At 48.5% G+C, this 111,011-nt stretch overlaps 19 protein-coding genes and 1 non-coding gene across 28 annotated transcripts; 12 read left to right on the forward strand and 8 right to left on the reverse strand.

The window, feature by feature from the left end:
* Positions 1-2,754: 2,754 nt before the first annotated feature.
* LOC101775719 lies at positions 2,755-6,258 on the reverse strand. Its single transcript, XM_004971697.1, has 3 exons — positions 6,144-6,258; positions 3,344-3,598; positions 2,755-3,108 (listed from the first exon to the last, which is right to left on the reverse strand). The coding sequence occupies exons 1-3, from the start codon at positions 6,256-6,258 to the stop codon at positions 2,933-2,935; spliced, it is 546 nt and encodes a 181-aa protein (XP_004971754.1). The 3' UTR covers positions 2,755-2,932.
* A 1,471-nt stretch (positions 6,259-7,729) lies between these two features.
* On the forward strand, positions 7,730-13,603 carry LOC101754219 (WD repeat-containing protein 53). 2 transcript variants are annotated; one of them, XM_012846634.2, is made up of 13 exons: positions 7,730-7,923; positions 8,786-8,882; positions 8,967-9,028; positions 9,146-9,202; positions 9,362-9,418; positions 10,037-10,093; positions 10,231-10,273; positions 10,439-10,516; positions 10,811-11,141; positions 11,235-11,357; positions 11,459-12,477; positions 12,760-13,014; positions 13,250-13,603. In XM_012846634.2, exons 1-10 carry the CDS (start codon positions 7,771-7,773, stop codon positions 11,272-11,274), a joined length of 975 nt encoding a protein of 324 aa, XP_012702088.1. In that variant the 5' UTR covers positions 7,730-7,770; the 3' UTR covers positions 11,275-11,357; positions 11,459-12,477; positions 12,760-13,014; positions 13,250-13,603. The 2 variants fall into 2 exon arrangements, with proteins under 2 accessions (XP_012702088.1, XP_004968571.1); XM_004968514.3 differs by having other exon boundaries at positions 7,733-7,923; positions 11,210-11,357.
* A 652-nt stretch (positions 13,604-14,255) lies between these two features.
* On the forward strand, positions 14,256-14,328 carry TRNAE-CUC. The gene has a single exon. It is a non-coding gene; the product is annotated as a tRNA-Glu (tRNA).
* Positions 14,329-14,432: 104 nt separating this feature from the next.
* LOC101754614 (60S ribosomal protein L11) lies at positions 14,433-16,841 on the forward strand. The gene is made up of 5 exons (XM_004968515.3): positions 14,433-14,564; positions 14,688-14,795; positions 15,198-15,240; positions 15,323-15,518; positions 16,435-16,841. Exons 1-5 carry the CDS (start codon positions 14,562-14,564, stop codon positions 16,628-16,630), a joined length of 546 nt encoding a protein of 181 aa, XP_004968572.1. The 5' UTR covers positions 14,433-14,561; the 3' UTR covers positions 16,631-16,841.
* Positions 16,842-16,977: 136 nt separating this feature from the next.
* LOC101755025 (enoyl-CoA delta isomerase 2, peroxisomal) lies at positions 16,978-18,090 on the forward strand. The gene has a single exon (XM_004968516.3). It carries the CDS (start codon positions 17,143-17,145, stop codon positions 17,851-17,853), a length of 711 nt encoding a protein of 236 aa, XP_004968573.1. The 5' UTR covers positions 16,978-17,142; the 3' UTR covers positions 17,854-18,090.
* A 461-nt stretch (positions 18,091-18,551) lies between these two features.
* Positions 18,552-22,183, reverse strand: LOC101755433. Of its 4 annotated transcripts, none has more exons than XM_022826598.1 (3): positions 21,810-22,180; positions 21,134-21,358; positions 18,552-18,917 (listed from the first exon to the last, which is right to left on the reverse strand). In XM_022826598.1, the coding sequence occupies exons 1-3, from the start codon at positions 22,061-22,063 to the stop codon at positions 18,908-18,910; spliced, it is 489 nt and encodes a 162-aa protein (XP_022682333.1). In that variant the 5' UTR covers positions 22,064-22,180; the 3' UTR covers positions 18,552-18,907. The 4 variants fall into 4 exon arrangements, with proteins under 4 accessions (XP_022682333.1, XP_022682331.1, XP_022682332.1 ...); XM_022826596.1 differs by lacking the exon at positions 18,552-18,917 and adding an exon at positions 19,849-19,984 and having other exon boundaries at positions 21,810-22,183; XM_022826597.1 differs by lacking the exon at positions 18,552-18,917 and adding an exon at positions 19,901-19,940.
* A 2,751-nt stretch (positions 22,184-24,934) lies between these two features.
* LOC101755846 (enoyl-CoA delta isomerase 2, peroxisomal) lies at positions 24,935-26,113 on the forward strand. Its single transcript, XM_004968518.2, has one exon. It carries the CDS (start codon positions 25,262-25,264, stop codon positions 25,994-25,996), a length of 735 nt encoding a protein of 244 aa, XP_004968575.1. The 5' UTR covers positions 24,935-25,261; the 3' UTR covers positions 25,997-26,113.
* Positions 26,114-26,314: 201 nt separating this feature from the next.
* LOC101756248 (shaggy-related protein kinase GSK1) lies at positions 26,315-30,642 on the reverse strand. The gene is made up of 12 exons (XM_004968519.4): positions 30,330-30,642; positions 30,107-30,190; positions 29,458-29,517; positions 29,096-29,368; positions 28,933-29,007; positions 28,792-28,848; positions 28,092-28,232; positions 27,937-27,987; positions 27,765-27,860; positions 27,492-27,575; positions 26,903-27,004; positions 26,315-26,797 (listed from the first exon to the last, which is right to left on the reverse strand). Exons 1-12 carry the CDS (start codon positions 30,432-30,434, stop codon positions 26,705-26,707), a joined length of 1,221 nt encoding a protein of 406 aa, XP_004968576.1. The 5' UTR covers positions 30,435-30,642; the 3' UTR covers positions 26,315-26,704.
* Positions 30,643-43,649: 13,007 nt separating this feature from the next.
* Positions 43,650-46,574, forward strand: LOC101756645 (RAN GTPase-activating protein 2). Of its 2 annotated transcripts, XM_004968521.4 has the most exons (3): positions 43,650-43,900; positions 44,059-44,250; positions 44,644-46,574. In XM_004968521.4, the coding sequence occupies exon 3, from the start codon at positions 44,673-44,675 to the stop codon at positions 46,314-46,316; it is 1,644 nt and encodes a 547-aa protein (XP_004968578.1). In that variant the 5' UTR covers positions 43,650-43,900; positions 44,059-44,250; positions 44,644-44,672; the 3' UTR covers positions 46,317-46,574. The 2 variants fall into 2 exon arrangements, with proteins under 2 accessions (XP_004968578.1, XP_004968577.1); XM_004968520.4 differs by lacking the exon at positions 44,059-44,250.
* A 2,267-nt stretch (positions 46,575-48,841) lies between these two features.
* On the forward strand, positions 48,842-50,168 carry LOC101757315 (peroxidase P7). The gene is made up of 3 exons (XM_004968522.4): positions 48,842-49,103; positions 49,221-49,415; positions 49,516-50,168. Exons 1-3 carry the CDS (start codon positions 48,891-48,893, stop codon positions 50,071-50,073), a joined length of 966 nt encoding a protein of 321 aa, XP_004968579.1. The 5' UTR covers positions 48,842-48,890; the 3' UTR covers positions 50,074-50,168.
* A 3,210-nt stretch (positions 50,169-53,378) lies between these two features.
* Positions 53,379-57,114, forward strand: LOC101758949 (mitochondrial dicarboxylate/tricarboxylate transporter DTC). Its single transcript, XM_004968525.3, has 6 exons — positions 53,379-53,609; positions 54,416-54,499; positions 54,946-55,007; positions 55,567-55,928; positions 56,432-56,646; positions 56,740-57,114. Exons 1-6 carry the CDS (start codon positions 53,478-53,480, stop codon positions 56,794-56,796), a joined length of 912 nt encoding a protein of 303 aa, XP_004968582.1. The 5' UTR covers positions 53,379-53,477; the 3' UTR covers positions 56,797-57,114.
* A 2,076-nt stretch (positions 57,115-59,190) lies between these two features.
* Positions 59,191-61,292, forward strand: LOC101758543 (putative CBL-interacting protein kinase 13). The gene has a single exon (XM_004968524.3). The coding sequence runs from the start codon at positions 59,251-59,253 to the stop codon at positions 60,814-60,816; it is 1,566 nt and encodes a 521-aa protein (XP_004968581.1). The 5' UTR covers positions 59,191-59,250; the 3' UTR covers positions 60,817-61,292.
* A 1,449-nt stretch (positions 61,293-62,741) lies between these two features.
* On the forward strand, positions 62,742-63,309 carry LOC101758130 (eukaryotic translation initiation factor 3 subunit D). Its single transcript, XM_004968523.3, has 2 exons — positions 62,742-62,891; positions 62,974-63,309. The coding sequence occupies exons 1-2, from the start codon at positions 62,828-62,830 to the stop codon at positions 63,135-63,137; spliced, it is 228 nt and encodes a 75-aa protein (XP_004968580.1). The 5' UTR covers positions 62,742-62,827; the 3' UTR covers positions 63,138-63,309.
* Positions 63,310-64,860: 1,551 nt separating this feature from the next.
* LOC101757718 (CBL-interacting protein kinase 5) lies at positions 64,861-67,046 on the reverse strand. The gene has a single exon (XM_012846292.3). The coding sequence runs from the start codon at positions 66,455-66,457 to the stop codon at positions 65,105-65,107; it is 1,353 nt and encodes a 450-aa protein (XP_012701746.1). The 5' UTR covers positions 66,458-67,046; the 3' UTR covers positions 64,861-65,104.
* A 1,870-nt stretch (positions 67,047-68,916) lies between these two features.
* LOC101760161 (protein ROOT INITIATION DEFECTIVE 3) lies at positions 68,917-73,799 on the forward strand. 2 transcript variants are annotated; one of them, XM_004968527.3, is made up of 9 exons: positions 68,917-69,240; positions 69,332-69,445; positions 70,304-70,431; positions 70,511-70,649; positions 70,803-71,002; positions 71,417-71,544; positions 72,753-72,946; positions 73,032-73,221; positions 73,460-73,799. In XM_004968527.3, the coding sequence occupies exons 1-8, from the start codon at positions 69,019-69,021 to the stop codon at positions 73,182-73,184; spliced, it is 1,278 nt and encodes a 425-aa protein (XP_004968584.1). In that variant the 5' UTR covers positions 68,917-69,018; the 3' UTR covers positions 73,185-73,221; positions 73,460-73,799. The 2 variants fall into 2 exon arrangements, with proteins under 2 accessions (XP_004968584.1, XP_004968583.1); XM_004968526.3 differs by having other exon boundaries at positions 68,920-69,240; positions 73,029-73,221.
* Positions 73,800-73,852: 53 nt separating this feature from the next.
* On the reverse strand, positions 73,853-78,161 carry LOC101759348 (glutathione gamma-glutamylcysteinyltransferase 1). 2 transcript variants are annotated; one of them, XM_014805243.2, is made up of 7 exons: positions 77,406-78,161; positions 77,157-77,320; positions 76,415-76,466; positions 76,100-76,327; positions 75,807-76,020; positions 75,507-75,700; positions 73,853-74,676 (listed from the first exon to the last, which is right to left on the reverse strand). In XM_014805243.2, the coding sequence occupies exons 1-7, from the start codon at positions 77,877-77,879 to the stop codon at positions 74,566-74,568; spliced, it is 1,437 nt and encodes a 478-aa protein (XP_014660729.1). In that variant the 5' UTR covers positions 77,880-78,161; the 3' UTR covers positions 73,853-74,565. The 2 variants fall into 2 exon arrangements, with proteins under 2 accessions (XP_014660729.1, XP_014660728.1); XM_014805242.2 differs by having other exon boundaries at positions 75,792-76,020; positions 77,406-78,158.
* A 2,431-nt stretch (positions 78,162-80,592) lies between these two features.
* LOC101760841 (glutathione gamma-glutamylcysteinyltransferase 1) lies at positions 80,593-84,097 on the reverse strand. The gene is made up of 6 exons (XM_004968528.4): positions 83,387-84,097; positions 83,017-83,180; positions 82,664-82,715; positions 82,352-82,579; positions 81,758-82,264; positions 80,593-80,963 (listed from the first exon to the last, which is right to left on the reverse strand). The coding sequence occupies exons 1-6, from the start codon at positions 83,861-83,863 to the stop codon at positions 80,865-80,867; spliced, it is 1,527 nt and encodes a 508-aa protein (XP_004968585.1). The 5' UTR covers positions 83,864-84,097; the 3' UTR covers positions 80,593-80,864.
* A 332-nt stretch (positions 84,098-84,429) lies between these two features.
* On the reverse strand, positions 84,430-89,146 carry LOC101761902 (protein MALE DISCOVERER 2). 2 transcript variants are annotated; one of them, XM_022827065.1, is made up of 12 exons: positions 88,349-89,146; positions 88,101-88,233; positions 87,672-87,743; positions 87,428-87,571; positions 87,254-87,355; positions 87,077-87,141; positions 86,514-86,984; positions 85,932-86,122; positions 85,698-85,830; positions 85,461-85,618; positions 85,090-85,275; positions 84,430-85,009 (listed from the first exon to the last, which is right to left on the reverse strand). In XM_022827065.1, exons 1-12 carry the CDS (start codon positions 88,458-88,460, stop codon positions 84,752-84,754), a joined length of 2,025 nt encoding a protein of 674 aa, XP_022682800.1. In that variant the 5' UTR covers positions 88,461-89,146; the 3' UTR covers positions 84,430-84,751. The 2 variants fall into 2 exon arrangements, with proteins under 2 accessions (XP_022682800.1, XP_004968589.1); XM_004968532.3 differs by having other exon boundaries at positions 84,752-85,009; positions 88,117-88,233.
* A 156-nt stretch (positions 89,147-89,302) lies between these two features.
* LOC101761503 (peptide-N4-(N-acetyl-beta-glucosaminyl)asparagine amidase A) lies at positions 89,303-91,512 on the reverse strand. Its single transcript, XM_004968530.3, has one exon. The coding sequence runs from the start codon at positions 91,438-91,440 to the stop codon at positions 89,620-89,622; it is 1,821 nt and encodes a 606-aa protein (XP_004968587.1). The 5' UTR covers positions 91,441-91,512; the 3' UTR covers positions 89,303-89,619.
* A 5,943-nt stretch (positions 91,513-97,455) lies between these two features.
* LOC101776519 lies at positions 97,456-98,113 on the forward strand. Its single transcript, XM_004971699.1, has 2 exons — positions 97,456-97,896; positions 98,102-98,113. Exons 1-2 carry the CDS (start codon positions 97,456-97,458, stop codon positions 98,111-98,113), a joined length of 453 nt encoding a protein of 150 aa, XP_004971756.1.
* The last annotated feature ends 12,898 nt before the right edge of the window (positions 98,114-111,011 follow it).

A 111,011-nucleotide genomic window follows, 5' to 3' on the forward strand; every position in this document is an offset into this window, starting at 1 on the left:
ACCTAATTTCCAATGAATTAATACTAATTTGTAATTATGAAAATGTTATTCCATATTTTATGCATTTAATAAAGATTAAGTATTTATTTAAATACCTTTAAAAGAAAGGCATTAAATAAATACCCAAATTTTTATTATTTTTCTAGGGTATAAAAATTTTAATGCATAAAGGAAAATAAAACAAGCCTAACAAAATTGGTCTCACTAATTTTGGACACTCCTAGAAATTTTTGTGATTTAAATGGTGAGATTCGGATTTAAACTAATTATTCTATAAAGGAAATCTAATTTTTCCTGAAAAACACCCCCGGCAACTTTTCTCACGCGACCCTACTCTACCCCCTCTCTCTTACGCTGGGCCCGTGGCGCGGACCCACCCCTTCTCCTATTCATCCTACCCGCCGGCCTACCCTCTCCTCAGATGGGCTCCCTGGGCCGCTTCTTCTTTTTCTTCCTCCTTTCCCGGACCGGCACCGGCCCACGGCCTGCCTCTCCTTTTTCTGTTTCTTGCGAGCCCGGCCTGCTTTTCCCCTGGGCCTCCGGCCTTTTCTCCCACCGACCAACCGCGCCCACACCTAGGCCTCCAAGACCGCGGCCCATCCGACGTCCGCGCTCGACCTGCCTCCCCTTCTCTTCTTCTCCCTGACGCGCAGGCCCGTTGCTCCAGCGCCTTCTTCCTCCTCCCGCCAAAAACCGGCGCGATAGGGGGTGGCGCGGCTCGCCGGCCGGCGCCCCACCGGCGACGGGGCTAGGCCGGGGAAGCATCCCCATGCCCTAGAGCAGCCGTGCACGGCGACAGCTTCCCGGGAGACGGCCGGAGCTGCTTCCTCCACGGCGGCGGGCGGCGGCGCCTACGGCCGGTCGTGGCTAAGCACAACAACGGCTTAGCTTACCCCGACGACTCCCTCTACGGCTTCCTAGCATCCCAAGGACCCGCCTACGACTACCCAAGAAGAAAGAGAACAAGAGCAAGGAGGTGCTCACTGTGAGCAGGAGGTGCGTCGACGGCGGACGGAAGCGATGGCGGTGCAGGGTATTCCGGCAAGGATGTTGGACAACGACTCGACTGGGGTGTAGCTGGGGTATCTGTGGAGGAGTGGGCGAGAGGAATCGACGGGAGCTGCGGTGTGGTGGGAGAATTTTACCCGGCGGCGGCGGCTTGGATAGAAAGAGTGGCGGCGGTGAAAAGGAGCGGCGGTAAAAAAGGGCGGCGCGGGAGCGGTAGTTATTCAAGACTTTCACCGCGCGCATGGTTGCCACTGTGGTCTACCCGTAGGCTTGCGTGGTGAGGAGGTGGCCTAGCTATCTTGAGCTGGACAGCGGCAGACGCACCGGCGACGACACGTCAGGCGCGGCTTCTGTCATCCCCCCCTTTTCTTGTTTTCTGATATCAGAAACTTCAGAGCTCCACCACGGTCAAAATCGCATCCAACGGTCCACAAGTTGCTTAACCAAAGTTGTAGATAATCTTGAGCTTTACAATTCATATTTAAACCTTTGCCCGAGATAAGCATCCAAATGTTTCCAAATTTAAATTTTTCTCTGGCAAGCAACTGAACTCTTCTGTTCTTCTATTCAGTTCGTCAGTCAATCGGCAGTTTCATTTACTCAACTTTGTAAATGATTTCAGTGATCCAAATCCTTTCCTTGCAGTCCAACTTCTTCCCAATTATGTTCTACAGCATCCAAGGATTCCATTTTGCCCAAAAACACCTATATCCTTTACACTAGATTTTTCTGAAATTGGCTCCAAACTTGACTACATACTGTTGTTTCAGACTTAGTCAATTTCAGCAATGCTGCCTACCGTGACAAAGTGCTAACTTTGAGCTTTGATTTGAATTTGTTCCCCTTACTTTTCCTGATCAACAACACCCAAATCTATTTGTCCAAAGTCCATACTTTAATATGGTATAGTTGTCTTGATCCACTTATTTGAAAAATTCAACAGAAATCAATTTTGAAAATGGACCCTGTGCTGTTCTTCTGAAGTTGCTATTGTCGGACGGGGAACAGTAACCTTGGTTTTCACTTTCTTTCTTTGATTTTGTTGAGGTATTTAGGACCAGTTCTTGTTCCAAATTCTTGATCCTCAAGTTCTAATCACTTTGATACTTCCATTCCATATTTTTGCCAAATTTTCCTGAATTTCAAATTCAAAATTCAAATGTTGGTCAAATTTGGCCCGAATTTGATTTTTAGCCGATTTCTTCCCCTTTTCTTCATAAATTGCTTCTATTTCTTCAGAGTTACTTTGATGACTAAAAATGGCTGGTATTACACAAAAGGGCCGCGGTACTACGTACGTGATGCATGAAAATTTCAGGCGCCACGCAAGGTGCCATGCAGGGCGCCATTTAGTCCCAGTTGGGAAATCCAACCGGGATTAAAGGGTAACCCTTTACTCCCGGTTGGGAGCACCCTTTACTCCCGGTTGCTTTTACCAACTGGGAATAAAGAGCCTGTCCCGCGCCTTGCGTGGCGGGCCCTTTAGTCCCGGTTGGTGACACCAACCGAGACTAAAGGGTGACCTTTACTCCCGGTTGAAAGACCCGGGACTAAAGACTCCCCTTTTGTCCCGGTTGGTTTATCCCGGATGGATTTTTGGGAGATATGCACCCTACCAACCGGGACTAAAGGCCAATTCTCTACTGGTGTAACCATGCATCTCTATGTCGGATGTTCGCATAAATGTTGTTGTTACCAATAAACTAACTCTATTAGATGATTTTCAGAGAACAAGTACGGCTTCAGTAGTCAGTACCACTAGCCTGCGGGGTCGTATCATAAATTTCTTTTTGGAAAAATCTCATCATACATTTTCTTAGAACATGTGTACTCTCACCATACATATGAAGAGAGAACGTCAATCTAATCATTACAGTTCCAGTAGCCCCCCATAACATCTGCTTACTCTTGATCATGGACAAGTTTACATGACAACCCCTTTCAAACGATCAATCAGCTCACCCTTCTTTAACTTGGAGTAGCCCCTCATCCTTCTCGCCCTCGCCAGTTCCCTCAGATCAGCCACCTTCATGTCCTCCAGATTTACCATCCTTCTCTGTTCCTCTGAAAAATCATCGGCGCCACCATCTCCATCCATGCCTTTTGTAAAATTTTACATCACGACATGGTAAGCAGATGTGATATCTAGAGCGCGAAAACAAACAGTTTGTGCTTCGATTCATGATTCATATGCTTGCAGCTGGATTAATGAGCTCTAGGGAGTCACAGTTCAAAGTGAATTACACATCACAGATGCCCATTTCAGAGTGCAAATCCAGCATCGTTTCTGCATAGCATGGAAAAGATTGAGACCTGAATGCTATCTACAACATACCATATGACTGCTTCCTCTTGTCAACCTCTTCGAACGGGTCAGGCGGCGGCTTCCTCGTCCTCCTGGAAGCTTTAGGCGAGCTCTCGGCAATGGAGGTCTGCATGTCTCTGAAGAAAGCAATGAGTTCCTCCTTGCTATGCTTTCTGACAGCGTCTGGCAACACAGCCCCATTGAGCTCTGATCTGATGACGCTGACGAGAGCGCAAGGTGGGCGCAGAAAACCTTGCCGCGGAGCCGTACAGAAGATCAACCCATCTGCAAGTTCCACAAAGTTCAGTGGCTGTGTTAGTATAATTTGTATAACTTTTTTAGTACCTGTGTATGTATAATTTGTGTAGCTCCCCCCGTCAGGTCTAGTGACCGTGCAAAAAATGCCAGTCTAGAAGAGAAGGACACGGGTATATTTGTGTATGCAGTGTTCGTTTTGGGGACACCAGCTGTCATTATGTTGAAGTCAACAAGGGATCTTCTACGCTTACGAGACGGGATCATCAAGCAGCTAGCCTGCATGGGCCTGACCGCTTCAGCCGTACTGGGCTTTGGCGGTTGGACTCGGGTCGGCGCCTGTCCTGCATAGAAGTTCAACGGCATGCCATACTTAGAGTTTTCAGGAGTAGCCCGAGTAGTTAGCCTGTTGCGTTTAGGCTCTAGGTCTCTGTTTAACCGTAGCCACTGCGTGACGAGATCTTTGTCTCTTGTACGCGTATGGGCATTGCTATTTGCACAGCTGAGATTTTTGTCTCGTGTATGTGTGCTAGCATTTAGGCATGGCAAATGATCCGAGGCTTTCATAAATTAAAGCATGTTCTGCTCGAGAAGATTAGTGACATCAAGAGAAGACAAAAATTAGTAGTCGTCGTTGCGACAAAAAGAGAGCGTGATTGCATGCAAGAGTTTGCTGCCCTCTGGCGAGTAGAGCGCATGTTGTGCGCAAGAGTTTGCTGCCCTCCGTCGAATAGAGCGCGTGTTGTACGCATTTGTCAATCATGCTGGAACAAGCTAAAGAAAAATATTTTAAAAAAGGGACTTAGCTTGATTCGTGGACAATTGTCGACAAAGTCGTGACAGTCGTTGATGAAGCCGCGACGGTTGTTGATGAAGCTGACTAGTCGGAGTCGATTCCGACTAGTTGTAGGTCACGTGGAATCCGCCTTCGACTAGTTTTCTAGTCGAGATGAGTAGTCGTCCTCGTCTAGTTTTCTAGTCAAGACGATTGGTTGAAGTAGTCGATGGTGTGAAGTCTACCCCGACTAGTTTTCTAGTCAAGACGAGTAGTCGAAATAGTCGTCGGTGGGTCGCCGAGCACCCTCGCGAAGTTGACGTAGTCGGCCGCGAGTCGATGCGACTAGATGTTGGTGTAGTAATGCTCGTGTACACCTTCTGTATATGTCAAGCGAAGGTCTTGAACCTTCCTGGTAGCCTTCGTGTGCGTGTAGTAGTCTTCTACTGAATTTGATCTCCAGCCGCATAAGCATGGGCAGAAGCTCGATCCTTTGCTCCATCTCAATGTCTGCATGACTTCTTTTTTCTTCTCGATTTTCGTTGGACTTGATCTTCGTGGAACAAGATAGTTTTTTTTTTCTTGCGACTTGCCGCTGGACTCCTTCCGCCTGACGGCAATAATTAGAGGGTGTTTGATCTTCAGTCGTGACTAAAATTTATATCACATCGAATATTCGGAGACTAACTAGGAGGACTAAATATGAGCTAATTATAAAACTAATTATATAGATGGAGACTAATTCATGAGATGAATCTATTAAGCATAATTAATCCATCATTAGCACATGTTTACTGTAGCATCACATTGTGATTTGAACTAATTAGGCTTAATAGATTCATCTCGCAAATTAGTCTTCATCTGTGCAATTGGTTTTGTAATTAACTTATATTTAATACTTCTAATTAGTATCTAAATATTCGATGTGACAGAAATTTTAGGAGGTGCTAAAGAACTAAACACCCCCTTATTTTTATCCAGTGTTGCAGTCCTCCCAGATGAGCAGGGTACGATGGCGAGTACTTCCAAGATGCGGGACGTGGCGCAATAATGACTTGCACTTTTGATCAATTCTGAACCAATTGGGACTCGACGCGTGATGATGCATCTTCGACTCTGCTTCGGATTTGACGCACGGCGAATTGCCGAATCAAATGGTAAAATTCAGCAACCACACGGCACCAGCGGATTGATTTTGATGACATGGTCTTTCAAGCTCGCCCGATGATCTCGACGATCACCCCTACCTGGTGCGCTAGATGTCAGTGTTTTATACCCGGCAAACTATCGACGGGGTACCCGAGGTAGTAGATTTGTTGGTGGGGAATCGCCGGACCTGGAACTCGAAGGTAAAAGTAAGGATACAAGATATAGATTTATACATGTTCGGACCGTTAGAGTAGCTTAATACCCTACGTCCTATTTGGGGTGTTGTATATTGCACCCCGCGCTTGGTGTTGAGTAGCCTAGTTGTTGGTTACTGGTGGTGGTTCTGAGCTGCTATTACTAGTCGGTTACCAGTAGAAGTCCTAGTAGGACTAATGGTATGAGTCATAGTAGGATTACAGTGGAATCCTAGTATGAGTCCGTCTTCTTCCTTCCTTACGGGTACTGGAGATCTATCCTATCGACACCCCCACGCGAATCAACTTGAGAAGAATCATTTTTATTAAATTCAACATATCTACCTTCTACAAGTTGATCTAAACGAGCCGTCAAAGAAGTAGAAATCTGATTTTGAACTTTAAGAGCTCTTAGGAACTCCTCATTGATAGCAGATTGATCGGGGGAATTACTTACATTGCGACACTTCCTCGATCATGTTATTTTTCATCTTGATCGCAGGCATCTCAAAATTTTGGGCTCTTGTCGCCTTACCCTTGCGATCTTTCTTGACGCCTACTAGATATTGCATCTTGACGTATTCCTAGAGCACCGCGATATTTCACTCCTCCTCCTCGCTAAGATCCTCTACAAAAGCCGTAATGATGTTGTCCTTGTCAATCTCCGTAGTAGATCCCATCTTGCTAGGGTTTTCCAAAACGGTTGTAAAATCATATCTTTCTTCCCCAGCGGAGTTGCTAAAAATGTGTTGGCGCCTTTTCTGGCTAACACATGAGTGCGCTAGCTCGCGCGCAGATCAGATGATCGCCTCGTCGAAGCTCCTGCTCCTGGCCGGTCAAATCGGTCAGGCAGGCCGGTCAGGCTGGTCCAGCATAGGGGCGCCACAAAAACCTACGTCCGCCACCTCAAGAGGGACCCGTCGGAGATGGTGAACTTAGGGTTTCTCTGAGATCGGCAGGCCACTCAGAACGTCCTCAACCGCCGTTGAGACGAAGGAGGAAAGTAGGGGGTTGGAAAAGCTAGGGTTTGAAGATAAAAAGTAGATAAAAGTGTTTGTCAATTGGGTTGGTTGCCCTCAATCGGCCAGGCCCTTTATATTTATAGGGTGGGAGATGAAGTCCCGTTTTAACTCCAATTCGACCAGGACTCCAAAATTCATCTTAGACTTGGGGCGACCGGTCGAGACCACCGTGCTAGACTGGCTACAGCGATCAGACCGGTCAAACCGCCCATAGAGATCGGTCTGACCGGCTGGTCCAGCCTGGTCGGCATTGCTGCCACTTTTGGGCTTCAACAAAGTCAACAACGGATCTTCTACGCTTACGATGAAGACGGAGACTGGATCATCAAGCAGGCAGGCTGCACTTTTGTGGTTTCCTGGTTGGTCCTATTTATCTCCTTTGTGGAGTAATATGTGTCTAGGTGACTTCTTAAACATAAGCCATCAGAGTCATCTTCTGTGGTCGTTTGCAATATTTATGGTCGTTTGTAGTGCCACTGTCGTTGTCCAGTGAAACTTCTGTGGTATTATTATGCCTGTTATCACTTGAGCCAACCAAGGTCTAATAATAAAGTGTGTATCTGAATGTTTTCTTCGAGGGTCACATTTTCTCAGTGCTACAGAAGTAAGCGAGACAGCGGCCTTTTGCGACTATGAGCTTGCTTCGTTGCCGTTTCATGTATCAGCACTCAGCAAGTCAGCATCATGCCTTATGTTCATAATGTTATGCTGTTCTCCTCGAAGTTGTTTACGACATCCAGGCAATCAGAGGTCATCTCAACCCTCGTGTAATTGGTGACCATCGTGGGGGATTCCAAGGCTTTGCTGGAGAGAGTCCGACGAGCGTGTAACCGGCCCCGGTGTCGCCCTTGGTCAAGCCAGGACCGCGAAACCTCGAGAGCTCGCCGGCGGGAAGCCCCATTGGGCCGGCCCGGCTAGACCCGCTTGGAAACTGGACCGAAAACGAAGGGATCTGGACCGTCCAATTTCCGAAAGCACGGCCCACGCTCCTTCCGGGGGGTTTGGGCTACTGGCTGGGGACAGCGGAAAAAGGCTCCGTGACTTCACCAGCCACGCGCCGCCATGTCGGAGACTGAATCGGCGGCGGCGGCGGTCCCTGCGCCGGCGTCAGCGGAGGAGCGGAAGCCCCGGCGGCTGCGGGGGCACAAGAAGGGCGCCGTCACCTGCTGCGTCGCGTCGTCCGCCCGCCCGGGCGTAGTCGCGTCCGCCGGCGAGGTACGCGTTTCTACTCACGCTGGCCTTCTACTCCTCCGAGAAGATTGTGCCGTAGAATCGGCGTCCCGTTCGGGAATTTCGAGTTTGTCCGAGCGCCCTGGTCCACGGGCTTCCTCGAACTGCCAATAGTCGCAGGGCAATAGGGCATGCTGTCTTCCGCTGAGGACACGAGTCGAACACCTCATGAGCACTGGCTGCTGGGTGCTCCTTTGAGCTTCAGTGTGGCGCTTCATGATCTTTAGAAGGGAGCGGTTGAGCTAATTTTTCGGTCACCGTCAAACTGCGTGGGGGGAAACCGTGCGCCAGTATGTGACGCTTTTGCTTTACTAACGGGCAAGTCGAGCTTGGCGTTGCTGGAGCAACTTAACTGCGTGTTGTGACCTGTGGGTTCCTCGGTTCCTCCTTGCATTCTAGTATTCTACCAATTCACCGAATGGCAATACCCTTTGTAGTTGGCAGCACGGATAAATTTTTAGCGCTCAATGACCATTGCGATCGTCTCCATGACCATGTGTTTTTGGCTATTCAACTGTCGCATCGTCAAAAGTTTCATGCTATTTAGAAAGTACTAATAGGAAGGGACAAGAATTTCCTCATGTGGTAGAAAGTCCTTGTAGGCATTGAAGAGAAAACCAAGCATAGATAATGACTTGATCACTATTTTGGGAAATTGTGGTATTGTGTTCATAGGCTGTTAGATGCTTTCCTTGTGTAGGCCTTTTTTGCTTCAAGAATTCCTCACTGGTGGTGAGTCTATTGCAAATTTGCAATATTTTAAGCATATGATTTTGTACTAATTGGTACCTCTTATTTCTCGGACCTTGGTTTTTTTTTCATGTTGTCATGACTTCTATCACCTTAGGATGGATGTCTTTGCTGGTTTGATCTGCGCACCAAAGATGTGATTTTGACCATTGAGGCAGCAAATAAGCCAGTTTCTTCCATCTGCTTTAAACCAAGTCAGTAAGCCCTCCAAATCGCTCATCCCTGAATCGAATACTTGGGTATGCAAACATCTATACTTAAAAAATTTGTTCTTGTAGGAAATGAAGACTTTGTGTATGCCTCTGCTGGAAATGAAATATTGTCCTTTGATGTTCGTATGGTAAGTTCAGCATCCAAATATTTATTCTTAGTTTGAAAGTGTACGATCTAACTTACTATTATGTCGCGAGTACCTTGGTTTCTTGTCAGTAACATGATTACAGTGGTTTTCTTGTAGGGACCTCAACCAAAGCCATTAGAGACGTATAACTACAATAGAGATGAAATCAATCAGGTAGAATGCTATTCTACAACGCTACTATAAAATATCCTTTATTTAACATGAATTGCTGTTGTCACTGTCTGAACTTTCTTGTACAGTTCAGTTCATGGTGTTGTGATAACGTTGAGTTGGGTAAAGATTCAGAATATGATTCTTCCACTTTTGATGCAGATTGCTGTCAGCTCTAAAGGTTTTCTCGCTGCTGCAGATGACAGTGGGGATGTTAAGGTATTGAGTATGTTGCAAGTGTATGCACATAAATGTAGAAGAGTACTGCAGATGTTTCTATCACTTTTTAATAAATACTATGAAATACCATGTGCACCACATTTTGGTGTTGGCTATTTTGACATTGTCACGTGAAATTGGTGAAAGAATTTCTTTTACAGGATCAGTAAAACAAATTCTATGGTGCACTGTTTTTCCAGTTAAGTGATAAAAAATATTATATGGCAGTTCTTTTGGAATGTTCTACTTCGGAAATGACACAAACAATTGACCCATAGTTAGGCACAAGCTATCCAAGTTAGAATATCAAATAAGATTTATGTAAGACCCTTTGTCATTATGGGCAACTTTGCTGGCTTATCTATTTGATTTAAGAACTTTTGTCATTATGGACAAATTTCCTGGCTTATCTTTTTGAGCTTTTGTTTTGAAAACAAGGAGGATCATTATATTTCATTTTTTAAATCAGAAGTGAATTGATAGTTTGAGAACTTAAGTACAGTAGAACGAATGGACCTCAAGTTAGAAGAAAGATATGCGCAGCGCATTGATCAGCAGGATTAGTCCTGTACTCCTGTTTAATGATGTTATTCTTGATATTCTGGTTTCATTTTGCAGATTGTCAATACCATTCAGAAATGCTTGTATAAAAGATTGAGGGAAGCCCACACAAGTGTATCCTTATTTAGTGCAACTGGAAGCTTTTAATAATTTTGATTTGAATAGGCAGTGCCATTTTATATTTAAACTGTCCTGTGTTTTCATCTTCATGCAAACTGTATATCAGTTGTTCCTTAGTGATTTCTGTACAGATTTGCAGCAGTGTACAATTCATTCCTTGGAGACCTTGGACAGGTTAGTGCTACAATTTCTGTTTCTTTTTGGCTTAATCTTGTAGTCTTGTTGCTCCTTTTTTTTGTTAACTTATTAGGGAGCAAATACTAGAAAAATTCTTGGATTGGTTAATGCTGAATTTCTTCAGTGTTTCATACTCACTAATAGATAGATTTCATTCGGCAGCAATCACTGGTGGCCTTGACTCGAAGCTCGCTGCATGGGATTTCTCCAAAGGGCGAACACTATTTTCTATTGATTACGGTACATCCTTTAGTTTCTATTAAATGCATGTGAATGGCTTGCATTACTTAAGCTGCTCCAAGTTCTATCTGTGTCTTTTGTAATAAAAAATTCTAACAGTTTCCAAAGGATCTCATATATTTGCTTTAAGCATGGTAAATTGAGCCCTTATATTTTTTGTTAGAAAGTGGATTCAAATTGCTTTACACAGCAACAAAATGTTGATCTATTAGAAAGCTGCATACGTTTTTTTTTCACTTCAAAATACTTTCCAATTCGGATCAATCAACACAATAATCTATTGTTGACTTTCAGGATCACCTGAATTGCAAAATGGCAGTTCTTCTGGTAGTGCAGGGCAATGTTTCAACCCTGCTTTTGTTCATTCGCTAGCAGTTTCTGAAGAGGGCATTTTGGGAGGGCTGTACAAAGTTTGTGCTGTTGCAAGGGGGGATGGTGCTGTTGATGTAGTTAATCTCGAGTATGAACTGGCCCCTGCAAAATCAAAAGGACCTCCTTGGGCAGCAACTTCAACAATGAGTTCAAAAAGAACTGAAGTTGGAGATGGAAGCAGTAATCAAAGTCAAGTGAAAAGGATCCATCTTGATTACACGATGGGTGGCCATACTGCAGCTGTTTCTTGTGTGTAAGTCCCTCCATTCTGTTGATGTATCACTTACATATCTCTTTTTTAACTAATCAGCTGCTTAACAGTACATTTTCTGCATTCGGTGAGAAGGGGAAGTTCCTTGTTTCCGGCGGCAATGATGCATCGGTAAAGATATGGGATTGGTCCAAAGGATTTTCTTCTGAAACAAACAGCAATGCTGAATTGGTGTTGGATATTGATGTGAAGAAAAAGGTCAGAACTGGATCTTCAATTTTATATGCACGGTTCAAAAACAAAATATATTTGTTGCAATTTAAAAAAATGAGTTCTTAGGCCCAATAAATTTGTTGCAGGTAAATTGGTTGTGTACTACTCCAACTGATTCAGATAATCTGATTGTGTGCGACACATCCAAGGTGGTCAAAGTATACAATTTTCGGTAGATAGATTAATGTGGGCCGTCAGCTATTTGGACAATTTTCTGAGGTAGTGAATGTTGCCCGTCTGTCTCGAGTTGGTCCTGACTCCAGTGTCCAGAGACATATCATGATGCCAAGCCTGCAGCAGATAGTTCTCTGAGTGGATAGCTTTAGCAATTTGCAATATCAGTTGTAGGATGGAATGGAGCCGCTAAACTATTTATTATTTTCTTACTTCGATGTGATATTTTTTCGGGCTTCTAGCTAGAGTTTGAATGTATATCAATGTTATATTGTGAAACGAATATATGGTTTTTGAGGAAAACCGTTGTACTGTGTTGGCGGGCATGATTTTTATTAAATATGTTGAGATGTGTTTATCTTTTTGCTCCTATAGATTGCAACTGATGGTTCCGGAACACCATATATGCCACGAACATCTGACAGTTAAATGGCTGATTTTTTCAGCAGTATAATCATCGAACCAATTCGACTGTCTCAGAATGATTCTGTTGCGCGCCTTGCCTTCGACTGCTTTGAGTGCCTTCGTGCCTGCAAACTATTGATATAGTTTTTTTTTTTTTGCAGCGAAATGTTGTGAGTGACTGCAGTTTGGCTTGGTCGCTTGTAATGGATAGCTTTCTGGGTTATGTCGTCCATTTCCCCCTTTGCCCCCTCACATTACTAGTTGCAACAAAGGGGCATCCATATTGACGTTTCAGTCTTTGCCTCAGGAATTATATCTCTTGTGGAGGGCGTTTCTGCGAATTTCCCTCTCTCATCAGCATGTGGTGAGGAAGTGGATAGAAAGCAGGTCTCTATTGGAAGACAGTTCTGCTCTTCTTTGGTGGAGAAAGAAGAAGAAATGGGAGGCATGCTCTTGCCGCATCATCAAGTCTCTCCAAACCCTTTGCGAAAGACCACCTCTGCAGCACCGTTTGCGCTTCACAAAGGTGAATGAAAGAAGCATTTTACTTGGCAATTTGTATGTCTCCGAATTCTTCCAATCGTTGGTCTTCTTGGAGCTTTCTTGACGATGGAATTTTGACTCTGCAGCATCTCTTATCGAGCTCGTTGCCAAACTAAACAAAAAAAATCTGCAAAAACAACTTGCTTGCATCAACACCTAACACAAAAACTGCAATTATTAACAGCACATCACAATGTAACGATTAGTGACACTGAGACTGCAATACTGTATCTCGTGCAGCCACTGAACTTTGTGGAACTTGCAGATGGGTTGATCTTCTGTACAGCTCCGCGGCAAGGTTTTCTGCGCCCACCTTGCGCTCTCGTCAGCGTCATCAGATCAGAGCTCAATGGGGCTGTGTTGCCAGACGCTGTCAGAAAGCATAGCAAGGAGGAACTCATTGCTTTCTTCAGAGACATGCAGACCTCCATTGCCGAGAGCTCGCCTAAAGCTTCCAGGAGGACGAGGAAGCCGCCGCCTGACCCGTTCGAAGAGGTTGACAAGAGGAAGCAGTCATATGGTATGTTGTAGATAGCATTCAGGTCTCAATCTTTTCCATGCTATGCAGAAACGATGCTGGATTTGCACTCTGAAATGGGCATCTGTGATGTGTAATTCACTTTGAACTGTGACTCCCTAGAGCTCATTAATCCAGCTGCAAGCATATGAATCATGAATCGAAGCACAAACTGTTTGTTTTCGCGCTCTAGATATCACATCTGCTTACCATGTCGTGATGTAAAATTTTACAAAAGGCATGGATGGAGATGGTGGCGCCGATGATTTTTCAGAGGAACAGAGAAGGATGGTAAATCTGGAGGACATGAAGGTGGCTGATCTGAGGGAACTGGCGAGGGCGAGAAGGATGAGGGGCTACTCCAAGTTAAAGAAGGGTGAGCTGATTGATCGTTTGAAAGGGGTTGTCATGTAAACTTGTCCATGATCAAGAGTAAGCAGATGTTATGGGGGGCTACTGGAACTGTAATGATTAGATTGACGTTCTCTCTTCATATGTATGGTGAGAGTACACATGTTCTAAGAAAATGTATGATGAGATTTTTCCAAAAAGAAATTTATGATACGACCCCGCAGGCTAGTGGTACTGACTACTGAAGCCGTACTTGTTCTCTGAAAATCATCTAATAGAGTTAGTTTATTGGTAACAACAACATTTATGCGAACATCCGACAGAGAGATGCATGGTTAGTTCCAGATTTGCATTTGTATTGTTGCAGTCAGCGAATTGGGATAATTTTTATGCTGAAACCTTTTTGGCTTCCCTTTTAAGAGAGGAGTCCATTAAACCCCAGCTTGAGCAGAAGCCAAGAAGGAAATTGCTACAGGGATCAAACATAGGAAATAAAGAAACCGATACATGAAAAAAACCTTCGCCATACCGGCGGGCCGCGGAGCTGGCGAACAGAGCCACTGGTATCATCTCCATTAAGCACCGGTGTTAGCTCCATAGTTAAACAATGCATAACACTGATTTTCTACTGACTTTGCAAAAGATCATTGGTGCAGCTGACACCAATAAACAAGCCTGGCTTTTCCAACCTGAAACTTTCACCGCTCTGATGTATATCAGTGATCCAGGACCATGCAGTTAGCATCAGTTTGCATATATCCTCCTCACAAATATTAAATCGTAGAGATGAGAAACAATCTAAATTTTCAAAATAAATATCAATAACCTATTAACTTGTCAAATTCAACCAAATAATAACTACAACAAATATGCTTGTACAAGAATGTCACAATTCCGTTGTAGTCTAGCTGGTTAGGATACTCGGCTCTCACCCGAGAGACCCGGGTTCGAGTCCCGGCAACGGAAATTTTTTGCTGGTTCGTTGCACAAAATTACGAAAACACCCCTCCACTCACTACTTACTCGGGGCCAATTACGTAATTGTACAAGCATAAGAGGATTTAGGGTTTCTTTTGTCTACTTATATAAAGCTTCCTCGTCCGCCCTAGCCGCAGAACCATCTTACCTCCGCCGCCGTCGCCCCGCACAGCACTGCAGAACCATCTCACCCCCGCCGCCGTCGCCTCCCGGATCTTCCCATGGTGAGCCCTCTCTCGGAGATGCGCTGCTCCTAGCGCCGTCCCCTTCTGTTTTTTCCCACATTGAATCGTTCGGCTCTCTCGCGCGATGTGGGTTGGTTTTGGTTTTGATTTCTGCGATTGCAGGCGTCGGAGAAGAAGCAGGCGAACCCGATGCGGGAGATCAAGGTCCAGAAGCTCGTGCTCAACATCTCCGTCGGCGAGAGCGGTGATCGCCTCACCCGCGCGGCCAAGGTATTTGCCCATTCCCCTACAATGGTTCACCCTAGTTTCTGCGCTCTGATTCATTTGCTTGTTTTGGCCTTTTGGGCTTGTGTCACATAGTGTGGTATGTCTGAATCGCATCTAGTCGTGCTCCATTTTATTTTCTCGCATCATTAATTTGTTCTGTAGGTTATCCTCCATCAAGCTGTCAAATTTAATCTCGTATTATATCACTGTAATTGTGTTGTCCAATTGATTAGGGATAAGATTGCTTGTCACATCAGTTGTAGTTAGATGTTCTCATAGTTTCAGTTAGAGATTGGTCAATGGCGTCAATTGCTTTGATGTCTCTATGCACAGGCACTACCTATTGTTGCCTTTGGACAATCTTCACCATTTGCTCTTCTCTAACCTCCAGTTATTGTTTATCAGGTGCTCGAGCAGCTGAGTGGGCAGTCACCGGTGTTCTCCAAGGGTATTTTTCTTTAACCTGGCAGACAAGTATGTGTTTAGTTTGGGTTGACGGAGCTCATACTGATGGTGTTGTGATATTGCAGCGAGGTACACTGTGAGGTCATTCGGCATCAGGCGTAATGAGAAGATTGCGTGCTATGTGACAGTTAGGGGAGAGAAGGCGATGCAGCTGCTGGAGAGTGGCTTGAAGGTCAAGGAGTATGAGCTGCTGAGGAGGAACTTCAGTGAGACTGGCTGCTTTGGGTTTGGTATCCAGGAGCACATTGATCTTGGCATCAAGTAAGATTATATAATATTTCTGCTCTCTAGTAATTTTAATGTGGTGTGCTGTGTCAGTGAATGGATGCTTTTTCATGGTTTTGTTGCTTGTAGTAAGTAGAGGAATGAAATGTAATTTTAGATTCATGTGTGCAGCATGTGGGTCGCTACTCACTATGACAACTTAACACAGTTTGAGAATCCGCTGTAGCCTGATCTATTTGCTGATGTACTAATGTGACTGGATCGCACACCATGGAATTTCCTTTTATGCTAAGAACATGATGTTTTGTTATCTAATACAGTATCCAAGATATTTTTGCAAGTCATGTTGAATTGATGACATCCAAATTTTTTCTATGTAGGAGTAGCCATTAATGCAAAACACTATTTCCTATATTCTGTTCACTTGAGTTCAATTGTATGCTTTTTCAGAAACTGCCACACCCGTGTATAATATTGCATTAAGTTTTAGTCTATTGTGATCTTGTACCAGGATTGTCCTGAGCAAGTCAAAATGCCATTCTTTGGGTGCATCTGTGATTTTTATCTCTGATTTATTGCATGGTTAGCATGCTTGTCCAGGCCTATGGTCAAATTTGTAGTACTGTGGTGCAACAGACATATTTGCTGTGTTGTTATTATTGACAAGTTATTTGTATCCTGGACCTGGAGTACCACCTTGATTTAAACTGTGCATATAATTCCATCCCCACTTGATTTCAGTTTGCATAACGCTATACTGTTGTTGCCTTTACTGTCTGCATATGTGGGCATTGTGTGTTTGTGGCTAGTTTCTCCTCCCTTAGAGATTTGGAATTTCAGAGTACTTATTGTGCATTTGCTGGGGATAGTTCCTGCCTGCCTAGTTCCTGCTTAGTGAAGTGCTGCATTTTGTTGATGATTAATAGCCGTTCTCTTTATTGCATTATCTCAGGTATGACCCATCTACTGGTATCTACGGCATGGACTTCTACGTCGTCCTTGAGCGGGCTGGGTACCGCGTTGCCCGCCGCCGCAGGTGCAAGTCCCGTGTTGGTATCCAGCACAGGGTCACCAAGGAGGACGCCATGAAGTGGTTCCAGGTCAAGTACGAGGGTGTGATCCTCAACAAGGCCCAGGCCAACTCCTAAGCATCACAAGAAGAGCTTAGCTCCTCGTCAAATCTCGAGTTCATTAAGTCTATCTGGTGGTTGGGTTTGTACTAGAATTAACCAAAAATCCATGTCAGTTTTGCATGTACTGAGCTGGATCCTTTTTTGGGTGCCATGTACTTTCATCTGGATTCTCGCTTGTGTTTTACCCACATTGGCAGCAATAGTAGATGTCTGGCTTATTCTGTGAAATAGCGTTTTGTTTTGTTTTGTTCTCGAATAATCCTGACTATAACCGTTTGCTACAGCAATTGTGCGAAATTAAACCTGAAATTAAACGCATCCTCTAATTTATATCGCCCGTCCTCTGACCGTCTATTGTGGAAAGTTAGCCGCCAGATGCGTCATTAGGCTACTCGTCTCAAACTCTGCCCATTATTTAACCAAAGAGAGTTGAATCATCAAAGATAACTCCTGAAAGCTATACAAGGAGTAGATAGCACCATCCCCATCCTCTCGCGCTCACGGCGGCCGGCCTGCCGGGTCCCCAAATGGAGAGCAAGGACCTGTGCACCGTCGAGAGGCGCGGCCGCGTGCACCTCGTCACCATCACCGGCGCCGGCGACCACCGCCTCAACCCGGCCCTCCTCGCCGCCCTCCGCTCCGCCGTCGCCTCCTCCGCGGGCGCCGGCGCGCTCGTCCTAGCCGCCGAGGGCAAGTACTTCTCCAACGGCTTCGACCAGGCGTGGGCGCGCGCGGCGCCGCGCCACCTCCACGCCACCATGGACGGCGGCTTCCGCGCGCTGGTCGCCGACCTCCTCGCGCTGCCCGTGCCCACGGTCGCCGCCGTCACCGGCCACGCCGCGGCGGCCGGGTGCGCGCTGGCCCTCGCGCACGACGCCGTCGTCATGCGCGGGGCCCGCGGGTTCCTCTACATGAGCGAGGTCGACGCCGGGATCAAGATCGTCGATTTCTTCGCGGAGCTGCTCCGGGAGAAGGTCCCCGACGCCGCGGCGAGGAGGGACCTGCTGCTGCGCGGGGACAAGATGACGGCGGCCGAGGCCGCGCGCCGGGGCATCGTGGACGCGGCAGTGGACGGTGGGGTGGAGGACGTGGTGGCCGCCGCCGTCGCGGAGGCCGAGCGGCTCGCTGCGAGGGGTTGGGACGGGGAGGTCCTTGCCGAGATCAGGAAGGCCGCGTGGCCCAAGGTGTGGAGCAAGGTCAAGGACCACGGCGCCGGGCCGGCGCGGCCGCGGCTCTAGGCGCGCGCTGGTACGGTCGGCGGCTGCGCTGGTTGTACTAGTGTACAACTAGAACATGTAGCTAGGTGAATAAATCTAGATGGATGTATCCTGCTTGCTGCCTATGCTTAGGAAGGAGATGATCAAATTGAACTGCTCTAGTGATGCTTCCGATTAAGAGTGTTCATGCCAACAAGAGCTCTTGCTGTGTGTAGCATCGATAACTGAATCGCCAAGCATCATTTGGATTCTTGAACAGCCGGCACGGACCATGGAGTTTGTTCTTGAGCGCCTAGTGCGGATGGCCGATTGATTGAGAGGAGCTTGTGTTGCGTGATGGATGAGAAGAGGTTGGAAGATTTTGCGATGAATTTGGGTGGGGAAATGGTAAGCTTGTGACCTGCCGTAAGCAAGCTTAGAGCAACTCTAGCAATGGCCTTGAATCAGGACATCCTACTTCGGAGTGTACATTTCATATCTTGTTGGGGTGACTAATCTGACAGTAACACAGACTCCTTGCTTAGCGTGAACACTGGCAGCCGATAGTGAGAGTATATCATACACTATATTAGATGCGATGAATGCAAATTTGCAATGGATGAAATTGATCGGATCCTGGATATTCATAGACCAAAAGAAGCATGGTTTTATAATAATTTTCTAGATCACAATCATCCATTGTCGCGGTTCAGCAAAAATGCTTGAGACAATCACAAATCACAAGGTAAAGAAGCTATTCCATTTGAAGACAATATTACAGCTCCAACGGTATTAGGGCACAGTCAGATAGATGTTCAGTGCCTTCTTGCTATAACAATTGGAATCAAGTGAAGCTGTGATTTCCAGGAGCCCAGGAGAATACACTCTACAACCAGTCCGAACTAATGCGTCTTGTCAATGTGGACCAAAATTGTTGTTTCTGAATACTTAGAACTTCCAAATTCCTAGGTGAACTTTCCAAGATTGCATCTTGGGTTCTATTTCGAAACATTATCAGAGTTGATGCAGATAGCCAAATCTCCTCAGTCACATACTTCCATTGTCAACACTGCGGTACTTCCTTGGGATGGATTTCTTATTTGTCACTGCAAGTTGAAAGTTCAAGTCAGATAAACAGCCATCAGTGTTTTGCAGGCACAAAGTTATCGCCACTCCCCAAGTTAGCGATATGTTTGTTCGGAGCTCTTTTACGGTACACAATACTACTACTTAGTGGTATATAGTATATTATTAAGTACGGTTAACCGTCATGGTTATTTTGTAAAAAAATCCCTCAACTTTTCTGTAATCAATCCACCATCCTATAAGTTAAACTGTCGTAGTTTGTTGATGATTTGCAAAAAAGTCCCTTAGCTTTTTCGTAATGGCCACTGAGCGCGAGGGTGGGGACGGAGCAACAGTCGAGCGCCTGGTGGAGCAGCACAGCCGGCGCGGGCATGGCCGGTGCTGGGCTCGAGGGATGGTCCCGACGCAGCTACGCCACCGCACGTGGGGGATGGGGGTGCTGTGGCTTCCGACGAGGGCGGACTGGTGGCTTTCCCGGCGGTGGCGCTGGGACTCCCCGCAGTGGCAGCGCGTTGCATCGTCATCACCCTTTGCTGGAACCTGAAGCTAATCCCAGCGGGAAGGAGTCACATGCATAGCATAGTGGTGGAGGAGCTCCCCCATGACGTGCAACGAATCTCGTATGGTCATAGTGATGTATGTCACCATCCACCAGTGTGGATTCGCTCTCATGCCCACCAATAGTCCTCAACCAGAGGCAGCGCTGGCTGATGTCGTCTTCATCAACAACACTCACCGCCACCTGCTAGAAGGGTTGCCACTTCAGCCTCAGCAAGAAGCTCCACTGCCCACTACTGCATCACCAGGAGGGCAATCCACAATTGGGAACCATATGCGTAGGATATTGGAGCACATCGCTGCTGATATGCACGGGTACTTTTTAAGTCACAAGAATTAATGATAAGAGAGGTAAATTAATGATAAGAGGGATCTTGCTCCACTTATTTTGTAATATTATTGAGGAGCTTATAGTGGGCCACTCGGATACTGTGGTACTTCTTGGGGGCACACTTCATGGTCACTCAGGTGCAGCGCCTTCTCTTCTGCAATTTGTGTTCTTCTTAGTACAATACCCTCTCTCAGATACCTAACAATAATCATGTTTTTTTTTTGTTATGAAGGATAAAAGCCCAACTGATGGACAATCAAATCTTAAATATGATTTGTCCTTATATTTTGAAATTTTCAGCCGCAAGATAGTAGGTCAACTGCTATGCCTTTACTATCTGAATCTGAAAATTAATTTGTACGTATAATATTTGGTCATCATTGACTATATTATGAGGTTGATTGCTCATGTTTCTTGAAGCAACTAGGCCATGATGTCAGGCTGTCAGGGTGTATACACTCAGGCATGAACTGTTGAGCATATTATAATCAAGGACTGAGCATTTATTTTAGCCTTGTAGTTTTTTTTCTTTTTATAGGCTGAAAGTTTTGTGGACAATCTTTTATATTCATAATAACTTGCATATTCATAAAAGCTAAGACAGGAGTTGCATTAGTATTGAATCTTACCAGAAATTTTAATGCATGTTTGAACTAGATGTAGTACACATCACATATGTATAAAAATTGAGATTCCACCGTTCAAATAAACCATGCAGAATTCAAAGGAGTTGTCCGCTTATTATTATCAGAGATATATACAAATATTATGAAACATCCTAAACTAGATTAGGAAGTGAAGCAAGCGAACTAGGAGCTAGCAGATGACAACTTGGGAGCAAATAAGAAACCGTAGCAACGCACGGGTATTTATGCTAGTATATGATCATATATGATCGAACTGTTCGTTACTATGGATAATTTAGTAATTATTATGTTGTAAAAAGTGATATTTCAAATGGTACGGTCTTTTAAACTTTATGGTAGTATCAAAAATAAAATTATAGTGATGCTATTTGTGTTCTTTTACCATGATACCCTTATACTATATATACTACTCATGTGTAGTATTTATACCACACGTGAAGGTTCCAGTAGTATACAGTTAATATTGAACGTCAGATATTTTTATACTAATTTTTTCAAACACTAGTATAACCTAGTATTACCGTAAAAGAGTATATGTTCACGAGCTACATATGACAATGAGCGAAGAATTGTGAAATGACAATTTATAATTGTCACACATACACACAAATAAAAAAGGAAACTTATCCAAATGGCACATTGGCCATCTAGAAATGTATCCAGGAAAAAGTAAGAAGCATGTTCTTGTGCAGTAGGTTACTTCTTCTTGGCTGGAGAGACTTTCTTTCCCCTGCCGGATGCAACGTCATCCATGCTTTGGCCCTGGCGCCGGTAGCGGCCGCCTGACGCGACGAAGCCGGGGCACGGGCGGTAGGCCTTGATCGGCCACCAGCCGAAGCCCGGGACGGCGGCTATGCCCCCTTGGATCCGCCCCTCACCATTGCAGCCCCTCTCAAGCTCTTCCCTGCCGCAGCCCCTACAGCCCCTGTGTATGCATATAACATCACAAGATCATCCCTGATTCCTCATCGAAATCAAGCATCTTTTGAGACAAAATACGGTTGTATGAGGATCTTTCTCTTCTTGGCTCGGAACTGGAATAGAAAGCTTTAAATTGGCATGAAAACATCAAACAAAACTTGTTACTACTTTGTAAACAGAGAATGCTAAAATGAATTTCAGATGCCAACCTATATAAACAGTATGGACAGAAAACATCAGAGACAGTACTGAACAAAATAAATAGGACATGAGCAAAAATAGGTTCCACAGAGATTTGAACTCGGGCTACTGCATTCAGAGTCCAAATGTCCTAAACGATAGACACTAGAATGGAAACTAAAAGATTTATAACTGTATTCTTTGCATCATGCTGCAGTGCGCAGGAAACGGAAGACGCTGGAGAGCTCGAGAAATGAAAGAACTGAAGAATATACCTGAAGTTGGGGTCGTCCTTGTAGCTAAGGAGTGCAGGCTCATATCCTTCTTCTGAAGGAGCAGCGACTGCTTCCTCTTGCTCCTTGGCCACCACAGAAGACGAGGCGCCCGATGAAGCGCAGCAGAGAAGATCTCCTCTTGGCTTCTTGTGCAGTGGAGGACATGCAGAGGAAGGTTGGTTGCTTGGGTGGGAGAGGGAGTTGTGGAGAGCAGGGGGAGGGAGCTGCAGCAGCCACACGGAGGCTGCTGCCATTGCCTAGTCTGCGGCAAGCTCCTTCCCAGGAGTGGCAGTAGCGAGCTCCGAGCTGTGTGTCAGAGAAACGAGTTGGGAGAGGCCGAGAGAGAGGAAATGGAGGAGAGGAGGGGAGAAAAAGATTGGATGGGATAGTAGCCACGTGGCCTTGAGCACTCTGTGGCGGGGGATAATACGCATGGTAATCTTGCTTCTTTGGATGGCCTTTTGTTTTTTTAGCTTCCTCTTCATTTCTAAAACAATTTATAGGTTGATTTTGGGGAGGGGTTTTGTCCCTTTTGGCCTTTTCTTCTTACCTCTACGGACTTTGTTTTTCCTTTCGTTCCTCTTCACAGAGATAAATTCATGAGCCGAGTGGCCTAATTATTATTTTTAGTTTACTCTTCATAACCATTTGTGTTAAGTGAGATCCCACCATTGTAAATTTGTAAGCATAAAAACAATTCTTATGTGCGCACTGCTCTCGTGCAATCTCCTTGCATCCTGGAAGTATTTCTTTCTCATCCTCCATTCTACTTTTCTTGTTCTCTTGACGATTACAGAACTACTTCTATATATGTGCTATCATTTCCGAGTGCAATACAAGGGCATATGCAAAATATATGAACATGGGTTGTATGCATATACACCAATAATTTTGGTAAATATTATTAATTTATATATGCAATGTACAAGCTCCAGTCCTCAATAGATGGCGCTTAAGACCAGCCAATTAGCTTGCTTCTAGTTCAAAACTCATGTCGGAAACGTCATATATTACCGTCTGGAGGGAGTATGTCTTATTTTGTAGACCTGATCTTAAAGAGTGGTGCAAATGAAATTGAAAGGATATTGAACAAGAGTGTAATGACCAACCAAAGAAAATTGGATTAATACTAAACATAACCTAAGCAACCTCCTCCCACAGCTAATTAGTCTACCTCCTTTTTTATTAGCAACCTACCCATAGACGCACTCATGATATCTCAGCTTTACAATAACAAAACAATCTCTCCCGGTTTTCGTCACACTGTTCCTAAATATACTGTAACATTTAATTCTTATATAGTTATATGATCAAATATACCTTTTGATGAAACTGTAGCATCCTAACTGCATGTTCCGTTGTGTTTCGCAGGACTTGGTATGTAGCTAAGCTCAATGAATTTTCTGGAATGAAACCATCCCCTTCTCTCTCATAATAATTTTGCCAAATCAACAAAATTGTTGATGTACTCCATCGAGATTGGCCTTACTAACCTACTGTTCAACAGGTCATGCATGTTGCGACTCGTCTACTAGGTGCGATTGGTGATCACATTAAACGTATTTTTTTTTACTAAAAACCATCCAGTTTCATGTTCGTCCCTCAATTATTGGCCTACGCATCATGAAATAAGGATCATAATGCGGCACATCATTTTGATGAGCCATTTAAAAAGTTTGCACCAAACTGGATCCAAAATTTAGGAATTTAGAAACAAATCAGATGAAATAAATGAAAAACATATCTCATTTCTTAATGAATCAGCAAATAGGAATGACACCGAACAAATCAATGGGCTCAAAGGCATTGAAAAAACTTCAACTGTACATACATGAAACAATCATGAAATATTACTGCTACATATTTTATTTTGCAGCAAAAAATTCCGAAAGAATATTCCAACATCCAAAAGCAACATGAGCAACATTAAAAAAATATGGTTGTAGTGTCTAAGAACAAAAGTTTGGAACCAAATGCACTTTCCAGTGATTAGATTACGAAATATCAATAATGAACACATATCAAACGATAGTACTACCCCTGCATGTGTCTTTCAGTCTTTTGTTGATTCTTTTATTCCCATCCTGTCACACTCATTCTTCCATGTGACCGCTCACCTTGACCAGTTGTCTACCAGCAAAAAATGTTAGTTCTATTGGATATGATGTCATACAAGAACTCTCTACCTTCTTAAATTCAGTGCTCCTGTCTTCTTTCAAAAAAAATGTCATACAAGATACAACCATCAAAATCACCATGACTCATGCTAGGATCAGTTTTCCTTAAGGGGGGAGCTGAAAAAAGAATGTGGCTTAACAAGTTGCGTGCAAAAATTCTCTACAGAAGAGGCAATTCGGGAGGCCAGAAAAATGGTGATTATCAAGTGCATCGTCACTACATCGCGGACAAAAAAAAAAGCATATGTTGAAATGGTTTCTGCTACATCATTACAAACGATGGGCTCCACAGAATGAAGGATGAGTGAAGGTGAATAATTTTTGATGCTGCTTTGTTTGCGCAACCAAATCAAATGGGGATCGGATTAGCGATCAAGGACCACAATGGTATCTTCCTAGCTGCTTACAAGACGAGCATTAGCAGGGTGACTGAAACAGAACTGGTGGAGGCAATTGCTCTCAGCCCTGCAGTCCATTTTGCTTCAAATCTCCAATATAGGGCCAGTTTGGCACGGCTCCGGCTCCGTGCGCTTACCGAAGCACGGAGGAGTCGGAGCCGCACCAAACGGCATTGACCGCGGAGCCATTTTTTAGCACATTTGGGAGGAGCCGGAGCCGTTTTAGGCCTGCATGGAGGAGCCCAAAAAAGTGGCTCCGCGGCTCCGGCTCCGGCTCCGCACGAGGAGCCCCTCGCGAGGAGCCCTGCCAAACTCGCCCATAATAAGGTGATGATAGCCTGTCTCTCTGGTGGCTTCGATCATCCAACACATAAAGTTGGAGGCAAGAGTTTCGTCTGCAGATTTGTCCTTTGAAAGACAAGGCTACCTATAGATCCCTACCGATCAGGATACTAGCCGGTCTGATATTTGAGCCCGTCCGACCATGTCGTGCAGGTCAAGGCATAAAGATACATGAGCATAAATTTGGAGGCCGAGCGAACAGAATCTGCCTAGATATCTATCTTGAGATACTTGTGGTAAACCGACTCAAATTGATTTCCTTGTAATAACCAACTAGGATTAACATCAATACAATCCAACAGAACTCAGGACGTAATTTCCAAAGACCCGAACCTGTCTAAACATTACGTCTCTGTGTTACAATTCAAGTTCTTAGTCTTACTCCCCCACCTACAAATCTATCACTGAGCACCCTAGCTAAATCCGACGCATGTCATTAGAAGCTGTAATGTGGTAGCTCAACGGATCAGCTGGTCAGTCTCTCTTATGCAGTTTGGTTTCACGTTACTCTCACGAAAAAAAAATAAGACAAGGCATGGCCACCGGAAACCTGTGCGCCGTGGAGAGGCGCGGCCGGGTGCACGTCATCACCCTCACCGGAGCGGGGGAGCACCGCCTGGGCCCGGCCCTCTTCTCCGCCATCCGCTCCGCAGTCGCCGCCGTCCGCGCCTCCCCGGGCGGCGGCGCCGGCGCGCTCGTCCTGGCCGCCGAGGGCAAGTTCTTCTGCAACGGCTACGACCTGGCCTGGGCGCGCGCCGGGCCGGCCCCGGCCGACCGCCTCTCCGCCATGCGCGCGGCGTTCCGCGCCCTCGTCGCCGACGTCCTCGCGCTCCCCATGCCCACCGTCGCCGCCGTCACGGGCCACGCCGCGGGCTCCGGCTGCGCGCTCGCGCTGGCGCACGACACCGTTGTCATGCGGGCGTCCCGCGGGTTCCTCTACATGAGCGAGGTCGACGCGGGGATCAAGATCGCGGACTTCGTCGGCGAGCTGATCCGGCAGAAGGTCCCCGACGCTGCCGCCAGGAGGGATCTGGTCATGAAGGGGGAGAAGATGACGGCTGCGGAGGCTTCGCGGCGCGGCATCGTTGACGCGGCCGTGGACGGCGGCGTGGAGGACGTAGTTGCCGCGGCCGTCGCCGTGGCTGAGGACCTTGCGGCGAGGGGCTGGGACGGGGAGGCCGTGGCCGAGATGCGGAAGGCCACCTGGCCGGCGCTGTGGAGCATGGTGAAGGACTACGGCGGCGCGGCGCCGGAGCGGGCGCGTCTGTAAGCTGCAGGTGTTTGTTTGCTTTCCAATTTCGATCGATGACTCCATGTAAAATCAAAAACAAACTATGATTTGGGGGAATAATTAGTGGAATCCCATTCCAATTCCACTGCATTTGTATCCTTGCAATGGATCAAAATGAGCATCTGCGAAGCCACTCATCAGACTACTTAGAGTTCTCGCCAATAGAACGATCGACAGATGCATTTGTATTTGGATGTTTGGAACGCAAAAATTCAAAGAAGATTCACCAGAAGCAATTCCATTTCAGTAGGAGTCGTTCCCACTTTCCGGCCTCAAGAGCTGCATCACACACGCATCTGAACTAGAAAACGATCAGGAGCCTAAGCATTCACGAGAGAACAGTCATGGCAATTGGGGCGATGATCATTTACATCATGGCGGATGAACAAAACAGGAGCAGCTACTCTGCTGAGAAGTACTGACGAACATAATAACCAAAAACAGCCCTAGGCATTAACCAGTCACCACCACCTACATTCTTACCTTAACCACTGGACCAACATGCGCCAGTTACTGCCTTTAACACTGGCGTTAGTCTTCACGGTCAGATAATTTACATAGTTTTACTTCTCTCATCAGGCACTGCTGGGTCGATCTCTCCAGATGGTGCAATGTCGCCTGCGCTTGCATCAGCCCAGCACATGGGGAACCAAGACCAAAAAGTTGAACATCGCAGCGCCTGCCCTCCTAGCTTCCAGCATGCCCAAAGTTGACGCCATGTTGCCGTCTGATATGCTCTGGTATGAGCCTATTGACGAGTTCTGGAGAGGCGTTTGCTAGCTGCATAGCGGAAACGGGGAACCGATGAGCACAACAGTACAGCAAGAGCTAAGGTGCATTCGTTGGGGCCTTAACAGGACCGTACAACATGTTTCGTATACTTACTTCATGCTTGAAGTTGAAGAGTGGAGGGAATGGACGGCCATTTGGCAGGCGTGCATTCGGTGCCCGTAGCTCATCAAAGAAGGGGTGCGCACATGCATCAAGCTGCATAGAATCCATGAAGTGCATAAGTACATTTATAATCAACAGAATGCAAATCTAAAGATGATGTTGTGTTCCAGCTACAGCATGAGCGCTAGTGCTGCCTTTTTTAGGTGGGGCACTAACTAGTACACTTAACAAGCACATGTGACCATAAAGTTGCACCCACTCTTCATCAGCTAACACTCATCAACTCTTGGTTCTAGCATCCTGGACCACCAGGTGTCATAATTATCATATCTATCCAGGACCAGAAGCTATGGTTTAAGAGGACATACTTCCACATGGATTTAACCTCTTTTAATGGGTCATGCTCTACAAGACTATCAATAATTAACAACAATTCAACCTTTCCAATAAGCACAACCATGTAAAATAGACCATAAGCAACCAACAACCTTAGCCACATGCCTCATTCTAATTTTCTATTACCCTCAAACCAACAGCTTCAAAAATAACAATAAATAAACGAAGTAAAAAAAATACTCACAGCGGAGCAGCGAAGACTTGGTGAGTACTGGAGGAGACGAGAAGCAAGGTCTATAGCTTCCGGAGGCATTCTCTTGTGGAAAATCTGGAGGATAAAAATGGAAGTAAGAAAATTAATTAGTCACTGACACACTGGTGCAGTTTGAATTCAAAGTGCAGATATGATATAGAACCAATTTAAGTGCCCTTCAAAGAAATGTGGAACTCTGGACTGCAATTACAATACACTATATGTAAAATGACATGATGTACAATAGATTGAACATATGAATACCTTGTGCCAAGGATGAGCCTTTATCTGAGGAAACCTGAACTCAGTATAGTTGGGGTTCATACATCTTATTTCCTCACGGGTTGGAGTACCAAGAACCTACAAAAAATTCACATGGGCATAAGAAACACATAACAGAATAAAAGAATGTGTCCGGTGGAGCATTATGAAATACCTTGATTATCTCCACTAGTTGGTCAACCGCACTCTCTCCTGGAAACAGTGGCTGTTAAAACCACAACACGAATCGGTCAGAATCACATCGTAGATATTTTTTCTTAGTCGAAGTACATAAACATAGAGATTAATCATCAGATGAAGGCAACCAACCTGACCAAGAAGTAACTCCGCGAGAACACACCCAGCTGACCATATGTCTATCGAAGTTGAATACTCAGTTGCTCCAAATATGAGCTCAGGAGCACGATAATAACGAGAGCATATGTAAGATATATTTGGTTCACCAGGAATCTGACAAAGGAACAAGAGGAACTAGTTAATTGGCGAGTCCAAATTATAGTATGTGAAAATAACAGACGTGCCAAGAGAGTCCACAGTTAAAGTCCATATTTAGGAATCAATCAGACAAGTTCAAGATATAGACTTTTTTACAGAAATATGTAAGAGAACTAACATGATTATGGACTACCACCGGCAATTGTGATAACTAAAAACCTCATAGCAGGTAACAGTACATGATCAAACCAATTCAGTAAGCTTGAAAGGCGGCAGCATTTATACATTAGGTCATTAATGAAAATGGAGTCTGCGTAATAACAACAGTTAACTAGGAAATGTATCCATGTGTATACTTTCAATATTCAAGCCACCCTCAACATGCGATTTGATACTAACTACTACTGCTATCACAGAGCGACCATAAAAGGTAAAAGCAACACATTGAAGATAAATGTGCATTTTCACATAAACTGCTGCCCAATAGTAAGCGTTGCCTGACATAAGCATATTTCAACAATGCATACAAGTACTGGGTCCAACTACAGGTACTCAAGGGAGGAAATTAACATACCAGGACTTTAGCGCTTCCAAAGTCACACAGTTTGACTTGGTGAGTGAGAGGGTCAACCTGGATAGGCAAGCAAGAAGAGACCAATTCATAACCAATTACCAAATCTCAGAAAGAACATAATCTTGTTCAAGTAACACATACCAGCACATTTTGTGGCTTTACGTCCCTGTGGCAGACTCCTGGCACGGTATGAATATAGGCTAGCCCTCTAAAAAGCTGTAAACATAATAAGAGAAAACTCCTTAGCAAAGCGGGAAATCACATAAAAGCAGCTGAACAAGTTTAAGCATGGTGGTTCACCAACCTGATACATGTAGAGCTTGACGTAGATAAGAGGCATTCTCTGGTTCGCATTGCTGTAGTGCTTCAGGACACGATACAGCGTCTCCGGAACATATTCCATGACGAGGTTCAGAAATAGCTCATCCCTGGGCGTCGTCGAGAAGAAGCAGTGCTTCAGACAGACGACATTGGGGTGTTCCATGGCGCGCATCAGTTGCAGCTCCCGATTCTTGTAACGTCTATCTTGCAACACCTTCTTGATGGCAAAGGTCTCCCCAGTCTCAAGACACTTAGCCTACATGTCAAAACCAATTCAATATATATTGCATCAACTAACATACAGCACCTATAAGAACAGAAGTCCCCGATATCAAGACAGCATACCTGGAACACAATCCCAAATGAACCTGTACCCACGACGCGCTCTGCCATGTAACTTATGGTCTGCAGTTAAGGCCGAAACAACACATGAGTAACCGAGGACAAGATGAGGCCAACAAAAGTAGACAGAGCCATCAGGTTAGCTGAGCAGGCAGGCATTCAGATTCTCGTGTGTATCTAACTAAGCTAAAAGTAGAGCATTTCTATTCTGCAGACAACAAAACTAAGCACAAAACTAGCAGACCTAAAGGAGAACAAGCTTTGGAAATGCAGATAAGCCACCGATAATCAAGCGACTAAGCACGAAACAAAGCAATCTGCCACATAATTCAGCCGCAAACACTAAATCGTAGACTAATCAAGGAAAGACAGAAATATCTGCACAGCTCAGAGCCTCCAAATTAGCAGAAACAGTACAATTTCTCAACGAACCAGCACTAGTGTACCAAATTTCGGCAGAGAAAAGGCAGTACTAGCAGCTAAACATAACAAGAAACCCAGCGCAAACCAAGAGACCACGACGGATTCCGACCGCGATGCGGGTACCAAACAAGCAACGAAACCACCCCTCCGCGCACTAGCAGCAGCAACATTCATCCACACATCCGCGCAACGGACAGACAGAGAGACAAGACAGAGAATCGCAGCTCACCCTCTTCGGTTCGCCGTTCTTCCCCCCGATGGTGGTGGAGATGATGTGGCCCGGCATCTTGTCCCCCCCTTCGCCTTCCTTCTTCTGCATCACGAAAGCCAAAAAAAAAAAAGAGCAAGCACCATTAGCCAAACCGCCCACAAAGCCAGCAGATCGAGCAGCACCCTGCCCCGACCCCCATCGCAGATCCGACCCCAGCCCCAGATCTGGGCCACCCGCTCACCTTCTCGTCGCCGGCGGGGGCAACCGCCGCCGCGGCCGCCGTGGCGTCACCAGCGGCAGGGGGCGCGTCCAGCGCCATGGGCTCCGGCCCCGGCGGCGCCTCCATGGGTCCGGGGAGTGGGAGGCGAGGTCGCCGCGCTCACACGCCGCGTCCGAGGCCTATGGGGGGCAGAACTGCAGCTTGCTTGCGGCTGCGGCTGCGGCTGCGGCTGCGGGGTAGTTCGCTTGGGTTGGGGGTTGGGGAATGGGAGGGGAGGGTGGTGTGGAGCAGCAACCAGCAGTGCTTTTGACCGGTCGGGCTGCGAGGACTGCCGCCGCTTGCCTTTGCTTTGCTTTGCTTTGGACAGCTCGGGACAGCCGCTTGCCTGCTGCTTAGCGATAAGCGTGCTGACTCGTTTAGTAGCTGGGAGTGGGCAGTATTTTTAGCAGGCAGTTAGTGAGCCGTTTCTGCAGCTATTTTTTTTCTCTCTTTTGTTTTTTTACAGTTTCTTCTGCTAAATTTTGAGACCATGGAATAGGAGTGCATTGCTTGCTTGCCTAAAATGCGGGTTGGGGGTAGTGGCAGTAATCAATTGCAATTACTGAGTACCTTAGCAGCATCAGCAGATTTTGGCTGGATCTTAGATTCTCTCTCTTTTTCCACAGATATTTTACAGTAAATTAGGACCTAGCCAAGTGCATTGTTTGTCTGCCGAAAAATGAGGGTGGGAACTGGGAAGAGCGGCAACTAATCATTGCTATTTGCTTCCTGCTAAAATTAGCTGCCTTTAAATTCTCTCCTCCCTTTTGACAGTAAATATTCTTCTTCTTCTTTTTTGCTGCCAACAAAAATTGGGAAGACTGGTTACTGCTCATTACTATTTCCTTCCTGCTATAAAATATGACAATGTTTTGGGTGGCTTTTAAATTTTTCTCACTTTATATAGTCTTTTTACCGTAAATAAGACTCTAGCTAAGGAGAGCATTGCTTGTGTGCCAAAAATGAGAGTGGGAAGACTGGCTAATAACCATTCCTATTTACCGACTACTATAGGAGCGTGAAAAATTTTTGGCAACCTTTAAATTCTCCCCTCCCTTTTACAGTACGTATTCCTCTATTTTTTGCTGTCAGCAATGAGGATGTGGTGCCTGGCTGGCTGGTTACTTCTCATTGCTATTTATTGGCTGCTAAAAAAACATGACCTTATTTTAGCTGGCTTTTAGTTCTCCCTCCTCCTACGTAATATCTTTTACAGTAAGTGAGACCCTGGCTAAGGAGTGTTGCTCAGTGATAAAAATTACTGTTTCGCCCGAAACTTCTTTGCGATGGCGACCAAAATTACTGTTGGCCCGAAACTTCTTTCCTTTCCTTTGTATGCATATCACCACTGAAAAGCAGACGGAGAAAATCGATCTCAACACGCTCCAAAATTCCACAGCCAAATCTTTGAGAACGATTTTTCCAATGAACAAACAGATCCCACGACGAAACAGTGGCTGCCCCTCGATATATGCATGAAAGGTAAACGGCAGTCTCGTTCGTTCCAAAAGCTTGCGCCAGTGTGTCACCCGGGAACCTCACACGCCACCTGCTCTCGTAGCGTACGGCCGGCACCATCACTGCCACCACTTCCACCACAAGCAAACACAAACGCCTCTTCCGTTGAACGAGCCGAGCCCGGACCAGGAACCGGCGGAGCAACCACCACCCTGACCTGGCCCAGGCGTCCGGCAGCGATCCGAGGGGGAAAGCGGGAAACCGCAGCTATCCAACCTGACAGCGCGCGAGGCGTGACACGGTGGCGGTCAAAGTGAACGAAAGCCCGAGGGGGAGGGAGGGAGTGCCGAGACTGCCCCTGGGCCTCCGGCGACCATGATGGTGCCGTGCCCCCCGGCAGGCAGCGCGGCCCCACCGGGACATTGTTTAGCCGGGGCGGGGGCCCGATCCGATTATTATTAGCGCGCCTAATAATTGGGCCTCGGAGACGCCTCTCACGTCACATGCGTCCTCGCTGTAGCGCCACCGACCGTTACTCCCCCTGCTACCCTTCCTCCTCCTGTGACCGATGCTGCTGCAGTTGGTGCGGTGTGGCGCAGCGCATCGCATGGAGGACAACGCACGCCTTGACCCGGCCCGATCCAACGCCCTGGATGGATGAAGCGAGGAAGAGGACCACGAGCTCGAGCCGAGGAGGCCAGGAGGGGTAGTTTTCTACGCGGCGGCAATGGGATGGACCAGCGTCCAGCTAAGATCACAGGGCGGTGGTGCGGTTTGGTTACGAGCCGAGAGCGAGCGAAGGGAACTGGTCCAGAGCTCTCCAGATCACTGATCACACACGCACATGGCGATCGCGAGCTCGTTGTAGCGTTGCGTCTCTCCCCGGTTACTGCCTGCCACTGTACTTGATCGATCTGGATTGTGTTGTGTGTGGTCAAAGCTGGTGGTGATGGGAGAGCCTGGGCGCCTGGTCTGGGGTTGGAGATCGGGGTTGGGGTTGGACGCTACTGCCCGTCCCTGCTGGCAGTCAAATCCTACCCCCAATTATGCGGTCAAAGCTGGTTTTTCTTTCGAGCGATCTTTGCTGGCCTAGTTAATTGCCATTTGTTCCTCGTCGGGACGCTGCGAGGTACTACTTGGTTGTTGGAGCCTAGAAAGATCTGCAACTGCAAGGTTTCAGGCTCCAGGCTTTCAGCTACCGGCCAGTAATCTCTCTTCCTCACAGGCGAGTAAGCGACCCTGTAATCCATAATGCAGGTAGTAGCACTCGCGTCACATGTTCATCGGATTTTCTCGTCTCCATTCCAACCTAGAGCCCTGCAGCTATAAGTTTACACCAGAGCTCCAGCCTCCATGTGGCTAAAACGAGCTACTAGGTCGTTGCACCTTTCGATGAAAAGCGCCGGCCTCGTGCCGAAAACTTGGACCTTTCGGAAGACCCGGAGCCGATCGAGCCGCATCTTTCCTGCTCCTCCGGCGATGCACACCGGTCATGGTCACTCATCTCGCGTCCTCACGTCGGTCACCCTCCAGTCCAATCCCTCCTCCGTCGTACGGTCGTAGCCGCAGTGCCAGTGGCAGCTCGCCGCAGCTACGGGCTACCGCCATGACCGGGCGCCGAGTAGGCTTGACTGCGCTGCAACCGCGTTCAAACATGCATGGGCAGGGCAGTTGGGCATGGTCTCCCTCTGCTCTGCGTCCGGTACAGTGCCGTGCAGAGCGACGCGCGTAGCGGCCGTATTCTTTTACCTTGTGCCACACTGCTGCTGGTTCTCTGCTGAAGGCACGTTTCCTCCATTCCAAACGCGTTCGTAGCTTTCCTTTTCTCTAGAACGAAAACCTCCAAAATTCCTGCGTTTTTCCTCGGTTCCAAACAGGCCTGAAACTGAAACCGCTGCTGTGACAGTGTGGCTGGGAGGGGAGTACTTGCAAGTCGCGAGATGCAAGCAAAGGCTACTCGGTGATGTGAATGCTCACAGCGACGCCTGACTGGGAGCAGCCTCCTCGCTTGCCGACCTTGACTCATCCTGCCATAGACCTATAATGCCACGCCATTCAGCCATTGGCCCATTGCCATCCACCCCCCCTGTAGCTCCGCGCCGGCCGAGCTGCTGCCGGCATCAGAAGTCCAGTATAGAGGAGGAGAGAAGACAGGACTAGACGTAGAATTTTGGGTGCCCTGCATTGACTAGCCCCAATTGTTCTCTTGCCGTGCCATTAGCAGTATCAAGATATTAGTATTTTAGGCTTTTGCTTCGGAAAAGAAAAGGAATTTTAGAGGCCATTATCAAGATTCCAATGGCTGACTACCAACAAAGGGCAATTCTGACTGGAGCAACTGCTTCCCCATTCCAACCAAGTTTTCCGGCTAACTAAAAATATTTGCCGACCTGGGGACAAATTTCGCGTCACATAAACAACCACGTTCTCCTCCCGATTTATTCCTGCTGCCGTGCCGTGGCGCCGCCTGCGTTGCGGTTTTCCGTGCGCTCGAATGATTGCCCGGCCCTTATTCCTCCTGCCGCTGGTGGTATTCTTTCTCCAAATAGGAAATGATCGGGAACAGAACATAAGTAAGGGTTCGTTCATCTCTCTCTCTCTCGCAACTCGCAAGCAAGCTGGTCACTGGTCAGCTGGACGCCATTATCAGCGGAACAGGGATGGTGGGATCATGTGGTGGGCCATGATTGCCGTGGAGACGCAGATGCAGGACAGATGGTGTCACATCCCGCATTGACCGGAACAGGGGCCTGCCCTTGCCCTGGCGTCGGCGTCGATGTGTCGACCGGATCGGGCTTGCCGTCCAATCCGTGACCAGGATGCCGGCTGCTAGCACGCAATTGGGTAGAGCCCAGCCGTAGAGGGGAAGAAATGTTTCAGTATAGGATGCAGAGGATAGGGGAGCTGGAGCGCCGTCCGTCCCTGTTGGGAAATGGAGGAATCTCATCCCATAAGTGAAATGTTGCAAATTCAGGCAGGTATCTCAGGATCTCATTCGCGACAACTTTCTATTTCATTACCGGAACAAAAGATGTGTACAACGTCGATCATGTAAAGGCAGATGATACTACGAGCTTTCTTTAAGCCCAAACAAAATTATATAGTGCTGTGACCTTCGTTTCCGTTTAGTAGTTGTCACTGACAATGTGCGGTAACTATTCTGACCATGTGTACGAGTGGTCAAAGTTGCTATAGTAATTTGGAAAGTGCTAGTGCCGGAGGTCCGATTTTTTTATCGGCCGCTCCGTCGCAATATTAAAAAATAACTATCGAAACATCAAAACTCAACACTTGCAACAATAATAAATTGCAACACCTTTACGTGCATGAAACATCACAAACCGCTTCGTGCAACATTCAAAACAGACACATTGCAATAAAAAAAGCATCTGTTGCAGCATTGCAACAACGTAAAGAAGAAGAGACCGAAACAAAGAAAACAACTATATGCAACATCATGAACAAGTTGTCGCAGCACCCGATTGCTGGTAAGTCAGATTGTTGCAAAACAGATGAAACATTAAAAGCCACCGTTGCAACATCTAAAAATAACTATTGCAACACTCAGATCCACGACAACCAGCCTGCCCGTTGTCGGCCGAAGTAGAGGAGATGCCGTCGGATCTGAGGAGGCTACCGCTGGCCAGGGTAGGGGAGGGTCAGGGGCTTGCTCGAATCTCACCGGGGTCGGGGAGAGGGCCACTGGATCCGAGGGTGTTGGGCGCTCCCGGTGGGTTAAGGATGTCGAAGTGGGGGGAGGGGCGCCGCCGGGGCGGGGGACGAGGGCGCCGGGGTGGAAGAGCGCGACGCCGTCGAGGTGGGGAGGAGGACTCCGGCGTGGGGCGCGGGTGGGGGACGAGGCCGCCGAGTGGGGGAGCGTAACGCCGTCGAGGTGGGCAAGGAGGACGCCGGCGTGGGGCGCGGGTGGGAGACAAGGCCGCCGGAGTGGAGGAGGAGGACACCGGGGTGGAAGTTTGAAGAAGAATGGGGATGGGGAAGGAAAAGAACTGTGGGAATGGATAGGAAGCGGAGGGGAGCGGAACGACGTCCGACGCGTCCAGACGCTCGGATAGTAGCGTTTCCGTAGTAATTTAGCAATGACATTGATCAGCGGGTACTCTCAATCAGCGGTGCAATATCAAAGCGACGAGACTCTTGGCGCGGTACACGTAACTGCGAGTTACTAACGCGTGTGCTCGGGCCACACGTAAGTGATTCAACTTGAGGGGATAGTAGTACTGTAGAGGATATGCTTTCATATCAAAGAGTGCCGCATGAGAAAGAGGGTAATAAATTCCTATTAAGATACTACCAGCTTTGAGTACATTGTATCATGTTGCCCTATCCAGGACTCATAAAGCAATTATGCATATACAAATGTGCACATGTGTATTGGTTGGTCAAATATATAGAATATTGCATATCCATCATAAGCCACAATGCGGTATCATGCGAATTCTAATGACTAGGATATCAGACCAATTCCTCTCTCGTTTCTTTAATTACACGTTAGCAAAAATCTAACATAGTATGTTTATGTGTATGATACTTTTTTTTTAGTGTTACACGAACAAAATATTCCCTATCCCTATACATTGCAATAGGACCATAAGGATTCAAATATGAGTCTAAAGCACAAATATGGTACCAACACCTTAAACTTCAACGTGGGCAACTTACACATCTTGATTATGAAGTACTCCGAAAAACTAATTGCTCGTCATCACCAGAGTTTTTCACCCACATTACTTAACACGACCTCAAAGCCCTCACACTACATATCTATTTGGATTAAAACTCACCAGCTACATCAAAACATACATAGAGGGTCATGACATGCGTGACCTCCATGCGCTATTCCGTCCGCTTCAATGGGGTACCTCTGGTGCCTTTTGTTCCATCTCGTTGTCTACGCCAAGGTGATCCGCTTTCGCCCTATCTTTTCCTTTTAGTCACTAATAGCTTGTCATCTTTGTTGAAGCACTATGAAAATTTGAGCCGAGTGCAAGGCATCAAAGTGTGCAGAAGGGCACCGAGTATCTCCCACTTACTATTTGCTGATGATAGCTTGTTATTTTTCAATGCTAAGAAGATCAGGCTTGCCATGTACGATCAGCCTTATCAACTTTTGAGAAGAGCACGGGCTATCTCCTAAGCCCAAGTAAATGCTCCTAGTTGGTTCGTGAGGGAGGACATGATGAAATAGCTCAATCTGTTCGACATATTCTTGAAGTTGAGCGTTTGGATTTTGAAGAAAAATACTTGGGCCTGCCCACGCCCAACAGTCGCATGAAGAGAGGTATTTTCCAGCCACTAGAAGCACGGTTTTTGAAGCGTATGGGTGCTGGTAAGGAAAAGGATATGTCTGCAGCAGATAAAGAGATCTTAATTCAATTAGTGGCCCAAGCATTACCTAATTACATCACGAGTGTCTTCAAGTTAACAGGTGGGTTGTGTGAGGACCTCATGAGGAGTATTCGTGCGTATTGGTGGGGCTCTGAGAAAGGAAGGCAGAAGGTTCAGTGGGTCTCATGTGACACCATGATCTTGCCCAAGGGGTACGGAGGCATGGGCTTCAAGGATCTGAAATTATTCAACCAAGCGTTATTGGCTATGCAGGCTTGGAGATTATTGATCTACCCGGATAGCTTATGTGCTCGGGTGTTGAGGGCCAAGTACTTCCCTACGGGCCATTTACTGGATAAGGTGCCTGCAGGAGAAGCATCGCAAACATGGCGAGCGATTGAACATGGACTAGAACTTCTGAAACAAGGAGTGGTTTGGCGTGTTGGCAATGGAGATTCCATCCGAATATGGCGTGACAACTGGATTCCACGGCCTCATGGTATGTGTCCTCTTGGGAGCACGAGGACATGCAGGTTGCGTAGAGTTTCCCACCTTATCAACCAGCCGGCAAACTATTGGGATGAAGCACTAATCAGGCGTTATTTCTATCCATGTGATGTCGTTGAGATCCTAAAGATTAAAATACCATCAAATAATTGCAATAATTGGATAGCGTGGAATTTTGAGAAGATAGGTATATTCACCGTCAGAAGTGCTTATAGAGTAGCCATGCAAAGGAATTATGGAATGAGTGATGAAGGTAGTAGCTTTAGCTCTGATGGGAAACGTGAGTTATGGAAGAAAATATGGGGTGCTCAAGTCCCTTCTAAGGTAAGAGTGTTTGCATGAAAAATTATCAAGAATGGACTGCCCACAGGAACAAAAAAATACCACCGGCATCTGAAGCAGGAGAGCAGCTGTGAGCTATGTGGAAATCACAGGGAAGACTGCTTTCATGCAGTCATTACTTGCCCACATGTGCGAGCACTGCACCAAGAGCTCAGGAAGCATTTGTCATTGCCAACAGAAGAAGACCTAGTATACACAGGCCAAAGTGGTTGCTTGTACTCTTGGACAGGTATGATCCTGTTACTACTTTGAATTTTCTTATGCTAATAGGGACATGTTGGAATGTTAGGAATGGAGTTCTGCAAGCTGGGGAGCAAATTTCAATCCCTGGGTCAGTGGTTGTCGGATTTAGTAGCCTAGCAATCCTCCAGGGGATTACCCAAGTGGTTGATTTGTAGGCAGGGAGGATTGCGAGATAAAAACTCGAAGGTAATCATGAGAACACGAAGGTTTAGACAGGTTCGGACCTCCGGAGAGTAATACCCTACGTTCTGTGTTTTGCTGGATTGTATTGCTCGTATGATATGCAGAGAGTTGAGATCTCATGCCGTCGGGAGGCATCCTTAGCCGCCTTATATAGTCTGATGACCTAGGGTTACAAGTCGGCTTGAATCTAATCTTAGTCGGTTGTTACATGGAAAGCAATCTGAGTCGGATTACAACAAGTATCCCGCAATATCCGGGCTGATTTGAATCGTCCAAGCTCCTTGACTTGCGCTCCAAGTATCTTCACGTCCTTGGCCCGCACGATCTGGTCGGGTGGGCCCACTTGTCAGGACCGGCCAGTATTCTAGTCGATGGGGATCCATGGGGTACCCATATCCCTCAAGCCCCTGAGTGATGTGTAGGAAAATAGGAACCTGAGGACATTGCAACAAAGTTTGAAATGTGGTTGGCTACAGCTGCGATGGTGTCATAGTGATGGAGAAGCTGCGCAGTGCTCAAAAAAGAAGAAAATTCGAGCGAACGCGGAGCCAAACGCGTAGAACAAAGTCGAGTGCTGAATTGATGGATGGCGGGCATCCAGTAAGTCAAAGCGAAGGATATGGAGGGCGTCGCAAGACGCACTCCATATGGAGCATCCCCCGAGCATTGAAGCGATTAGTATAATTGGTCCAATGGTCAAAAAAGGAGAAAAAAATGATCCTAGAAGCAGGTCCTAGTGCTCGAGCACAAGGATAGGCGAAGCCATGGAGGCACGCCGACCTGAAATAGGCGCTCAACCCCCGAGTATGAGGACTAGAGGAGCCACGGAGACACGCCAACCTGAAAGAGGTGCCTAGCCCTCGAGTACGAGGATTGGCGGAGCCACGGAGGCACACTGAGTCGCCTCCCACACCCAGCCTCCGAGCCTGGGAGGTTAGCCTAGTGGAAGGAGGCACGCCGAGTCATCTATGGCATCCATCTCCCAAGCCTGGGAGCCGGCCGAGTCGTGAAAGTACACCGAGTCGCCTCCTGCCCCAAGCCAGAGAGGTCAGCCAAGCAGCAGGAGGCTTGCCGAGTCGTCTGTGGCACCCAACCCCCGAGCCTGGGAGCCGACCGAGTCGCGGAAGCACGCCAAGTTGCCTCCCGCACCCGATCCCCAAGCCTAGGAGGTTGGCTGAACTGCGGAAGCACGCCAAGTCACCTCCTACACCCAGCCCCCGGAGCCTAAGAGTCGGCTGAGTGGCAGAAGGCGCACCGAGTCGTATTGTGGCACCCAGCCCTCGAGCCGGGGGCCGGTCACCACGGAAGCACGCCAAGTCGCCTCCCGCCCCGAACCCCGGAGCCTAGGAGGTCGGCTGAGCGGCAGGAGGCATGCCGAGTCATTTGTGACGCCCAGCCCCCCAGTCTAGGAGCCAGCCGAGCCTCCCGCACCCGGCCCCCGAGCCTGGGAGGTGGGCCTGGTGGCAGGAGGCTAGCCGAGTCATCCGTGGCGCCTAGCTCCCAAGCCTGGGAGTCAGCCTGGTGGCAGGAGGCACGCCGAGTTGTCTGTGATGCCCAGCCCCCGAGCCTGGAAGCCGGACGAGCCGCGGAAGCACACCAAGTCGCCTCCCGCACCCAGACCTCGAGCCTGGGAGGTCGGCTGAGCCGTAGGAGGCACGCTGAGTCGCCTCCTGCACCCAGCCCCCGAGCCTGGGAGGTTAGCCGAGTGGCAGGAGGCTCGCCGAGTAGTTTCTTAGCTGTAAAAGGACAATGCAAACATTATGTAGCACAATGTAGAATATTTTAATAATGGAATAACTCGGAATTTTAATCGGTGTAAAAGTAAATCCTTGAGCGTCCTGCTCTTGTGGGCTATGTAATTTCCTCGGGTAGTTAGCCTGTTACATTTAAACACCTAGCCTTGCTTAGCCAGCAATCTGCTGAGAGCGGATCTCGAGCTTGTAGATGGGGCATTAGAAGATGAGTCGAGGTTTCATGGATTAAAGCGTGTGCTACCCGAGTACTTTAGCAACCATTAAGAGGGACGGACAAACCGCAAAGCTGTTGGAACTGTTCGGGAAAGTGATAGTGTGTGCTGGGCACTCATAGGGTGCAACCCCGACTGCCTGTGTAGTGGACGGACTAAGTTGTATAAGCAGTCGGGGTGTGATCAAGGTGGTCGGCGAAAGTCACAGAGACATGGAGCCGTAAAATATTTAATTAAAAATAAGACTTAGATTGATTCGTGGTCGAGTTGGAGAGTCGGCGTCGTGCCCGAACGAGCAGCCGTCGATGAATAGTTGTTGACGAAACTAGTGTCGAGTCGAAGTAGTCGGCGGTGTTGGCTGCATGGGCAGCGGCACTTGGTATGCTGCCGTCGAGCTGATGCGACCATCGAGTAATCGCCACGCTTGCAATAGGGCACCCGCAGCTTTGCTGTTGACCTGTCGACGACGTTGACGTAGGTGATGATGAATCTGCCGGCGATGAAGCAGTCGTAGGTGATGGTACATCTGCCATCAAGCTCGTTGGGGAGGATCTCACGATCACCCCTACCTGGTGTGCCAACTGTCAGATTTAGTAGCCCGGCAGTCCACTAGAGGGTTACCCAAGTGGTTGTTTTTTAGGCAGGGAGGATTGTGAGACCAAGAACTCGATGGTAATCACGAGAACTCGAAGGTTTAGACATGTTCGTACCTCTAGAGAGTAATACCCTATGTCTTGCGTTTTGCTGGATTGTATCGCTGGTATGATATGTGGAGAGTTGAGATGTGATTCTTTTAGAAGGCGCCCTTGGCCGCCTTATATATAGGTGATGACCTAGGGTTACAAGTCGATTTGAATCTAATCATAGTCGATTGTTACATGAAAAGCAATCTGAGTCAGATTACAACAAGTATCCCTCAATATCTGGGCTGATTTGAATCGCCCGACCTTCTTGGCTTGCGCTCCAAGTATCTTCAAGCTCGCACGATCTGGTCGAGCGAGCCCACTTGTCAGAACCGGCCAGTATCCTGGTCGGTGGGGACCCATGGGGTACCCATATCCCTCAGTGGTGTTCCTGACGAGATACATAGATGTTCTGTTCCAAGCCTGACAGAACCACCCTGTTGAGGATGAGCGAGGAAAGCAGAAGGTTGCCAATATAAGGGAGACTCGACCCACGTCAGGGAAGGTGAATGCTCCCAAGAAAGGGTCTCCTCCATCAGAAGGCAGGCTCAAGATTAATGTCGATGGCGCTTTCATTAAGGAGACAGAGGCAGCGGAAGTTGGAATTATTATTAGAGACCACATAGGTAAGGCATCACTTACGGCTTGGCGATGGGTGCGACATGGTAGGGATGCATACGAGGCAGAAGCACTTGCTTGCTTGGAAGGAATCAGACTAGCTGCAAAGTGGTCAAGGCATGATATGGTACTGGAAGTGGACTGCTCAAGGGTGATCGAAACGTTCAAGTTGGGTGGAGTGAACAGGTCCTTGTGGCGCCTGTCATCATGGATGCCCTGCATGAAAGTCAGCAGTTGCAGAGCTTGAACTTTGCCAAAGTTAGGAGAGAGCAAAATAAGGTTGCGCACGAGTTAGCCCATCTAGCCCTGCGTTCGAACTAGTGTTGTGTTTCCTTTTCCCATATTACTAAGTGTGTTAATATGCTCGTCTGTAATGATACTCCTTAAGTAATAAGCTCTCTCCATTCGGAAAGAAAAAACACATAGAGGGAGTGCGAGAAGCAGCATCAGCTGGTAGCAGCTTGGAGTTACCTAACAGTAGGTGGCAATCAAACTTTCCATACTAACCATCATGACTCATGAGCAAGGACGGATCTAGTGCGGTACTCGTTCTTCCTTCTCTTTTCTAAAAAATAGAGGAAGGCGCAAAGGATGCTTTATTATTTGTGGGGAGGTAGGGGGCTGGGGCTTGAGCCCCCCTCCACCTCCTAGATTTACCACTGACAAGAAAGCATCAACATGCATTGTGTTTCTTTTTTAGACTGAGCAATTAGAATACGATTGTAGTATCTAAACGCACGCATAAATACACGACTCACACAAACTATACACATATACCGCGCGTCTTTCTAGAGATCGATGAAGTCGAATATAACTCCGTAGATGACGGACACGTCGCATTACCATTGTGACTTTACGCGTATGTCAATGACCTGTCAAAATTATTTTTAGAGAGTAAAATCCATCGTGGGACACCAGAGTCCGATCCAGGGATCGAACTCGAGCAGGCAGCGCTACCACTGGGCTACGAGCCCGTTCTCGCATCGTGTTTCTCCATATATGTTTCATAGGAGTGACCATATCTCGTGTATTCCTAAATTCTAATATACCCCACCACAACCGTGGAGAATCTGACTGCCTCCAATTTAGGAAACATAAGGAATTTCTTAGCTTCCAAACAGCCCACATGGCCGCACAAAGAGAATACATTCACCATAACATGTTATCACTAATCCATAACCTGGCTACTCATTACTAACTCAAACTCAAACTTTGCAATACTACCAACGTTACAAACGCTATGCCTACCCAAATTTGTCAGTAGGAAAATAAATAACCGTTGAGCTGTCAGTAGGCAAAAGCTTGTAGCAAGCCGTCAGTCGACAATTCGAAGTATTTTGACTAAGAATTCATTCATTTGGTAGTTGCTACTACCTCCATATCAAAATATTTGTCACTTTTGATTTTTAGTCATGATGTTTGACCAATCATCTTATTTAAAAAAAATTAAGTAATCATCATTTGTTTTGTCTACGATTTACTTTATCATCAAGGGTTTGTTTGAGCATGACTATCTTTTCATATACTTACAATATATTTCTAGTAAGACAAATGGCCAGGTGTTGAGAGAAAAAATCAACAGTAACAAATATTTCGGTCAAGTATGAATACTGCAAGTCAATCTTTCATATTCTTTCTTACTCCCTCTATCATGAAATACAATGCATTTTTATTTATCCTAATTTTAACCAAGATTATAGAAAATGGCAATACTATTTAGATGTCAAATTAGTATAATTAGATCCATTATAAAATACATTTATAAAGTTTTCTTATTTGATGTTATGTTAATATTCTTCTCTATCACCTCCATCCCATCTCTCCAACAAAAAAGTGGGGCTGCGCAGTCTTATCACTCGTAATATTCGGCAAAGAGAGCCCAGCCCATTTGTGCGGAAATTTACGAAGGCCCAGCAAGTAAAAAACCCTAGTCTCTTCCCAAAATTCCCTGGCCACCCCACCCTCTCGGCCTCCTCCTTTCCAAGTTCCAACAAAACGACGCCGCGCGCTCCCGAATCTCGCCCGCTCACCGCCGCTCCGAGATCCCCCGGCCCGTGCTAGGCTGATACACATCTCGCCCTCGCTGCCCCTCAGCAGCTCGCCGCCCGGGCCAGCAGGCCGTCAGCCCCAGCTCAACTGCTACGGGTCGTCCTTCGTCGGCCGCAGCTCCTCCATCAACTACTCGAGCTCCACCGACCCCAGCCCAGGTCACCAGCCGTCATCCATAGATCCACTCTGAAATTCATTTTTTTACTGTAGTTCCCATTCTCCAGGCTTTTAATGTTTCGCTCGTAGGTAGATTCAGAGTACCAGAGTATCATTCTTTCATTTTCCATCCTGAGATTTTAGTACATATTTTGAACAGTTGAGGTTGACGGAAAGGAGGAATTGGGCCATATGAACTCACCAATCTGACCGAGTGCTTTGCACTGATGCTGGCTGTGGATTTCATTTGCTCTGATTTTTAATTTTGTCTTTCAATAAGATACGCTTGTGGACACTGCAGGAAATTCTAAAGTGCTTTGCTCCGATTGCGGTTGGTGTTACTGTGTATAATGTAATTGAGCGTACTTATATTTAAATTGGCAGCAGATTGTGATGTCTTTTGTTCAAATGATTTGTCCATATGTTTGCTCTGCACACCTCGTACAGCAAGCATATATCTAGTGATTGCATGGCCATACAATTGTAAGCAAACCACTTTAGTGAATTGTTTGCCAGCCTATCCTTGTTTAGTGAATTGATGTTGGTAATGTAGTGTAGACTTTAGTAATTAACCATGCTTAGTTTTATTCGTTTTCTTACAACTGTACTAAAGTTTGGTTCCTCCAGGACACCAGAAAATACTCTTTTCTTCAGTTATTGCATAGTTGATGTATTGCTTTTTTGGCTAGCAGTACCATATCTTATGTTATCACAGCAAGGCTAATAATTCATGTTGTACTATTAGGGTGCCGTGTCAATTTCAAAGCTTTTCACATGGATGCAGCAGCGCAAGACTTCCAACCGAGAACATTCTCCATCAAGCTCTGGCCACCAAGTGAAAGCACACGCCTCATGCTTGTAGAGAGGATGACAAAGAACCTGTCCACCGAGTCCATATTTTCCCGCAAGTATGGACTTTTGGGCAAGGAAGAGGCTCATGAGAATGCTAAAAGGATTGAGCAGCTGTGCTTTGCATCTGCAGATGAGCATTTCAAGAAGGAACCAGATGGTGATGGGAGTTCTGCTGTCCAGCTGTATGCTAAAGAAACTAGCAAGATGATGCTGGAGGTTCTTAAGAAAGGCCCAAGGACTACTGCAGAACCAGAAGCACCAGTAGCTGATACACTTGAGCCTGGTGATACTGTATTAGATATATCTGGCAGCAAGCGTGCCTTTATCGAGGCAGATGAAGCAAAGGAACTACTAAGTCCACTTACCAAACCCGGAAACTCATATAACAGAATTTGCTTTAGCAACAGGAGCTTTGGTCTTGATGCTGCTAATGTCGCGGGACCTATTCTAGAGTCAGTTAAGAATCAGCTTACGGAGGTAGATATATCAGATTTTGTTGCAGGAAGGCCTGAGGATGAAGCTCTTGATGTGATGCGCATATTCTCCAAAGCACTAGAGGGTTCTGTACTGAGATATCTGAACATCTCTGACAATGCACTGGGTGAGAAGGGTGTCAGGGCATTCAGTGAGCTCCTGAAGTCACAGGAAAATCTGGAAGAATTCTATGTCATGAACGATGGCATATCAGAGGACGCTGCAAAAGCTCTTTCTGAGCTTATTCCTTCAACTGAGAATCTTAAGGTTCTCCACTTCCACAACAACATGACTGGAGATGAAGGTGCTGTCTATGTTGCTGAGATGGTTAAGCGGTCTCCAAATCTTGAGAGTTTCAGGTGCTCAGCAACTAGGATAGGATCTGATGGTAGTGTTGCTTTGTCTGAGGCATTAGGGACATGCACACATCTGAAGAAACTGGATCTCAGGGATAACTTGTTTGGTGTTGATGCAGGGATTGCTCTCAGCAAAACCCTTTCAAAGCTTCCTGATCTTGTTGAGCTTTACCTCAGCGACCTCAATCTTGAGAATAAGGGTACAGTAGCAATTGCCAATGCCCTCAAACAGTCAGCACCTCAGTTGGAAGTCCTTGAATTGGCTGGAAATGAAATAAATGCAAAAGCAGCCCCAGCTTTAGCAGAATGCTTAACAGCCATGCAGTCACTCAAGAAGCTGATCTTGGCTGAGAATGAACTCAAGGATGATGGTGCTGTGATCATTGCAAAATCATTGGAAGTTGGCCACGCAGATCTGAAGGAGCTTGATGTAAGCACGAACATGTTTCAGAGGGTTGGGGCACGCTGCTTTGCACGGGCAGTTGCAAATAAACCTGGATTTATGCAACTGAACATCAACGGTAACTTCATCTCCGATGAAGGGATTGATGAGGTGAAAGACATTTTGAAGGCTGGTAAGAATTCGCTGGATGTCCTGGGCTCACTAGATGAGAACGATCCTGAGGGGGAGCCTGATGATGGTGATGAGGAAGATGATGAAGATGCCAAGGATGATGACGATGAGGATGGGCTGAATTCGAAGCTGCAGAATGTACAGGTGGAGCAGGAGGATTAACCATGCTTAGGTTAACTGGCTCTAGCTCTTGATCCAGTAATCTTCTGAATACCAGCAAGGCTAGATTTTTAGTTATAAACAAATGCACTGTGGCTCCACCATTTATAAACGAGTCATTGCCGTTTGTCAGAACCCTTTTGTAGCTTCTGAACAAGTATTTGTATTGCCATGATCAGGTGAAACTGACTCTTGAAGCTGGCTTGAACTTATTTCATGAACCCTATTTAGTACTCCGATTTATTCTCTGTGATTTTTTCTGAGGCTTTGTTAGTTTATTTGGAATCTGTGCTATTGTGGCATGTCCGCATGTATGGATGTTCCTATGTGGCTTTGTTAGTTTATTGTGGAATCTGCACAAGTAACGGGTGAATCATGTGGTTTTACTAGAATATTGTTGTTTACTTTTCTGAGTGTATTGTTTGACGAATTCATAGATGCATCCTGGAAACAGCTTGCATTTTGCGAGATATGCGAGTTGCATAGTATGCCACTGCATCGGACGGGCCACAGCAACGGGAGACCGTCCATATATTTCTGTTGTAATATTCAGATTGCTACTTGTATTCCTGATGGCAATGCTACTTGCCTACTTCGTGCCTAAGAAATATTCTTACCTGTCCAGTGTCTAGCTGATGTTGCACATCGTTCGTGGCTAAGAATTAATTTCCCTCTCTGCGTATGATTCTGATTATATTTTTGTATAAACAATTGTGTACAAAATTAAACAAGAGGCAATGGTTGGCTTCTATGATTTCTCCATTTTATTTACCTTGTTAGATTTCGTGAAACATAAGAAGTCCTTTGTGTAAATTGCATCCAGGACTAGAATTTCTTAGTTGGCTGTTTGCTGAGAACAAGACTGAACTATTCTTTCTGTGAGGTGCATCTCTATTCATTGCGCATCTCAAAGTCCTGTTCCTCACTGGTTGGTATGCATCATCAGCATGGATCATGGTTCATGTTCGTAAATTAAAGGCAAAATTGGAAAATCTGTAGAAACATAGGTTGTATCCTGCGTACACGAAGGTAAGTCATTCCTGCATTATCATAGTTTATGTTCTAATTCATTTTGATTTCCTGTCTATATATTTATGTATCTAAGCTGCTTCTGAATTTCATATTGTCGTTTTTTTGTCTGCTATTATAAACAGGGCTATATCTAAAAACTGCCACAATCCTTTGTTAGCAGGCGCCATGCCCATGACAAGGAAAACTAAACATGCTTAACTAGACTTTGTATCTCTCTATTTCTTGAGGAAAACTTTGGGGGCTGTGACGGACATTTTGGGCCGTCTTGACTTGCTATTGGGCCCAAAACAATGTGAGAAACGAATCATCATACCTCCTTGTTCTGTCTCCATGCGTTTTCTGATTTGATCGTACTTGATCTCAAGTCCCCCACTCCCCAATGCTTGGTGCCTTGGTCTACATATGAAAAATCACTTCTTGTTTGACAGCCTCTACAACATTTTTGTAACTAATAGATAGAGAGCACTACTTAAAGGTTCAAACCTTGAGCTTCCAATTCACTGGGAAAAAAAGAAAGAAGAGCTGTAGTTTGAATTCAAACCCTTTTGAAGTGAACATGAACCAAATGTTTGGGTTTGATATATGGCTTTTCTGGATCAATCGATTTTCTGGTACACTGATCCCTGCTTTGGTAATGATGATGACCCATGTACTCTCGATATACGCTAGATTATGACACTGCAATCTGGTGTGCCTTATCCGAATGTACGACTGGTCCGGACACGTGCCTTTGCCAAGAATGTGGTGTGGTCGATCTCAGGCAAAGAAACCACTTGATAGCGGGCGCACCATCATCATCTGCCGTAGACTTGAAGCCATGCCAAAGGTACACACATGGATGCACGCACGTTTTCCATTGATCACTGCCCAAGTGCTGATCCTGGTCTGCCCATTAGGCCATTAGTAGCAACCTAGCATGAAGGATTCGCCGCGCACGAGCCGGCGGCGCCCGACAGAAAAATGGCACGAAAACACAGAGCCGCCGTGGTGTCCGTCGCGCCGTCACACGGCGCGCCGCGCGCTGGTCGAGCACGAGCTACCACGCCGTTCTGATACGGGCACACTGCGCGCGTCCGGCGTCCGTCCCCAAGCCGCACATGCCCGGGCAGCGTAGCAGCCTGCAGCCCTGCACGGCCTGCCTGAAGCCTGACGATGCTTGCTGTTGGTTGGTGCCAACTGCCATGCGACACCCGACTTGCCATTGGTGGCGCGCAGAACTAGCACCTCGTCTCGGCCGCCGTGCCCGCTCGGTGACCCGGCGCTAGCGTCCACGGCCGCGCAGCCCCACTCGCTCGCTGGTTGGTGGTCACCGGTCAGGCCTGGACTCTGGCCGGAGCCAGGACACAGCCCGGAACAAACAAACCCGCTTGTCACCTTGCGAGCCAGTTGGGACGCAGCGCAGGGACTGTGACGCAATCCTCTATCTCCACCGCCTCCCGGCTCGCATTCCACTTGCACGCGGCGGCACGGCAGGCCCATATATACGTGTCCGTGCGCGTGAGCACTCTCCATCCAGTTCATTGCACGCTTCACTTCGGTCTGGCGATGGGGTGGTGGCTGTCCCGAGCGCTGTGGCTCTCGGCGCTCGCCGTCGTCGCGGCCGGCGCGCAGGCGCAGCAGCTGTCGCCGGGGTTCTACAACGCGACGTGCCCGGCGCTGCAGGCCGTCGTGCGCCGCGGCGTGGCGCGCGCCGTCCGCAGGGAGCCGCGCATGGGGGCGTCCATCCTCCGCCTCTTCTTCCACGACTGCTTTGTCAATGTACGTAAAACCAGCGAGCGATCCCTTCCTTCTTGCTCCTTTTGTTTTGGTGGCGGTGGTGTCGCGACCGAGGCGTCGGGCTGAGCTTGGGTGGGTGCCATGTTCGCGCGGTCGCAGGGGTGCGACGCCTCCGTGTTGCTGGACGACGTGCCGGGCAACTTCACGGGGGAGAAGAACTCGGGGCCCAACGCCAACTCGCTCCGCGGCTACGAGGTCATCGACGCTATCAAGGCCCAGGTCGAGGCCTCCTGCAACGCCACCGTCTCCTGCGCCGACATCCTCGCCCTCGCCGCGCGCGACGCCGTCAACCTGGTCAGTCATTGCTCTCTCGGTCAGTCAGTCAGTCTCTCGATCAGAGCTTGTGGGTTGGCGACACTGACGCCTGGTGCACGCGTGCCGTGATACAACGCAGCTCGGCGGCCCGAGCTGGACGGTGCCGCTGGGCCGCCGCGACGCGCGCAACACGAGCATGAACGCCGCGAACACCAACCTGCCGCCGCCGGACGCGAGCCTCTCGACGCTCCTGTCCATGTTCCGCGCCAAGGGCCTGGACGCGCGGGACCTGACGGCGCTCTCCGGCGCGCACACCGTGGGGCAGGCCCGCTGCGCCGTCTTCCGCTCGCACATCTACAACGACACCGCCACCAACGCCACCTTCGCCGCGGACCTCCGCGCCAACGTCTGCCCCTTCACGGGCGGCGACGCCAACCTCGCGCCGCTGGACCCGCAGGCGCCCAACGCCTTCGACAACGGGTACTTCCGGGACCTGGTCGCCCGCCGCGTGCTGCTGCGCTCCGACCAGGCTCTCTACGGGAGCGGCGGTGGCAACGGCACCACGGACGCGCTCGTGCGCGCGTACGCCGCCAACGGGACGGCCTTCGCGGCCGACTTCGCCGCCGCGATGGTGAGGATGGGCAGCCTTGTGGGGAGCGGCGGCGAGGTCCGGCTTAACTGCCGGCGAGTGAACTGATGATTTAGCTGCACTGCACGCAGCACCGTTCTGCATTCCTCACCATCGTCAATGGATTATTACTTTAGTTCATGGCGTACGCTTTACAGACGAATGATTATACGCGATGTTCTTCGTTTTCTCGAGGAAGGACAAGGACCAGGAGTCCAGGACGCGCAGATCGGAACCGCTGTTCCTGCCGCGCTGGATTCCCTCGTGTTCCGATCGAAAGGGGGACGGGCCATGCCATCCGATTGCGAATTTGCGATGTCAAGCAGCAGGCTTTTTGACCCCTGGGGCTGATGCGCGCATCATGCGGCAGACATGAGATCGATCGACATCTGCCAGCTGCGGCTGCGCCTGCGCGCGGTAGATCACACCGTGCGGGGATGCTCGCTGCGGGGTGCAGAGCAGAGGCGGGGGGCCAACCGGCCGGCAGCCACGGATGTATAGTGCAATGATTTGCTCCTGCGGGTGGACGGAAAGGGGATCGAGCCACAGCCAGGCAACCAGCAGCGCGGGACGGCGGCGGTGCCTGTCATGGCGTCCACGGCTGCGCCTCGTGGCCGTGCCGGCGGGGCCCCCGTGCGACGGCGATGGTCGCTTGTGTTCGCGACACTGTAGCGCGGATCACGTCGTATATGGCCTGCGTCTCCTCACTTGGCCGCTGGTGCAGTGCCCACGCCTAGGAGAGAGCAGCAAGTAGGACACCCTTATCCTCGTACAGGATGTGTCTCTGATCTCTCGTCATCTGCCGCAGCGTTTTCGACAGGGATCGACTTGCTGGTTCGAGCAATCGAGCGCTTAGCATCGTTGGCCAGATCGCCGCAATGGCGTTGCCAATTCGCCAAAGCAACGGCACTGCGGCGTTCTCACCTCTGAATATCCGAGATGAGGGTATGCGTGGCTAGATGGCCTGCCTGTCTGATACCCCTGGTTTGATCGCCCCCGGTTAAACTGAACATGTGCATTGGATTTGCAGGTGCACACGGCCCCAGCCACCAGGGTATCGGTTTTTAAGAAACTGTAACGAGGGGCCTCATATCCTTGAGGATAGAAAGGCAGCTTTTCATTTGTCTGTCATGTGATGCTGTGAGAGTAAAGCTAAGCATGCCTGCAGCTCTGGCCTCTGAGGGCACGGCGCCAGGCAGTCACACCATGATTGAGAGCAAACGTGATAACATTTTCGGCCGACATTTTCTGCGTCTACATACATGACAAGTTGATGGGTAGGCTCAGCAGCGCCTTTGGCCTGCGCCTGAATGATTGGAGAAGAGGGAATCTTGTCTATCTAGTTGGGCTGGATGCAAAAGTCCATTCAGGGAACATTGGGCTGCAGCCCAAATATAGTACGCGGCGTCAGAACTCATCAGAACAAGCGACTAGAGATGCAACATGCAACTATGCAAGTGCTCCGCCAGTCCAAACTCCAAACTCGCTTCACCCAATCAAAAGCTGACAAGTACTCGGTCAACAATCATGTCTCGCAGAAAAATCGTGTTTTGTTTTCCATAATTTGTTCAGTGGATGTTTCGTCGAAAAGAAAATTTGTTTTCAATTTCTGATCATGCTTAGGTCCCGTTTGGTTCTTTAGTTCCACCTAAAATTTCTATCACATCAAATGATTAGATACTAATTAGGAGTATTAAATATAGACTAATTACAAAACCAATTGCATAGATGGAGACTAATTGCGAGACGAATCTATTAAGTCTAATTAGTCCATGATTTGACAATGTGATGCTACAATAAAACATATGCTAATAATGGATTAATTAGGCTTAGGTCCCGTTTGGGTCCAAGGAATTGGAATCTATTTAATGGAGTAGGCTAATTTATGTTGGAATGTGGCATTCCACAACTTTCCAAAGTTTAGATATAAGCCTATCTTAAATTCATGGGGTGGGAGATGGAAATTGATTCTATAGAGTATGATTATTAGAATGGAATTCAATTCTTATAGCACGCTCTTAGACTCGCTTCTCTATAGTAGAAGTGCAGCATACAAGTATCTCTCCTATATCACCAACTATAATATACAACTATATTCCACATACAATTATATTAGCTTAATTAATTTGTGTCTAAATTATGATTATTAGGATGGAATTCAATTCCAATGATCCAAACGGGGCCTTAATAGATTCGTCTCACGAATTAGCCTTCATCTGTATAATTAGTTTTATAATTAGCTCATATTTAGTCCTTCTAATTAGTCTCTAAATATTCAATGTGACATGAACTAAAATCGCTCGAGGATCCAAACCCTTACCATCTTCATGTTCCTAAGGAACGTGCACATGCAAGCATTTTGGCTCAGGCTTTGGACTCGAACCTCATGCTTCACACCGCATCATATCACAAGCTATGAGAAAAAGGGAAGTAATTTCTCTAGTCGTCCTCACTCGAGTCTTGCTATAACAATACGTTGCTTTCATCCAGATTGTTGGGAATACGGCTGACACGCCTGGCTAGCTACGAGTATTTCTACAATTCTACTTGTCATTTTTACCTCTGCAAATAAAAATCTCTGGGTTTACTAGCAAAAATAACTGACGACTAATTAGATTCCCCAGTTACCATAATATAATCAACGACATCCCAACTTAGGTCTGCATGCTTATAAATGACTTAGATCTTGCTTCGTTTAATCAAGATATATAACATTTTATAACAATATCTAAACTATGGGAGAACTGTAAAAAAACCATATGCAAGCTGGGGGGTTTTCAAATACCCATCTCACTTTCTTATAGTCTAACACTTGCAAAATTTATATAGTTTGAAATAAACCTACGCCTGTTGACCAACAAATGTAATTGTCGTATAAGTATAACCTCAAGGGTTGTCTGTTTTGTCCTAATAATAAGCTTACTGCAGAGTTTTCTTTAGGACTTTGCACACCCAACATCGAGATAAACCCTATAAAACTTGCATGTGTTAGATGCAAGAACTGATATGCAAGTGAGTGTTTGAGTATCCTCTAACTTATACAGGTGTATTTTTACTATTTTTCTCTTAAACTAAACCTCATAAATCTGCAAAGGTGGGCAAAACAAGACTAAAATTTAAGCCCAAATTCAAATACCAAACGGAATTGCAAGAAATTCTTATTATTATTCTCTTCGGTGGAATGCAAAATCCATGTCAGGAAAGCCAAAAAAAAATCCACTCACAAGAATAAAAAGCCAAAAGAGATTCATTTTTGTGCACCACATGTCCACATCCTCCTCCGGCGAGGGACACGAGACGCCTTGGTGCTCCTCCGCGGATGCGGGCCCACCTCCATCAGCCCACGGGCCAGGAGGGAGTACACATACTCATGGCTATCGTCGACATAAAAATGGCGACGGCAACCGGCGCCGAGGAAGTACCAGCCCTGTTCTCTTCGGGAGCTGCGAGGGTAGGAGGAGGAAGAGACGGAGATGGCGGACGCGAAGCAGCAGCAGCAGGCGCCACCACCAAGCGCCGCGTGGAAGACGGTGAAGCCCTTCGTCAATGGCGGGGCCTCCGGCATGCTCGCCACCTGCGTCATCCAGCCAATCGACATGGTCAAGGTGCGCCCCTGACTCCCTCGCACTCGCACTAGCAGGACAGTAGGACGCTGCACCGTTGGGCCACGCGTGGTGCTTGTTGGTGAGGCGGTCGCAGGGCCTCGGGGTTTGGGGGTTTGGGGGTTTGGGGGCCACTCAGTGCGGTGGATGGGCTGGTTATGGGCGAGATAGTTACTGCGCTGCTGTGGGCTATTTCCTGTTGTATTGGGGTGTTCGAATGGGATTTCGGTGGAGGAGACCTGTTTGATGGATTGCGTCGGAGGATGATTTTGCTCGCCTCTGGTTGTTGAGGTCGGTGGAAATAGCTTGTTAAGGATTGCAAGTGTGGGGAATTCGGAAAATCGGGAGTGAGCGTTGGGTGTGTTATACACGTTAATCAGTGGATTTGAGGTCACTCTGAAAGGGGCCGTTACCCCAGGGATTCATAATTTGTTTCTTGCATTCATGATTTTATTACACTAGACACTTTTTATGTGGTCATTTAGTTTATGACGACTTGACGAGGAAGACACGATTACGAGATGTTTTTCGTGGCTTTGGATAGTACCAACTACGAAGTAGCACATTTGAAATTCATGTGGGCAATTGTCTAGTGACTTTCCTTTTTGGCGTCTTTGACACTTGCTTTGCTGAGACTGGGCCATTTTTAGTACATGGCTCTTCTTCTTCAGTCTCAATTAATTCTCGGGGGTTTGCATTGCTGGTCCGAGATGCAGGTGCTTGTAATCGTTAGTCAATTATTGTCTCTCAGGTTTGTTGTTTGTCTGGGATCAAGGTCCTTATGAATTGTATTGTTCTTTAATTTTCAGGTTAAGATCCAACTAGGAGAGGGCTCTGCAGCTACTGTCACCAAGAAGATGCTTGGTAATGAGGGAATTGGTTCCTTTTACAAGGTATATTATTTTAGGTGTTCTGTTCCCTTTCTTTAATTGACTTTATTTAACATTTGATCATGGAAAATGGAAACGTGGAATGAACTATATACTGTTGAGAAACATGCATTTCTGAGAGCGTAAGTGGTGGTCTAGTTTCACGAGCTGTAGTGCATTATGGGCATACAAATCCGAGGCCACAAAACTGTTGGCTCTACTAAACTGATTTTTAGGATAACATTCATTGGCTTATGTTTGTTTTAAATGGCAAACAGACGATATTTTACCTCTGCAGTCCCTTAAATGGAGCAATGGATTAACAAAATAACCAATTTGAAAACTATAATGCTGCCAATGTAGAATGGATAGTTATATGTTTCTGCAGGAATATGTTCAGTATTTTTGAACTGATTTGCAGTCATGAGGTGGCTTGTCAGTTTGAGTTCTTGTACATTTCTTCCACACAGGGATTATCAGCTGGTTTGCTTAGGCAAGCCACATACACGACCGCTCGTCTTGGATCCTTCAGGTATTTACTTTTTCATCACCATCTACCAATCTCCAATATACAAGAAGTACCGAGTATTGCCTTCAGTAATTTGTGTCGGAAACCTTTTGTTTCTACTTTTTGAAGTATCTGAGCTGTTGCGTACATACTGTTATTTGGGGGTGTTAAGCCAAAGCATATGTAACAAGCTAAGTGCACACTTCAGCATGACTCATATCTTTAGGATTAATGTTGACAATGGTTTCCTCACACGACTTTGTGAAGTTTTCTTTTAATGTTCTTTTCCCCACAAGAAGGAATGCCCATGTGGAGGTAACAGCTTCATCATTCCTGGATCCAGGCTAATACATGACCATTTGTATAGTGTTTCTCTGCATTATTATGCTCGAAGCAGGATAAGCCAAGTGTAGTTTTAACTATGATCCTAAAACAAGATCTAGGAAACCACCTATGCTTCATTTCTCAATGACATTTCTAGTAATAGAAATGTTCCTTGATTATGTCGATCTATTTTCAGTATATGAATTTTTAGCACTAAGTACTTCCTGAGAGTTTTTGTATTGATTCTGGATTTTCTCAGGGTGCTAACAAATAAAGCAGTTGAAGCAAATGAGGGAAAGCCACTACCTCTACTGCAAAAAGCTGTTATTGGTCTCACTGCTGGAGCAATTGGAGCATGCGTTGGTAGTCCTGCAGATTTGGCACTCATTAGGATGCAGGCCGATTCAACCCTGCCAGCTGCCCAACGGCGCAACTACAAGAATGCTTTTCACGCGCTTTACCGTATTGTTGCTGATGAAGGTGTTCTGGCACTTTGGAAGGGTGCAGGCCCAACTGTAGTCAGAGCTATGTCCCTAAACATGGGCATGCTTGCCTCCTACGATCAGAGTGTTGAATTATTTAGAGACAAATTTGGAGCTGGAGAAATATCTACAGTGCTCGGTAAGATTCATATTCCTTTAGTGATTGGATTTCATGTGATATTTTGCATTTTGAGATGGAAATCAAAGTGGGAGATTAGTCTCATTCTTTAGGTTAGAGCGTGCATGTGCAGAGGGTGAGCAAACGATAAAGCTCTAAAAGTTTTGGCAATTTCGACCTGCTATTGTCACTTTTATTGTTAATCTTAGTATCCATTGTGCTTTCCTTATCGGAAAAAAAAAATCACTTGTGCTTTCTGGTTTCAATATATTTTGGCCTGTCAGAAGTGGCCGTATAACAGGGGCCCCACCAGCAGTGGCTTTCCATCAACCTGGTTTATGCTCCAACTGACATATTTTTGTCATATATTGAGCAAGTATTGCTGCCCACATAGCTTCAGTTCAGGAAATGGGAATACCTTTCATATTAGACTCTGCAGTTGAACATTTTTAGTGATAGTTTTTGCGGCAGTTCATTTTAGATTTTGCTCTGCTTTCCTAACAAATCCTAAGTATTTCTTGTAGGGGCAAGCGCTGTGTCAGGATTCTTTGCATCTGCCTGTAGTTTGCCCTTTGATTATGTGAAGACGCAGATTCAGAAGATGCAGCCTGATGCCAACGGGAAGTACCCGTATACTGGATCTCTTGACTGTGCCATGAAGACCTTGAAGAGTGGAGGCCCGTTTAAGTTCTACACCGGGTTTCCTGTCTACTGTGTCAGGATTGCTCCACATGTCATGGTAATGCAAATATTCCAATCATTTATATGATAAACAGGCAACTTGATTATTTCATGTTTCTGTCATACTAACCTAATTATATTTCGTGTGCAGTTGACTTGGATATTCTTGAATCAGATCCAGAAGTTCGAGAAGGGTATGGGACTTTAAGATATGGTTGGTTGATCATGCTCGTGCCAAGACATAGCTATAAGAAGCCTGCTGCGTTATAAGCCAGCAATGGGTTCTCATAGACTGAATTCAATGTTCTGATTTCTTCGAGTCTATAAGTAGCATGCGTGGTGATTTCATCCTTTGACACCAAATAGTCGTATCGTCTGCTGTAATTTGGAGCATTGCTGGGTAACTTTTGTTGCTGACGTATGTTGTTGGTACTTGGTAGGGGCACTGCCAAGAGAAAATACTATGAAAGTGGATTTTAATTCGTGTCAGTGAATGGAGCCAAACTTCGCACACTGTTTTGCCATCGATCTCTATATTTTCTTAGTTATGTTATGTTCATCATACATATATGTGCTAACATTTTTTTTTTCTTTTGTGTATGAGATAGCAGTGTTGTTTCCATTCTGTTGCCTACTGGCGTGTTTCATGCTGTGATAGCTGAATTTTGATGCATGGAACAGCGGATCGTGCTTCTGGAGCCATTTCGTGCACTCTATTTGCTGAACCAATCATTTGGGTTATGTGACTGTACGATGGACTGTATGTGCTATCAACCTCATGAAACCATCAACTATGATAAACCAGTAGTTGTGAATTTCTCAATTCTCAATACAGCAGTTAGCTAGCCAGATCAAAATGGCATTCAGCTACATGGTGAGCTTGGTGTACGGTTTGCTTTTCTATCTTCAGCATGGCAGGTGCATATGAGAGGCAAGATGCTGTGGCCTGCAGATTGCAAATTGTTTACCCAATCTGCAGATATACTATTGTAAACAACTAAGAATGGATATAGCGTCCATGTACCTACATGATAAGAGTAACTTCTGTCGTGTGCGTGGTCCAGCATGGCATCATCCATTGCGAATCTGTGACGATGTATAGGTTCCACAAGGTACGTTTGACGTATCGTATATCGGTCTTAATATCTAGTATTAGTTTGTTTTAAAATTCATGACAATTAACGTTTATATAAAAACATGCAAATGCGTTGCATAATCTTTTCACTTAAGAATCTGCCCTGCCGACCCTGATGTCCTATCTCTAGCTTGCATTTGACCAAAAAGGGCTAACATACCCTAGGAAAAATTCTCTTGCTTCCACTATACAGTTTCTGATCCATGTGTTGGATCCAACGTGTAGCACTGAATCCTGGGCATCCCATTGCTCCCTAATCCTTATTATCCGCATCAAGTACAAATTGTTTACCCAATTATTGAAGGTTTCCTTGGTATTTTTTATTAACGAATTAGTCATCGCAGCAACCGAAATCATTTCCTTTTTGGCATGAACATTTCGTCGTGCGATGCATGCATCTTTGAAAGAAAGAAAAAAAAAAAGCAAATGGGGGCGATTGCACTGTGGAAAAGTACTTAATGTCCCTATGAAGCATATAGGGCTACCGTTCTTCTGGAAAAATCGAGGAAGGGGGTTAAATATTTGTGTTTGGCCACGGCAAAGAAGTGTCCCCTCATGATGTGGAAGGTCGATTCCAGATTCTACAATATTCATTTTGTTTCTGTCTAGGATACCAACAACCCTGGGAGAAACAAGAGGGCACCTATTGTTATACACTGAAACTTTTTAAAGAACTTCTGAAATCCATCCTTGAACAACACTGCTTTCTCCCTGCTAGACACTGCTTCTTCTATTTTCATGAACAATTTTTCAGAAATATAGGAATTCGAGAGCTAATACTCTCTGCTTACCTTTCAGTATCAAGAAGCAATACGTGCTTCACATCTTACCTTCTACTGAAAAATCGCAGTCCTTGAAAGAAGTTGATGGCCAGAAGCACACAGGTGGCAATAGCTCATCTGAACCATAAAGTGAATACTTTATTAACTTGTTTCCCACCAACCATTTCAGGCGTGCAGGATAGCAACAAAGTACCTGTGAAATGCTCAACTGTCACAATGCACCGACTTTATTCCTTAACACTTCCAACTAAGCATAGAGCAAGCAGCATAGAAATGTCAAACGAAATTAGATGAAAAATCATTTTCCAACCAATGCGTCCGTGTCATGGCAGAAATAAAAATTTCAGAAGAAAGGAGATCCCTTCACCAGATCACCGACCACGCAGCACAACAGTAGCCTTACCCAGAACAAACGGCCAAGATAACGTCACAATCCACATCGAACGGCGATGCGGAAATCCGAGTCATCAATGACTGAATTAGTGCCCTCCCATCACATTACACCTGTAACCAAAAATGCATAAATATTCTCAAGAAAATTCAACAAATTATTAAAACAAGTACGAAAAAAGAAGATTACCAAAAAGTCAAACTTTTCTTAAGAGCACACTCCCTACCAACCTGTCTATATATCCCACATCTCCTCCATCAATTCCATTCTCTCTTCTTCCTTCCATTCTATGTCATCAACCTCTCCGATCCTTGCCGCGTCAGCTGGCCTAGCTAGTGACGTTCTTGCCGGTCAATGGTGCGGATGGCAGGCAAGGTAGGAAGCAATGGCGGCAGCGGCGGCCGGGAGCCCAAGAAGCCGGCGCTCCTCCTGGGGCGTTACGAGGTTGGGAAGCTGCTGGGGCAGGGCAACTTCGCCAAGGTGTACCACGCGCGCAACGTGCGCACGGGCGAGGAGGTGGCGATCAAGGTGATGGAGAAGGAGAAGATCTTCAGGTCCGGGCTGACGGCGCACATCAAGCGCGAGATCGCCGTGCTCCGACGTGTGCGCCACCCGCACATCGTCCAGCTCTACGAGGTCATGGCCACCAAGCTCCGCATCTACTTCGTCATGGAGTACGTGCGCGGCGGCGAGCTGTTCGCGCGCGTCGCGGAAGGCCGCCTCCGGGAGGACGACGCCCGGCGCTACTTCCAGCAGCTGGTGTCCTCTGTTGCCTTCTGCCATGCGCGCGGGGTGTTCCACCGGGACATCAAGCCCGAGAACCTCCTCGTCGACGACGCCGGCGACCTCAAGGTCTCCGACTTCGGGCTCTCCGCCGTCGCCGACCAGATGCGCCACGACGGGCTGTTCCACACCTTCTGCGGCACGCCGGCGTACGTCGCGCCGGAAGTCCTCTCCCGCCGCGGCTACGACGCCGCCAAAGCCGACCTATGGTCCTGCGGCGTCGTGCTCTACGTCCTCATGGCCGGGTACCTCCCGTTCCAGGACCGGAACCTCGTCGGCATGTACCGCAAGATCCACAGGGGCGAGTTCCGCTGCCCAAAGTGGTTCTCGCCGGCGCTCAAGCGCCTCCTCCGCCGCGTCCTCGACACCAACCCGCAGCGCCGCGCCACCGCGGACGAGATCATGGACAACGAGTGGTTCAAGGTCGGCTTCCGCCGCTTCTCCTTCCGCATCGAGGACGACCGCTCCTTCACCTGCTTCGACCTGGACGACGACGTCGACGGCGCCGCCGACGCGTCCACCTCGCCACCCAACGAGACGGAGACGCCACGGACAGACGACGCGGGGGACGACGCCGCCAAGCGATCGATAAGAAAGGCGGGCGGTGGAATGACGTCGTGCGGGTCGGCGCCGTCGCTGCTCCATCTGGAAGCGCGCAGCAGGCTCGGCGGGAGCAGCAGGCGGCGGTCGAGCCTGAACGCGTTCGACATAATCTCGTTCTCGAGGGGGTTCGACCTGTCGGGCCTGTTCGAGGACGGCGAGGCCGCTGGGAGCGGTGGCGGCCCGGAGCCGCAGCACCACCCGGCAGCGGCGCGGTTCGTGTCGGCGGCTCCGGTGGAGCAGATCCTGGTGGCTCTGGAAGGGGCCGCGTCGGCGGCCGGCCTGGTGGTGCGCGAGCTGGACGACGGGTCGATCAGCATGGAGGGCACGCGGGAGGGCGAGCACGGCGCGCTGGTGGTGGGCGCGGAGATCTACGAGCTCACGCCGGAGCTGGTGGTCGTGGAGGTGCGGCGTAAGTCCGGCGGCGCCGCCGAGTACGAGGAGTTCTTCGGTGCGCAGCTCAAGCCCAGCCTGCACGACCTCGTCTGCGACGAGCCGACACTGCTCCCACCCGACGAGCGGTCTCGGAGCCTCTGAGCTGTGATCGTGGCCGGCTGGGCGCCGCCGCGCGATTCATGCGTGCACGCCCGCACCAAGGCATGCGCACGCACGCACGTTCGTCGTCGACAATCGTATGTACGTGGCTTAGTGCCACGTATGTACATATATACTTGCCATATATACAAGTAACGAATACATGCAGAATGTACGTACGTGTAAGAGTGAAAGGGATTTTATACGTATGTACGATGATACGCCAGAACACATTTTTGCAGTGTTGTGGTCTCTGTGGATGGTATTTGCGAGCATCCATACATCGCAGCACTGTTGTACGTATTTATAGGGGAAAATGTCAAAAGAAATGTAAATTTTGTGTGCTATCTCGATTAGGGCTTATGTATTAGCTACTAGGGGACTTTTTTTTTGTTACAAGTGATTTTGTGAGAGTTGGCGTGTTTGTTGATGTGCCAATCACTTAATTTGTATTTTGGAGAAGAAAATACTACCAATTGACTTTGTTTATTTATCTATAACGAACTAAATGTACTAATCTATCCAGCTATTTTGTTTTGCTTGTCCACCAACAGTGCACTGACCTGTTCCTGAATAATGTTTCATGGATAAGAAGACTTGCAATTACTTCAAAAAAAGATAAGAAGACTTGCAGGCATGCTTGCTGATTCATTTGCAATAGAAAACGATTACACAAAATGGTTTGGCACACTATAGTAACCTTAAGGTGCGGATCAGGCTGGCTATATATGAGCCTAGGTGACAGTTCATTGCAACTCCAGAAGGTACTTTGCATTCTTCAGTCAGAGTTACCTGTTGCTTGAAAGAGACTAGGGGCCATATGACCAATGTGCCAATTGCGCAAGTGTTGACAAAATGGCATTTTGCAACGGCATGTTGTACATTTTTTTTCTTCAAAATGTCTCGCCAATGAGTTATTTGCATGATTACAAGTTCGCAACGTACTTCACGATTAAAAACCTCTGAAAACGAAGGAAAATTTCAAACAGAAAAGAAACCCCAGCTTTTAGCCGCATCGAAATTCCACGGTTTCCATACAAGCTTAAGTTTTCGTCAATGCCAACTGAAAATATGAAACTCTGAAGAAATTTTCATCAGCCGTAACACCTGATTAAATAAATTCTGGCAAACCAACCGTGACCTTGCTGCCCTGTCCCTGCAATTACTCCATGCCACATCGAAGAGTCTGAGGCTAGCAAGCTATCGTCAATCATTTTATGAAAAAAAAGTCTCCCAGGATTTGCATCTTTCACCTGTTTTAGTTGACGCTGAAGAACTCGATTGCATCAATTCGCCCACGTGGTCGCGGGAGGAGAACTCGGCCACGGAAATCGCCGTGGACGAGATCTGAAACTGAACAGCTGTTCATGTTCAGCGCAGCTAATCGCTTTTGTTTATGTGGCAAATGCGTGTCATGAGTCTCCGAAACTAGAGGTCAGAGTACTCGTCAGTATAATCGTGATCTGCCAAAAGTAGGTGCGCTTGGAGCCTGTACTAAGCTACTTCTGGAAGGAGTGGTGTCATGCTAGATACTGCGTACTAAGCATAAGGATTAGCATGAGCTAGTCAGTCAGTACGCTGTGCTCTGACAGTTTGGCTATTGCAGGCTTGCAGCAGCTTGTTAGTGAGAAACCATCAGTGTCATTTTGAGAAAAAACGGTTAAATTAAATGGATGTTATTGAGCAATATTGATAATTGATAATCTGAAGATGAGATGTATAATCAGCTTATGATAGAGAGGCATTCAGATTGCTGATAGTACCACCAGAGAGGAAAAAAAAGAGGAATAGTATAGAAGACATGGTTCTTAAGGCCCATAAAGGCGGCTTGCACAAGACTTTACACAGTTCGGCCCACAGTAGCCCAAAACCCGTGGCATCAGATCAAATCAATCAATGCCCTCCTCAGACAGGCCCAAGATTAACAGCCGTGGAGCGAAGAAGGCCGAGACCCGCAGCCCAGTTAGCCCCAGGAGGCACTTGCCCGACTCCGGCGACCTCCCCACCACCCACCATGGCCGCCGCCGGCGAGGCCTCCAGCAAGCTCCTACGCTTCCTCTACTTCGTCGGCGCGGGAGGTATGTCATTCCTACAAACTCGTGTACGCTTGCTCGCGCTTCTCGTGTGCTTGACCCCGTGACGCCTCTCATTTCTCCCCAGTGATCTGCACCAAGGCCATCAACACCTATCGCGACTACGAGCACAAGAAGGAGGCCTCAGCCGCCGTCGCCGCCGCCGCCGCCGCCGAAGCGGCGTTGGCTTCTGCAGCGGCGCCCGAACCCGTGCCTGCAACTGCCGCCGCCGCCGCCGCCGCGAAGCCCTGATTGCGGAGTAGGGGCCTATCGGTTAGGGTTCTTCGGATGTTGTTCTCCAGAGGAGAAATAGATATTATCTTTTGTTTCTGATATTTCATTATATGTATCGTATCGTGGTGACATGAATTCGATAATAATCCTTCCTTTCACATGTGTGATCATGGTTCTATACTGCCTTGAATTTGATTGCTAGCAAAGTATTCGTGGCCATGATGCTTACCTGCTATTAATTCGTGTGCAAAGAACTGTAGTGTTATTTTGTGTCGTATTTTGATTTTATTTATTGGGTTGCTATGTCAATGCGGGAGGATCAGTAAGAAGTTAAATTATCGATTATAAGTGTGGTATGGATTATGTTTCTCTTATACAAGGTTCAGGATCTCTGTCAGATGATACATGCTAGATACTACAGAGCCAGGTAGTTTACAAGTAATAGTTGAGGTAAATTATTGATTGAATTGGTGTCCCGTACAAGTTTTCTGCATTTAGCTAGAGTTTAGTTGTTACAAGGTACTGCCTGCAGTTTTCTTTTCCTGCTTCCAAGTCCAGATTTGTGCAGCGTATGAACTTTCAAGGTCCTTTTATCTATACTTTGCTTATCTTAATCTGTGATAGTTGGAAGCGACTTTTGTCACACATTAGTAGCTTTGAAAAAAAATCGGGTAATCTTAATTTACACATTCAATGAGTTGATTTTACATTGGACCCAAAAAACATTTGTTTTTCATTCATTTATTGGACAAAAGAATGTTTGTTTTTCGTTTCATTATGAACATTCTTCGAGGATCCTTGTTTTATCAGCTTCATTCAGCAAGTAGGGTGATTATCAGCTTCATTCACAGGAGCTTGCTCTCAGTCCGGAGACCCGGTTTCGAGCCCTGCATCTTCTTAAATCAAAGCGGGGGTGCGGTCTGCTCCTTCCCGTCGAGTTTTTTTTATTATGAGACAATGATGATGGCCCAGCAACTCCTGTTAATAATTATTGAATTGCAAAATGTTTTTGTTGAACAAAGGCACAATGCTCATTATTTTGGCATAAACGTTGTAATCTGCCTTCACCTATGCAATAGCATTGCTCTTGTGTAACTAAGAAGATGTAGCACCACATTTTCTGCTACAAAAATATGATGTCACATTTGTACATCTCCAGACAACAAGCTGGTGGTTTCTGACTTGTTCGTGATGCACCTTCTATATTTTATATAGTCTGCACCTGAAGGCTATATGTTTCTCATCAATTGTTTCTTCCGAGAATTTAATCTGACTCGTCTGACAAGAGGTATCCTTATGTGGTGGTGCAGCTGCGTACAGTTGTGAGGTCGAGTGAGAATGTTTTGTCTCTCCAGATTGCTTGATATGAAGCTATCTATGAAACTAATTGTACTATTCTTAATCTGTTTTTGTTCTACTAAATTTGACATAACATATAACTGATAGTTTCAAGCACTCAATATTTGTCCAAAAATCCTGCCATAGAGATTGCTTTCTTCAAGCAGAAAATTTTCTTCCCTTTTCATGTATCCACATTTTAATTTGAACATAATAATGAGTAGGACATGCCTTGCCCCAATACATGCCTTATTAAAGCTGCTTAGTTACCCTTGTATTTGGCATCTATAAAATTTCATCTGTGTTATCTATTTATATTTATGTTCTTATCATTTTAATTTGTACTTTCCTCAGTGCTATTTTTCTGCAGGCAATGGTTCTGTCCAAGCAACAGGAAAAACAATGACAGTGCTGATCATCGTGCTTCTATTGATGAAAGGAACAGGAGTTCCATGTTCAACAATTGCTACTACAAGAAGAAAACTGGCAAAAAGGCTCACAAAGAGCCCTACAACCTCCTGCTCAAAGGAGCAAGGTCTTAGCCCTTTGAGAAAGGGGGGGAAAAGAGAAAGGAGGGTAGCTGTAGTCGCATCTCTGAAGAGATTGCGCTTAAAGGGCATATCTTTCGACTGACTAAGAGGATGGCTTTAATGTGATGACTCAGTCATTGAAGGAAGCTTCTCCTCTGATTGACTGCTCCAGCAGATGTCCCTGAGTGAAGGTCTCAGGTCCTTGTTGCAGAACCTTTCATACTCCAATGTGTCCCCTGCTGACTTCTTCACCTCGACGACATAAAAGGCTGGTGTCACCTCGAAGATCTCTGCGTTGATTGCGAGCTGCCCCTTCCTCCCTTCTTTGGACCCCTGCAGTGTCACCAGTCCGTCCTGTTTCTTCACCATGAAGCGCTCTGTCTCAGCAATCTGCTCCAGTTTTGACACTATTGCTGATGCCGGTTTTTGGGTCATGAACCGTGAATTCGCCTTCTGCTCTCGGTCCCCGAACAGGCCTGACAGATCAAATCCTTTGGAGTGCGAGATGATGTCAAATGCATTTAAACTTGTTGGCTTCAAAGGGCTGTCTGGTTGTTCCACCTTGTTGGCTTCATTGTACTTGTGGTCGGTGCTGAAAGCAACTTGAACATCCTTGAGGCTGTTTGAACCCTGTGACTGTGCCAACATCACTGCTGGTTTGTACCCCTTCTTGAACCACGGATACTCAACCAGCTTCTCGATGGTGATCCTGGTGTTTGGATTTGGATCGAGGAGCCTGGACATGAACCTGCGGAGATCAGAAGAGAACCACTGGGGATACTTGACATCACCTCTGCTAATCTTGCGGTACATCTCCATTAGATTTGCATCATGGAATGGGAGATAGCCAGCAAGAAGAACAAACAGTATGACACCGCAAGACCATATGTCCGCCTTGGCTCCATCATAGCCCTTCTTGTTGATTATCTCAGGTGCAACATATGCAGGTGTGCCGCATGTCGTGTGCAACAATCCATCCTGCTTCTGGCACTCCTGTAGGGCACTCAGGCCAAAGTCCGACACCTTGAGGTTGCCGTTGTCGTCCACGAGGAGGTTCTCTGGCTTCAGGTCCCTGTGGTAGACACCGCGGCTGTGGCAGAAATCCACAGCCCCTATCAACTGATGAAAGTACTTCCTCGCGGCGTCCTCCTTCAGCCGGCCCCTGGCAACCCGGGCGAAGAGCTCGCCGCCCCGGACATACTCCATTGCAAAGTATATCTTGCTCTTGCTGGCCATGACCTCATGCAGCTGGACAATGTTGGGGTGGCGAACAAGGCGCATGATGGAGATCTCCCGCTTGATCTGGTCGATCATGCCAACACGCAGAACCTTCTCCTTGTTAATGACCTTAATGGCCACGCTCTGGTTGGACGCAAGGTTCCGGGCATGGTACACCTTGGCGAAGGTGCCCTGCCCAAGATAGCGGCCGAGCTCATATCGGTTCATGAGGATGGTGGGCTTCTTCTCCATCCTTCTCGATTCGTCGGGGGCGACGGCAGCAGCAGCAACAGGTCGAATGGTTCACGAGCGTCCACTCTGCGCCACTTCGTGCCTCTGTCTTCCTCTCTCCCTGGCCAGGGGGGAGAGGAAGGAGAGGTGAAGGGCGACAGAGCTTTTGCTTGTGTTTGGAGGAAACCAAGACACACAACTGATGTGCTCGGAATCCTCAAGGGGGGAGCAGAAAAAGAGAGGGGATCAGTAAAAGAGAGGGGATCAGTCTGTGGCGGTTAGAGTTTTCCCTGCGACATGAGGCCACGACTCGCTCTTCCTCAGGAGATGTATCAGGCTGACTAAGAATAGGACTTGTAGTTGTGTTGGATGGCTGTGGTTTTGGGATGCTATTTGTAGCCTCCCGATCCATGGTTTGTGCTGAGTTTTGAGTGGTGAGATCGGCCATATCATTGCAGCCTCTCTATTCAGTTATTGCATGTGTCTTTCGTGATGGACACCGCTGATCAATTATTTGAAATGTAATTGCACTTGCATCTATGATTGGTTTCCTTTAGAGGATATGAATTTGGACGAGGTGCCATGTGGGAACTGCTTATGGGACAGCGCTGCATGTGGCCATCAGCTGACCATGTCTGATGCTTCTTCTATACAAAGATGTTAGGTTTTCTTTGAAGAACAGTTTGGCGAGTTCAGATATAACATGCATGTGTATATGTACGTTCTTGGACAGTTTGGCCGTCGTTGATCCAGATATGGTGCCATCTATACGATCCTGGATGCTACTGGTACCGACCTGTCTTCCTCTGCGTCATTTTTGGTGTATTTGTGGACATCTGAATTTGTACGTTACGTGTCTTTGTGAGCTGTGACTGAATCCACGAAAGTGCCCTTGTTGTATTGTATTTAAGCATGAGTGTGAGTTTGAACAGTCTAGTACCGTGATCTATTTTTGCACCATTAGCAATCGAAAGCTACACTACACACTACACCGAGTACCTGATAACCTGAACTGGTTTTGTGCCGAATGGCATTCAGATGGAGAACAAAGGAATGTGTCAGAATGCATGAACACCACTGGGCCCGTGAAAAGGGAGGCCGAAAGGGGACACTTGTTTGGCTGAAGCTTGGCACGAAATTGCAGAACTTCTTGTCACGTTCATTATTAAGCAACTTCAAATCTCTCCCTGAACATTCCTTGCAGCATTTGGTTCGCAAGTTTGCAGGTTTTTGACGAAATGCACCATTCAGTCTTTGCTTGTGCATGTCAACTGTTACCACTCGCTGGGACGCTGTCTTGCCATTGGCCACAGCCCACAGGTGACTGATTTTACTGTAGTTTCTGCGACAGGGAGAAGCCATCTGAAACGTGTGATGAGATGGTATCTAGTTGACTTTCTTTTTTTAAAAAATGAATAATTCGCCACAAGTGTGTGCCAAAGTTGCATAGTCACGAACCAAAATCTTGTGGTACCAACATGTCGCTTTCGTATATCGTCATTCATCAGTTGTTTTGATCCCTCGACAGAAACTGGACACGAAATGCTAGAGCTTGATGTACGTGGCAGTGTGGCTCTATAGTCACAGTCGCAGGATTACTGCGCTATCAATCATGCAAAATTAGTGTGACATCGCTGCCATCTCATAGCCAGATCTGTCAATTCAAAACAAAATGATGACTTGGCATGAATATAAACGCAAGTTACAGTTAGACAGATATATACCATCTTTGCATTATTGGCAAAATTATTGGTACATGATAGAACGTGCCTTCATTTCCAATTTCACCTGGCCAAACCGGATGCAACTTGCCATCGAGATCCGCCATATGATTTGGAACCACCACGGACCTGTGGTAATCTTGCGCTTAGCATCCTCGTGTCCCGAGAATTTTTGGCAAATTGGCTTAGCTTCTGCGGTTCTGCCATCGTTTCAAAAAGAAAAGAAAAGAAGAACCAAAAACATCATCATGTTTGCTGGACTACGCGCTGATCGTGTAGTTTTTATTCTGTTATGGATCATGTACGTCGCAGCAGTGTTGAGCGAGCATATGGAATGTTTCCAGGCTAACTGATCATTGATATAACCAAATACAAATGGCCAGCCCATAATTTTGTGATGGAGTTAGTCTCTGCATTATTGTTACAAGATTCACCACATGATTTTATTCAGCAAGAAAGACAATTGTGTAATGTGATCAGCTGTCGTTTTCAGATTTGTGAAGGCCTGCAGGAAAGAATTCAAGCAGACAGCTTTCAGTACCGTGGCCGGCCCAGTTGTTACAATTCAGGCCCAGTCAAATGTTAATATGCAGAAATTTGGCAACCATTCAAATTATCAAATACAGTATACTATATTGTAATCCTTAAGACGTTGTAGTCAATCAACAGAATTTATTTTAACCGTTAGATTAGTCCGAGTAATTAAGGGGAGATTTTGCCTTATTATTTTCTGAAAAAATAAAAGAAAAATCCATCCCTCCTCTCTCCTTTCCCCTCGAGCATATTTGCTCGCCGGCGTCGCGGGCCTCCGTCCGAATCGGCAAAGAAATCTCCAAAACCCTAAACCCTTCTCCGCTGCTCATGGCGCCGCCGCCGCCAAAACAGCTTGTACTGGCCGCATCCTCCGCCGACGCCGGCGTGGCCGCCTGGGACCTCCGCACCGGCGCGGAGGAAATCCGCCACCGGCCCTGCGCCTCCCGTCCTCGCGCGCTCGCCTCGGTCGCCGGCCGCTTCCTCGCCGCCGCCCAGGCCCCTCCGTCTGGCGGCAACTCCGGCACCGTCCACTTCTACCACTGGGACAAGGTAAGCGGCCTCCGCGCAGAAACACCCCGAACGGCGCCCTGGAACTCCGATCCCTGACCCCGGGCTCGTTTTTTGGTTTCGATGATTGCAGCCGCAGGTGGCCGTCAAAAGCTTCCCCGCTGAGCCGATACGCGCGCTTCTTGCGGACCAGGAGGGGAGCTACCTCATCGGCGGTGGCAGCAATGGCAACTTGTTCCTTTGGGAGGTGAGTGCATTGTGGTTTCTTGCTGATGGGTGAATTGGTGAAAGAGTTGGTTGCTAGCTGTGCTTTTGTTTGAGGTTGATGTGAAATGTATGCTGTGTTCTTGGTTAGTGTCTTGGTGAGGTGAAGGGTTGTGTGAAATGGATGTCCCCGGGGTGGTGGATAATCAAAATTGAACCAGGGGCTTCTTGTGTTCCAGTTGGTTCTGAAAAACGGTGGGGGTTCTTCAGCTTAGGAATATGTCTCCAGTAAAATTAGTTTGATTTCTTGAAACATTCTTTCTTTTTTTTTTGCTGTGTTTGACATACTGGTTAAGGAATGTGTGATTCAGGTAGTAAAACTTTGAACTTCTGTAATGATTCAGTCTGGCATAACTGTGTCTTATGTTGAAGTTGGCAATTGTTTTGTGTTAATGTTTGATCTAGTAATTAATTAAGCTGACAACTTGAGTAGCTATTGGCTATGCAATATGTTAACAGATTTGCACATTTGGAGCTAAAAGCTTTAACTGAGACATCAGAAACTATGATATTCAATGACATGGCATTTGTGTATATACCAGTTTAAAATTTCATGATTAATGAAATTCATCTAGGTGTTTTGCCCACATGTATCTCCTGATGACATTTCCCAAAACAGCATGATGTATTTTCTCTTTCCTTTTTCATTTTTTCTATCTGAACATTGATATTTCAGACTAACTTCAAATGAACATACCGTATAATCCATGCTTTCTTTCAAAGTTGTGTGGAATATTTGGCTTCTTTTCTTAGTGTGTTTCACAAATATTAGGGCGGCAATTATATAGTTAATGTTGGGAATTATTCCAGCTTAAATGACTTTCTTTTGATGATGATGTAGGTGGCCAGTGGAGAGCTTCTCCACACATGGCATGCACACTATCGTGCTGTTAGGTGCCTTGCACTTTATGACTATCTGCTTGTCTCAGGATCAGAAGATGGTAGCATCAAAGTTTGGGATTTGATCACGTATGTGTGTTTAGTGTGGTAACATTGGGTAAGCTATTTTTGTATAGTCTCTAACTGGGTTTGTTTGTGTTGGTTACAGGGTGCTTGATGAGCAGTCAAGGTTGGAAGCCCAGACACCATATCTCTACAGTTTCAATCAGCATGCGCTGCCCGTAACTGATATTGCTTGTTTCCTTGGAGCAATTGCTGTATCTTCTTCAGAAGATCGAACATGCAAAGTGCGTAAGCGACTTTACTATCTTTAGTTGAATGCTATGCAGAAGGGCTGTTGTCTATTTCTTGCTGACTCTTCTTATTTACATTGTTTACCTAGTAACACATGTGGATAATTATTTACATCATTTTCCATTGCATTTCTTCTTCTTCCCCAGATTTGGAGTTTATCAAAGGGTAGGATGCTAAGAAGCATTCAGTTTCCCACTAGTATTGATTCTGTAGCACTAGACCCAAGAAGTCATGTTTTCTATGCTGGTGGTAGAGATGGGAAAATATATGTTACTGCTATGGGTGTTGATATCAGTTCTCATGGTAGTGATGAGTCCTCTATTCTTGGTGCTTTGGATGACCACAGGTTTGCATGCTGATCTAGTTTTTCATCTGTAGTTCTTTACTCTCCTGTACTCTGAATAACTTCATTATTTATGTCTGGAGTGCTAATACTTCTTTTATGGTTATGCTGGTCTGAAATTCTCATGTATGTTTACTTTACCCAATGGGTGTGTGTACAAGTAATACAAGTAATACTTCTTTTATGGTCCTGCTTCTCTTTTTGATCTGTTTCACTGTTGGTCCACTGCTTACAAACTTCATATAGGCTGGAAGTCTGGTTTGAAATTTTTTTGGGGTAATGATTGATCTCCATTATTGTTATGCCTTGCTAAAGAAATTTGTTTGCAATTACTTTCTCTGCTTCAGTGTCAAATTCCTAGCATTTGTGGGGCGAGATCTATTAAGTTAATTCTGGTAATTTCTTTAATTGATTCAGCAAGGCAGTAACAAGCCTGGTATCAAGCACAGATGGACTTCTACTAGTGTCTGGATCTGAGGATGGTAATGTTCGGGTGTGGGATACTAGAAGTCAGCAAGTAACCCGAAAATTCAAACACTCCCAAGGTTCTACTCTTTAATGTTACATCATAAAGATTCATGCTGAATATCTTCTGTCTTGAAGTTAATTCAAGACATGGATATAGTGTTGTGACCCTACTTCATTGACTAGTAGTACTTCCTTCTCACAGAAACCTAAGGATGGTTATTTTGCTGGCACACTCCATAGGCCGAAATATGTCTTTTTTGCCTGTTGCTAGGTCCAACCACAAGGCATTTATTTAAATAGCTTAGTGATTTGAGGCATGATGTATGGTTCTTGTATTCGCTGAGTGGTGATACTTGTCTAGGCCGAATTCCATCAATCAATCCTAAGCTCAAAGAATTTTTACAGGAAAGAAGTGAATTCTTTAACTCTCTGGAGAGTCTTGACTATACTGAAACATGAACTCTGAACTGCTAAAGTTTGTCTTCATGAGTTTACACATAAAGTTTCATGACTCATGGTAAAAGTTTTGTTAATCTTTGCCATAAGCTTACAGATTTGGAAAGTTGAGGGTAAAACTATTCTATGGCTATGCTTTTTGTTAAATATATGATGTAGGAAATTTTTTGTCCTAAACATCATATTTAAAAATGGAAAAAGTCCATTTTACTCCCTTCACCTATCCACTTTGTCCGCTTAACCCCCCGAACAAAATTTTTGCTCACTTTACTCCCCTGAACTATTTCATTTGGTCCAATCTACCCCCTAATTAGATTTCTCTTTTTTATTTCTCTTTGTATGAGTTGAATTTTGAGTTCAAATTTTATGAGCAGATAGAAAACATGATGCTTTATGTTAAAAAATTATACTAAGAATTTTTCATGGTTATTTTCATAGGTTAGGAATATTTACTACGAAATTGATCTTAGATATATAAAATGTATGAAAAGTAATCATGAAAAAATTCTAATATTTTTCTAACGTAGAGCGTTATGTTATAAGTCAACTGACAAAATCTGAAATTAAAACTCAACTTGTACGCAAAGAAACAAAAAAGAGAAATCTAATTAGGGAGTAGATTGTACCAAATGAAATAGTTTGGGGAAGTAAAGTGAGCCTAAATTTTGTTCAGGGGGTTAAGCGGACAAAGTAAATAGGTGAAGGGAGTAAAATGGACTTTTTCCATTTAAAAATGGAGGGAGTACTTTTTTGTCTTTAATTTGTGAATAGTGTTTTCATAAGGTACATACTGTTGGTTTGGACGTTTGGTAATATAATTGTTTGGCAGGTCCGGTAACCAATGTTTTGATAGTAACGCCAAAACGAGTAAATCTGCCACCACTACACCCATTACATAAAGTTTGCTCAGCAAATGGGGAAGTTGAACCACGGTCTGTAATTCTGCCTCGGCCTGAAAATGACGTTCCTATTCCTGGAAATCGAACCTCCATTTTTATGGAGCGTTACTTGGATGAACTTCAGGTTAGCTGATTTTGCTTTGTCTTTTATTTGATACACTTCCATGTTTCTTTCTGTTGCATCTTATCATTCTGTTTTGGTGCAGAAGTATGGTGGTTCTTCCATGTTATTTGATTCTGGGCTGAACATTCAGAATGGCGCACAAAACCAACAGGGTGAATGGAGAAGTAGATACTTGGAGTTGCAGGATCTCTTTGTGCATGAGGTCCTCGACCAGATGCCATCCTCGAGGAATCCATGATACCATGCCGCTGGATGTATTTTTGTCACTGAGATGAGTAAGTTCATCTTACGTTCACCTTCTAGTTTATCATAGAGATCATTAAAGAATCCTAGAGTTATCTTCCCTGAATTTTACGCATTTCAGTTATTGCAACTTCAGTAGTTTATTGTTACGTAATCATAGAGAGCTATTCCTGTTTCTCACAAAATCCTGAAGCGTATTTGCATTTTTTATGCATGTTGCGCTGCTCTTTCTCAGTCATGGAAATTTATGTTTTTGAACACGTTGCACAGGATCCTTGGTGCTACCGAAAAGGTGATGTTTGCTACTCAAATGCAAATCAAGGAAGTCCATTGATGTCACAGATGAGCTCGTTGGAGTAATGAATCTGGTAGCTATGGGTGAACTTTCACTGAGATATGTGGGTTGTTAAGATGTGGCAGATTATGTTAGAACAAAATTAGGAATACAAGAATCGTAACATCGTGCAAAGATGGGCCCAATCTGGAGGATATCTGGGAAGTGCCATTTGGGTGGATTAGATATAAATTAAGAGTTTAAGACAGATTTGCAGTAGTGTAAAATGATGCGGTAGCAAATCATTAGGAGCTGCGCGTTTGCTTTGTGCCCGTATTTGCCAAGGTCGCCAGGCCAAATTTGACATCTTTGATCAATTTTGGCCATCATTTGGTATGGTTCCAAACTTGGGCATGGTAGCCAAATTCAAACATTCCCACGAACTTGGGCAACTTGGCTTCACGGTATCCCGGGCGCATGAGCGCATCCTATGCGTTGTATAGATGCCTTTTTAGCCTGCCAATCGCAAAAATGTCCTTCAAACGACACGCCCGGACCGCCGCCGTGTGCCTCATCCGCTGCCGCTTCATCGTCTCCCGCGGCGCCGTCGTCCACCAAGCTGCTCCAGCCGAACTCCACCATGCGCTATTGGTGCAGCTTCCTGGCCACCACCAGCATGAAGACCGCCCAGACGCGCGCCAACGTGGAGGAGACGTTCCAGACGACGAAGGTGAAGACGGCTGCCACCACCGCCTTCTTTCTTATGGGAGCACGACTCCCAGGCGTCCCTGAACCTCTCCAGCCAAAAACGGACCTGTGGCGGTCTTGCGCTGAGCATCCTCATGTTCCTAGAAATTTTGGCAAATTTGCTGAGCGTTTGCCATCGTTAAAAAAAAAAAAGAAAGAAGAAAAAACATCATCATGTTTGCTGGACTACACCACGCTAATCGTGTAGTTTTTTGTTTTTCCAGTTATGGATCAAGTACGTCAGTGTTGAGCGAGCATGTGAACGTTTCCATGCTGATCTAGAAGCTTGAAATCTTTGAACGGTTCACATGTTGATAAATCTTCGAATGACCTCAATTTCCAGCAAATAAACTTATCAAGTGAGAGGGTCGCTAGCATCACTGCTAAGGGTATGGTGGCACAGATCCTCACATTCCTCATCTTTACAAGTCTTCAGATAATAGAGTTGCCGCCTTAGATGAAGTATCTGTCAGCACATGAAAAGTTATACTTAGATGCAGTATCTGTCAGCACATAAAGGGTTTTTACTAGATACTTCCCTGCTAATCTGTTAATGTAAGGAAAGTTTTTGGCATTCGTATTTGTGAGAAGGAATTAACATCACATGATAAATTTGTTTTCCAATGTGATAATCATGCATGGAACAATCCATGGAATGAGTAAAAGACATATGAAAGATTATTCTGATAACGTTCTACTTGTGGAGAAAGATGTCTTTCAATAGCTGATAAATAAATATGCTTCTTACAGTTTTTATATGTCAAGGTGCAACAAATAGAAAACAGTTATCCTGAATATGGTGTGAGCGAATGCTGAGCGCTAAAACTTAGAAGAAAAAGGGCTAGGTGCGGGCTTGAATTACTTTTTCCAAAAAATAACAGTCTGGGTTGCGGCTGAAGGCCACCTTGAAATATCCAAATATATTGGGAGACTATTAGAAACAGTTATGAAACATGTATATCTTAGTTGTAGGAAGCTAGTCTCTGAAACATTCAAGTCTTGGTGCTAATAACTCTGCCAAATTTAGTTAATAAAAAAATTAGTCATGAAACAAACACTAAACTCAAAAACCCCTGATTAACTGGAGAACTGTTGACTAATCAACCGCAAAGTTCCCCACGCCATCCCAACTAGGGTTAGAGTGGAAGCAGGTGAAGCCAAAACAGCCCTGCACCACCTAGATCTTTAAAATTTGACATAATTTGCATAAGAGAAAATGATCGTGCATCTTCTTTGTCAGGAAACGTTTTTCTAGGGCACAAAAGTAGAAGGCATGCTTGATTTGTGACAACACACCTCCCGTTTAAGAACATCAGGTAGATTGTCTGTTGAAACAAGAGTCTGAAATTCAGCTTTCAGCCTCTCATTTATGATGCCCAACCATGTGCTGGGATGCAAAGCCAGCAATAGAACGGTTATAACATCCGCGCTTGATGGATACTTGATGATTTCATTGCCCAAGTTTGAATTGCACGAACTCGTGCAGCAACCTGCAAGGGGACATTGGTAAAAGCATATCAACTCCCTGTTCATCGCCTTCAGATACCACAGAGCCTGAGATAACAGTCTTAGGCCCATCACCATTAGCTTGAACACCTTTGAAACATGTTTCCTTGAAGCAGAAACCATCACTTGATGCAAGGTTCCCTGATAGCATTGCGGCTCCTTGGCAGCACACAGAGGCTGCAATCCTGGTAACGGAATCTTCACTTGACGAGGACAAACGATTACAACATTGGATACGAGCACATTGCAGGTCATGGACTATCATAAATAGCTTGGTGTCATGAACTTGCTGTAATACATTTTCCTGCAGGTGATCACAAGGCGTGTTACATAAGGAAGCAAAAGCTTTGATCCATTAGCGGAAAATGAGATGGAAAAACAACCTTCACCAAAAGCCTTTCCTTCTCATCTTTGCTTAAGCATGGCCTGTCTTCCTCTTTTCTCCTAACTTCAACAACCCATTTGATCAAAGATCCAGCATTGGCTGGAAGAGAATAAATAAAACTGGACAAAAGTGCTGGAACATTGTCAAGACTCTCAGCCTTCAAAATATCTGGTAAATCTTCGGCACAATATTTTGCCATGCATTTCCAGCTTTCATCTCTACAACTCTGCAGGAAACTGAAAGCAAATGAGCAAAATAAAACTACATCAAATGCATACATTTACATTCAACAGAGCAAACATCAACATTTTACCACTGTGTAAAGCGCTGAAGGAGCTGCATTGTGCCTTGATATAAGCATGAACCTAACAGATAATAAAGACGCCAGCATTTTTAAATGTAAGGTCTACAAGTGACTGATATGATCATATGGAAGAAAACTTAAGCATCACTGCAATTTTCTGAATGCATAGGAAAGAGCATATGCGTAATGTGAGATTAAGATATGCTGCATGCACAGCAGGGTATTTATACTCACTACAGGCACAGAAGTGCAACTAACTTAATAGTAGCACAGCCCTAGCGGAAACAATAACCCAGTTTTTGTGATGAATATAACAAATACAAAAATAAATTAAACCATTTGAGACTGAAAAAAATGGTGCCTGATGTTCCTCCCTGCAATTATGTTTCTCAAGAGCGAATGAATTAAATTACAACAGTTTCTAGGCCAAAATGAAACATGAAAACATTGACCAAGCAAAGGAGGTGTTCTTATAACGACACATGATGTTTAGTGCTAACAGGCCCGAAGGAAATACAAGACCTCAAACAACCAGCTACTGATTTTTCATTTTTATCAACTGCAACATTTTCTTCCGCTATATCCTGGTAGTCTCTAAATCATAGCCCAAAGTTCTAACTAGGGTTGCTCAATCCAAATTGTAAGAGATGCTGGCCTACATAACAAGACAGAAATCCCAACTGCACAAATGTTGGATAATAAGGAAATGGAAATGATCAAGAGCGAGCTAGAGGATGAATGGAGAAGAGACCCCCTGAGAAGTCCAGTTGATTCATCAGCCGTGTTCATGGCTTCCCAAAGAAGTTGCAGTGGAACCCAATGGGGAGGGTATTTGAAGCAGGCGACATCCAAGATGAGCGCCATATCCTCTCCGGCGTGGTAGCCGCCGATTGGGGAGAAATGCCCAGTTCCGGTCTGCAACATTTGGACATGGGCACGCTTCAGTGTTAATCACCTGTTTGAAATGGTAGACCATGAGGACGAGTAGGTAGGATCTCACCTGTTTGAAATGCCTCCTGTGGTAGGAAGCGATGAGATGGCAGTCCCGAGAGGAGGCACAGCGGATGAGATGGCGGCGGAGGTCATCGACGGTGACCTGGTTGGCGCGGAAGGGTCGAACGTCGGCGCCGGAGCAGTGCGCGAGGCAGGCGACCTTGCCGAAGGTGATGCCCTCCGCCTTGATCTTGTCGAGGGGCTCGCAGCAGTCGAGCATGGACTCGTCGAACCACCGCCAGGGGCCCTTCCAGCGGCGGCCGGGGTCGATGGCGAGCGCGTTGAGGACGACGGCGAGGGAGGCGAGGCCGCAGAAGGCCGGCTCGGACTGCGTCTGGAAGCAGGAGGCGAGGCTGAAGAAGCCCTCCATGGTGCCGCCCTCGAGGGCCTCCGAGAAGAGGCGCTTGCCGTCCGGCGAGGTGAAGTCCACCGCCGGCGGCGACGGGAGGACCCGCCGGTACAGCGACGCCACCGTCGCCATCCTCCTGCCCTGGGTGCTCGCTCGCCCCTGATCTCGCTGTCGATGCTATGCTCTGATTCGTCACTGCAGCCACACAGCAGCAAATGAAAATTCAAATTGCACAGGCATCTCCTCTCCTTTCGACCCCATCCGCTTTTCCTCTCTCGTTTTCGGATTACATGATTCTCTTCTCACTTGTTTTTCCTTTTCTTTTTGACTTGCGAAAGCAAGACTTGCATTGCATAATTGCATTACCTAGTTTACGACTACCTGCGAAGGCCACAATAAGACTTCCAGGGAATACAAAACAGCTACCAATACAGCGCCACATGTGACGCCTCGGCGGCAACGCCACCGGGCACCCCGTGTTTGACGGGTGGTTTGGTTCCCGGCCACATTTTGCTACACCTAACCTTTGTCAAGTTTGATCACAACTAACTTTTAGCAAGATTTTTTAGACTCCACATGTCATTGAGACAAATTTCTTTACCACATTTTTTAGACTCCACATGTCTATGGATATGACTTTGACTTTTAGTAACCTTACTGATTCTCAATTATTAGCTGGAAGAGAATCAGTAAGGTTATAAAACGGTGGTAAATCTTCGGCACAATATTTTGACATGCACATGCTTTGACAGGTTTCATCTCTGGCTCTCTGCAGGACCTGAAAGTAATTGAGTAAAATGAAACTACATCAATTGCGTTCAACAGAGCAAGCATCAGAACTTCACCATTGTGTGAAGCCATGGAGGAGCTGCATTGTGCCTTGATATAAGCATGAACCTAACAGATAATAAAGATGTCATATGCCAATGTTTTAAAATGCAAGGTCACTGGTCACTGCAATTTTCTGATGCAAGGGTATCTGAGAACATCGCAGCTGGTTGACAGCACACATCAGTTGAAATTCTTCTAAGAGAATCTTCTTCACTTGACGATGAGCAATTACAAGGGCTAGTAGCATACTGCAGATTGCAGACTTGCGGTGATACATTTTCCTGCAAGGGAACAAAAGCTTGAGCCAGCATCAGAAAATGAAATGGATGAGTGACCTTCAAAAGAAGCCTTTCTTTCTCCCCTTTGCTCAAAGCTTCGCCGACCTTTCTTTTTTCTCCTAACTTCAACAACCCATTTGATCAAAGCTCCAGCATCAGCTGGACGGGACAAAAGAGTTGGAACATTGTCTGGATTTTCCGCCTTCAAAAGATTTGGAATATTATCACATGCTTTTGCCTGGATTCTCCATCTTCAAAACGTTTGGAATATTGTCACATGCTTTTCCAAGTTTCACGTCTGCAACTCTGCAGAGAATCGAAAATAATGAGAGAAAAAAAACAATATCAAATTTGTTCATTTATATTCAACATGCCAAGCATTGGCGTGTTTACCACTGCTTAAAGCAATGGAGGAGCTGCAGTGTACCTTGGTATAAGCATGAAGATATCAATATTAAAGATGTGAACATCTTAAAACAACATGATGGCAAGGGTAGTAAATTGATCATATAGAAGAATACTGAAACACCACTGGAAGTTCTCTGAAAGCATAGGAAATAGTACATATGTAATGCAATAGTAAGGTATACTGTAAGCAGATTACTATTTTCATACTTGCTACATTTAAAGTGTATTGTATGTGTAGTACTGTTTTGTAGTTGCTGTAGTTTGAAAACTATGACTATCCTAATATTTTATTTAAAACTAGCACATCACCACCAAATAGAGCATATTTTTCATATTAACAGTCTTAAAGAGAACATCCACCGGCCCTTTGGCAATGAACATTTTAAAACCAATAAACTGGGGATGCAAAAAAGAAAAAAAACAAAGATTTGAAACCGAATAAATCAATACCATTTCTCATGCAATAGACTATATTTTTTCATGCTAAAAGATACACCATTTGGAGACTTACAAGGAATGGGTTGTCTGAATGGACGCCAAATCAACAAAGACCAGAGAGGATCTAGTCAACAGGTTGTTCCCGTTGATGCTAAATCTGATCCTATATGGCCACTCTGATGATACACAGGGAGAGAAGCTGGTGCTGATGGCTACTGATGCTGATCCGACAATGACATAGGCATGCTCCGAGCTGCATGACCATTGCTGTTTTTGCTTGTTGTTGTTTTCTCAGTCTGTTAAGCCACGGTTCTAGTTAGACTGGTGTGTTTGGGTGTTTCATAGGATGACAAAGGTCTTGCGTGAGTGGTGAGATGGCAAACTCAGTGCTTGGAACATGTGAAAGGTACTGCTGCAAAACCATTTTGGTCATGTTGGAACTCTAAAAAAAATACATGTTGCTTTAAAGCACATCCTGATAGTCCATGAATAATAGCCTATATCCCAACTACAGCTGCTTAATCCAAGCTTCAAGAGCTACCATCCCAGGTAATAAGATACAGATCCTACCCGAATACACGTTGGTTCATAAGGAAATAAAAATGATCAACGTTCAAGAATGCAAGAAAGATGGACGTGAGAGGAGACCCCCTTGTGAAACCCAATTGATTCATTAGTTAATGAATCTGAGAGAAGCTCCCCTGTGAAGCCCAGTTCATTCATTAGTCATGTTCATGGGTTCCAAAATAAGTGGCAGTGGAACCCAATGAGGAGGATATTTGAAGTGCACAACATCCCAGTCGAGCACCGTATATCCTCTCAGGCATGGTAGACGCCGACTCAAGAACAATAGCCTCACATAGAGCAATGAGTACAATAGAACAGATCAATAGATATTTGTGTCATCATTAATATCAAAATTTTGTTTTTGCAATTATCAAAACCACTCTTAACTTTTTTATTGACATCAATTTCCAGTACATAAATAATTAAGTCTGCCCATTGTCACTTAGAGCAAGGGAGTAACACTGGATCTCATCAATAAGATATGTCGTCACTACTATCATAATTCTTCTCATTATAGTCAAGAATCACTCTCTCGCAACTTTTCTCCTGACATCAATTTCCAGCAAGTAAATTAATGATGTGGGCACTTCCTGCTTTAGCCTAGCCACTTAGGTGATGGCAGATCATCATCTTCGTATTCCTCCTTTTCTTTACAAGTCTTCAGATAATAAAGTTGCCGCCTTAGATGCATTATCTGTCAGCACAAATAAAGATTCACTTGTTACTCTACCCGCTATAACAAAAGCTTTAAGCATTCATATTTATCAAAGGGCAATAAAACACAATATACATATATTATTTGAAACAATCTATGGAATGATGGAAGGAGCAAAATAAATGGAGAACTATTATTTAAAATAACATTCAACTTGTGGTGAGATAATGCTTCTTAAAAATTTTAATGTATACAAGTCATAGGATTGGTATTATTGCAAACTTGGGTTTCTTGTGTAATATGGTGTGAAGAGAATTTCAAGATCCAGATTTAGAACAGACATGTATCACAATTCAACAAGTCACAGAACTACAACATCACAGTCTGCCAAACCTAAGAAGTTAAGTTAATGAATGTAAGCATGCATGTTTGTTGCCTTTGTGTCTGTCACATTTTCTTGTGGTGGCAGTGATGGGCTTGGGATAGTTTCAAGTTTTACAATTCAGAGTGTATGTGATAATATACACTTTGCACAAAGTTTGGCAGAATATATATCTCGCCCCGCACCAACATGAGATCTCTTCGAATCAAGCCATGCTCTGCCTTGCACCTTCTGCCAGAGCACCATCGACAAATCAACCCCCAACCCTCCCCACCCTGCCCCTACTAGCCAGAGTGAGGAGGGTGAATCAAAAATGCCCGTCCCATCTAGACCTCTAAAGCCTGACATGACTTCCACAAAAGAAAATAGTTGTGCACCTTCTTTTTCAGGAAAATATTATGCTATGGAATGAAGGTATACAAATAAGCATGCTTTGATTTCGACAACAGACCTCTCGTTTAAGATCATCAGGTAGATTATCTGTCGAAACAAGAGTCTGAAGTTCAGCTTTAAGCTTCTCATCTTTGATACCCAACCATGTGCTGGGATGTAAAGCCAGCAGAAGAACGGTCAGAACATCTGCACTTGATGGATATTTGACAACATTGTTCTTCAAGTTTGAATTGCACGAACTGGCACCAGGTGAAGACATTGGTAAAAGCATATCAACACCGTGTTCATTGCCTTCAGAAACCACAGAGGCTGAGATAACAGTCTTAAGCCCATCACCATTCGCTTGGATACATTTTAAACATGTTTCTTTGCAGCAGAAACCATGTCTTGATGCAAGGTTTCCTGATAGCATTGCAGCTCCCTGACAGCATACAGCAGCTGCAATCCTAGTAAGGGAATCTTCTTCGCTTGACGATGAGCAATTACAACATGGGTTATTAGCATATTGTAGATCGTGGACTATGGCAAATAGCCTGGTATCACGAACTTGCTGTAGAACATTTTCCTGCAAGTGAATACAATGTGTGTTACAGAACGGAGCAAAACACCAACCCAGCATCAGAAAATGAAATGAAAAATCAGGAAATGCCACCTTCAAGAAAAGCCTTTCTTTCTCCTCTTTGCTTAAGCTTGGGTCCCCTTCCTCTTTCCTTCTAACTTCAACAACCCATTTGATCAAAGCTTCAGCTTCAGCTGGAAGAGATTCAATTAAACGGGACAAAAGTGTTTGAACATTGTCTAGATTATCTCCCTTCAAAAGATTTGGTAAATCTTCAACACAATACTTTGCCATGCTTTTCCAGTTCTCATCTCTGCAGCTCTGCAGAAAACTGAAACTACTGAGGAAGGAAAAATACATCAAATGCCTCGTATAAATTCAACTGACCGAGCATCGGTATTTTACCACTGTGTACAATGACGAAGGGGCTGCAGTCTTTCTTGATATAAGCATGAACCTATCAAATATAAAGATGCCAACACCTTAAAATGGCATGATTAAAGTCAAGACAGAGTGACAGACTACTGAATAATCTTATCATACTGAAGAAAACTAAAGCATCACTAAATTTTTCTGAATGTGTAGGAAATTGCATATAAACAATATGACATTAAGGTATATTGTATGTACTATGTATAATGCACAACGCTATTTTTTAACTTGCCACTCCGTACAAAGGTACGGCTATCTTAATATTAGCATGCCCCCAGAGAAAATGATCAAGAGTGAGTGAGAGGAAGGTAGGCAAAAGTAGAGACCCCCTGAGAAGTCCAGTTGAGTCATCAGTCATATTCATGGCATCCCAAAGAAGTCTCAGTGGAACCCAATGTGGAGGGTATTTGAAGCGAGCGACATCCAAGATGAGCGCCATATCCTGTCCGGCATGGTAGCCACCGATTGGGGAGAAATGCCCAGTTCCAGTCTGCTTCATTGCACAATGTCATATACACAGATAACAGATGTATGCAATGGAGGTTGACGAACTCAACAATCCAATCTAATGCGTAAATGAATTGTAAGAGATTAATGGGGGTTAGAACTGTAGTGTGTGTCTGAGGGGAAAGATGAGACTGATCATAGGATGCCGACTAGGGGAATTGCCCAGGGGAATGGGGAATTTGGCGTGACCTGTTTGAAAGCCTGCCTATGATAGGAGGCGATAAGATGGCAGTCCTGGGAGGAGACGCATCGGACGAGATGCCGTCGTAGGTCGTCGATGGTGGCCAGGTTGGCGCGGAAGGATTGAACGTTGGCGCCGGAGCAGCGTGCGAGGCAGGCGACCTTGCCGAAGGTGATGCCCTCGGCCTTGACCTTGTCGAGGGGCTCGCAGCAGTCGAGCATGGACTCGTCGAACCACCGCCACGGCCCCTTCCACCGGCGGCCCGGGTCGATGGAGAGCGCGTTGAGGACGACGGCGAGGGAGGCGAGGCCGCAGAAGGCCGGCTCCGACTGCGTCTGGAAGCAGGACACCAGAGGGAAGAACCCCTCCATGGTGCCCGCCGCCAGGGCCTCCGCGAAGAGGCGCTTCCCCTCCGGCGAGGCGAAGTCCACCGCCGGCGGCGACGGGAGGACCCGCCGGTACAGCGACGCCACGGCCGCCGCCATCCTCCTCCCCCCCGGATTGCTCGCTTGCTCGATGGCTCTAGTGGCTTTCTCGGTGCTGATCTGATTCCTCCGCGTAAACGCAGCGGCAATCGGGCCAAATTCGCGTCCTTTCTCTGTTTCTCGCTGTGGTGACCTTTGCTTTCGCTTCGATTCTCTGGATGACAAGACGACGACGGCCACGACGGAGGAACCCAAAAGTCCACTGCTAACCGAACACGGAGTCAAACGCTGCTGCACCCCAAAACCCCTGCTATGCAAGCTGCTCTTCGTCAGAGGTTGTTCTAGAACCAACGAGAAGATCTCTACATGACATCATTTTGATTTTTTTTATATCAGGTGGTGTACTCTGTGAATATCAAATGCATCTATAAAACCCGAAAGAATTGACCAGCTTTACATAAATTTTATTGAAAGTCAAAGGAAGTGTGCAATTATGTAATGTCAGTACATTGTTGCTATAAGACCTGATGATGCATTGAATCAGAATTGGCATGGAACCAGTCATCTGTTTAACCTCCTAGGTAGCAAAGGATATTCAGAAACTGAAGACTCCGGACATTGCTATGTGATAATGCGAGTGGCAACGGGCAACACCAGCCATATGTTTTATTTTTATACAGTTAAACAAGTTTGAAATTACAGGTATTTATTATACAAGTCGCTATTATATTCCCCTCCTTTTTTGTGAAAGATCAGCATGTACATGAGTTACATCGATCACATTTGGACAACATTTCTCTGCGGTCAGCGACGGCCGCTTATAGTCAGTAAAAATGCTAGCTGACAGCATCAACAGCATGAGCATCGCACACATACAAATGTGATCTTGTTAGAGAGGGGTGCCACAACACGTTTGTACAGTAATCAATCAGTATACAGCGTTCTCCACTAAGTTGACTTCACCGACAGCAACTCCAGCTCCGCCCACCAGAGCGGCGTCAGCCGCGGCGCCGCTTGCTCAGGCGAGATGCCGAGAGGCGCCCTCAGTTTGCCCACGACGTCTGTCATGGTTGGCCGCCGCGTCGGGTCCGGGTCGATGCACTCCTGGATCACCTCGCAGACGGCCTCCAGCTCGCTGCTCTTGTGCTCCTTCAGCGACGCGTCCACGAGCTTGCTGTAGTTCTTGTCTTTCAGATGCTCAGAAGCCTGTGGTGAAGGGGACTTTAGAAATGCAATGGTGAACAATGTAAGGAGTGATCTTTAGAGCCTGATTGCAGAATCCATACCCAGCTGCACATGGGTTTGTGATCATCCGGTTCAGGAACCCTCCCGGATATGATCTCTATCATAAGCGCCCCAAATCCATAGACGTTGCCTTGGAGATCTGGAGGACATTCACAGCGGCTGCTGCCGTCCTCCTTTCCAGCCTTTGCTTTGGCGGCGAGTTCGTCCCATACACTAACATCTGCAACCTGCACCAGTAGAACACATTACAATATGCTAGCTCAAGCAATCATTTATAATTAGCTCAAGAAAATAGCGATTCACAGGTTAATTGAGCAAAACATCCATGCTGGCGGGCTTAACTGAATCTTCTGGAAATGAATGGTGTACTTATATGTGTTACTGAGAGCAGCACTGCTAGCTGAAGCTGTACCTTGGCAGCATAATCATCTGAAATGAAGGTTGAGTCAGATCGCACATCGTGTATTGCAACGGGTGGATCCAGCTCATGGTGCATGTATTGGAGGCAGTAAGCAACACCCATGATGACTCTCATCCTCGCAGCCCAGTCCAGATCCTCAAATTCTTTGACTGCAAAAACAGTGCATTCAAGTTGCAGGCAAACACAAGCATATGAGCTAGGAGGTTATGCAAAAGTAAAATCACTTACGGTGAAGATGCTGTGAGAGACTGCCATGTGGAGAAAACTCAAACACCATCATTCTCATGAAAGGTTCATTTTCTAGGCAATAGCCAAGGAGATTGGTAAAGTTCTTGTGATTGACTCGTGACATTGTATCTATCTACATGGAGGGGAGGATAATAAAGGAAGAATTAGTATTGAAAGATCTTCTTTTATTGTCAGATTGTTTGGGTTGATAACAAGATGCTACTAGTCATAAACCTCTTTCTTGAAGCACATTTCTGCACTCCTAGACCAGTCTTTGCTCGATGATATGACAGTGGAGACAACACCGATCTCAACTCCGCCAGATAATATCCCCTTGAATACAGTGCAGGTTGGAAAAGTATTGATGATATTGCTGAAATCCTCGCAAGCAGCTTCAAGCTCAAGTCTGTTCAGTTTTGAAGCACCTGAATACAGGAAACAGAAATGCATTCATGCACCTGGATGCTCAGAAATAATTTTGAACTACAATAATTCCAAAATATAGCTAGAAGCAAAAATAGAGTTCCTGAACTAGCCATATGCCTAATTCACCAGCAATATGTGCAAATAGAGTTCCTGAATGACAATTGACAAGGATATCCTAAAAAAAATTACAAGGGCAATAGAGTTCCTAGACTAGCCATATGTCCAATCCACCAGGAAAACCTGGGAATCTCAAAGATCGAAGTCTCACAAAAGATGCACAGGTTAGTGAGCTTTGTATAACTGCCAATGCAGAAGATCACTATTTTGGTACTTTGCATGCATTTTACTTCCTAAATGGTAAAATTAAATAGAATGACAAGAATGTTTCACCTGAAACAAGTGCCTTCTGAATAGGGCCACTCAGCCCTGTTTTCCAAGGGGCAATCGGTGCACGCCCTCGCTTCCGCCAAACCAAAAGTATCACAGCTACCAGAATAATTAGCAATATCGTAGCTGGAATTATGATCAGATATGCCCACTTGCTGTACTTTGTATCTGACATTTCTACATCAGTGGACTGTGCCACTTCTGTAGACAGCTGCTGCAATGTGGTAGCCTCAATTGCTTCGGGAACCAAAGGCGTCAGAGTTTGGCCATATGTGTTCGGAAATGCAGGGAATGATCCACTTCCTAGAGAAAGCACATCAGCAGGTTTTTGAATTTCTTTCGAATTTTCCGGAACAGAAGATTTAGCATCATTCCCTAAAAGAGCAGGTAGGTTGTCAGCTTCACTGAGAAGCTTGCGGCGCATGGCACTTGCAAATGTCTGCAAATTCTGCATGATGCGTGCCTCACTGAAACCTGAAAAAATACAAGGCTACAAATGTTGGATGCAATTTATATAACATAAAAGTGCAAGGGCTGGTTTTGCAGAATGAAAAGTGCACAATTACTTGGTACATTGGTGTAATATTTCTCTCGGAGGCCATTGAAAGATATCAAATCCTTAAAGTCTGACCTGTAAGGCAAAGACCTTTACAAGGTGAGGTGAAACATTTAGAAACAAAGCCTGGAAACATTGGAAGCTCAATGGAGCACAAACAGAAGTAACACCAAGTATATCCCCTTACCAGCACCCTAGTTTTCTGCTCAAGCATCCTGCCTGATCATCAGCTATATCTTGGATGGCGAAAGAAGAGACACCTTCTTGGAACTGGTTATCGTGAAGTGATCTGGAACATAAGAGTCCTTCATTATACCAAGCAAATAACAGACTGGAGAGCATAGGACACAATAAGCCTTACAGTTGCTTAAGCAGTGGCATTGCCCTCAGTTCCTCTGGAATTGTTCCATCCAGGTTGTTGCTGCTCAAATCTAGCACTTCTAGAGCAGATAACCCTACGAATTCTTTGGGAATCCACCCACGGAAATTGTTCTTCGGAAGTAAACTAGACAAAATAAGCTGCCTGAGGATATGCGGTACATAATGCATTGCATTGGAGCTGAGAAGTAACATGATGGTGGAGAGAAGTGCAGAAATGAACTCACAGTGATTTCAGACGTCGAAGGCTTCCGATTTCAGGAGCTAGAGTCCCAGCCAATTCTTGACCTGTTAGGTTCCTATATGAAGAAGAAAAATAAGAATTCAAGACATGATTCTATGAACATAAGAATTCAGGCTAGGAATAAAAACAAGATAGCAGAAAATCAAACTGGCAGAGTCATATTTCGGGAAAATCATGCTTATGGTAAAGCTGTAAAGGGAAAAGGGCATCTCCTAGTAGCATGAGAAATGACCAACTTGGCTATATTAAAAAGGGTAGTGTTTTTTCTTTCTATGATGTTTTGCAAATGGTCGGTTCTAGCAAACTATTAAGATGAACCCTTAAAAGTTATCAAGGACTTTCTCCTAAAAAATCGAGGATGAGGTTAGTGGCACTAATACTATATGAAAACGTCGAGGAAAAACTGACTTACAGAATCTCTACTTTACCGTCTAAGCATCGCACACCAGACCATCTGCATGGGCTGCTGTCCATGGGATCCCAATCCTGGAAGGCTCCATGAGGATCAGCCTCCACTCTCGCCTTCAGTTCCAGCAACGCCAGTCCTACCACACAAACAGGAATCCACAGACACAAATCGAACCAAGTTGGCCAAACACGATCTTAGCGATGCCATCAACCCACAAGCAAACTCTCCTCTGCACAAGAGGTAATTGTTACCTTCACCGTTGATCGAAGCCACGCCCCGGCCAGCCAGTGCCTGGAGCAGCATGAGGATGAAAAACAGCAGCTGGAGCCCCAAGCCGTGGCGAAGCCCCTGCCGCGCACCCATGGCGGCGGGAGCGCCTCCTCCCCGAAAATAGCAGCCCGGCAGCCAGGCGCCAGTTCGCTACCCACCGTCGTTGGCCAACACGCTCAGATTCCCAATGCAGTGAAAGAAAGAAAGAGCCGGACGAGACCGCCGTAGAAATCAACAGCCAGGCACGGAAAATGTTGGCTTAGCTTGGGGATCGGTTACTTATTCCCCTGCCTCGTCATCACGCCGGGAAGAACAGACGCCGCCTCGGTGGTCCCGGCGAGCTCGAGGAGCTCGAGCTATTCGCCGGAGCCCATTGGTCCCGCGGCGCCGGAATGGGGTCCTGCCTTTCCCCCCGGCGTCTCTTGCGCCGAGAAAATTGGGTTCTTGGCGGAGCAGCCGGATAGAGCCTTGTCGCCGGGATGGCTGGTGGTCGGCGGCGGCGGCGCGAAGGGGTGGGGGAGATTTCGCGCGCGAAGGTGGCGGGCGACGGTTAGATTCGGTTTAGGGGGCGAAGGACGGGGAAGCGAGGGAGCGTGCCCGTCGCCGCCGCGCGCGCCAAACCACTGCCTTCGTGGGCTCTCGTCTCGTGGTCGTGGGGACGGAAAGGCGAAGGCATGACCATCCACGCCTTGATTCTTGAACTCACAACAGCCGTCCATTCCTCTCTTCGATATTCATCCATCCCTCGATTTTGCTCACCTATCCAATCCTTCTTTCCGCTACCCAACATGGAATTTCGAACGGGAATACACATATGTCAGTATTTCACGAAACCGACGTGTCAATATTTTGCAAAGAAGATAACAGTTGCCAAAACATGGAGATCAGAACCAGCCCAAAAATATGCAAGACCCATATGCAAATCCAATCGAATGTGCTGAAAACAATGTTGGTGTAGATTATAATGTGATTGTGTCAGAATCTTGATTGCTACTAGCACTTAGCAATTACCAGTATAATGGTATGAATCATCCTTCGTTCTGTTGTGCACCAATCACATTATGTGCAGCTAACTAATACAGCATGATGATGCAATTGGTGACAATAGCATCTCACTGGATCTGAAGTTGAGTGTTTATAAAGACGTTTCCAAGTTTCTTACCTACTTTCTGAAGCATGAGCTATCTAAGCAATCTTTATTGGAGAAGCAAAGTAAACTGGAACATGGACGAATTTAGATCTTTCCCTTGCTTTACAGTTTGTTCACCAGCAACTTTCTTCTTGCTGACTGATTGTTCAACTTCGTGCTGGCCCTGCTATATGCCCCTTTTGAGCAAGAATCGCCAGAGCGATCGAAAAGTACAGTGTAGTTCCTGCTGCTCACGTCCCTGAAATAGCATCCATCAGTTCCCACATACTTATACACCTGATGGGTCTTCCCCAATCCACTGACCACTAAATTCTTCTTCACCCTCATAATGCCGCGTGCCGACTGTGCATTCTGCAGAGAGCTGTACAAGAAGCCCATCTTCCCACCAGAGGTCTTCTTCTCATTGATGCCCAATTTGACAAGTGAATCCAACGAGTACTCATCGCCCACTTTATCTGTGGTTCCAGTATAAAGATACAGTGGGAAAATCTTATGAAGTTCCTCAGATAGCAGCACAGTAGTAGCATCCTTGGCAAAAATGCCGGACTTTGCATCGATCGTTTGGTTCACGATTTGCACAGTGCCATTCTTTCTAAACACATTGCTGTTTTCATATCTGAATCTCTGGTAGAAGGTTGTGGTGACCTCCCCGTATGACGATTTCACCCATCCAGTAGCAGAGACGTGCCGACTTGCGCTTGTCACAAATTGTCCATCTAACCCATTGAATTCAGAGTTCACATTAAGGTCCAACCCAGCAGCATCATAGCTGAGCAAGCTCCCTGTTGTCTTCTCGCTATTGTGATCCAACCATAGATGCAAATTGGCATCAATGTACCACACATCAAGAGCATTTGTCACCCCAAAACCAAAATCATGCTCCTTGCCGTCCAGGAGTTTGCCCAAAAATGGTGTGATGTCAATGTCATATGTTGGGAGATTGAATGAGCCGATCCCAGTGATTGGCCGCCATAGAAGTGGGTTGACGCCACCGGTGTAAATCACAGTGAATGGCCAAACAGCGCCGACAACTTCACCATCCACCCTAGCTACGACTTCCCGGAATGCACCATTGCCAGGGACGTTGGACAAGTTATTCGCCTGAATGTAATCATTGGGCGGATTGGTGTACCAGAACTCGTCGTTGGAGTGGAAGGAAACGAACACCTCAAGGACCGCCCGGTAGGTGTTCGACGGAATGGCGAGCTTCTTGGACTGCACATCGGTGGCATTCTGGATGGCGAACCACTGCCCGTCGTTCAAAGGCAGGTTCCTTGAGATGGGCACAATCAGATCGGCCATCTGCTGCTGCTGCGGTTGCGGCGGTGGTGCGGCGTGGAAGTAGAGGTGGAGCGTGAGGTTGGCGTGGTAGACGCCAGTGTACGTCTTGTCGACGAGGTTCCCGAGGTACACCGCGACCTCGCCGGGCTCCGCGAGGAGGGCGGCGTACCTGGTGACGTCGCGGGACACGGACCAGAGGATCCCGTTGGGCCGCGGCTCGGCGGTGCAGCTGCGGAGCAGCTCGGCGCCGGAGAGCCAGACGCCGAAGATGCGATCGAACTGGCGGCCGCGGCAGACGGCGGTCCACTCGAGCACGGCGAGCGCGAGGCCCCCGCCGCCGGCGGAGGCGGCCCGCGCCGCGGCGAGGCAGGCCGGCGGCGCGTAGGCGGCGGTGGCGGGGGGCCGGCCGTAGGTGGCGCCGAAGGTGCCGGAGAGGAGTAGCGTGGAGCAGGGCCCCGCGCTGCCGCGCGGCGGGCGGATCGGGCGGTCCACCTCGAAGAAGGTGGTCGGCGGCTCCGACGCGTTGAGCGAGGCGGCGAGCAGGGACGCGCCGAGGCGGTGCCTGTGCCGCGCGGTCGCCGCGGCGGGGTGGAGGAGCGCGAGGAGGAGGAGGATGCTCGAGATGGCGGCGGATGGCGCCATGGTTGGAGCGGTGAGCACGAGGGGGGCGGTTGGACGGAAGGGGGAAGTGGACAAGTAAACTGGGTGCCGGGAGTTTAAACGAGGCGATCAGTGATCTACTAGGTGATATATTATTATATTATATGGGAGGTGGTTGTGATTTAGATTTGCCGTGTTGTTGCTGGGCGTTGGAGATTGACAGGTGGGCCTGGCTATGATATTTTTATAAGTGTCTTATAAATCTCTTGTGTAGTGAATCACAAGATTCCAGGAATTCTGGGTCAATGTCATGAGCTCTAATACGTGACTATATATCTCCCTCCGTTTCAAATTATCTGCTTAGTAATATCTATAAATTTAGAAAAACTAAAACAACCTACAATTTAGAATGTGTTGGGGAAAATATTAACGACCTCCTAAAGCCCATGAAAACAACCAATCATAAAGGTCCAAGCCCGCCTAGGGCGATAAAGACTGTCGTCGGCCTAACATGGGAGGCGAGAGCCACGCTCCGCCTCGCCTGACCCAGTGTCCTGGGGTAGGGCGTCCCCGACCCCTTGAAGACCAAGCTCCGCCTCGCCCGACCCCCCGCCGCAAGATTTCGCCTCGCCCGACTCAGGGCGCAGGGGGTCGGGCTCACCCGGGCCCACCAGACAAGTATCCGCCTCGGGCGTGGATCTCATGGGTCCCCCTGTCGATCTCGCCATAAATGCGCCGCAGTTCTGTCAAGCAGAAGGACATCCGTGTCCCCGACGCAACCCGCCACAAATACCCATGCGCGGCCACGCAGTATAGGCTATAGTGGCTGCGGCTTCCTCCGATTTGCTACAGGGCACTCATGGCCTGCACCGTCTGGAGCAGGAGGAAGCCGTGCCCGTTCTCGCACCCCGCGTGTCCGGCGACAGGGACGCGACGTCCGCCTTCCGCGAGCCGTCAGCAAGATGGCGGGATCAGACGCCTCCCCCAACGGACATAGGTGCCACGATGAAACGCCATCATCACGCCTGGCGGCGACAACCGCCGAGGAGACCATTGACAGGACGCGACGGCGGCCGCCCTCCTTCGGCAGACGCACCGGCAGGGGCCGAAGGCCGGCGAGGACGCCGGCGGCCTAAGGACTTGGTCCCTCCCCTTGTGTTGTACCTCACTTAACTTAGCTTATCTCTTTTACTTCTCCTCACACCCGGTCTCACCTGTAACCCCGGTGGCCTCCTTGCACTATAAAAGGAGAACCGGGGGTCCTGAGATGGGGGACTCGACTCACGGACAACTCGAACCTTCTCCATCGAACAGAACACACTGGTACTCTCCTTAGAGCATCAGTGCACACCCAAGAGACCTGGGACCAGCTCCCTCTCTCGCCCTCTTGTAACCCCTACTACAGAACCCTGCATGGGCAACACGAGCAGCTCCCGATACTGGACGTAGGGCTCTTCCTTGCCCGAACCAGTCTAAAACCCATGTCTCCCACGCCACCATCTAAAGCCTTACGCGCATAAAAGAAATTTACTAGTCTAAGTCTTGATCCGCTAATCTTGACAATGACAGTTGGCACGCTAAGTAGGGCACCTTTGCGCGTACATCACCGGCTTCAGATGGCCAACCGCGACGCCGCTTCGCTCCGGGCTCCCTGATCCGCTTCGGGAGTCTGGACTTCCTCGCCACCGGGAAGGGGATCGAGTTGATCCCTCTCCTTGTCTTGCCCGCTCGTCCTACCACCTCCGACTCCGCCGTCGGGATAGCAGCGAGCAGCCGGGCGCGTGCCGAAGGACCTCCCTCGGAGGGACGGCTCTTCGGGCTGTGCAATGCCGCGGCAACCTACGGTCGTCTCTTGGCGCGGTTCATGACCGTGTTGCCCGCGAGCATTGAGCTCGTGGGTGTGGCGAGGATGACTTCCGACGTCGGCTCTGACAACGGGAGCCACCACCCCTCGCGTGAGTGCCTCATGGTCGACGTGCACTCCGAGGGGTCCACTGATAACGGCGCCGAAGAGAGGTAGAGGACTCCCCCACCGCGCACCGCGGCTACCACCGGAGCCCTTGCTAAGGCCCCGGTCCAATCCCGGCAGCCAGAAGTGCGCGCGGCGCCACGCCAGGAGGTTGAGCGCCCCCGCAACAAAGGCGAGGCACGACAACGGGCGCACGACGTCCAGCAGCGCATATGCGCGGACGAAGAGCGCCCTCAGCTCTTCGCTCGCGCCAGCCAGAACATCGCCGTTGCAGCGGCCCTATTCCGATGACTCCTCGAGCCAGCGACGCCCGAGGAGCATCAGGCGCACCAAGAGGTGCACAACCTACTCGAGTGCGCCGCCGTCCAGCAGGCGGAAAGCTCCGTGTCCCGGTGACGTGGGCAAAACGCTAGCAGGGCAGCGCCCACCGCACCTCTTAAGAGGCGGGAGGAGTCTGTTCACCAGCCTCCTCCTAGGGCAAACCGGGCCGCGACCGCTCGACGGACACCGCCGCCCGCAGGAGGCGGGGCTCAGTTCGTTCACCGGCGCGTCGACCCCATCCGCGATGCCCGCGACACCCTGGATGCGCAGAGGCGCTCCCGCGCGGACAGGGAGGAGGGGGTGGATCGCGGCTACCACGTCCACCGCGGCGGCCGCTACGACAGCGAAGAAGACCGCAGCCCGAGCCCTGACCCGGCGGGGCCCCGGGCCTTCTCCACGCGCATCCTGAATGCATCGTTCCCACCGCGCTTCAGGCAACCAACGAACGTGGCCAAGTACTCCGGGGAGACAAACCCCGGGCTATGGCTCAGTGACTACCGGCTTGCATGTCAGGCCGGTGGGGCGGACGATGACCTATTCATCATCCGCAACCTACAACTCTTTCTGGCCGACTCGGCGCGAGCCTGGCTGGAACATATCTCTTCCGGTCGGATCCGCAGCTGGAATCACCTGAAGGAGATATTCGTGGGAAACTTCCAGGGCACGTACACGCGCCCTGGCAATTCATGGGACCTTCGGAGCTGCCGCTAGGGGACGGATGAGTCCCTCCGGGAGTACATCCGACACTTCTCCAGGAAGCGCACCGAGCTCCCCAACGTTGCGGACGCCGACGTCATAGGGGCTTTTCTGGCAGGGACCTCCTGCCGGCCCCTCGTCCACGAGCTGGGACGCTGAGGCCCGAGGACCACGGAGGAGCTCCTCAACATCGCCACCAGCTTCGCCTCGGGCGAGGAGGCCGTCGGAGCAATCTTTGACCGCTCCAAGGGCAAGGCAAAGCGAGAGGAGGACGCTGACGAAGGCACCTCCAACCGTCAGCAGAAGAAGAAGAAGAACAAGCAGCGGCGCGAGGCTCCCCTCGTGGCCGCTGTTGAGTGCAAGCGGGGACAGCCGCCCTCAGAGGGCACCCCCGGCTTCTTCGACAAGCTGCTCGAGGGACCGTGCCCGAACCACGAGTTCCCCCGTGAAGCACGCCTACAAAGACTACAACCTCATGAAGAGGTACTTTGTAGGCAACCCAGTGAAGGGTGACCGGAGACGAAAGCCCGACGAGGAGAAGAAGGATGGCGAAGAGAAGAAAGACGACTTCCCCAAGGTGGACGGCTGCTTCATGATCTTCAGCGGCCCGGCGGCTTACGACTCGAAGCGCTGCCAAAAGGTGGAGCGTCGCGAGGTCTACGCGTCCAAGCCTGCTACACCGGCTTTCCTCGACTGGTCAGGATCCGCCATCACCTTCGATCGGTCCCACCACCCGGGGCGCGTCCTGCAGCAAGGACGCTACCCGCTCGTCGTTGACCCCGTGGTCGGCACCACGTGGCTCACCAAGGTGCTCATGGACGGAGGCAGCAGCCTCAACATCCTCTACGTCGAGACCCTCGACGCCATAGGGATCGACCGCTCTCGCCTCCGCCCCAGCAAGGCACCATTCCACGGTGTCGAGCCGGGGAAACAGCCAATGCCTCTCGGGCAGATCGATCTGCCCGTCACTTTCGGGACCCCTTCCAACTACAGGAAGGAGGTCCTTACCTTCGAGGTGGTAGGTTTCCGCGGAACCTACCACGCCATCTTGGGGCGGCCGTGCTACGCCAAGTTCATGACCATCCCCAACTACACCTACCTCAAGCTGCCGGGGCCCAACAGGGTCATCACCGTCGGTACGTCTTTCCAGAAGGCGTACGAATGCGACGTAGAGTGCTGCAAGTACGCTGCAGCCATCACCTTCACGGAGAATTTGGCGGTCCAGCTGGCAGAGGGCGCCGAGGATCAGCTCGACTCCAAGCAGTCGGCCACCTCTTTTGAGGCCACCGAAGGCGTCAAGGAGGTTCCCCTCGACCCCAGCAGCTTCGACGGCCGGACCATGCGGATCGGCGCTACCCTATCTCCCAAATAGGAAAGCGCGCTCGTCGACTTCCTCCGCGCGAATAGCGATGTCTTCGCGTGGAAACCCTCGGACATGCCCGGCATTCCGAGGAAAGTCACCGAGCACTCCTTGAACATCAAGGCCGGCTACAAGCCAGTGAAGCAGGGTCTGCACCGCTTCGACGAGGAGAGGTGCAAGGCCATCGGCGAGGAGCTCCAGAAGCTTTTGGCGGCCGGATTCATCAAGGAAGTATACCACCCTGAGTGGCTAGCTAATCCTGTTCTTGTACGAAAAAAGAATGGGAAATGGAGGATGTGTGTTGACTATACCGGTCTCAACAAGGCGTGCTCAAAGGATCCGTTTCCTTTGCCGCGCATAGACCGGATAGTCGACTCAACCGCCGTGTGCGAAACCCTTAGCTTCCTTGATGCATATTCCGGCTACCATCAAATCGCGATGAAAGAGGCTGACCAGCTCGCAACCTCTTTCATCACCCCCTTCGGCCCCTATTGCTACGTAAAGATGCCTTTCGGCCTCAAAAACACGGGGGCTACGTTCCAGCGATGCATGCTCAAATGTTTCGGGGACCTCATCGGGTGAACCGTCGAGGCTTATGTCGATGACATCGTAGTCAAGTCCAAGAAGGGCGACCAGCTCATCCCCGACCTCAAACTAGCCTTCGAAAGGCTAAGAGACAAGCGCATCAAGCTCAATCCTGAAAAGTGAAAAGTGTGTTTTCGAGGTTCCGAGGGGCATGCTGCTGGGTTTCATCGTCTCCGTACGTGGCATCGAAGCCAACCCAGAGAAGGTAGCGGCCATCAGCGACATGGGACTGATTTGGAACATAAAGGGAGTTCAGCGCATCACGGGATACCTAGCAGCCCTAAGCCGTTTTATCTCGCGCCTCGTCGAACGGGGGCTCCCTCTCTACCGACTCCTGAAGAAGACCGACCGCTTCGAGTGGACCGCCGAGGCCCAGGAGGTGCTTGACCGGCTCAAGGACCTCTTGACGAAGGCCCCAATCCTGGTCCCACCAACCGACGGGGAGCTCCTCCTACTCTACATCGCGGCGACCACCCAGGTGGTTAGCGCAGCCCTGGTGGTGGAGCGAGAGGAGGAGGGACATGCCCTCAAGGTGTAGCGCCCGGTATACTGTATCAGGGATGTCTTGTCCGAATCCAAGGCGCGCTACCCGTAGATCCAGAAGCTCATCTACGCCGTCCTCGTCACGAAGAGGAAGCTTCGCCACTACTTCACCTCCCACCCGGTGACGGTCGTGTCGACATTCCCCCTCGGCGAAGTGATCCGGAACCAGGATGCCACGGGACGGGTTGCGAAGTGGGCGCTCGAGCTGATAGATCAGGGCATCACCTATGGCCCTCGCACCACCATCAAATCCCAGGTACTCGCCGATTTTGTAGCAGAGTGGACGGAGGTCCAGACGCCATCGACACCGGAGAAGCAGGAGTACTGGACGATGTACTTCGACGGGTCGCTGATGAAGGCTCGCGCCGGAGCGGGCCTAGTCTTCATCTCTCCTCTCGGTGTACGCATGAGGTACATGATCCGCCTCCACTTTCCTGCATCAAATAATGTCGCCGAGTACGAGGCCCTCCTCAACGGGCTTCGCATCGCCATCGAACTGGGCATCCAGTGGCTGGACATCCGAGGCGACTCTCAGCTAGTCGTCGAACAAGTCATGAAAGAGTGGAGCTGCCACGACCCCAAGATGGAGGCCTACTGCAACGAAGTCCGTAAGCTCAAAGACAAGTTCGACGTGCTAGAGCTCAACCACGTCGTAAGGCACTTCAATGAGGCGGCTGGCGAACTGACAAAGGCGGCGTTCGGCCGAAAGCCCGTACTCGACGGCGTCTTCGTGAGCGACCAATTCAAGCCCTCGATCCGGTACCAGGAGCCAGGGAGGGACGGCAACGCCCCACCCGCCCCGGACCCGAGTCCCTACCCAGGAGAGGTCGGCAACGCGCCAGCTGTCTTGGGCTTGGGCACCGACCCAGACGAGGTCGGCGACGCTCCACCTGCCCAAGGGTCGGAGGCTGACCCTTCCGACCCCGAGGTCATGAAGATCGATGCAGACCCAGCAGCAGGGCCTGACCCCCTGCCTGACTGGAGAACCCCGTGCCTCGACTACCTCATCCACGACACGCTCCCGGCAAACAAGACGGAGGCGCATAGGATTGCACGTCGTGCCAAATCCTTCATCATCATCGACCAGGAGCTCTACAAGCGGAGCCACACCGACATCCTCCAGTGCTGCATCCCGATCGAGCAGGGAAAGGCGCTAATTCAACATCCATGCCGGAGCCTGCGGCCATCATGCCGTACCAAGAACCCTCGTTGGAAACGCCTTCCGGCAGGGCTTCTACTAGCCGACGGCGGTCACCGACGCCACCCACGTGGTCCACACCTGCGAAGGGTGCCAATTCTTCGTGCACCAAACTCATCTGCCCGCACAGGCGCTCCAGACCATTCCCATCACGTGGCCCTTTGCGGTCTGGAGGCTGGACCTCGTCGGACCCTTCAAGAAAGCGCCCGGGGGCTTCACCCATCTGCTTGTCGCCGTCGACAAAATCTCCAAGTGGATCGAGGCACGACCGGTCGCGCAAATCAAGTCCAAGCAGGTGGTACAGCTCTTCACCGATATCATCCATCGTTTCGGAATCCCCAACTCCATCATTACGGACAACGGCACACAGTTCACCGGGAAGAAATTTCTCCAGTTTTATGATGACCACCACATCCAAGTGGACTGGTCGATCGTGGCACATCCCCGCACGAACGAGCAGGTTGAACAAGCCAACGGCATGATACTCCAGGGTCTCAAGCCACGGATCTTCGATCGCCTCAAAAAGTTCGGTGGCCGGTGGGTCGCAGAGCTCCCCGCAGTCCTATGGAGTTTGAGGACAACCCCCAGTCGGGCGACCGGCTTCACCCCATTTTTCATGGTCTACAGGTCCGAGGCGATCCTGCCCACCGACTTGGAGTACGGATCGCTGAGGGTCAATGTGGCGGATCCACTTCGGATCTACTTGTTTAAACATGATTTAGCCGCCTGATACGCGACGCTCATGCCTAAGCCGAGTAAATACGAAGTGCCGTCGGATTTTCCTCCGATTTAACCACTTGAACAGGACCATTTTAGCAAACTCACACGAAGGTGAGCGGTTCCAGAGAGTACAACAAGTCCACCGAGTTAACAAATTAACCAGTTAGTTTAGTTGCGAAAAGAACATCAGAGTTTTACAGGATTTCCAGAAGACAAATGTAAATAAAACCACTAGCGGAAGCAATCATCGGGGGTCGGACGTCCTGGTGAGGCCAACCGGGACATCACTGATCCCTCTCCTCGCCGTCCGAGGAGGGATCCCACTCGACCGTCCAACCCGAAGGGAGCTGGGGCGGCCAAGTACCAGCAGGAGAAGGGTCGGGGGCAGCAACTTCACCTGAAAAACAGGAGCCACAACAAGGCTGAGATACTAAGCTCAACAAGACTTAACCGACAGAAGTAAAACTACTCCACACTTCTAGACATGCAGGGCTTTTTGGCTGTGGGGTTTGTTTGCCAAAAGCACTAAGTTAAACCCTATTTTCAGGTTTTGGCTCCGGTTCTAAGTTCATTAGCCGGTCTAGGTGTTGCAACCTATTCTAAGCAATCATAGAACCAAAACAAGGTATATATATATATATCAACAAAACCATGTCATCATCAGATTCCTCATTTACTCAAGGTGACATAGCGATCAAGCAGTCTCAAACTGTGAGAGGCAGACGAATCGATTCGAGTTCTTTAAACCATGCATGGTGAACCTAACCTCACGACATCCGCGCACCCGGAGGTCGCTTCCTGTGTCAGCCTTCCCCATCAATCCCCTAACCCGTGTCGGGCCCATTTCCTTTGGTGCAAGGTTCCACAGACCCGGCCTCTGCCGTTCTGTGACCACGCTTGCCACCACGTGTGACAACCAGCAGGGGAAACTCCGTTCCAAGAACAATGGGGCGACCGCTCACGTCTAGGTTCAATCTGGTACTAGGCTTCCTCAACCCATACTAAGTATGAGGTTAGTACTTTCAAACACTTGATCACGAACACCACCACTATCGGGCCTTAGCAAGTTTCATAGACAGACGGGGCGATCATCCGACCACCAAAGAGTTACCCAAAACCCTGCCCCGTCCATCGTCCTTATAGTTGTAACAGAAGGGTAGACATCCAACTCCTACAACTCGCGAGTGACAGGGAATCACTCGGCTTTTACCGTCTCCTAGTTAAGCAAGGCAACTACTCGGTCCAACAGCTAGTGTTCAGATCATAGGAAACTAGGTCATGCATCTAGGGTTTCAAACAACTCCTATACGTAAATGCACAAGCATATTTTTAAGGAAGGCATGCACAAGTTTGGAAAACAACACAGGGTTTTTCATGCAACCGGGGCTTGCCTTCGAGCAAGGAGGAAGAGAACTGCTCGACTTCGGGGGCGGCTTTGGCTTCTGGGGGCAGGAGCTCAGCTACAGCTTCGCCTTCTGGCGCCGGGTGTAGCTCGTAGAAGCCGTCGGCGAGGCGCAACTCTACACGAATGCAATGCAAGAGTTAGCATAGACGGTTATTTCAACAGCAACACTTGCACGTCTGAGCCCAGAAACTCGCGATAAAGAGCAGGAGGGTGGGGGTTTAAAGGAGCTGGTGAAGATCAAAAGGTAAGGGTTGCAAAGGAACTTATGATCTGATCCTTCAACTAGAGGATTTGGTATACTAGGGATCCTCAGACGCAATCGCTGAAGGGTTCCCAAGTTTTACACATACACCCTTGGTTTGAAGAAAAGATCACAGCCGAGCCCTCGGGCGAGGCGGATAGGGGTCGGCGGAACAGATAGGGTCGGGCGAGACGGAACCGGGGTCGGGCGGATAAGAGGGGTCGGGCGAAGCGGACTGGGGTCGGCAGCTTACCTTCTTCCTACAAGGAAAACTTGGGGTCGGGAATAAGCAGACTTGGGCGGAGGGACTAAGGCTCTGAACAACGGCTAAGTCCGGCAGTGCTCCGGCGGCGGCGGTGCTTCTTGTGGATCACAAGTGAGCTCTTACGCAGCACGGAGGAGCAAGCGGCTGGGTGGCTTAGGGAAAACGGAGGGGAGCTGAGAGGAGAGTTCCTCAGGAACTTAGGGTGTGGCGCTAGGAGCTTGAGCAGGGAGCAAGAGAAATGGCGGAGGCAGCAATGGCGGAGGGAACTCCGGCGGGCTCGCGCATTCCCTTTTATAGCGGCTGGGACGGGGAAAGGGAAGTGGTGCAGGAGCGAGAAGGGGAGCGGCGCGAAGGCCGGGGAGAAGCAATGGAGTGCTCTGCCGGGGCGGCGATTGAGCGACGAGGGCGGTGGTGCAGGACTTCGGGGATGACGCCAGCGGTCATTGGGTTCTGGCGTCAGGGCGGCGCAGGAGCGGTTATGCCGGTGGTTGAGATTTGGCGGAGGCGGGCGTCGCCGTGCGGTAGATTTGATGGTCGCGACCGGGTTAACGGCGCTAGAATCGAGGGCGCACAGGTGAGAAGACAGGCAGCCGTGGGCGCGCGAGCGAGCGCGGAGCAACAGATTGTCGGGCGGCTTCTGACAGGGCGGGGAAAGGAGTTGTCGCTACCGTGGTCGGGGTTGGCGAAGGAGGAATCGTCGGGTAGCGAAGACCAGGCGGCGCGACTGTGTTCGAAGTGACAGAAAAGACGGGCGACATCGGGCTCTGCGGCCGGGATCTGGCGGTGTGATGATGGGCGTGGGAGGCGAGGCGCTGCAGAAAGGTTGCAGAGGGGCTTCCGCTGCCATTGGGGAAGGGGGCGCGAGAATCCATTCGATTGCGGGTCAGAGATGAGGCTGAGCGGCGGGCGTCGGAGAAGATGAGCCACGCGGCGGGGAGACTCTGAAGCGGGCATGCAACTCGAGTGCGCCTGCCGCGGAAGATCTGGGGGAAAAAGATCTCGCGGGTCCACTGGTCAGATAGAACGGACGTTTGGGAAAGACTTAGAAGGATCCGACGGTGGGCTGGTTTTTTGCGGGGTCGGAACCGAAGCAAGGCGGGGAGGGGTCGGGACCAGTCGGAAGATTGAACACTTAGGCGCGGAAAAACTCGACAGGTGATCAGGGGCTCGGATTAAGATGAACTGGGAAGATTTGGGGCCGGTCGTCACAGTCAAGGCGTACGACGAACAAGGAAACCAAGCATCGCTCAAAGACGTCCAAGACCAGCTCGATGAAGCACGCGATCTGGCCCTGCTGCACTCGGCCAAGTACCAGCAGGCCTTACGACGCTACCACAGCCGCAAGGTGCAAGGCCGAGCCTTCAACGTCGGCGAGCTGGTGCTCCGCCTCGTCCAGGACAACAGGGGTCGGCACAAGTTGACCCCTCCGTGGGAAGGTCCCTTCATCGTCGCGTAAGTACTGCGACCAGGCACGTACAAGCTGGCGACCCCTGATGGACAGATCTTCAGCAATGCTTGGAATATAGAACAGCTAAGACGCTTCTACCCCTAGCTTTTGTTTCCAAGTTCTGTACATAAACACTTCTGTAGCTTAAAAATTTACGGAAAAAAGAATTTTGAGTTGATTCCATTCAAGTTTCACATTGAACTCAGGGATATCCGACCCTGGCTCTGCTTCAGGGCCGCATATCCCTCGGGGGCTATCAGTGGCTCCAGCCCCAGCCACTTGACATCCTCTCAAAACGCTTTCAAAACTTTCGTGCATGAAAAGGAGAGAGTGCACGAATGGTGTTCAGACAAGACTGATCGGACTGCGAAAAAACCTACGCCCCAGCAGCTATGGTGCCTTCGCCCATCAATGCTTACTGACACGCCTGACACGCGCTCAAAACTTTCCAAGTCCAAAAAATAAGAAAGAGGATTGAAAACTTTTTTGCAACAATTTATAGAAAAGGCCTCTATGGCCATCACAAAACAAGTCCAAAACTAATGTATTTACATCTGCGGCGCCAGCCCAATACAGCTAACTCGTCCGGGGATCTTCAGGTGGGACGGCTTCATCCTCCAGAAGCTTCGCCAAGGCCTCCGTTGGGTTAAGCACCGACGCGTCGATCTCGTCCAGCTCGACCTCGGAGTAGCCGGCGGCGTACCCCCCGCTCATCCCGGCGATGTTGATGCCAGAGTAGTGGGAGCCGAAGACCCCAAAGGCTCGCCTCACGCCGATGCAGAGTGCCTCTAGGAAGATCTTGCAGGTTCGCCGGTACGTCCCGAGGACACGAGTCACCAGCGAGCTCATCCCCTCCCCCTGGACCACGCCGAGGCCGTCGCAGACGACGCGGACCGTGTCCCGCAGGTTGCCGTGCTCGGCGCGCTCCGTGTCCAGGACCTCCCTCAGCCGAGTGAGTTCATCTGCAAGGCCCGTCTAGAAAGACCCACCAAATTAGAAATCATCGCAACACCACAAGAAAAGAAAGGAGCGGAAAAAGCCTTACGCTCGGATTGGGCCTTCAGCTGGCGCTCCCGATCAAGCCCCTGGGCCACGGAGGCCTGAAGCTCCTGCACTTGCACTTGGAGCTGGCTGACCTCCGCCCCAAGGTCGGCCACCACCTTCTCGGCCTCTTCCTTCCAGGCCGTCACGGAGTCCCAGTCCTGCCAGGCTTTCTACCGCTCGCGCCGGATCGCTCGACGGTCTTCTGAAGGGCTTCATGCTCTCCCTTCAGCCGTGCGAGCTCCTCAGCGTCATGGCGGACCTTTTCAGCAGCGGCCTGGAACTCCTCGCGGTCGCAGTGAGCCTTCACAGTGACGCCCTGGAACTTGGCCTCTGCCCGCCGCGCGTCCTCCCGCGCCGCCTGCTCGCGCCTCCGCAGATCGTCGATGACCTGCTGGGCGGCGGCAACTTGCGTGGTGAACTCCCCGGTCCGCTGACTCTCCAAAGTGAATCATTCCCAGAGCCCTCGCTCAAGCCGGAGGAAATCAGACTTTCCCCGGCTACATTCTTGGAGGGCCTACAAGACAATACACCATTAGGGACAGAGCAACGGGAGGAAAATAACTGACGGAGAAAACACCATACCCGGCCACCGGGGACGCCGCCGCCGTCCAGCTCCCCCAACGCCGAAGACAGGGCAGCGCGGACGTTAGCAAGTCTGCCCTGCAGCGCCTGCCACTTGCCCCATTCCACGACGTCATCCAGCGTGAAGAGGGGTCTCTGCGGGTCATCACGAGACGTCCAACGCAGGATAGACCCGTTCCACGCCTTGGGAATGGGATTGGCTGAGACGAGGGTGGAGGCCGCTTCGGCCGCCCCTGACACCGCCGTCCCTGACGCCGCCGTCGAGGTAGGCACCGCCGCCCCGGAAGGCGTCGGCCTCACCGACGGTCCCGGCGCATGCGTCCCCGCCCCCATCAAGGCCGCCGCGGCCACCCCCGATGCCAACACGCGTCCCGACCCGTCTGTCAGCGCCACCGCATCCGTCGCGGATGCCGGAGCACGTGTTCCCGTAGCTGCCGCACCCTCCGTCGCGGCCACCAAGGCAGGCGTCCCTGCCCCCGTCGTGGCCTCCGGAGCAGGCACCTCCGCCTCCACCGCCGCTGCCCCCTCTGCCGCAGCTCCCCGGGCGGAAGTCCCCGTCTCCGTCGCCGCCGCCTCCTTCGTCACAGCCGCCAGGGCGGGCATCCCTGCCTCCTCCGCCTCCGCTATCCCCGTCATGGCTGCGGGGGCAGACTCTCCCTCCTCCGTCGCCACCACTATCCCCATCACGGTCACTAGGGCAACCACCCCCATCTCCGCCACCGCCATCGAAGCCGCATGCTTCCCCTCCGCCTCGTCGTCGTCTAGGTCAATCACCTCCCCGGCCTGAGGGTCCCTAGGAGCAATGCTCTGCACTGCGGGGTCGGCCGAAGAGGCAGAGGACGGAGCGGGGGTCAGACCCTGTCCCGTGCCTGGCGACGGCACCACTCCACCGGTTGCCGCCGCAAGAGCCACCTCCACGGTAGGACCCGCGGTCTCCCCAGCGACACCGCCGCTCGCCGCCGATGGGGTCGCGATCCGCCGCGCAGAGGTGGACGACACCTGTAGCGCCTTCTTCGACGCCAGCGGCGGAACAAGGCCTCGAGGGGCGGCGCTGCGAAACAACAAACAACATCAGCGAAAACAAACTCAATGCCTAGAAAGGAACGAGACTCGCGAGGAAATTCCACTCACACTCCCCCAGCGCAAGGACGGCGCATGCGTTTCGCCTCCGAACCGGACGCCGACCCCGGGGCAATCGGCAACAGCCGCTTGCCGCCGCTCCTCTGCTCCTGGGCCGCAGGCAGAGGGATGGGGGTCGGCTCCGTCGACACCCGGGGGGCGCTCCGCGCCGACCCCTAGGGCGCAGCCCCAGAACTTTGCAGGGCCGAGTCTCGGGCAGGCGGCCGCCCGCTCCATCCCCCACGGCCGTTTGGGAGCGCGACTCCCGGATAACAAGCGTACCCAACCAGGGGGACAGGATGAACTCCTCCTCGTCGTCATCCTCCTCCTTTTCCACCTCATCGTCATCGTCCGACACGACCTGTCCCTACCGCTGCCGTTGGAACTCCTTGGCAGCTTTCTTTCTCCTCATCGCCGTCTCCTTGTCCTTGCGCTGCTTCTGCTTCTCGGCAAGGAGACGGTTCTGCTGCCTCCGCTCGGCGTCCTCTGGCACCGGCGGACGCGAGTCGACATGTGGCGGAACACCTCAGATTAACTCAACTAAAGCACGGTTAAGTCGCTTAATACGCGAATCTCATGCCTTAATCAAGTCAACTTGATGATCCATCGGATTTCATCTGATTTAACCACTTAACAGGACCGAGTTAGCATAGCTCACACGAAGGTGAGTGGTTCCAGAGATACAACAGATCCACAATTAGTTCAACAATTCATTACACACCGGTTTGAAATTAGAGTTCTACAAGGTTTCAAAACAACGGAAGACAAAAATATAGCGGAAGCTAGCGCTGGGGGTCGGATGTCCCTGGTGAGGCCAAACAGGACATCAGTGATCCCACTCGACCATCCACCCAGGAGGAAGCTGGGGTAGCCAAGTGCCAACAGCAGCAAGCTCGGAAGTTTCAACTTCACCTAAAAAGAGATGCCACAAACAAGGCTGAGCTTCTAAGCTTAACAAGACTTAACCAACCGGTGGGAAAAACTACTCACCACTTCTAGACATGCAAGGCTCCTTGGCTGAGGGGTTTTGTTTACTAAAAGCGACTATGTTAGGTTCTTACTTTCAAGATTTTAGCTCAGATTCTAAGTTCATTAACCAGTCTACATTGGCAACTTATACTAAACAAGCATAGATCCAACATTATGTGTATAAACTCAACATCAAGACCATGTCATCATCAGATTCCTTCTTTCAGTGTAGCATAGCGATCAAGCAGTCTCAAACTGTGAGAGGCAGATGAATCGATTCGAGTTCTTTAACCATGCATGGTGAACCTAACCTCACGACATTCGCGCACCACCGAAGGTCGCTTCCTGTGTCGGCCTTCCCCATCAATTCCCTAACCCGTGTCGGGCCCACTTCTCTTGGTGCAAGGTTCCACAGACCCGGCCTCTGCCGTTCCATGACCACACTTGCCACCACATGCGGCCGCAGGGGAACTCCATTCCAGAGATAGTGAATCGACCGCTCACATCCAGGTTCAATTAGGTACTAGGCTTCCCCATCCCATAATGGGTATGAGATTAGTACTTTCAAACACTTGATCACGAACACCACCACTGTCGGGCCTTAAACAGATTCAATAAACAGACGGGGTGATCAGCCGACCACCAAAAGAGTTCACCAAATCCTTGCCCCGTCCATCGTCCTTATAGTTGTAACCAGAAGGAGAACAAACAACTCCTATAACTCGCAAGTGACAGGAAATCACTCGACTTTTACCGAGTCCTATTAAGCATTTGCAACTACTCGGACCCAACAGACTAGTGTTCAGATCAAAAGAACTAGGTCATGCATCTATGGTTTCAAACAACTCCTATACGTAAATGCACATACATAAGAAGGAAGGCATGTGCAAGTTTAGAAAGTTGGGTTCATGCTCCGGGGCTTGCCTTCAAGCGGGGTGGAGGCGAACTGGTCCTCGGCGGGTTCTGCTTCAGCTCCGTCGGTCGGCAGCTCAGCTACTGCTCCGTCTTCTGGCGCCGGATGCAGTTCGTAGGTTCCATCGGCGAGATGTAGCTCTACACGAATGCAAATAGAGTAGTTAGCACTTAGACGGTTATTTCAACAACACTTGCAAGCTTTAGCCCAGAACTTGTAGCAAAGCTACAGGAAGGGTGGGGGGGAGTCCAACTTCAGTTGGGGGAGAACAGGATAAAAGGGTCGGATGGGGATAAACTTATGATCTGACCCTTAAACTTAAGGAATAACTGTACCGAGGTCCTCAGACTTAGCACAGAGAAGTCCCCAAAATTTTACACAGATACCCTCGGGTCAAAGAAAAAGATACAGCCGAGCCCTCGGGCGAGGTGGATAAGGGTCGGTGAAACAGACAGGGTCGGGCGAGACGGAAAAAGGGGTCGGGCGAACCAGACAGGGTCGGCAGTTTACCTTTAGGCCTACTGGTGAAGTCTTGGGATCGGGAAGGAACAGACTTGGGCGGAAGGTCTAAGGCGCTAAGGCTTGGGCGGCGGCGATGTTCAACGGTGCTCCGGCGACTGGTGGGTTGGGGAGAAGCGGGTTTTAGCGGAGAGGGGAACTTCTCAAGAGCTCAAGCGGCAGTGCTCAAGTGCGAGCAGGGTATGGGGCGGTGGAACAGCGATGGCGAAGGAAACTCCGGTGGGGGCTCTGGTATTCCTCTTTATAGCTACACGGAAGAGAGAGAGAGAGTTGAGCAGCACGAAGATCGGGAAGAAAAGGATGGAGTGCGCTGCCTTGGCGGCGATTGAGCGGCGATGGATGGCGGAACAGAGCTTCGGAGATAGGGTCTTTGGTCATTGGGTACTGGAGACAAGGCCGGCGCAAGCGCGGTTTTGCCGGGATTTAAAGTTGGTGGAGGCGAGCAGGATCTGGTCGCGTCAAGCAGTCGATTGTGGGCGGCGACTTGACTGGCATGACAGGAAGGAAGGCACTGCAAGCGAGGTCGCAGCAGGCGAGGTGATAGGGCGAGCGGCGGCACGAGCGAGCGCAAAACAGCGGCTTGCCGGGGCACATCACTGGCGAGGCGGAAAAAGGGGCTGCCGGAGCCATGGTTGGCGGGGGCGGTATCGTCGTGGAGCGAGCTCGTGGGCGGCGCGACTGTGGAGAGGCAAAAAAGCCGGAAGACATCGGGGCGCGCGGCCGGGGATCCGGGCGAGGTGATGGGTGCGGGCGAAACGAGGCGAGGCAGAAAGGGCTGCAGGGGCTTCCGCTACAATTGGGAGGAAGGCGCGCTGATCCATCCTGTCGCGGTCGGCGACTGGGCGAGGCGGCGCGCATCGGAGAAGTTGAGCCACGCGGCGAGGAAGCTTTGAAGCGGGGCGCACGCTGCTCGGGCACGTTTGACTCGAGAGAACTGGGGGATCTGGTTGTGGATCCACCACTCAGTCTCGGGTTCTCTCACAGCTCCAAGATTTGAAGGAACACTATCTTTGGGACTTAGAGGAGAGCCGGCGGTTTGGGTTGGGTTACATGGGTCGGGGCTGAGAACCGGACCTTAGGCGCTCAAGCTTAGGAAAGGCTGGGTCAGCTGGATTAGGGACTCATCTTAAGATTAACTCGGCTGATTAACCAAGGTCGTTAAACGACGACATGGGTCATGTTGCCCTGCGGACACAAAAGGCCCCGCGTTAGAACAACAAACCAAGAAATGTAGGAAAAAGAAACAGGCGCACAGAGTCCTTGCCAGATCGACAAAATTCTCATCCGGGCGCATCGGAGGGTGGCCGGACACCGGGTAATCGCCGTCCTTGTCCTTCAGCGCCTCCAAGACTCGCTGCCGGATCTCGGAGGCAGCGAGCGCACCCGTCGCGAGGACGGTGCTCTCGGTCGGCGCACCGGGGGTCATCTCGGCGAGCGAGCGGACCCGAAGCATCAGCGGCGCCACCCTCCGGGCGTGGTACGCCCCGATGACTCCAGCTCCGGTCAGCCCCTTTCCCTTCAGGTACTCGATGGCCTGCAGCAAGCCGGTGATCCGCTTCTTCTCCTTCTCCACCAGGACCTACGACCACACCTCCAGCGCCACTTTAAGGACGCGGCCGGTGAACTCCGGCAGGGTGGAGTTGGAGTAGTTCTTCACGTAGAACCACTGCTGGTGCCACCCCTTGTGGGACGCCGCGGTCTTCATCGCCATATACTCCTTGGCACGAGTATGGTGGAGGTGGATTCCGGCGCACCCTATCGGCACCGGGGTCGACCGCTGCTGGTTTCCTCTCTTCTTGACGTTCTGGTACAGGCTAACAGCGAAGAAGTACTTCCACAGCGAGAAGTTGGGCTCAATGCCCAGGAACCCCTCGCACAGCGCGATGAACGCCGCGATGTGCTGGATCCCGTTGGGGTTGAGGTGCTGCAGTTCGAGCCCGTAGTAGTGCAGGAGCCCGCGAAAGAAAAGACTTGGCGGAGTCGCGAACCCCCTCTCGTGGAAGTGGGCGAAGGACACGACGTAGTCGGCAGGTGGATTCGGCACCTCCTCCATCTCGGGGAACCGCCATTCATCCCTCTCCGTCCTCTCGCAGAGGAGGCCCTTCCTCGTAAGGCCGTCAGCGCGCGAGGTGCCGAAGCTGGTACGCGCCCAGGGTCCCATCGCCGAGGGAAGAAGAGCTCGATGGAAGACGGGGAGAAAGGTTGCAGTGCTAGGCGGAGGAAGACGAAGGGTGTGCAGGGAAGCTAAGGGCGCGTGAAGAGGCGAAAAGACTTGGGGGCAGATAGCAGGCGGAACCTGCGAGGCGGAATCCTCATCTTATAGGGAGGCACGTGGGAATCAGAACGGATGCCCCCATCGCAATAAATGCGGCGCCAGGTACGCCCCATCACGCCCGCCCCTTTTTCGGAAACTGTGCGCACGACCTGCAGCAGGAAACATCCCCTCCTCCCTCGATTCGCGGGTCGGCGTCTTCCGCCACTTCATCTCCCGGAGAACGCGCGCACAACATCCTCCACGTCCGGCCCAAGGCACAACCTCCTCCACTTCCGACCCAAGGCGCAACCCCCTTCACGTCCGGCCCAAGGTCCACCAAAAGGTAAAAAAGGGATACGGGGCTGAAAACGTTCCTACGGCCCATTACGATCCAGGGGTTCGAATGTTGGCCCGCCGCGGGTTCGACAGCCACCCCAGGATACCCCCGAGAGAGGGGTGAGAGGAGATGGGTCCGCTAGCGGCCATCACCCAGGCGCACGACAGCCCAGGGCGTCTCAATCTCACATTCGAGTCTGGACCAGCATCAGAGTTCATGGTTTTTCCCTGAGGAAAGGCAACGAGCCCCCGGATCCGACCGAACGGATTCAGGAACTATATGAACTGGCCGACCGGAGCCTGGGGTACGCCACCAGCTTGGCCTGAGCCGGGCCCCCCTAAACAGGGACCGGGACCCCACTCGAATCAACCCGTCAGTAGCTCAATGAGTACCACGGTTTGTTCGACGAGGATAGCGTGGCACGACTCACCCCTCCGTCTCAGTGAACGGACGCTTGAGGCGTAACGTACAAAAGTTGACCTAGCCTCCTGACCGGTCCCCTGCAACGCGCAGGGGCTAGCCTCGCAACCAATGACCACGCGGATGGTCACGACTTGAGGCTCTCAGACAAAGGGGAACAACAAGAAACCCTCCCGCGCTGAGTCGCCCGCAGGACGCTTCACCTGATCAACCTCATCGACCAAGCGCACAAATAACACTTCCCGTCCCTGATTAACTGCGGCTTGCACGATGAACAGGGATCCCCTACAAAGGGTGATAGCAGCCTATGGAGGAGCGTCCCCGCTCCACCACAGGCTCGGGGGCTACTGTTGGGGGGAAATATTAACGACCTCCTAAAGTTCATGAAAACAACAAATCATAAAGGCCCAAGCCCGCCTAGGGCGATAAAGACTACCGTCGGCCCAACATGGGAGGTGAGAGCCACGCTCCGCCTCGCCCGACCCAGTGTCCCGGGGTCGGGCGAGTCGGACCGCTTGAAGACCAAGCTCTGTCGGGCCGGAGCCACGGTCCTGCGGTCGGGAGGGGCTGAGCCCATCTGAATATTGGATCTCGGACAGTCTAGGGGGGGTATGGAGATGGGCCCGCCACTGTCACTATGAGCTTTCGTGTATGGGGGCACGCCGCCGTAGGGCCTCATGACCATGTCTTGAAGAATGTACCAGTT

Source organism: Setaria italica, chromosome V (genome assembly GCF_000263155.2).
Source record: "Setaria italica strain Yugu1 chromosome V, Setaria_italica_v2.0, whole genome shotgun sequence".
Lineage (NCBI taxonomy): Eukaryota > Viridiplantae > Streptophyta > Magnoliopsida > Poales > Poaceae > Setaria > Setaria italica.

Coding starts and splice junctions, on each gene's coding strand:
- LOC101758543 (XM_004968524.3), top strand. CDS start 59,251: ATGGTGCGGATGGCAGGCAAGGTAGGAAGCAATGGCGGCAGCGGCGGC.
- LOC101760161 (XM_004968526.3), top strand. CDS start 69,019: ATGGCGCCGCCGCCGCCAAAACAGCTTGTACTGGCCGCATCCTCCGCC. Junction 70,650..70,802: donor CAGAAGATCGAACATGCAAA/GTGCGTAAGCGA, acceptor CTTCTTCCCCAG/ATTTGGAGTTTATCAAAGGG. Junction 72,947..73,028: donor GTTACTTGGATGAACTTCAG/GTTAGCTGATTT, acceptor GTTTTGGTGCAG/AAGTATGGTGGTTCTTCCAT.
- LOC101755846 (XM_004968518.2), top strand. CDS start 25,262: ATGGCCACCGGAAACCTGTGCGCCGTGGAGAGGCGCGGCCGGGTGCAC.
- LOC101775719 (XM_004971697.1), bottom strand. CDS start 6,258: ATGCAATATCTAGTAGGCGTCAAGAAAGATCGCAAGGGTAAGGCGACA. Junction 3,599..6,143: donor GATCGAGGAAGTGTCGCAAT/GTAAGTAATTCC, acceptor TGGAACTTGCAG/ATGGGTTGATCTTCTGTACG. Junction 3,109..3,343: donor CAAGAGGAAGCAGTCATATG/GTATGTTGTAGA, acceptor ATTTTACAAAAG/GCATGGATGGAGATGGTGGC.
- LOC101776519 (XM_004971699.1), top strand. CDS start 97,456: ATGGAGGCCTACTGCAACGAAGTCCGTAAGCTCAAAGACAAGTTCGAC.
- LOC101756645 (XM_004968521.4), top strand. CDS start 44,673: ATGGATGCAGCAGCGCAAGACTTCCAACCGAGAACATTCTCCATCAAG.
- LOC101761503 (XM_004968530.3), bottom strand. CDS start 91,440: ATGGCGCCATCCGCCGCCATCTCGAGCATCCTCCTCCTCCTCGCGCTC.
- LOC101755025 (XM_004968516.3), top strand. CDS start 17,143: ATGGAGAGCAAGGACCTGTGCACCGTCGAGAGGCGCGGCCGCGTGCAC.
- LOC101754219 (XM_004968514.3), top strand. CDS start 7,771: ATGTCGGAGACTGAATCGGCGGCGGCGGCGGTCCCTGCGCCGGCGTCA. Junction 11,142..11,209: donor ACTGCAGCTGTTTCTTGTGT/GTAAGTCCCTCC, acceptor GCTGCTTAACAG/TACATTTTCTGCATTCGGTG. Junction 11,358..11,458: donor ATATTGATGTGAAGAAAAAG/GTCAGAACTGGA, acceptor AATTTGTTGCAG/GTAAATTGGTTGTGTACTAC.
- LOC101755433 (XM_022826596.1), bottom strand. CDS start 22,063: ATGGCAGCAGCCTCCGTGTGGCTGCTGCAGCTCCCTCCCCCTGCTCTC. Junction 21,359..21,809: donor AAGGACGACCCCAACTTCAG/GTATATTCTTCA, acceptor ATGCATACACAG/GGGCTGTAGGGGCTGCGGCA. Junction 19,985..21,133: donor GTCTCTCCAGCCAAGAAGAA/GTAACCTACTGC, acceptor GATTATTGTTAG/GTATCTGAGAGAGGGTATTG.
- LOC101761902 (XM_022827065.1), bottom strand. CDS start 88,460: ATGGGTGCGCGGCAGGGGCTTCGCCACGGCTTGGGGCTCCAGCTGCTG. Junction 87,572..87,671: donor CTTCGACGTCTGAAATCACT/GTGAGTTCATTT, acceptor TATTTTGTCTAG/TTTACTTCCGAAGAACAATT. Junction 87,356..87,427: donor ATGCCACTGCTTAAGCAACT/GTAAGGCTTATT, acceptor CTTATGTTCCAG/ATCACTTCACGATAACCAGT.
- LOC101757315 (XM_004968522.4), top strand. CDS start 48,891: ATGGGGTGGTGGCTGTCCCGAGCGCTGTGGCTCTCGGCGCTCGCCGTC. Junction 49,104..49,220: donor TCCACGACTGCTTTGTCAAT/GTACGTAAAACC, acceptor GCGCGGTCGCAG/GGGTGCGACGCCTCCGTGTT. Junction 49,416..49,515: donor CGCGCGACGCCGTCAACCTG/GTCAGTCATTGC, acceptor GATACAACGCAG/CTCGGCGGCCCGAGCTGGAC.
- LOC101754614 (XM_004968515.3), top strand. Junction 14,796..15,197: donor GCCTCACCCGCGCGGCCAAG/GTATTTGCCCAT, acceptor ATTGTTTATCAG/GTGCTCGAGCAGCTGAGTGG. Junction 15,241..15,322: donor GTCACCGGTGTTCTCCAAGG/GTATTTTTCTTT, acceptor GTGATATTGCAG/CGAGGTACACTGTGAGGTCA.
- LOC101758130 (XM_004968523.3), top strand. CDS start 62,828: ATGGCCGCCGCCGGCGAGGCCTCCAGCAAGCTCCTACGCTTCCTCTAC. Junction 62,892..62,973: donor CTACTTCGTCGGCGCGGGAG/GTATGTCATTCC, acceptor ATTTCTCCCCAG/TGATCTGCACCAAGGCCATC.
- LOC101760841 (XM_004968528.4), bottom strand. CDS start 83,863: ATGGCGGCGGCCGTGGCGTCGCTGTACCGGCGGGTCCTCCCGTCGCCG. Junction 83,181..83,386: donor ATAGGCAGGCTTTCAAACAG/GTCACGCCAAAT, acceptor GCAATGAAGCAG/ACTGGAACTGGGCATTTCTC. Junction 82,580..82,663: donor CTTCGTCATTGTACACAGTG/GTAAAATACCGA, acceptor AGTTTTCTGCAG/AGCTGCAGAGATGAGAACTG.
- LOC101758949 (XM_004968525.3), top strand. CDS start 53,478: ATGGCGGACGCGAAGCAGCAGCAGCAGGCGCCACCACCAAGCGCCGCG. Junction 55,929..56,431: donor AGAAATATCTACAGTGCTCG/GTAAGATTCATA, acceptor TATTTCTTGTAG/GGGCAAGCGCTGTGTCAGGA. Junction 56,647..56,739: donor GGATTGCTCCACATGTCATG/GTAATGCAAATA, acceptor TTTCGTGTGCAG/TTGACTTGGATATTCTTGAA.
- LOC101756248 (XM_004968519.4), bottom strand. CDS start 30,434: ATGGAGGCGCCGCCGGGGCCGGAGCCCATGGCGCTGGACGCGCCCCCT. Junction 27,988..28,091: donor CGGAGTTACTTCTTGGTCAG/GTTGGTTGCCTT, acceptor TGGTTTTAACAG/CCACTGTTTCCAGGAGAGAG. Junction 27,005..27,491: donor CAAGTCTTCGCTGCTCCGCT/GTGAGTATTTTT, acceptor GATTCTATGCAG/CTTGATGCATGTGCGCACCC.
- LOC101757718 (XM_012846292.3), bottom strand. CDS start 66,457: ATGGAGAAGAAGCCCACCATCCTCATGAACCGATATGAGCTCGGCCGC.
- LOC101759348 (XM_014805242.2), bottom strand. CDS start 77,879: ATGGCGACGGTGGCGTCGCTGTACCGGCGGGTCCTCCCGTCGCCGCCG. Junction 76,467..77,156: donor TCAACTGGACTTCTCAGGGG/GTCTCTTCTCCA, acceptor ATTATCTGTTAG/GTTCATGCTTATATCAAGGC. Junction 74,677..75,506: donor CTGATGTTCTTAAACGGGAG/GTGTGTTGTCAC, acceptor ATGTGCTGACAG/ATACTTCATCTAAGGCGGCA.